Here is a 135344-nt window from a genome sequence, read left to right on the forward strand (position 1 = left end):
TGGCTGTCCTTAACCCTGCAGCCAGGGGCCCCAGGCCTGGTCCGGAGGGGCGCCAGGCGCCTGCAGCCAGGCCCATGTGCCCCCGGTGTGATGCGAGTTGTGAAATTTTTTGCTGAAAACTGGTGTAACCTCAGGCTGGGGGGGGGCGGGGGGGGGAGAAGGCCCAGTTTGTTTTCAAAATACTTCCTCTGATAACGCTGCTTTGGCTCAGACATGTTAGCACTTCCCGGAATCCTGCAGATGGTGAGAGCAGCCGGAGGGGAAGGGAGAAGAGGGAAGAGGGGAAGAGATCGGGGAGGCCTGGGGCCCCACCTCAGGTGGCCATGTGGGCTCGCAGGGGCGCCCACTCGGCGTGTTTGAACAGGCATGCACACACACAGGAAGCGGAGCAGGCCCGCCTGCAGAGGGGGCTTTCAAATGGCTAGGCCGCGGCTACATCTTCTGAACTTGCCTCGAAGCCCAATGCATACAACAGACACGGCAGGGGAGAGGCCTGGAGCCCCCTCCCATCAGGCCCCGGAGCTGGGGCTCCGCGGAACCCAGTTTGAAAACCTCTGCTGCTAAAGGAATCTCATCCCTCTTTGGGGGTCTTAGTACCAACATTGTTTTCAAATAATGAGCTTTCTGAGGGAAGACGAACTTGTTTTCCTGATGAATTCTAATTTGCGTCTAGGAGAGCACACGCCGCACATTCTGAGGCTCGGCGCTGGGAAAGTGCTAGGTGACTGATTCCATTCACTAACAAGTTTGTTGAGTGCCTCTCTGAGAAGTCTTGTGAATCTAGGACTGAGTATCTGGGGCAGAGAGTGTGCGGTGACGAATACTTATGACACAGACCTAGTTCTGCATATAGGCAGGCACCTTTCGAAACTCCTCAAAGATGTTAATTCACTGACAGCCCTCTTACCTATGACCTAGGGCTGTCAGTGAACGAAGCTCTGACCCATTAAGAAACTGACGCCAGGAGAGGTTAAGTAACTTGCCCAAGGTCACAAGGTTACTAAGCAGGACTGCAGGCCTTCTGGCTTTAGGATATGTGCTCTTAACCACTACATAATTTGCCTTTTGGAATGAGCGTGTCTCTGTGTTTGTGTATCTGTGTACGCACATACTTGTGCCTACAAAGGTTTTGGTATATAATATGTCCAGCTGTTTACTGAAATATTTGTGTTTGGTGGCGGGGGGGGGTACATATCTGAGAGAGAGTCTGTGTGTATATATATGCGTGCACATTTCAGCCCATGACATATGGGACGGTCTGTGAGCATGTGGGCATGCAGTCTCTTTCCCGCCAACCCATCAAGGCTGCAAGTTACGGGGCTCAGTCCCAAGTCCTCTCTCTGTTGAGGCCTGGCTGCAGCATGACAAAGGGACTCCCCGGCCATGGGCAGGACCCAGAGCCTTCCGGCAGTGCCTGCTCCCCAGATCAGAGGTCTGCGTTTGCTGACCCAGCTCACATCCAATGGAAAGACCCCTCAGCCACCCTCTGGGCCCCAGCCAGCAACTGCCCGCCGCCCCCAGAGAGGCCCAGCTCTCTCTCCTCACTAGGTGCTGGGGTTTAGAATGGGTCAACTAAATGCACTGAAGTTATTAGGCAATCATGAATTTGCTTCCTACCCTATACACATAGTAACTTACAACCGTGCTGGGGCTTTTGAAACCTGCGGGGTGAGCTTACACCACCAGTACCCGAAGCTGATATGGTCTAATCTGTTATGACTCCAGCCAAAAGCAAAGAACCTTGACATTCTGGCTAGTCCAGAAAGCCCTTCAAGGTATAAATGTATGGGTTTCTTCACAAGTGAGCCCCACCTTGGATGGACACAAGAGGGGAAAATTAGCTTTGGTCCATCCAACTCGAAACTGACATTTAAGACACCCTCATCAGGTGCCGCAAACCTGGAAAAAGCCCCACCATTCTCCAGCATCAAAGTAAAACTCACCAACCGAGAGACCACCCTTGGCCTCGCTGAGTGGGGCCAAGGCCGAGAGACTTGCTCAGGTGGAACAGGGTTGAGCTGAAACCCTAGGCAGACTTTTCTCCCACATGTTCCTCCAGGTCCCGGCGGCCAGTGTGCCAGCCTCCCACAGCATGAGGACAGGCCAGTGGCCCAGACTTTTGAAGGCTCCCAAAGTCAAAAAGGAGGGGCTAGGCAGGGAGGGGTTAGGGAGGAGGGAGCTGGTGAAGGCAGCCAGTAAGCTAGGTGTAACCGGGCAAGGCCAGAACAGCGCTTCCCAGGCTGGCATCCGAGATGGCTGTTTACTTGTGGTATTCAGGAGACACTGAACTAGGAACTGGCTTATTTATTTTCCACATTTTCCTCCAAACCCTTTTCAGAGTCCTCTAGAACCCCAGTGATAAATTTCCCAGGGCCTAGAGAAACTCAGTCCTTCAGCACACAGCCATCTTTGTGGAGCAGGGGCTGAGGAGGGGAGGGGAGACACGAAAAGGGGAGGAACAGAGGGTGGATATGAAGCTACGGGTGGTCCGGGGGCTCCTGTAGCCTCCCCGCACCCCCCCCCCCCATGGATAAGGGCAGGGGAGCAAGCAGCCAGATTTGGGGCAATGGAGCTGAAGACCGAGTATGTCCACCTCCAAGCACAGAACAGGCTGCCCGCTGGCCAGGGACCACCCCGCACCCAGCTGTGGAAGCCACGTGCTCAGGGCAGGACAAGCAGCATTCTATCATCTATTTAGTCACCAGGGAAGGAAAGGTGACATTTACTTCTTATTTAGGTTTCAGGAATGAAAAGGAGGGCTGTTTTCTTTTCCTCCTACTTGACTTCACGAGGCACAGGGACTTCTGGGTTTCCGCACGGCTATGATCCCCATGGCTGCCCTGCTTTATGACTTCCCAGCAGAGGTGCTCACTTGCAGCCGCTCCCTGGGCTTCACCCAGCACCTGACAGTGTTCCTAAGTACCTCCGCATCTCAGACACTGGGATGGAGCCAGGGCACACAGCCCCTGTCCCTCGGGTAGGGCAGTCCCCCCACCCCCTGCACCCAGTCTCCCAACCTCTATCCTGGACAGCATGTCCATGGAGGCAGAAGAGGGTTCTGATCTCTGCAGCTCGGCACTGTCAAGGCTCTTGGAACTCACCCAAGGGGGCTTCCTGGGGAAGGTGGGCTTCCTGGGGAAGGTGGGCAGGGGCCAGCTGGGTAGTGCTCATCCTCTGCTCCTTCTTTAAGGTTGCCAGTTTTTTCCACACTATAGACACACTGGCCGGAGTTGAGGGTGGGCAGAGTGGTGAGAGGCAGCTCTCTCAGCCCTTGCGGGGTACAGAGTACAAACCAGACTGAGACCAAGGCAGCCCCTACGTGCCTGCAGGGGTGCCTGAAGGCAGCATAGCTTGCTGGCCCCTAGCTGCGTGACCTTAGGCATTCACTGCACCTCTCTGAGCCTCACTTGCTCATCTGTAAAGTGGGGATGATAACCGCTGTGCCTCTGTGGGGCGCGTATAGGAAAGCATAAGCTAGGGACCACGTGAGCCATGCATTACGCCCCCATCCCAGCTCTGTGCCACCCATCTCTCTTGGAGACCACAAACTGCCCCGGGGCACATGGCAAGTGTGGGAACACAGCCACTACCCAATCCTTTATATTCACCAGGCAGGCAGTGGCAGGTGAGGGCCGATTTCCCTGTGTAACAGATTTCCACTCGGGTGAGGGTTAGGGGAAAAAAAAAAGAAGTACCATCTGAGGATGTTTACCTGGCATTTTCTCCTGAACCCAAACTTACGACTTGTAGGGTCACAAGTGGCATCTCCCTCAATTCACTTCCAAATCTCTTACCACTCCCCAACTCCAGATCTACATGGAAGGTTCTAGCAACCTGGAGCCACCCAGAGTTTAATTTCCCATGGCCCACGGTATAACCCAGTGCGGACAGAGAGTGTGGATAAAGGACTACAGTCCGAGGCCCCAGGACCACCTTAGTAAGTAGCCAGCGTTGCTTCTTTGTTGCCATGGAGGCACCAAGTAGCGACCTTGGAGACAGCCTGGCTGTGGAGACAGCATCAGCATGAGTTCCAGAGTTAGACCGTGCAGGTTCAAATCCCAGCTTTGTTACTCATCAGCAGTGTGACTTTGAAAAAGTTACTTAACTTTCTGAGCCTCAGTTTCCTAATCTGCAAAATAACCATAAAATGCTAACTTCATAGGGATGGAGAGGCTTAATGAGATCATGTAGGTAGAGCTCTTGATCACAGAAGACACAAGGTGGGAAGGTGATACGGGGAAGAACTGGTTGTGCCACGCCACCTGAAATCGGAGGTGGCCAAGTCCAGGTCACTCTGTCTCTCATCTGGGGTCAACCATGTAGTGCTGGTGCTGCCCACGAACTCTGCTAATTTCAGCATTTAGACCATTTAGAAGCTTGAAATGCAGACTGACCCTATTCACAAAGGGGCAGGGGAATGACACACTTCCTTGTGATTCCATGGCCAGGCTGTCCCATATCCTCTCATGCTCTTAATCCCATGCCAGTAGGGAATCACTCCCAAGACTGCTTGCAATTCCAGTTCCAGGAAGATTTCAGCTCCTCTGGGAAACACATGCCAGCTGGCACAGAGAACCCCCCCCCCAAAGTGTTCAGTACAGGGACTGTGACTACCCCCTCTACCTGCTGCCACCACAGAGCCAAGCCCCTGCTGAGGACACAGCCCCCACACCCTTCACGAGACCCATTTCCAGCCAGGCCCCCAGGAACCAGGAAGAAGCACGCAACACCATCTCCTGCCTAGCCAGAGACAGAAATGGAGACTTTCCTGCTGCCCCTCTTAGGCGACCATAGGCCAATGATGAGATTCAAGACCGCAGCGCCAGCCCATAGGGCACAGTGAAACTTGCTGCTTGGGCCGCTTCTCCAGACAAATCAGGGCCTCCTTCTCTGCAGGAAGACCAATTCCAACCCAGGTGAGGCCACCAGGCTTGGCTCATAGTGAGTCCTTAGCAAACGTTAAGTATTGGTGTCACTAACCGTCAAACTGCTACATATTGAGTACCAGCTGTGTGCCAAGCACTGGGCTGGGTCCAGGACAATCCTTGAACTATTCCAGGGCCCCAGCACACCAGGGCATCCGAAAGCAAGCACAGCTTCAGGTGCAGTGAAAATGAAAAGGGCTCCGGCACTGCCCTGGTTCCTTCCTGACCTTGGGAGTCTTAAACATCCCCCAATATCACCCCCCACCCCGGGTTACACACACACATCCAGGGTGGAATCTCCTCCACGGCTCCTCCTGGAAGTCCCTCTGAGGAAGCACATCCGCTGGGGGGGCGAGTGGGGAAGGGTCTGTTGTTTTTTTCCTCTCAAGCTCTGTCACTACCACCACCCAGCTGTCCCGCGCAGCGCAGGGTAGCATCGGCCTGCTGCTTTTTTCCACTCTGCTCAGAGCCCAGCACGCCGGGTCTGAGTTTTATGAATCACTCCCTCCTCTCTCCCGGCCTCGCCTCCGGAAGGGCTGCGCACACCCAGACACATCACCAAGACACCGACTTTCCACACCAGACTCGCTCCTGCCGAACCCCGAGATCCGACCGCAGTGTCTGCTTCCCCCTCTCCACTTCTAGCCTCGGGGTGCCGGCCACGACTTTCAAAGACAAGACGGCTCTTCCCCGGCCCATCACGCTTTGGGGGCTCCATACTGGGAGGTGGGGGGGGGGGCTGCAGACAAAGACCGTGAATGTATCCGAGGGCAGGAGGGTGTGCTTGGTCTAAACATCCAAACCCTGGCGCCCCCGGAATTGCACATTTCGGCCTGCGGCGAGTGCGGGGTCCATGCGGCGTGGGCTCTGGGCGAGGGCGCGATGTGTCTGTGGCTGGCAGGATGAGCTGAGACTACCTGGCAGCTGTGAATCTGGGTGCGGGGTGGGTCTGGGGGTGGCGGGTGCCCCCGTGGAGTTTTCCCTGGGCCGGGAACTCCCTCTCCCACGCTCCGTTTCGCCCCCTCTTCCTCCAAAGTTTGGCGGGCCGCCCGGACGGGGAAGGTCGGGGGGCGCACGGCTGGGCGGCCTTCCGCGGGCCTCCGAGGCGGTTCCGGGACGCGGGCGCCCTACTTACCCCGGCCGCCGAGCCTCCTCCGGCGGGGGCGGGTCCGACCGTCCGCGGCTGGGGTCCGGCGCCTGCAGCATCCGCTCGCAACTTTGCCGTCCTCCGCGTAGAAGCCGGCAGAAGCGGCTCCGCGGCTCCGCTCGCTCGCGGCCCGGGCTCTGCGCCCGCCCCGGAGGCGGCGGCGGCGGCGGCGGCGGCGGCGGGGAGGGAGGGAGGCGCGGCCCCGCCGGTTCGCACACCGAGCGGGAAGCGGCGCCAGGCGGGCGCCGTCCTGCGCAGCGAGCGGGCGAGCGGTCCTGCCGGGCGCCCTCCCCGCTCGGGCCCGAGCCGGCGAGCGGCCCGCGGCGGCGGCGGATTCCTGAACCGCGTCCAAGGCGCCCGGGGAGCCCTCCTCCTCCTCTCCTTCCTCACCCCACCCAGCTCCCAGCCCTGCGCGCCCGGCAACTTGGGAACCGTTGGCGAAGTTGGCGCAGCTTGGGCAGCGCGCCGGCCCGGCCTCTGGGTGGAAGGAGGGGGGGAGAGGGAGGAGCTGAGGGGGGAGGGAGGGGGCCCGCCCCCGCCCCCGGGGAGCCGCGCTCTCCAGGACCCCTCTGTGGGCCTTTGTTCCGGGCGCCGCACCTCGGCCCGCCCTCCCCGGGGACTCGCTGGGGGCCGCTCGAATCCCCTACCTCTTCGCAGAGAGTCTGGGAGGAGCTGCCGGCCCCGGGGTGGGGGGAGAGGCGGCGTGGAGATCTTCGCGGCTTCACCCAGCTAGAGCCTCCCTTCCTATCCCTCCCCGGAGACATCCCTCGGGCTGCACCAGTTCTAGGCCCGGGGTTGGAGTGCTGGAGCCGAGTGACGGCCCCCAGGGCTTCCGAAGCCCAAAGCACACCCTCTCTGGGCGGTCACAGGTCACCCACCGGCCCGACCGCCTGCTCGCGCCTCCAGTTCAGAGCTCCCCTAGTGTGAGACCCGGGAAGCAAGAAGGAAGTAGGGTCCACGCGGGCCAGCCAGAGCGGCTTCGCCTTATCTTCCCACCCTCCTGGGCAGCCGGCGCCTCGGGGGGGACGGTGGGGTGGGTGCTGCTGGACCACTAGTGGGGACCGGGGTGCTTCCCACGCGCCGGGGCAGCGCCCAGCTGGGCAGCGCCGGCTCTGAGTACAAGGCCGACTGAATCTGGAGCTGGGTAAAGTGCTCGGAATTGCAACACAAGCCGAGACACTCCCTCCCCCGGGCCCCCTCCGCGTTAGGTGCCTGCACCCTGTGGTGCCCCGGCCTCCCTGGCTTTGATCTGGGCTTGCTGGGTTCTTCTGAGTCTTCTCAACACAGCGCCTGAGCTTAGTCAGGCCTCTTTAAGACAGTGGTCCTGGGGTTAAATGGGATAGTACAGGGTTTAGACACAACAGGCCATTTCCTGGAAAGAAGAAATCAGAATTTTTTTTAAAAAAAGCAAAAACCTTAACATCTACACGTTGTCTCCCTGGTCATCTTCACCATTTGTAGAAAAGAAACCCAAATAGAATAGAGCATGACCCCGGCCTAACCTGGGGTGAATCCTTACAGGGGGCAGAAGTCAGAGGTCCCTGTTTATTATCTAGATCCAGACCAGCCCAAGCTTCCCCCAGCACTGTGGGCTGGAGGGGACCTGGGTGGAGTGCTCCAGACTGTGAAGTGAGACCTTGGTGTCTCTTTTCGCAGAAAAGCCCAGGTGGGTGTTTCAGTTCTTTTATTAATAGTTCTGTAACCTGTTCCAGGGGACTGAAACTCTGACCCTAAATCACCTCCCGGGGAAGCATCCTGAGTCCCTCTCCACACCTCCTGCAGCCTCGGCTGCTCTGGCCTCAGCATCCACAGGGTGAGGACCGGAGCTCTGGAATCAGTCTGCATGCCCCCCAACCAGTTTCCAGAGGGGAGGGGTTCTCCAGACTCCATCACCTCTTCTCTGAAAGGAGGGCCTCCTTTGAGCCTCACAGATCTGTCTCAAGAAGCTACATTTCACCTGCTGGCCTTGTCAGGGAGGCGTCTGGGATTTTAGTGCCAGAACTTTGTAAGCATGTCATGGGATACGAAGGCTGAAACCTAGGACTGTGTCATCCCCAGATTAGAGAGCGGATTGTGCTACTGAGGTAGGGGGTGGGAGGAGGAGCACAGGAGGCCACTGAGAAATTCCTGTGTTCACCCACGATGTATTGAGCACCTACTAGATATTGGGACCCAGGGAGGTAGATAAGCCATAGTCCCACCTTCTGTCCAGAGGAGACAGATCTATGTCTAAATAAATACTAATGATACAATGTGCTATGTGAGGGGCGACTGGGGCTGGGGGTAAGGGAGTGGGCATGTCTAGAACAAGATCGCAGGCTTGCACAGTCCTGGGGGGCCTCAGGGGGCAGATGGAATGTTATGTGACTGTCCGCCCTGGGAATCGTTTAGTGTTACAGCCTTATTCTCACAGCTGAAGACCCCAGGCCTGGGCTTCCCAGATGAGCCAGAATTCTGCAAGCAGAAGAGAAGGCAGAGATGGGACAGAGCTTTCTAGATAAAGGGACCAGCAATGGGAAGAAACGGGTTTCTCTGAGCTGGCGTGACAGCTAATAATTGGGCCTTCGTTTAAGGCTATCTTGGTTGCCAACGAGAGAGAAAGGGTAAAAGTCTGACAGGACATTGGGAATTTTCATCCTATAATGGTTTCCAGGCTCAACTTCTTCTCACAATGCTCTGCCAAGAGATTTGGTCTTGTTTTTATTTGTTTGCTTTGTATTATGTTTTTTACCCTGTTTGAAAAATTAAAAACTTGTACCCTGTTGAAAAAAGAACTTTCCAGGCCAGAGGCAGAATTGCAGAGTGGTTAAGAATGTGGAGCCTGGGGGTGGCTCAGTCAGTTATGTGTCCGACTTTAGCTCAGGTCATGATCTCCCAGGTTCGTGGGTTTAAGCCCGGCGTCAGGCTCTCGGCTGGCAGCTCAGAGCCCAGAGCCTGCTTGGGATTCTGTGTGTCTGCCTCTCTCTGCCCCTCCCCTGCTTGTGCTCTCCCTTTCTCTCAGAAATAAGTAGATAAACATGAGGGGCGCCTGGGTGGCTCGGTCAGTAGAGCGTCAACTTCGGCTGGGGTCATGATCTCGCAGTCTGTGGGTTTGAGCCCCATGTCGGGCTCTGTGCTGACAGCTCAGAGCCTGGAGCCTGCTTCGGATTCTGTGTCTCCCTCTCTCTCTGCCCCTCTCACGCTCACAGTCTGTCTCTCTGTCTCTCTCAAAAATAAATATTGAAAAAAACAAAAACAAAGAGATAAATATTTAAAAAATTACTAGTAAGGGGAAACACCAACATCATGTGCCTCCTAATGCGGTACACTGGGAAGCTTACAATGCTGAGTATGAAGCGTTTCTGCCAAAAACATGCATCACCTGAATCTGATCACAAGGAAACATCAGACAAACCCCAACTGAGGGACATTTATAAAACAGCTGGCCTGGGGGGCGCCTGAGTGACTCGGTTGGCTGAGTGTTCGACTCTTGATTTAGGTTCAGGTCATGATTCCAGGGTCGTGGGATCAAGCTCTGAATTGGGACTGAGCAGGGAGTCTGCTTGGAATTCTCCCCCCGCCTTCCTCTCTTTCCCTCTCTCTGCCCCTCTCTCTGCTCATGCACTCACTTTATCTCTCCCTCAAAAACAAAGCAAAACAAAAAAAGCAGCTGGCCTGTAATATTTAAAATGTCAGGGACACAAAAGCTAAAGAAAATGACTAAGAAGCCATTCCAGATTAGAAGAGATAAAAGAGACGTGAGCACATGAGCACCGTGGTAGGCAGCCTTCTCAGATGGTCCCAATGACCCCCATCCTGACCTTCACCCGCTTGTACATTCCCCCTCTTTGAGTGTGCCCAGACCTGCCAACCAGCTACAATGACTACACTACAACAAAGGTAATGGAATGTCATTTCTGGATTACAAAAGACCTGTAATTTAGGTTACAAAAGACTGTGATAGCTGTCTTGCTACATTCTCTCTGGTTCCTCTCTGCCATTCGGAATTGCCAGCTGCTCGATGGAAAGCCCTGTGTGGCCAGGCGGTGAGGCCCTCAGGCTGACATTCCACTATGACCCAAATCCTGCCTACAATTGCGGACTGAGCTAGGAGCAGATCCTGTCCCTGTTGAACCCTGAGATCATGGTAACCCTGGCCAGCACCTGGATTGCAGCCTTGAGGGACCCTGAGTGAAAGAGCTAAGCCACATCCAGATTCTTGACCCATAGAAACTGCGGGATGATAAAAATGGTCGTTTTAAGCCACTAAGCTTTGGAGTGACGTGTTATGCAGCTACACACAACTGATAACAGCCACCAAGTACAATGCATTCTCCTGAACTAGATCCTGGAACTGGAAAAAAAAAGACTAAGAAAGACAATGTTTAGATAATTGAGAAAATATGAATGGGGCAAAATGATTGCTAATATTGTGTCAGTGTTAAATTTCCTGCATTTGATAACTTTACTGTTATGTAAGAGGATGTTTGATTCATTAGAGATACACACTGTAATATTTAGGGTCATGATTTCTGCCACTTCCTGTCAAATGGTTCAGAAAGACTAATAAAAATAAACATTAAGGGCACTTGGCTGGTTCGGTCGGTGGAACATGTGACTTTTGATCTCGGCGTTGTGAGTTTGAGTCCCACGTTGGGTATAGAGATTACTTAAAAATAAAATCTTATAAAACATAAACATTACACGTATTATATAAAACATATGTATGGTAGAGAAAGAACTTCGTGTATCTATTAATTTTTTTTAATTTAACATTTATTCATTTTTAAGAGAGCACGAGTGGGGGAGGGGCAGAGAGAGAGGGAGACAGAATCCGTAGCAGGCTCCAGGCTCCGAGCCATCAGCACAGAGCCTGATGCAGGGCTCGAACCCACAAACCGTGAGATCATGACCTGAGCTGCAGTTGGACACTTAACTGACTGAGCCACCCAGGCACCCCTATTTATCTATTAATCTATCTCAAAACATAATGACTTAAAACAACAAACAGGTATTATTTCCAACAAATTTGTGGATTGACTGGCTACATCTGGAAGGCTCCTCTGCTCCGTTTGGCATCAACTAAGGCTACCCACCCTGCTGCCCCCAGCTGGCAGTTGGGCTGGGCTGGGCTGACCTGGATAGTCCAAAGAGGCTTCACTGCTTCAGTGCTCCTCAACACAGCCTCCCTCTCCCCATGCAGCCAGCTCCGGTGTCCTCACAGTGTGGCAGTTTCAGAGTCGGGAGCACTGACATCGCAGTTAGCTTTTGAGAGAGGAAGTACAAGCTGCCTGTCCGCTTAAGGCACCCCAGTCACGTGCTGGGCCAGGGAATCGCTGAGCCATTCTTGGGATCTGGGGTAAGTCCTCCTCTCTGGGTCCAGAGGAGCAAGTTGGCAGTGAGTTAAGGAAGAATTCTGGGGGTAAAGGAGGCAGGAAAGAGGAAGACTATAAAGAGGCTCCCCAGCTGGAGTTAAAGGGGCCAGAGACTCAAGAATCTCGAGTAAACTCTCCCCTCTCCCCACCACCCCAGCCCATCTCAGCTTCCTCTACTCCCTGATCCTTTTAACCAAAGAGCTCACTTAAAGATGGTAAGGGGCAGGGGAGGCTGGGTGGCTCAGTCAGTTAAGCATCCAACTCTTGACTTTGTATCAGGTCATGATCTCAAGTTTCACGGGGTCGAGCCCCACATTGGGCTCTGCTAACAGCTTGGAGCCTGCTTGGGATTCTCTCTCTCTGCCCCTCCCCTGTAAGTAAACTTTAAAAAAAAAAAAAAAAAAAACCTTAAAAAAAAAAGAAGATGGTAAGGGGCAGAGATGGGGAAAGAAAAATGTCATTTATTGAACACAAAGTGCCAGGAGCTCTCCCCACATTATTTCATTTATCCTCACAGCAACCCCACAAAGCAACTATTATGATGCCCTTTGGAAAGAAGAGGTAGCAAAGGTCTAGGGTGGTGCGGAGACTTGAGCCAACCCACACTGGAAAGGTATTGAATCAAAGAATGTCTTTGTTTCTCTATTCAACAAACAGGTTTGGGCTTGGGAACACAAGGATAAATGATGTCATAGTCAGCTACTGTTGCAATAATGCTGCAAAACAAACATCCTCCAAATCTCAGCAGCTTACAGCAAGTATCGATTTCCTTCATTCATAACCAAGTCAGCCGTTGAACAGGGACTTCTGCTTCAGGCCATGGGCTGGCTGGGCTTGGGGTCAGCCTTTGTGTTGCCTTCGGGTCTACTGTTCACATCCCCACATCCCCACATTCCACTCGGTCCAGAGGCTACCTGCAGCACATTCTTCTCAGGGTAGCAAGAGACGAGGCAAACCACCCAAGCACATTTAAAGGCTCTGCTGACATCACTGGGTGAAGCAAATCCCTTGTCAGACCTAAAGGCATTAAGGCAGAGGAGTCTATTATACCCACTACGAAGCCATGGTGATGGTCTAGGTAGTGATTCTGGGACAAAGGGAATAAGCACTGAGAGCAAACTCCAGTCTGCCAAGGGCACAGGTCTTGTCTCCAGGGAGCTCGCAGAAGCCTGTGAGTACTCAGAGAGACACCTCACAATGCGGTGAGGTAGGTGCAAGGAGGCGGCATGGGTGGGTGGCATGGGAGAGCGTGTGTGTGTGTGTGTGTCATGATCATGGGAGTGTGTGAGTGTGTGTGTGTCATGATCATGGGAGTGTGTGTGTGTGTGTGTGTGATGATCATGGGAGTGTGTGAGTGTGCACGTACATGCTATGAAAGCATGGGGGGGGGGGTCCCTGCCACCAGCAAGGCATTTCGGAAGGTATTCTAGAGAGAGGACACCTGAGGTCAATGCTACAGGAGAAAATAAATAGGAGCTCTTGAACTTGAGAGAAGTGGGTAGGGAAGTGAGGGAGAGCATTATGGGGAGTCATGACTTTGTGAACAAAGGCCAAGGGGCCAGAAACAGGGTGCTGTGTCCAGGGACACTGAGAAGTGGTTTGCTGTCTCCAGAGCACCTGGGGAAAAGGGTGGGTGTCAGGAGTGGACAGGAAGCCATAGGCAGAAGCCCAGCCACCAAAGACCTTTGTCATGTGCTAGACGCCTTCCTGTCACCGCCAAGAGCGCTGTCCACCCTGCTCCCTGTCCGGGGTGACTGGCCTGGATGGACTCCAGCTGAACAAAGCCTCTCTTTGTCTGGAAAGATGGCAGGATGTAGAATGTCTCTTCCCAAATTCCTCCCCTTATGGACTGAAATCTGTTCTCCCCAAATTCATATGCTGAAGTCCTACCTCCCAAAGTGGCTACAGCTGGAGACAAGGCCTTCCTAGTGTAATTAAGGTTAAGTGCAGTCATAAGGGTAGGGATCTAACATGACAGGGTGGTGTCAATAGTAGAAGAGGAAAAGACACCAAACCCCTTCTCTCCCTCTCTCTCTCTCCACATGGAGGAAAAGCCATGTGAGGACGCAGTGAAGAGGCAGCTGTCTATAAGGAAGAAAATAACACTGACAGCACTTTGATCTTGGGCTCCCCAGCCTCCAAAACTGTGATGAAATAAATTTCTTGGTTTTTTTTAAAGTTTTTTTTTAAGTTTTCATTTTATGGAGGAAGAGAGAGAGTGTGAGTGTGGGGGAGAGGGGCAGAGGGAGAGAGAGAGATAGAGACAGAGAGAGAGAGAGAAAAAAAAAAATCCCAAGCGAGCTCCACACTTAGCACAGAGTCTGACACAGGGCTTGATCCCACAACCCTGGGATTACAACCTGAGATAAAAAATCAAGAATCAGATGCTCAACCAACTGAGCTACCCAGGTGCCCCAAGGAAATAAATTTAAGTCACCCAGCCTGTTGTGTTTTATTAGCCCTAACAGACTAACACACTAATACCCCTACCTTAAAAAAAACAAAACAAAACAAACAAACAAACAAACAAACAAAAAAACCCCTAGGTTAAAAAATCAGAAGATCCACAGGCCTCCACAAAAAAAAACAAAAGCAAAAACAAAGCCTAGGTGACAAGTTAAACCAAAAAGCCAAAAGTACAGGTGCATTGGAAACTAGCCCCAGGCAGTTACTAGCCGTGTGTGTGGTATCAGTATCTGTGTGGGAGGAAGCAGATGGCAGAAACTGGGCTTCTGAAGGTCCCGAGAATGAGTTAACCCTCAGATCACCAACTGGCCCTCAAAAGTATGGCGAGCCTGTTCACAGTAGCTGAAACCAGACAATTCTGCAGAAGCCGATTTGCGTGGGAGTGCCAGGGGACCACGGCGCAATGAAGTCAGATGGTGCTGGAGACATCTGGGTCCTATATACCCTCAGAACAAATAGACTAAAGTTCTTTCATGACAAAGCCCCTCACTGGGACTTTGAGTGCAGAATCCAATCTGATCAGGTCAGGCCCACTAAAAGACAAAGGAAGGGATGCTCTAGGGGAAAGTGGGATTGGAGGATGGAGGGTTGAGGAATCTCAGAAAATATACAGCTGTGTGTGTGTGTATGTGTGTGTGAGAGAGAGAGAGAGAGAGAGATCATTGAGGCAGATTTTATTTTCCAAAGATGGTCGCAAAAATTATTTCTCATCCCACATGCTCTTCTTACAATGGGACCTTGACATTTTCCCCTTTATTTTTGTTGTGGTAGTGGGTTTTCTTTTCTTTTAATTTTATTTATTTTGAGAGAGAGCACAGAAGGGGCAGAGAGAAAGGGAGAGAGAGAACCCCAAGTAGGCTCTGCACTGTCAGCACAGAGCTCAACATGGGGCTTAAACCCATGAACCATGAGTTCATTACCTGAGTTGAAATCAGGAGTTGGACACCCAACCGACTGAACCACCCAGGCACCCCAATATTTGTCTCTTTAAATGGTGGGATCTCTACACCTAGTTGGAACTCTGTGACCAGCTTGACCAACAGAGTAAGATGGAAATGAACGCCATGTGATTTCTAAAGCTGTTCAAATGTCATACAGGTCTACCTTTTTTCTTAAGATGTTTACTCTTGGAAATTAACCACCATGCTGTGAGGATGCCCAACATGGCACATGTAAGGACCTACCAGACAGCCAGCATCCACCACCAGACAAATGAATGAGGAGGCTTCAGGGGACCCCAGCCCCTAACTATCAGGTCACGCCACTCAGTCTTCTAGCTGAGGCCCCAGGCATCAAGATGCAGACACATCATTCTCATTGTATTCTTTCTGAATGACCCACACAATCTGGAACACATGAAATGGTTATTATCTGATACATTAAACTTGAGAAGGCTTGTGATGCAGCAGTAGCAATTTATGTTGTAGGGGCACCTGGGTGGCTCAGTCCATTAAGTGTCGAACTCTTGATTTTGGCTCAGGTCATGATCTCTCAGTTGTGAGATGGAGCCCAGCGTCGGGCTTGGGATTCTCTCTCTCTCCCTCTCTCTCTCTCTGCCCCTTCCCCATTCCATCTCTCTGTCTCTCTCTTTCAATCTCTCTCTCAAAAAAAAAAAAAAAAAAGGACAATCATGTGGTAGACAACAGAATACGGAGTCCAAAAGACATGAAGGTAGAAAACTATCCTTACATGCCCCATGTCTCCTAAAAGTCTGGAAAAATCAATCTAATTTAAAAAAGAACATCAGGAAAGCACCAATGTTGAATCCTGTGTAGAATTATAAGAAAAAGGAGATTAAGTAGCAAAATAACATTCCTACAAATAATAAAAGCATGCCAGAAAAACATGTCCGTGAAAGAGATGGAAACGGTAACTTAATATTTCTAAATGAAATTAGAGAAATTTTGAAAAAGTGATAGAAGTTATGAAATGACATAAATCGAAATTAGAGAAACTCAGAAGTGAAGTGATTGGGAAAAAAAGAAGAAAGTGGGGAAAAGTGATGATAAAAATTGGAAAATAATTAAATATAAAATAAGAAACCATTTCAGAAATGAAGATGAAAAGAGAAAAAACAGAAGAGAGAGAATCACAATAGATGATATTCGAAGAGGAAAATGAGAGGGAAAGGAAGGCATTTAAACACACAGAAACAAAACCAAAGGATAAGAGACATTCAGGGTGATAGATCCAGGACAGAGAAAAGGAAGATTCACCATAAACATAATAGAAATCCACCGGGGTGCCTGGGTGGCTCAATCGGCTCAGGTTATGATCTCTCAGTTCATGGGTTCGAGCCCACATCGGGCTCTGTGCTGACAGCTCAGAGCCTGGAGCCTGCTTCATATTCCGTGTCTCCCTCTCTCTCTGTGTCCTTCCCCCACTTGTGCTCTCTCTCTGTCTCTCTCTCAAAAGTAAGTAAATAAACTTTTAAAAAAATTTTCCTGGCAGTGAGCGTGACCTGAAATGTCCTATTTAGGAGGCGTGTGGTGTACCTGAGCAAGGCAACTTGGAGACCCAAGTCTGGGAGGGCTGCTGGACTTTAATGAAAGAAAACGGGGTGCTTGAGAACTCTAGATGCTGGCGAGGATGTGGAGAAACGGGCACCCTCCTACACTGTTGGTGGGAATGTAAACTGGTACAGCCCCTCTGGAAAACAGTGTGGAGGTGCCTCAGGAAACTAACACTAGAACTCCCCTAGGACCCAGCAATAGCACTGCTAGGAATTTACCCAGGGGATACAGAAATGCTGATGCATAGGAGCACATGCACCCCAATGTTCATAGCAGCACTCTCCACAATAGTTAAAACATGGTAAGAGCCTAAGTGTCCATCAACAGATGAATGGATCAAGAAGATGTGGTTTATCTATACCATGGAATACTACATGGCAATGAGAAACAATGAAATCTGGCCATGTGTAGCAACGTGGATGGACCTTGAGGGTGTTCTGCTGAGCGAAATAAGTCAGGCAGAGAAGGACAAATATCATATGTTTGCACGTATAGGAGGATTAGGAGGAACTTGACGGAGGAACAAGGGGGAGAAGAAGGGCAGAAATGGTGGGGAAAGGGAGAGAGGCAAACCATGAGAGACTCTTGAATGCTGACAAAAACTGAGGACTGATGGATGTGGGGGGGAGGGGGGATGGACATGGAGGAGGACACTTGTGGGGATGAGCACTGAGTGTTATGTGGAAACTAATTTGACAATAAACTATTTGTAAAAAAAAAAGAAAGAAAACGGGGTGCTTGGCTGTCTCAGTCGGTGGAGCATGCGACTCTTGATCTCGGGGTTGTGGGTTCAAGCCCCACACTGAGTGTAGAGATGGCTTAAAAATAAAATCTTAAAAAAATAAAACAAATAGGGGGAATCCTAGTCAACAGACCACATCACTGATGAAGGAAGGAAAAACAAATTGCCATCTGACTTTCAACAGCAATGCTTTATGCCGGAAGACAATATAATGTTTAATATAAGACAGTGGAGAGTATTTCAGGACATGTAAGCCACAGATTTTATGGAGTGAAACTGACCATCATGAATGAGTCAAGCTGTTATGAACATGGAAGAGCCAGAGCAATACTGTCCCCTTGTACCCTTTCTGGATAATCCACTACAGAACAGATGCGGAAAATAAAAAAGCTCCGTGAATCATTGGCATTAAGTCTTGGGAAATATCCCAGGTGTGGGACACCAGACTAATCCTTGGACAAATCCTCCATGATGACCTGGCTGTGGTCTGAAACCTTGAGCACAGTACCCACCCCCCCAAAATATTCTTTCCTTTTGTTTAACCACATCTCTGAGCACACCCTCCCCTCGGGGCATAATGTCCTTGATCTGCCCTGGAGATATGACTGTTAAGCCGGCTCTTAAACATTCTTCTTTTGGGTGGTCTTAAGGGACCACCCTTAAGCCCACCCTGTGGGCTGACAGATCTATTCCTCTGGCAGCCGCCCCCTTAATAAATCATTTCTTGTCAAGCTGGGGCTTGTTGGCCTTTTATTTTGATCTACAGCTCCTTTGGCCTTTGGAGGCCATTTTGCATATGCTTCCTTTTCCCAGGATGCCAGCGAGCAATCGAAGAAGAAATCCTAGAAGGGCGGCTGGGTGACTCAGTCAGTGGAGTGGCCAACTGTCAGCGCAGAGCCCGACGCGGGGCTCGGACTCCTGCAACGGAGAGATCATAACCTGAGCCGAAATCAAGAGTCAGCCTGTTGCAGGATCCTTTGCCTCAATACCCGGGGTTCATTGTCTTGCCGCTTCTTAAAATGAAGGGGTGGACACAATAAATTGAGCAGCAGGCAAAGTTTATGAGAGTTTAAGACCAGAACGTAAGAAGAGTATGAAAGCTCTTTGCGGAGAGGGGGGCACTCAAAAGTGAATGCCCGTGACTCAAGCAAGGGACTTTGTGTTACAGAGTTTGGGTGGCCCCTTCCCTTCTCCCTTGCTCTTTCTTCTCAGGTCTACCCTGACTGGCTTGGTAACTCTAGGTGCTGGGTTGTCCATTCCTCGCTGGCTCGATTCCATTGTGTGGGGAGTGGCCAATGGCCACACTGTTTTTTGGGGGGTCATAGGTTTCAAGGTCTACTTATTTTTAAGTCGGGTCTTTTGTCAGATTCCTGAGGGAAACCTGAGGGAGAGTAGGTGGGGTCTGTTACATTCTCCGGGAGGAATCTTACACCTGCCCAGGGGAGTTTGCTGTAGTCAGATGCTCCCAACATTGCTCCAAGGTATGCATTTTTTCTCCACCCAGAGACCTTGGGTCCTAACCTTTCCTCTCTCTGTGTATTTTATCCTATTTTTCCCTGTCTTAAGACACTTAACCCCCTGAGTCACCCAGGCGCCTGGAGCAGGCAACTCTTGATTTGGCTCAAGTCATGATCCTTGGGTGATAGGATTGAGTTCCATATCAGGCTCGACACTGGGCGTGGAGCCTGTTTGAGATTCTGTCTCTTATTCTCCCTATGCCCCTCCCCTGCTCTTGCTCTCTCTTTCTAAAATAAAATTTTTAAAAATTAAAAAAAATAAACTAGGGGCACCTGGGTGGCTCAGTCGGTTAAGCGTCCGACTTCAGCTCAGGTCATGATCTCTTAGTTTGTGGGTTCGAGCCCCACGTCGGGCTCTGTGCTGACAACTAGCTCAGAGCCTGGAGCCTGTTTCAGATTCTGTGTCTCCCTCTCTCTCTGACCCTCCCCTGCTCACACTGTCTCTCTTTCTCAGGAATAAATAAAACATTTAAAAAAATTAAAAAAAATTAAAAAACAGTATTAAAAAAAAGAAGGAATCATCAAATCAAAATATCACCATTTTGCATCCCTAATGAGTTGAAGGACCCAGGCATTGATCATCTGTGACTGCTAATATCACAAAAAGAAAGATCACCAGGTGTTATGATTCTCCTCATGAAAGAACAAATTATGGCCTATTAAACAGCCTTGCCAAAAAAAAAAAAAAGAAAAAAGCAAAAGAGGAAGAAGAAAGACTATGAGGAGGAGAAGAAACAAACTTGAACCTGATCAAGCCTATAACCTAACTACTAATTTAAGGAAATACAAGGGATGAAGGAACATTGCTAAAAAGATGCCATCAAGATCGACAGAATCTAGACTGTGGAAATTTCTTTTTAAAAAATGTTTATTTTATGAGAGAGAGAGAGAGAGAGAGCAAGCAGGGGAAGGACAGAGAGGGGGAGAAAGAGAATCCCAAGCAGTCTCTGTGCTATTAGTGCAGAGTCCAACGCAAGGCTCAATCTCACAAACCCTGAGATCACGACCTGAGCCAATATCAAGAGTTGAGTGCTTAATGGACTGAACCACCCAGGCACCCCAGATTGTGGAAATTTCTATAGACAGAAGACCCAAGTTTTTCAACAATAACAACAACAACAAAAATTGCAAGGAAACAAAAAGAGATGGAGGGGAAGCTTAAAAATCAAAAGAATTGAATTGGGGCTCCTGGGTGGTTCAGTTGGTTGAGTGTCCAGCTCTTGGCTTCAGCTCAGGTCATGATCTCAGGGTTTCATGGGTTCGGGCCCTGCATCAGGCTTGTGCCGGGCCCTGTGCTGGCAGCGCTGAGTCTGCTTGGGATTCTCTCTCTCTCTCCCCCCAACCCCTCCCTCACCCCTCTCCCTGCCCCTCCCTGACTCATGCTGTGTCTCTCTCAAGATGGATAAACTTTAAAAAAAAATTTTTGTTAAAGAAGAAGTTGAATTAAAAACAAGAAATCAAAGAGGCACATGCATCAACCACAATGTATGGACTATTTGGATCCTGATTCAAACAAACTATTTTTTTTTTATTTATAAACTATCTGGTGAAATAAGAACTCAGAACAGACTTGATGATTTGAAGGAACTATTGTCAAGTGTCACGGATATGATAATGGAGCTGCAGTACTGTTTTTGTAAAAGAGAGTCCTTAGAGAGAGGCACATAGTGAAATTGCTAGATGAACTGGTACACCCGATGTGTGGGATTTCCTTCCAGATAATCTGAGGAGGAGGAAGGGTAGTGGGGACAGTATAAAGGCAACATGATTGGCCGTATATTGATCATTGATGAGCAGGTTCATTATACTATTCATTCTACTTTACATATATTTGAAATTTTCTTCGAAAAGTCCAGTGAAAGCGCCCTGGATCTTGTGATGTCTGATGTCACCCTGATGAAGAGGGAAAGAGAACAGGGAGAAGCTGATCCAGGCAGACAATGTGGCTGAAGAGCTGAAGGGAAGAGAGAGCTGCTTGGAGCAGAAGTGGGGGACAGGGGTGGCCGGCGAGGAACCTGAAGACTTGGCCTTGAGTCTCCTTAGGTTAAGGAGTTTAACCGATTTTGAGGAGTGATGGTGAGAAATGGCAGGATTTAAAGTAGAAATGCAGCAGACCAGATTTTTACTTTAGGGAGGTCACGGCAGATGCAGAGTGGAGGAGGGCTGGGCAGGGGAAGGCTGGAGTCAGCACCCAGTTTGGGTCCAGGCGAGCAGCTGGTGGTGGCTTGGACAAGATGGTGGCTGTGGGGATGAAGAGAGGTGGGCTGTGTCAAGATGATTTCAGGAGACCTTGTGATTGACCAGGTATAGGAAAGGGGACAAGGCCAGTGGGGGAGGGGGACCCAGCAGTCATAAGACAGAAGGCTCACTGGTGGCAGACCCTGATCGAAGCCCTTGACATTAATGAGCTAATTTCACCTTCTCATGAGCTCTTAGAGGAGATAATAGTTGTCTTGCTCAGATTCCTATAAAGCAAAGCCTAAGAAGCTGAGGGCTGATACCTAATGCTTTGTTAGGAGGAGTGGCCATAGGGTGCAGGAGGGAGGGAGGGACAGACCAAAGTGGAGCAGGGAAGGAGGTGGAGTGCATATAAAGGTGTCTCTACAGCAGATGAATGCAGGTCCTATCCTCTGGGAATATCCTTCAAGAAGGCATATATAACAGACTCCAGGACAGACCAGGGTAAAAATGGGGATGACTTTATTCACTAGCTCCTGTCTCCCATTGGCCATGTCCACCCCAAAAGGCTTCCCCCACTACACAAACACTTCTTGGTTGTGCAGGGGTAGACGCCAAACAGAGCCCTGCAGCCTCTGTGATTTGATGGCCTCAGAGAACTCCCAGAGGCATGCAGCATGGACATGAGACCCACGCTCATGTCCAGGGGCATGCAGCATGGACATGAGACCAGATGCTCCCGGGCTGCACCCAAGCGAGGTTGTTCATGGTCCATGCAGAGCTGGTCACCACTGCAGTGGTTAGAATGAGTAACAGCAGAGGCTCGGGGCATCGGAAGTCACCCCTAACAGGTGTCTGATACACCATCATCATTAATATCACCACCACCATCATTATCCCCATTTTACAGGTGAGAAAACTGATGCTCACAGAGGTCACCCAACTAGTCAATAGTAGAACCAAGATTCAAACCCAGGGAGTCTCACTCTAAAGACTGCATTCTTAGCCTTTACAGCCATTGTGCTAAGCTGCAGCTCCACCCTTAGAAGGCCTAGAGATTCCAAAGCCTTTCAGGAGGTAAAGGAAACAGAGCCACCAAGATAGGCTTAATTACTGGGGGGAGGACCGAGGATAGGGAAAAAGGAGAGAGAAGAAATAAAAATCATATACTGGAAAAGAGCTTTTGCAATTTATATTTATTCATTCGTTCAACAAGTATTTGCCAGGGACCTGACACATGTCCAGCCCTGTGCCTGGTGCAGGGGAGACAGAGGTAGAACTGACACACTGTCCCTGAACTGGCAGGCTTGCCTGCTGGTGGCAAGACGGCCGTGCAGTAGGTCTTCCAGAGCAAGACAACCAGGGTGAGAGGCAGCATGCCTCGTCTGTAAGATGGGCAGTAGCAGACTTTGCAGCCGGGGTACCAGCCCAGAGGGCGATAGTGCTGATTGTAGTGCCACCGTCATCACGTGAAAGATACAATGGAGGGGCCCCTCAGGCCCCATGCTCTGGATCAAGGTGTTTCCAGCCTTGAACACAGGTTCCAGCCACCCAAACCTCCCTGCCAGATGAACCAACGCCTGGTTCTCTCCCTTCTCCTCCTCCTCCTCCTCCTCCTCCTCCTCCTTCTTCTTCTTCTTCTTCTTCTTCTTTTTAAGTAATCTCTACACCTAACATGGGGCTCAAACTCATAACCCCGATAGCAAGAGTCGCATGCTCTACCCACTAAGCCGGCCAGGTGCCCCATGGGATCTTGATCAATAGATCAGTAGGTCATCCCTGAAGCCCTGGAGGCCTGAGCCCACTTGGATGCTTTCTCTAGGATCAACTTGGGAAGCGGGAGGGGAAAGTGTGGCTTGATGGGATACTGTCCAAAGATATCTTCAGAAGGAAGCCAAGGGGCCCGGTTTCTATGGTAACAAGAATGCCTTCCAGGGGCTACTGAAGAGCACAAAGGCCCATCTAATTCTTACTACAGGCTGGCAACAGGGTCCAAGCTGGCCAGGGGTCTGCCCCTTTGGCTGTGAAGGGGGAGTTTGGGACCAGGGTGGTCAGATGAGTAACCTCTACCCTGCTGGAGCACTTTGAATGGGCTCTGCTGCCTTGCTCCGAACCCCCCCCCGCCCCCCCGCTCCGTACCCACCAAACACTCACATCTCCTTGCTTGAAATTTTCCAGAAAGAAGGTAGGAGGAAGGAGCGTGGGTGATTGGAAGTATTCTCTGTTGGCCTCTCTTGCTAGGAATCTCACCAGGAAAGCCTGGGACTGGGGGATCTGGGTTCAGATCCTGAACTCTACCTCCAGCGGGCTCCAACCATCACAGTACCTCACTGAGCCTTGTTTCCCACATCCACAGGACTGTGGGATGGAAAATGTACCCACTTTGTTTTTTTTTTTTTATTATTATAATAATTTTATTTATTTATTTATTTATTTATTTTTTACAAATAGTTTATTGTCAAATTAGTTTCTACATAACACTCAGTGCTCATCCCCAAAGTGCCCTCCTTCATGCCCATCCCCCCCTCCCCCCCACATCCATCAGTCCTCAGTTTTTGTCAGCATTCAAGAGTCTCTCATGGTTTGCCTCTCTCCCTTTCCCCCACCATTTCCGCCCTTCTTCTCCCCCTTGTTCCTCCGTCAAGTTCCTCCTAATCCTCCTATACGTGCAAACATATGGTATTTGTCCTTCTCTGCCTGAAAATGTACCCACTTTGGAATCAGGCAGACCTGCGTCTGAATCTAGGCTTTGACTGAATGTATTCAACAAGACCTGTTGAGTGCCCACAGAGGGCTGCCCCTGTTCTGGGTGCTGGGATGCAGCTGTGATCAAAACCAGCTAGCTAGCTCCATAATCTCAAAGGCTTCAGTTTAGCAAGAGCCACGGGCCATGAACAATCAAATAATGGAATGGAATGATGTGACATGCTTGCACGTGGAGGGTAGGGTTAAGAAGAATATAACCCAGAGCAAGGAGCAGGGAAGAACTCACGGAAGGAGCAGGGAGGTGGTGAAGGAGATTACTTTAGATAAGGTGCCCAGAAGGGGCTCTAGCCTCTGCAAATCTCCTGGTCCACATCTGAGTCTCGCTTTCCTCACCTGTGACCCACAGGGAAGCATGTCCACCTCCCAAGGATGTTGTAAGCTCAAACACCACCACAGAAACCTTAACCAAGCAAAGTAAATGATGCCAAAAAAACAAAACAGAAAGGACCTATTTCTCAGCCAAAGACTCACTACCAGTGATAAACAAAGGACCGTATAGCAAATAAGTTCATCCAGTTTCTGATTTTATTTTAGTACGAAGCCTTCTCTCCCCCTCCTTTTGTTGAGGTTGCTGTGTATATACTCATTAAACAAACGAATATCTGCCCAAACCAAACCAACTTTAACCGCGTCGGGCACTCTGTACGTTCTCAGTAATACACTAGATTCCCTTCCCCCTGAGGAGTTGGGGCTTGTGGACGTTAGAGGGGTGGCATGGCGGAGGCTGAATTTCCATGAAAGCACATGACTGACACACAGAGGGTCTCCTGGGGAGCATGCGACCATGTCATCGATGCCAAGCCAGGCTGGCCAGGAAAGTCAGTACTTCTGCAGGTGAACCTGCACCAGGTGGGAAAAAACAGTGCACTTCACCGAAGGTTACCCCGAACTTGAGCCACGTCCCCTGCCCCCGCCCAGCCTCGCTGTTGTAAAGCCAGCCCCACACTCAGCCCCCTTGGAGGCTGAGCCCCACACTCACTCTCTCCTTGGAGGAGAGAGAGGACAAGCATGTTTCCAAGATAACCTAGTCCAGTTTGGTGGTTGAGAAGAGGCAGTTGCAGAAAATCCAGATGACCCAACATCCTCTCCTACCTCACTTTCGATTCCATTGCGCTGAGCCCCGGCTTTAATTTGCACAAGAGTCCCATGGCTACGGAGCATCACCAAAGTGCAAGTCGAAGGGGCCGTCTCGAGGTCTGAGCATCTGCTAGGGAATTGCAGCACGGCAGTGGCCAGGCTCCCAAATTACAGGGCTGCAGGCTAAGTGGTGACTGGGATGGATAAAAATAATCTACGGCTGAAGTTGGGAGGTGAAGGACAGCTTCTCCCCTTGCCAACTGGCTGCTGCAAACAGGCCATCCTGAGTCTCTGCTGGAGGGCCAGCCCCACTCAGGGTGACCTCTGCACCCCTGCTGGTCTCTTCAGCCAAGCCAGCTGAAAGCCACCTGTCCAGAGGCAATCTTCTATCTAGTCCAGAAAGAAGATTTTAAATTCTGACACTAGTTATATCACTTTTGTCCCCATCTTTGGACCTGATTTAAAAAACAAAAACAGAACCGGGCACCTGGATGGCTCAGCAGGTTAAGCTCCGACTCTTGGTTTCAGCTCAGGTCATGATCTCACGGTTCGTGGGTTCGAGCCCTGAATCGGGCTCCGCCGTGCTGACAGCTCAGAGCCTGGAGCCTGCTTTGGATTCTTGTGTCTTCCTCTTTCTTTGCCCCTCTGCCACTCACACTCTGTTTCTCTCTCTCCCTCAAAAATAAATAAACATTAAAAAATTAAAATAAATAAATAAATAGATAAACATTAAAAAATTCTTTAAAATGTTGACACGGAAAAACATTCCCATTATTGTCGAGGGGGAAAGACACAAAATAAAGCAATGTGGACTGTATGACCCCATTCCCATGACATTTCTATTGTTTACACCACCCAATCTGTGGGATTTGTTATAGCGGCCGAACAGATGAAGGCAGTGGGCCAGCCCATCATACCTGCGACCTGTGGTCATTCCCCAGGACTAAGCCACATATTCTAACCTCCACATCCCTGTACGTAGGTGTTGTTCCCTGAGCTGGGTACACCCTCCTGCCTCTGCCCATGAACACGCTCCGTTTCCAGACCCTTTAGAGATATGGAGGGAGCCGAACTGAACTCTGTTGTAGGAAGAACTCTCTGCGGTCTGGCTGGGCTCCAGAAGGCTTGGGGGATGGGAAGCGGGTGGGGAGGGAGGTAAAGGACCCCATTCAAATGGAGGAAGCAGGGCCTCCCTTGTGGGAGAATCAGCACAGAAGCAGGAAGGAACCTGGTGCATTCTGGGTGTGGTGAGGAGACCAGAGCGTTGAAAGGGCTCTTCAGGAAGAGGACTTGAGAGCCGGAGAGGCCGGGTGGGGAGTGCAACAGGCAGCTAGCTTTGTGCTTGCCCGGTATTCATTTCCTAGTGCCGCCATAACAACTCATCACCAGCTTAGTGGCTGAAAACAACACGAAGTCATCGCCATACAGTTCTCTGGGGCGCCTGAGCTAAAATCAAGGTGGCACAGGAAGGCATCCTCTTCTGGAGGCCCCAAGGGAGCAACTACTTCCAGCTTCCGCATGCCACCCAAGTTCCTTGGCTCACGGCCTCCGCCCCCACCTGCAAAGCCAGCAGCTTCGCACCTCCCTGGCCCTTCTTCCATAGTCACCTTCTCCTCTGACCAAAGCCAGGAAAGGTTCTCCACTGTCAACAACTCACCTGAGGAGATAGGGCCCACCCAGACAATCCAGGATTGCCCCCCCACCTGAAGGCCTATAACCTTCATCACATCTGCAAAGCCCTTCTGCCCATGAGGTAGCATGCACAGGTCCTGGGGACAGGGACGTCCTGGAGGGGGCATTATTCAACCAGTCACACTGCCTCGCTCAGCCTCCTCCATCCCACTGGGGTGGCCTCAGGTTTTATGAAGGAGGAAGGGGAGCAGACAGTTCAAAGACTGATGGAAGCCAATGTTGGGTGCCCATGAAGACATGCACATTCATCCTCTGTGTGCGGGGCTGTAAACTAGTACGCTCTCTTAGGGGAGTGGTTTGACAGCAGGCACTAAAATTTTATATCCACGTACCCCCTCCATGGAATTAACCATCCTACTTCTAGGAATGAATGGCCTGTAGAAATATAGCAAGCCTGTAAATATCAGTTAGAGATGGATACAAGTTTTTAGTTTTAGATGTGGATGTACATGTTTGTTGCAACATTGTAATACTGAAAATAACATGTCCACATATAATGGAATTCTATGCTATGGTTTAATGTTTATTTATTTTTGAGGGAGAGAGAGAGCAGGGGAGGGGCAGAGAGAGAGAGAGAGCAGGGGAGGGGCAGAAAGAGAGAGGGAGACACAGAATCCTAAGCAGGCTCCAGGCTCCAAGCTGTTAGCACAGAGCCCCACACGGGGCTCGAACCCATTAACCACGAGATCATGACCTGAGCCGAAGTCAGACATTTAATCGACTGAGCCACCCAGGCATCCCTCTATGCCATGATTTAAAAGCATAAAGTAGATCTATAAATACTGACTTAAAAAAATATCCATGATGTATCACTGAATGAAAAAATGCAGATCATTAGGAATCGCATAATCCCATTTTTGAAAAGAAAAGGGGAAAACGTAGTCTGCTGTGAGCTTTCTATAAACTTACATGTAAAGCTATGTCTACTTAAACCTGGGTGGGATCTGAAGAGACCACACCCCAACCTGGTAACTGGTAGAGACAGGAGACAGGAGGGCGGACAAAAAGGAAATTTTCACTTCTTACTGTATAATTTGTAGAGAGGTGGGATTTGGGATGACTTTTGAGCTATTTGTTTTTCTCCCAGTTTTTGAGCATTCAGCCAAAATTAGGGAAACTTCCTTAGCTTCAGGCCCACATGAGCGGCTCTGAGGATGTGTGTCCAGGAGGGGCAGGGGACGGGTCCAGGAGGCACTCCTGTGGGTGCTTGGATTTTGGTCACGTCACAGGGCTGACCAAGGACTGTGGGTCCCACACACTCTGGAGAGCAGGCAGTGGGGAGCCTGCCCAACAGGCAGTCACCCTCTGCCCTCTCTGCTCCAGGTGGACGTGGACTTCTCCAAGGTCCCTGTGGAGGCTGACCCAGAGCCCTGGACAGGAGCAAAGGATCCATCCCCCACTCGGCCCTCTGACTCATCTCCCATAACAGCACGATGGCTGGGTTCAGTTCCAGACACCATCTCTTACGAGAGATAGAAATCTGTCCAGGGGGACAATGCGATACGATAGATCGGATGAAGAGCAATAAGCAAGACCAGAGGCGGTCAAGGGGACACAGGGGATCCCCAGAGAACGCAGCCTCTGACTTACATAGGGATTGCTGTGGGAAAGCGTGCAGGCTGCCCAGAGGACAGAGTGGCACCAGCGTGCAGAAGGTGCGGATTGCAGTCCAAAATAAGGAAGTTCTTGCCACATCAGAGCAGCCCAGTGACAGAACAGGCTGCATGAGAAGGGGCTGAGTTCCCATGACTGCACCTGATGAAACACAGGACAGATCTCCAGGCGGAGTGTGGAATGGGAACTGTAGGATTCTCAGCATCTCACTGTCAGCCGGCAGCCCCCCGCCCCGCTCAGGCTTCCTGACTCAGCTGAGTCCTGGGCACTCTTCAGAGGACACTAAATATGGCCGCCTCCTCTGGCATGACCCTGGGTCATCAGCTCTGACCTGACTGTCGGGCCCTATGTCACCTCTTTCTGTCCAGCATTCAGAGTGCTCACATGGAGCCTGACCTCATTCAGCCTTCAACGGCTTCCTCATCCCTGAACAGAAATGTACTCCTCCCTGCCCTCGCAGCCAAGCAGAACATGGCTGCTGCCTGGCCTCCTGTTTCCCCGCCCATCTCCCTGTGCCTCGCTAAGCTCCACCCCCTGGACTCTTTTCTTGAGGCGACATTCATAACGTAAGCTCCATCATGTTAAAGTTGCATTTAGTACCTTCACAGTGTTGGTCAGCCATCACCTCTATGTAGTTCCAAAACACTTCCGTCACCACTAAGGAAACCCCACACCCATGAAGCAGTCATTCCCTTGCCCTGGCCGGGCCTGGCCATCTGCTCTCTGTCTTCATGGGTTTGCCTAGCTTGGGTGTTTCATAAAAGTGGAATCATACAGTGTGTGACCTTTTGTGACTGACCTCTTGCACTCAGCATACTTTTTTTGAGGTGTATCCATGCTGCAGTACGTATGACAGCTTTGTTCCTCTTCGTGGATGACGAACAGTCCAACGAAATAGGTCTATTTTAACTCCTGGAGGGCACCATGCTTTTTCCCACCCCCAGGCTCTTGCACAGATGGTTTGCTCTGCCTAAAACTCTCCTTTTCCCGCGTTCACCTGATAAACTCCTACACCTTCAGGGGCGCCTGGCTGGCTCAGTCGGTTAAGTGTCCGACTTCGGCTCAGGTCATGATCTCACAGTTGGTGGGTTCAAGCCCCACGTTGGGCTCTGTGCTGACAGCTCAGAGCCTGGAGCCTGCTTCAGATTCTGTGTCTCCCTCTCTCTCTCTGACTCCTCTGCTCACGCTGTCTCTCTCTCTCTCTCAGAAAGAAATAAAACATTAAAAAAATTTTAAACTCCTACACCTTCATTACATTTCTTTCTTTTTAAAGAGTCTATTTTTAAGTAATCTCTACGCCCAACGTGAGGCTCGAACTCACAACCCCTAGATCAAGAATCGCATGCTCTACCAACTGAGCCAGCCAGGCGCTCCTCTATGTTTCTTTCTTTTCTTTTCTTTTTTTTTTTTTTAAATATTTTTTAAAATTTATTTCTAGGAGAGAGAGAGAGAGAGAGACAGCGTGAGCAGGGGAGGGTCAGAGAGAGAGGGAAATACAGACTCTGAAATTGGCTCCAGGCTCTGAGCTGGCAGTCAGCACAGAGCCCGACGCGGGGCTCGAACCCACGAACCGCGAGATCATGACCTAAGCGAAAGTCGAACGCTTAACCGACTAAGCCACCCAGGCGCCCCTCCTCTATGTTTCTTTCTTGACTCTCAGGATAAACGAGACCTCTCTCAGGTGTCCTGAGAGAACTTGTCCTCCTTCACAGCCTCTAAGTACCCGTTGGTTCCTCCTCCTCCTCCCCATCTCCTTTCTCCCAACCTCACCTCCTCCCCTTCTCTTCATCTTCCGCAGCCTCTCCTCTCCCCACTTCTCCTTCTCCATTTTCTTCTCCTCCTCCTTCTTCTTTAATTTGGGTGGTTTCTGTTGCTGGCATATCTCCCCTACTAGATTCTAAGTCCCATGAGGGCAGGACCTCCTCCTTTCTTGCTCATCACTGTGTCCTCAGTGACGAGTATAGTATCTGGCACTTAGTAGGTGCCTAGACATCTTCTCTTCATTAAATGAAGGAGCGAATGCTTTTGTTAAGCACCCATTAGCAACCAAGTTTATATATATCGATTTTCCCAGAGCCAAGACAATTGTGCCCAGAGTTGGCATCCAATATCTTTCTGGGTTGCCGCTACTCAATTCTGCATCCTCTTCAGCCCCTCTGGGTTTAGGGGTGGGGTGGGGGGGCTTCCCTAGGGTTGCTTATGCTGCAGCCAGAGGAGATAGCTTACCCCTCTCATGGGCTTCAGACATCCGACATCACTACTCTGGGCAGCTCTGTAAGGTCACTCCAGTGCTCCAGTCTGACTCTTTCTAGCCCTGGCCCAAGCCTGGCTGGCTGTGAGGTTTCAGATCGCGAGCAGTTTCCCCAAGTTTAGGTGGGCAACTGTTGTGTTCTTCTGCCCTCTTGTGGTCAGTCTCCTAGGATAGCAAGGGCCGGTTTCCTCACCTTCCTGATGCTATGCTGCCACTGGCCGCCAGAGGGCACGGTTCCCAGCACCATGGGACACCATACTTCCCACATACAACCTCCGCCTTTTAAAAAAGTAGATTATTTTTTTTTAACAGCTTTATTGACCTATATCATATACTGTAAACACTTCACACATTCAAAGCATACACTCCAATATTTTTAAGTATACATACATTTACATACAGGTGTGCAACCGAAATCTAATTCTGGAACACGTTCGGCCCTCCGTAAAAGAAATTCCCTGTCCCTTAAAGGTTGCTTCCCCATCCCTCCCCTGCCCCCTGCCCCCAGCCCCCGGCAACCGCTCATCTGCTTCCTGTGTCTATAGATTTGTTCCTTCTGGGCATTTCATGTCAATGGTATCATACAGGATATGGTCTTTGTGACTGGCTTTTGTCACTTAGCACAGTGTTTTCAAAGTTCACCCACGTCCCAGCGTGGATCACTACTCCATTCCCCTTTATTACAAAATCATATTCTATTGCATGGATATACCACACTTTAGGCATTGGTGAGTTGACGAACATTCGGACTGTTTCTACCCTCAGCTATTACAAACGATGTTTTTATGAACATTTGTGCCCAGATTTTTATGCTGGATACATGTCTTCATCCCTCTTGTGTGTATATATTCAGAGGTGAAATTGTTTCCCTCTGTGTGTAACAATTTCAAAAACTGCCAGACGTTTTCCCACAGCAGCTGCCCGTTTTCCATTCCCACCTCCAGTGTCGGGTGAGAGTTCCACGTTCTCCACGTCCCTGCCAACACTTGCTACTGATTTTTTATTACAGCCATCCCGGTGGGTGTGAGGTGGTAGCCCGATACGTCCTTGGCCAAAACAAACATTTTGAAATGCTCTCTTGCAATTTTCAAATTAGATGCATAGATTAGTGGTTCTCAAACTTTTTGTGTTGGAACGCCTCGGCAGTCTTAAGAATTGCTAAAGACCAAAATACTTACTAATTCATATAAAAATAATGATAAATCCATGCATATGGTAGGTTTATTACAAACAAACAAAAATGTTTTTAAGAACTATATCCATAAAAATATATTTATGAACAATGAACATATTTTTACAAAAACTGTCTATGTTTCCACAACGTCTGGGAAATTCAGTGAGAAGATTGGCAGATTCCTATACTTCTGGAAATCTCTTTAGTGACTATGTTAATAGAAGACTGTTGGATCTTTGTACCTGCTTCTGCACTGATGGTTGTGAGATGTTGTTCTTTTTTTTTAATTAATTAATTTATTTTGATAGAGGGAGAGAGAGAGAGCATGTGGGAGGGGTAGAGAGAAGGAGAGAGAGAGAATCTCCAGCAGGCTCTGAACTACCAGAGCCTGATGTGGGGCTTGAACTCATGAACCGTGAGATCATGACCTGAGTAGAAATCAAGAGTCAGGTGCTTAACCTACAGAGCCACCCAGGCGTCCCGAGATGTTGTTTTGATTAAAGAAAATCTGACCTCATAGATATGTAGTGGGTTTAATAGTTTTTCCCATAATTGTATGTCTTCTTTGCTACTACACCAGCACTCACTACCACTACCACTACAAGTGGTAGTTTCTTAAAGATTAGTTTCTGTGTGGAATCCGAAACCACATCCATGAAAAATGTCATACACTCTTATTCTTAAAACATGCGTGGGTCTATCTTGCACTTGATGTAGATCTTTTACCCTGGTACGATCTTGTAGTATCGTGCATTGGTGATTTGGAAATTTTTGGTTCGCTGCACGGTGCAGATCTTCCAAAAGATGATGCATCATTAAACGATGTAAAAACTCACATTCGTTAACATGGCCACTCATCTCATCAAGAAAGTCTTTAAATATTAGCAGGCTGTAAGGCTCACGATGGTGGATTCGAGTTTCCCCAAGTTCTAACTTCCGCTTCCCAGCTCAGATTTCCTCATTGGCAACGAATGTGGTCAACTGTTTTTCCTTGGACTGACAACTCATTTTGTTCCTTTTCGAAAGCTGCCTGCTAGATAGCAAAGTCCGAACACCCACAGTGTGTGGGTTGTGCTTCCTGGTAAAAATCAGCCTATGTAGGTCTATGTAGGTATCACAGCTCACATCATCACATAGAACATTAAAAGTCAAGCACTCAAGGGCTGAGATTCAATGAAATTGATGATTTTTACTGTTTCGCCAAGGACTCTCTTAAACCATGCTGGCATTTTTTGTCACTCTGAGTATGTGTCTATGCCGGGTACAGTGGTGACCTCCCCTACCCCCAGCTTGGGGCCATTGCCTTGCGTCCTGTTGAGGTTCTAGCCAGTTAACATGCCCTGGCTTCTGCATCCTCAAATGTCCGTGATGAGAAAGGCAATGTCTTAGTACTGTCCTGAAAGGGCCCCGGGGACTTCACGATAAAATCATCCACACAGATAATCGAATTTACCCACACACATAATTTTTGTAGGAAAACCAGTATAATGCCCCAACTGACGTGTAAAGGAAAAAAAAAAGTCATAATAACTTTATGTGCATCTCAATAGGTGAATGCCCAGCCAATCCTGCCAGCAGACACAACGGGGCGCAAGGCGGCCAGACGCTCACACCACAATAAGTGCATCACAAATGTTCGGCTACAAACGTAGGTGGCTTTAAGGATCCTGTTCTGGGGGCTTGAATCTCAGGAGAGTCAAGCATTCCCAGAGTATGTTACAAAACATGCAAAAATACCTTGTATTTAAGTGTGAGATGGGGGCGCCTGGGTGGCTCAGTCTGTTGGGCGTCCGACTTTGGCTCAGGTCATGATCTCGCGGTTCATGGGTTCGAGCCCCATGTCGGGCTCTGTGCTGACAGCTCGGGGCCTGGGGCCTGCTTAGGATTCTGTGTCTCCCTCTCTCTCTGCCCTTCCCCGGCTCATGCTCTGTCTCTTTCTCAAAAAAATGAATAAATGTTAAAAAAAAATTGTAAGTGTGAGATAGAGTTTGGATTCTTCTACGACATGAATATCTGAAGGGACATGTGAGAATCAGGAGAGGATGGGGGGAACAGTTTTTCTGCCCTAAGGGGCAGCCCTGAGCATTGCAGGGTCAGCCTTCCTGCCTTGCCCCAAATGCCCAGAGTCCCTCTTCTTCCACCCTGTCATTGCAAGAAGACAAGATTGCTGCACAAATACCATAAATACCATAGAGGCAGCTCCCCTGTGGGGCTTCCTGCTTCAGATCCAACCTGAGGGCCGTGAGGACTTGCACCCCCAAAGTGCCTTGGTCCATTGGGGCTGCTATAACAAACTACCCAGAATGGGGGGCTTAGACACAATGGAAACTTATTTCTCTCAGTGCTAGAGGCTGGAAGTTCAAGACCAGGGAGCCAGCATGGTCATGTTCCAGACAGGACCCTCTTCCAAGATGCAGACTCTCGACTACTCATTGTATCCTCACATGGTGGGAAAAGAGCAAGGGGGCTCTTGGGGGTCCCTTTTATAAGGGCACTAACTCCATTCATGAGGGCTCCACCCTTATGAACTACTTGCCTCCCAAAGGTGCCACCTCCTAATGCCATCACATTAGGGGGTAGGATTTCAACATACAGATTTGGGGTGGACACAAACATCTGGTCCATCACAGTGGGTGACAGGGGCAGGGCTGGGCCAGGGGTGGGCACCCAGCCAGCAGCCTGTGAATTCAGGCTGGCTGTGTCCATGGCCCTCAGCTGGCCCCGTGGGAAGGGGGCGGGCCTAGAGCTGGGTGCTTGCTGGTGAATCCAGGCACATTCCTGAACAACATCAGTATGACCTTATCTTCAAGAAGCTGTGGAATGTCAGGACCTCGAGGGACCTGGATAGACCAGGGAGATAGCAGAGAAGGTAGCCATTCCAAGCTCTGAAACTGCTCCTGGCCTCAGAATGGCCTCCCCCAGGTCCAGCCTCATCTCTCCAGGGCCCGAATGTACCATTTTCTCTCTTTCCTCAGGGCCTTTGCACATGCTAGTCCCTCTGCCCCCAAACTCTTTCCTACCTGCTGTGCTGACCTGGTAACTCAGTCTCCAGGTCTCATCTTACATACTGCCTTCTCCAGGAAGCCCTCCCTGACCCTCTTAAGTCTGAGTCCAGTGCCCTGGCAGCCATCAGAGCATGTATGGGTCTGTCTCCCCATGGGAGCTGTGAGCTCACAGAGGGCAAGAATGCTTTAGCTCTCCCTTGCGTCCCCATAGGCCTGACCCAGGGCTGGCGGCTGTGGTTTATGGTATCTCGGGACCGACAGATGAGGCCAATGAATAGGGTAAGCTGGAAGTTGTAGGTGACCCCATTGGACCTGGAGGGAATTTTCCTTGGGAGGGGTCCAGGGGGAAATGAGCTATGGGAAGCGGCCTGGGCGGCCCAGAGAACAATGTCGTACACGTTTGGGTGGCCATGAGAGGCTCAGGGGGATGAACACGGACCCTTCTCGAGGAGGGAAATGGCCCAGTGCTCTCATGGCTGGCTCCAGGCCAGTGTGAAGAAAGAGGAGCCGCATGAAGGCCCCTCCCTGAAGGACGTGGGGGCCTCGGGAGAGTGAGATGGGGAGTTCAGGGGCCAGAGCCAGAGGACCAGCCACATTGAGAGGAATGGGTTGCAGGGGCTGGGATGCCTCAGCAGGGAGGGAGAAGAGCTGAAGGGAGAGAGGAAGGATTCGGGGAGTGCCAGGGCCCCAAGGACTCTGGGACCACGTGGGCCTGAGGACCGCACCCTCCAGGTGAACACAAAACATGTAACCATCACTGGTGAAGTGCACAGGCGCTACAGTGTCTAAAGTGCTGAGTCTACAGAGATCCTTGAACTAGTCTCTCCATTGTGCAGTGGAGAAACTGAGGCGGGAAGTCCAACATGCCATTTCCTGGGGCGAGGCCATCCTTTGCCCTTGTAGAATCTCAGGGTTCCTGACTCTGAAATCCTTCCTCTTGAGTCCCACCCCAATGCATCTCTTCAGCCTCAAGCAGAAATCTCTGCTTCGAAGGCCCTTCCGGACCCTGATGGGGCCGGCAGTGGACCCGTGAAAGGGCTCAGCAGACAGAGGACGATCTTGCAGGAAATCAGCCCAAACTCTACTTGTAATCTCTTGATCTTCAATGTTGGCAACGCACCGAAAGTAATTTTTAAAAACCAAATATGATATCTTCAAGGCCATGCAAGTCACACGCAGCCTTCAGGAGGCAGACCCATGGCCAGCTCTGGCTCAGGGAAGGACTTCCTCACTGATCTGGAAATCCCCCCTCCCGCCCCCCCAGCCCTGCCCAGGGGAATGTCCTGGCAGATGTTTTCCTATGGCATGCCTGCCTGGGGGGAGGGGTGAACAGGGAGAGAGGAAGGCAAACGCAGGCCAGAGGGCAGCTTGGGTTTGGAAAGCCTTCTTCAAATGAGGCCAGAGCCCCGGGGCAGACCTCGTGATTATTTCCACAGCACGAATATAAAATTCCGGAGTTTCACCAACTCCTTCATGTTAGGGATGCGTTTGAAAGGGAGACCCAACGAAGGGCTGACCTGGCCCGAGAGCAGCAGGGTCTGAGCAGGGGACAGGGGGGGATGGGTGGGATTCAGGCCTCTCGCCCCTTCCTTTCCTGGGTAGGGATGATAGGTGCCAGGTGGCGCTCAGCACGACTCAACCTCAGCCCCATTTGGCAGATCGGGAGGCGGAGGCCCAGGGACAGGGAGCGCCTTTTCCAAGGTGTGGCAAACAGACAGGGGCTCCAGGAGAAGCTCCAGAGAATTCCCGAGGAGCTGGGAGAAGGACGTGGCTTCCTGGAGGAGGTGGCCCGGAAGACGCGCAGGAGGGAGGGGTGTGCATGCAGCGTGTGTTCGTAAGAGCGATGATCGCTCTGGAAAGGAGTGAAGCGAGTCGTCTGCAGGAGCCCGGCTCGCAGCGCCTCCCCAGCGTCTCCCGGGGCCGCGGTGTGGACGCGCACAAGCCCCGGCGCCGGGACCTTCCCTCCTGCGCCCGCCGGGCCTCCCCCTGCGCCGGGCGAGCGACCCCGCCTCCCCCGCGCCTCCAGCTTGCGCGGCCCTGAACCTGACAGCACTCAGCGCGCAGTTTCGGATCCTCTTTCGTTTCTGCTCGCTCCGCTGGGATTGCATGAAATTGCATTTTGAAAGAGGATGCGGACCTTGGCGCGGAAGGGGCTTGCGAAAACTGTGAGGGGAGCGGGGTGTTTGAGGAGTGAACCGCCGAGGGCGGGAGTCCCCACCCCCACCCCTGTGCCCTAGAAAAGTGGGGCGACAGTTACTGCAGGTGTGGGGCGCAGGGGAGGCACTGGGAGAGCCTTGCGGGACGCCTGGCCGAGGTCTTCGTCCTGGGCTCAGGGGCGCGCACCTTGCAGTGAGGAGTTAAGCCTTACATTGGAGCACACGGATCTTTCCGTCTCTATATTTTATTTTACAATAAAGCCATTTTAAAAAGTATTCGACCAATTGGGGCACCTGGGTGGCTCAGTCAGTTAAGCATCTGATTTCAGCTCGGGTCATGATCTCACGGTTGGTGGGGGTGAGCCCCGCAGGGCGCTCTGGATCCTCTGTCCCCCTCGCTCTGTGCCCCCCACCCAGCTCCTGCTCTGTCTCTCTCAAAAATAAACACACATTAAAAAATTTAAAATATTCAACCAATTAAAGTTGTAACAGTGAAATTTCAGCTCTTTCTTCCTTCTTTCACCTTCCTTTCTTCTCTTTGAGCAAGTTTCTCTTCCCTTTCTCTCTGTCCTTTCTGTTTCCTTTCTCTCTCTCTCCTTTCTCTTTCTCTGTTGGTCTCTCTTTTAACAAATCTTACCTGAGGACCCATCATGTGCTAGGGGATGCCCTGGGCTCCAAAGCCGTGTTGGTCAATAGACACGGTTCTGCGAGCTTGCTGTGTAGTGAAGGCAGGTGGCAAATAAATGGGAAGACAAATCAATGCAGAACTACAAATTGTAGTAAGGATGGGGAGGGTTTGGTGTGTATCGTTTATCTTTGCGTGCATGTACAAACATGCACACCATTTTGTATACCACACATATGTAGGCTTTTTAAACAAATTTTTTTAACGTTTCTTTTTTGAGAGAAATGGTGTGAGCAGGTGAGGGGCAGAATGAGAGGAAGACACAGAATCTAAAGCAGGCTTCAGGCTCTGAGCTGTCAGCACAGAGCGAGATGTGGGGCTCAAGTTCATGAGCTGTGAGATCATGACCTGAGCTGAAGTCAGACGCTTAACCGACTGAGCCACCTAGACATCCCCCCCCTTTTTAAAGGTAGGCTTTCTTTCTCTCTCTCTCTCTCTCTTTCTTTCTCTCTCTTTCTTTCTTTCAACACAGGGATCGTATACAATACATGCTGTTCACTACTTGTCTTTCTCTCTTAAAAATGCATGGGGGGGTGGCATGGGTGGCTCAGTGAGTTAAGCATCTGTCTTGATTTCAGCTCAGGTCATGATCTCATGGTTGGTGGGTTCCAGCCCTGCCTAGGGCTTGGGATTCTTTCTCTGTCTCTGTCTCTGACCCTCCCCTGTTTGTGCTCTCTCTCTCTCTCTCTCTCTCTCTCAAAATAAATAGACTTTAAAAAAAAAATGCACGGTGGGAAATTTTCCCAGTTGGCACATGCAGGCTACTTTGTTATTTGGTGGCAGCATTGTATTCTGTCCTATAGTTGTGGAGCTGCTGTATCAAAGATTCCTCGCCATGGATTCATGGAGCTTGCATGGTCCCAGGAGTGGCCTCGGGATGGCTGGGGAGAGGAGTGAGCGGGGGTTATGGTCTGCCCTCTGATGTGTGTCCTCCGCCCCGGCTGCATATAAATCACCTGGCAACTTTATAAACCATTGATCAGGATCTCTAGTGTGGGCGCTGGGAATGCATCTGTTTTTTTGTTTTAAGTTCCTCAGATTTGTCTCAAGTCCAGCCAGGATTGCGAAGCCCTGTGGCTTCATGGGGTGGGGTTGGGGTGGTCCACATGAAGGTTTTGAAAGCCAGGGACTTCAAAGGAGGACGTGGAGCCTTCACGGCAGGCTATGAGCAAAGCAGGACTGGAGCCACACTCCTGGGTTCTGCCCCTCCAATCACCTTTTTTTTTTTTGTGCAAATTTCCAGGGCAAATTTCCATTTGCAAATTTCTCTGCCTTCGGATTGGCAGATCACTAGGTAAAGATGAGTATGTTCTCCTTCTTTTTAGTTAAGATTTATATTACAATTCCAATTATTAAGACGATACAGCTCTACTAAAGAAAGAAGAATCAAAAGACGTACATGAGTAGGTGATTCACAAAAGAAATCCAAAAGAGATGTGAACATGGGAAAAGGAATGCCACCAAGACAGAGACACAAATTAAATCGATGATGGCATCTTCTCACCCATACCATTGGCAGAGGTGAAATGCTTTATGTCACAAAAATGTGAGGAAGTGAGCACTCCCCTTAAAATCATACCCATCCAGGGGCGCCTGGGTGGCTCAGTCAGTTAAGCGTCCATCTTTGGCTCAGGTCATGATCTTGCAGTTCATGGGTTCGAGCCTCGTGTCAAGCTCAGTGCTAACAGCTCAGAGCCTGGTGCCTGCTTCAGATTCAGTGTCTTCCTCTCTCTCTGCCCCTTCCCTGCTCACACTCTGTCTCGCTCTCAAAAATAAACATTAAAAAAAATTTTTTTTACATCATACCCATCCAATCTTCTAGAGAGAATTTGGTAATACAGATTAAAAACATTAAAAAGTACACTTTATTTGCCCCCAAAATTCCATTTCTAGGAAAAATGCATGTGCTAAGATATATGTAAAATATGTTATTTGTTATGATTAAAATAATTGAAAACAGCATAAAGATCCAGAAATAAAGGATTTGTGGCAAAAATAAATTATTCTGCATCCTGTTATGGAATATTAAACAGCCATCAAAAAGGATGCATCTGGGGATGTGCTTGGCTGGCTCAGTCGGTGGAGCATGTGACTCTTGATCTTGGGGTCGTGAATTCCAGCCCTACATTGGGTGTGGAGCCTACTTTAAAAAAATAAAGTTGACAAAAAGAATGAGTCTGATCTGTGGATGTGGACATGGAGAAATGGATGCATTATATTACATGAAAGAAAACAAGCTCCAAAATGGTGTTTGGATACGGTTCCACTTTTGCGTGAAAGTAAATATATGTGTGTGTATACACGTGCACGTATATGTGTGTATGTATATAGGTATGTATGTGCATACATATGTATAAGTGTATATACGTATGTGTATGAGTGTATAGGTGCATGTCTGTGTATTTGTGTATACACGTGTATATGTGCATGAGTATGTGTGTGTTTGTGTATTTGTATGTGTGTATTTATGACTAAGAGGGCATTAACTATTAATGCTGGTTATCTCTGGGCTGTGGGATTATAGAGTTCTTTCACTTTTTACTTTCATAACATACCTATATTGCTAAAAAAATTTTTTTTTACCAACAGAAGGTATAATTTTATAGTCAGAAAAATGCTTAAAATATTTTCCTTTAAAAAAACTCCAAGTAAACCATAGTTATTAGAGAAAATATGGAAAAGCAGAATATAGAGCCCAAGTTCCCCTTGGTTCTACCCCCTGAAAGCCTCTGCAGTTCCACTTCAGCTCATTTGTTTCTTGTTTTTTCCCTGTGCCTGCTTTAGACAGCTATAGTCATTTGGCATTAAAAATTTCACATCCTGTTTTTTATCCGCCTTGCATTTTAATGGAAGCATTTCTCCCACAATGGAAAAAACCTTCGCAAATGGCACTGTTATTGGCTGTGTAATATTCTATGACTGCCTCGGTTTTCTTAATACTTTTCTTTCTGTTAGACATCTGGCCCATCTCCAACCTTCCGCTGTTATGACTAACACTGCAATAAGTATCTTTGTCATAATGTCTTTCCGTCCTCAGGCTGAGGTTCAATTCCCAGCAGTTGAATTAGTGGGCTGAAGGGAAGAACGCTATTAAGTCCTGGGCGCTCGCTGCCAAGTTGCTCTCTGAAAGGGTGGACTTGTCTTTGCTGCACCCAGCCATGCACGAGCCCACCGTGGACAGGTAAGTTTCTGTTTCATTTCCAAGTATGGCTGGTTCTTTTTCTGAATTTTTGCCCCGCAAGCACTCAGTTTTCCCTACTTCCATCCTCCCTCCCTGTGGTTTAGGGGAGAGAGCAGGGTACCATGGGTTCGAATTGTGGCTGACCCTGTGACTGGCTGTGTGACTTGGGGAAAATCACTTGACCTCCCTGGGCCTCCATTTTCTTCCTCTAGTTCCTGTCTTCCTTCCCATGTGGCTGGAAAGATAAAGCACTTGACCTAGTTCTCAGAGGTCAGGCAGGGTTGGATATTATTATTCTTTTTATTCTCTGGGACAGCACCAACCATTTTTCTCCAAGTTTCCTCCAGGGATTTGGCTGGAAAGGCTCTCCCGCTTTGTGTGGGGTAGGTCCTGGTGCCCTTCCCCAGCACCATCACAATTTTCTCCTCAAGGCCATCCTCTCCTGGGAGAAAGAACAGAGGCTCATTGGCTCCCAGACAGTCTTGTTTTTTTCCTTTCTTGCAAACCAGTATAGAGAAGCTGCAAGCGATCTGCTTCCTCCTTGGCTTCCCCAGCGGCTGAAAGGTTCTTATTGAAGATTCAGGGAAATAGCACCAGAACCCCTGGATTCAGGCATGCATTCACTAGATCATTCAGCCACATACTCCACTCGTGCTCACCTAGGCCTCCCAGGGGGTGCCTGGCCTGGCGCACCCTGAGAAATGCCAAGGAGGGAAGGAGCCGAGGACCCAGTCTCTGCCTCATAGAGTGACACGTTGAAGGAAGCAGAGGGGGATTATCACAGGCTTCCGATGGCCCTTTCCGTCAAGTCCAAACCGCTTCCACCTGCAGGGCTCTGCATGCTCTAGCCCGCCTCCACCGCATACGTGGTCTTCCTGGAATTTCTGCTTGGAAGATTCCCATGCTCTGTCCTCTTTGCCAGGCTCTTACTTATCCTCGGGTCCGAGCTTAGATCTACCTTCTCCCCAAAGCCTTCCAGGACTGTCCAAATCTTAACTGGGTGGTCCCCATGCATTTCCAAGGCAGCCCTTCCCTTTAAATCTGATCACACTCTCTATGACCTATGGCCCTTCTCTTATAAGTCACCCCAACAGACTGGTTGAGGTCTTTTGAGGGCAGGGATTGTGTCTGTCTTATTGAACCTTGTATCTACTTTATCCAAAACAAAGCTCAGCATACAACAGGGGCTCAATAAATACTTGGGGGGATAAGTGGAGGATGTACGGAGAGCTGAAAACAGCAGTCAATATGAAGTGTAATCCTCTGAAAGGTCCAGACTTCACGCACGCTGTGGGGGCCCAAGAGGGCTGAGATGATCACAGGAGATTTCCTGGAAGAAGTGGGGTATGATTTGGCTTCACAGAGTGAGTGGGAATCAGATGAGCAAAGGAGTGGAAAAGCATTCTGGGTAAAAAAAAAAACGGCACGAGCAGAGACAAGATGGTGGCACATCGTGATAGGTGTGGGGGCATCTGCTTGGCTAGACGGAGGGCTGGGACGGGGAGGTGAGTGGGAAAGGTGGGCATTGCAGGTTGTGAGCACAGGAGCTGAAAGGAGAGGGGGATGCTGGAGAGCAGTGAGAGACGGTGGGAGGAGAACTGAGGGGTGACTGTGGGGGAGATGGGTTTGGCACTGGTCCCATGGGCAGTATAGAGACAGTGAAAATTACTGAGCAACGAAGTGAGAACAGAGTATGATGGTGTGAAATATGGTGGACCCAGCTCTGTACAATAAGCCTGGAGACTTGGGCTCAGCCCTATCTCTGTCTATCTTTCTGGCCGGACAAAAATCATTTTAATTTCTCCAAGACTCATTTATTCAACAAAAAATGTTGAGCTCCTTTGTAGCAGACACTGTTCTGGACCCTTGGGACTCAGTAACAATCATGGGGGACCCAGGCCCGGTTCTCACAGATTCTTCCATTTTTCACAGCTATAAAGCCTGCCATGAAGCATAGATGATGACTAATAAAATTGTTACCTACTGTCTGTTTACAAAAAAGAAAAAAAGAGGGGTGCCTGGGGGGCTCAATTGGTTGGGTGTCTGACTCTTGGTTTCAGCTCCGGTCATGACCTCACGGTTTATGAGATGGAGGCCCACGCTGGGCTCTGTGCTGACGGCATGGTGTCTGCTTGGGATTCTCTCTCTCCCTTTGCTCCTTCCCAGCCTCTCTCTCTCTCAAAATAAATAAATAAACTTAAAAAAAAAAAAAAGACAAATTTAAGTTGTATGGTCTTGGGTATCAGATGGGAAGGACTATGTGAAGCCACTTGTGGTGGCTGAGGAGGTGACAGTGAAGATGACAGTAGCCCCTGAGATTTTAGGGAGTCCTCAGAGATGGGGGTGGGAGGTGGACGGGGCAGTGAGAATGTATCAGAAGGTCATCTCTTGGTCCACATGGGACTTCAGGGGACCCCTGGAGAATGTCTCGAAGGCAGGGCTCTGTCATAGTCCCTTCTCAACACCCAGCGCCCGCCTGCAGTGTATGCTATGACAGGCCCTCAGCAAAAGGCTGTGGGAAATACTTATCTGTGTCGACACCAGCTTACCGCTGCCTCCCTGCCCAGGAAAAAGGCCTAGTTTGTCTCTCAGTGAGTCCTGTTGTCCCTAAACCCAGATTCAGTGTTTTAGAGATAGCTAGAGAACAATGAGGATTGTTGCAGAAGAAAGCAAAGCCCTGGGCAGGGATTGGCCTCTTTCTGGCCTCAGGACCCACCCATGAGTCCCTTCCAGAGCTTCACTGGGTAAGGCCTGCCTGACTTCTTAGGAGCTCAACCACCCCCATGGCCTTTCAGGAACTAGTAACACATCTGCTGCTCAGCCTGGATACAAACTGTCCCCGCTTCATCTCTGTCTTCCTAGAACCCCATCCCCAAAGACCTCTGTTCCATTCTGTTACAAATCTGGAGGTAGGGGTGCTCCTCTGGGGACCAGGGAAAGGTGAAATGTCAAGTTGCCCAGCGCTGGCTGTGAGCCAATGGGGCACAGGATTACAGGAGAAGTGTATCTGTCTTCCTTATATTCTTCTCCTTATATTTTCCCATTTTTCCCCCAGTGAGTATGCTTTTAAGAATTATTTAAAAACTACACTTTTTATTGACAAGATATATAGAAATAAATGGTAAAAAATTAATATATAAGGGACATGGCTTGTGTCCACCTAATGGAGGCTGAGATTAGGGGCTCAGTGCCTGGCACATAGTAGGTGCTCAAAGTGTTGGTTGAAAGAGTGACAGGGTGTCATAATGGGTCTCTGCTTCCTTGTCACCACCCATTTGGCCATGAAGCACTAGGAGCTTGGGGTACAGGCATGACCGGGCTCCTAGGCTGGAGGGGGCGGCAGCAGATGCAAGTACCGGAGCCCCACCGAGGCGCCTCATGCATCACGGGAGACATGCTCACCTGCGGAAGTGAGGAGGGTCTCAAAAACTGGGTACCACTGGAGCTGGATTGTGAAGGGTCAGTAAGGAGTTTGTCAGACTGGGGAAAGTGTGCAGGCATTCCAGGCCACGGACCCACATCCTTTTGCTGCTTCATTCATTCACTCACTCATTCTTCAAATAATGCTTATCTGTGGCCCAAACTGGACCCAAACCATCACTGCGTCACCTCTGTTTCTAGAGAATGTTTCCAGAGCACCCACAATGTGCCAGGCGCTGACCCAGTAGCCAGAGATATGGCAAGATTATCTGGGCCTTCATCACAATTACATTCAAATATGCCGGCAGTAAATAAACATATGCCACAACTCCAAAGATTAGGCCAAGAGGAAAATGCCAACAGGTGACAGACAGAGTGAGGGCGGAAGCCATTTTGGTTGGGGTAGTCCGGGAGCAGACACTAGAAGGAGAATCTAGGGGAGGAATGTTCTAGGCAGAGGGAAGAACAAAGGCCATCTCCATCCCAAGTGGAGTCCCAAGCAGCCATATTTGAGGAGGAACAATATCAAAAGGCCACTGGACATTTTTGAGCAGAAAACAGTGTGATCTGATGGATGCTGTAAAAGATCGGCTTGAACAAGGCAATGATCACCCCTTCTCCCCATAGGCACCCTTTAAAACATATTTGAAGGGTGCACCTGACTGGCTCAGTGGGAAGAACATGTGACTCTTAACCTCAGGGTTGGGAGTTCAAGCCCCACCTTGGGCATAGAGCTTAAACACACACATGCACACTTGAAATTTTTTATATTATAAATTTAAACTTACAAATGATGCATTCCGTGGCTTGCTATATGTTGTAGATGTTTTGAAATATTGTTTTTACCCGACCTTACAGGCATCTCCTTTGACTTATGAAGAATGTCTTCCCTCATCACACTCTGTCACTACAGCCAGCAGAGATAGGGTTGCTTTCCGTCAGAAAACCTCGGAATTTAATTTTATCTTTATTCTTTATGTTTTTTCACTTACGTTTGTTCTTTAATTCACTTGCTATTTAAACAATAGAGCAATAACCAAAGAGCCACAACTCACAATTTTCATAGATGCACAACAGATAATTTAATCCTACAAGGGATCTGGGTCCACCATGTCTGAATCCTGGGGGGAAATACAATAAACTCTCCTTTAGGAGAGAGCTTCTGGCTGTTTTGTTTAAACTATCTTTGGTGGGGCGCCTGGGTGGCTCAGTCAATTAAGTGTCCGACTTCAGCTCAGGTTATGATTTCAGGCTCGTGAGTTCGAGCCCTGTGTCGGGCTCTGTGCTGACAGCTCAGAGCCTGGAGCCTGCTTTGGATTCTGTGTCTCCCTCTCTCTCTGCCCCTCCCCCACTGGCACTCTGTCTCTCTCTCTCTCAAAAATAAATGAACATTAAAAAAACTTAAACTATTTTTGGAAATGTAAAAACTGCTATAATGAATCCCTAAACACTTATGACTTACGTGTGATATATACGAGAGGTTTTGAATTGCTTTATATGATTTATCCTTACTAAAAACTTTCTGCTCCTACATATAAACTGACAGATCAGAATTATCTTTCTTCTAAAATTATTTTTTAATGTTTATTTTTGAGAGACATAGTGTGAGCGGGGGAGGGGTAGAGAGAAAGAGGGAGACACAGAATCTGAAGCAGGCTCCCGGCTCTGAGCCGTCAGCACTGAGCCCGACATGGGGCTCGAACTCATGAGCTGTGAGTTCATGACCTGAGCCAAAGTCAGGTGCTCAATCAACTGAGCCACCCAGGTGCCCCTGAACTATCTCCCTTCTAAACAAATAACAAGTTGGCCCCAACTAATAGTCATTGAAATTTTTAAGGCTTAAATACGATTTCCCTTTTTATTTGATTTTTTTAAGTTTATTGATTTTGAGAAAGAGTGTGCATGAGTGGGGTAGGAGCAGAGAGAGGGAAACAGAGAGAATCCCAAGCAGACTCTGCAGTGTCAGTGCAGAGCCCAATGTGGAGCGCAAACTCACAAACCGGGAGATCCTGACCTGAGCTGAAACCAAGAATCGCCTGATTTCCCTTTTGAAATTCAAATAAGCATGCATGCCCATGACTGCCTCTTCACCTCTGAGCTCCAATGCTGGGAGATTGCAGGGGGCCTTGTGAGGCCAAGGGAACACTGCCGGCATTTCTGCCCTGGCTGGTGTGCTGAGGGCCCTGGGCTCAAACTGCCCCTTTGTTGGCTGCTGGGAGGTTTCCATGGGCCGGTGCTCCACAGAGGACTTGGGTGGGTGAGGTGGGACGGTGAGAAGTGGGAGAAGGATTTCTGGGAACAGGGACTTGCGAAAACAAGACAGGTGGGTTTCAGCCAAGGGGACCTCTTTGTGTATCCCAGGGTTGTGGCCACAGATGCTTCAGGAGACTGCTGTCACATCTACACGGATGCACCCACATTCCTGGCATGGAAGGTGGAGAGCAGGGGTCAGGGGAGGGAACTGGGAGACCCCCCAAGGCCACTGAGACCATCCTGTGAGTGTGAAGTGGCCTCGGCTAGGGTGGTACCAGTGGAGGTAACGAGACGTGGTGGAATTCAGCAAATATTAGGCTCCCTCTATGTAATAGAGCCCAGGACCCTTTGGAAAGGTGACTGATCCCAGGCCTGGCACAAAGAGCAGAGGCCTAGGAACATTGGGCCCACCCCACCACTAAGCAGCTGTGTGACCTTGGCGCTCGCCAAGTCACTTCACCTCTCTGCAGCTTATTTGTCGAGTTAGCCCAGTCTTGCTTGTCAGGGAGCTGAAAAGCTAGAGTTGAGGGGCTTGGACGTTGGAAGGGCCAGCATGTTGGGTTCCTGACAGACTCGTGTCCAGACTCAGCCTCGTGCTAACTGCTTTGTCCTGCCAAGGCTTGGGGTCTCAAACACTCAAGGTGCTGAGGGCTAGTGACTCAGGACGCGGGCTTGGCTGTCACTCCTGGTACTGTTTGAGCTTCCCATAACCCAGGCTCGCCAATCAAGGGCATCTCCTTAATCAATAATATTGCTCAATTATGCTCAGAATGGTCCAGTTCATAGGTGGGAGGAGAGGCAGAAAGGAAACAGCGGTCAACAGGCCCCAGGAGCCCTGGCTTAGCCCTGCTCAGCCTGTTCTTCCCTTCCAGAAGCACTTCGGGCCTCAGTTTCTGCTCTTGAGGCCCTGCTCTGTGCCAGGCTGACCTCTGAAAGCAGAATTGCTGAGGTTCCAATGGAGAGAGTTTAGCCCCCCATGGTACCCAAAGCTCTACTATGTGCAGAGCCTGGCTCTCCCCATAGGGGCTGTCAGAACTAGGAAGCCCCCCCCCCCCGCCCCCAGCACAAAGACACATACATACCAATCCAGGGTAAAAAACCATTTTCAAAACTCCATGCTGGCAGGAGTTTGGGCAAGCTTGCTGATAGGTATGCGTTGAGGCAGTTGGAAGGAATTTAGGTATGAGGGATGTGAGTGGCATAGTGAAATTCTGGCTCTGAACCCCTTCTCTTCTGGGGTGAGACCTTGGGCAAGGCCCTTGGCCTCTCTAAGCTGCTGGTTCCCCATTGGTACAGTAAGGGCAATAATCTGGACTCCTCTAGGGATCTCAAAGGGCCCTTTCAGCTTTGACAGTTTCTGTTTTACTTTCCTAGGTCACATGGATGTATGCTACTCCCTACAGGGACAGAGATTTCCCAGGACAGGGACTTCAGTTTCTCTTTCCCATCAAGTACAGGAGCCGATGCCCAGTGTGTCCTTAACCCCCAGGTTGACTGACCTCAGGACTCTAGTTGGGTGGGGTGACCAGATACCTCTGATCACTCTCAACCATGGCCCGGTCAGGATGGTACATAAGATGGTGCTCCCCCTGTAGGGGCAGGACCCACCCACAGCTCACCTTTGAAAGCCCACAGAAGGCTAGAATCCAGGGTTATCCTGAACGGGAAAGGCAAACTGAGGGAGTAACGCTAGATCCACTGACTCATGGGGCACCCACTCCCCAACACACCTCTGGACCATGAACTGCCCATGCAGAGCCTTTCCCAGAAATACCAGCTGTGACTGGCCTAGGCACATGGCAGCTTCCAGACTTGCTGTGAAGGCTCGTATCTGTCACTGCAAGACCTAAACTTTGATAATCACTCTTCCTTTCTCCTTGGGCAAGGTTCCTTAGGTTTTAGAGATTAAACAAAATGCCAAATTAATTTTTTTAGCAGATTAGATCAAGGGCCAAGGCCAAAGCACTCGAAAAAGAATTGTCCAGGGAGTCAGGAAGCTGAAGATCTGCTCTAGCCCTTGCTACCGTGACCTTGGAGGAGTCACTTGTTACTCTGGGCCTCAGTTTCCCCTTTTGTACAACAAGACCATTGCCCTAGGATGGTCTCTGAGGAATTGTAAATTGTGTCTTAACCAGTTTTGGTGCCTCAAGGCAGGGTCTCCTCAGCCCACACTGTGTTTGCCATGCAAGGTCCCCTGGCCTGGGGCTCCGCTGAATTTTTGGCTGCTGGTCAGAGATCAGAAACCCAGGAGGAAGGTAGTTTTGATTGCCTCTCATTTTCTGGAAGTGGTGACATTAGGCCAATATCTGTGGTTTAGCATATGACCCTGGGCCTTCTAAGCAGCCCAGACCCAGATGATTGTACGAAGAAGCGCTGAGCCCTGTGGTGAGGCTTTCCACCGGAGCACGTGACCCAGACAGCTGCAGGCTGGGGCTTACAGCGAACTTCCCCAAGGCCGCGGCTCCACGTGGGGGCCTGAGACCCAGGGTGGGAGTGAAGCGGGCCCAGGAGGGGCTGCATTTGCCCCTTATGGGGCCCCTAGGTGAGGCCTTGCTTAAAGTGAGTGAAAGTCCCTTCTCTTTCTATAGTTCTCAAGAAATAAGGATTTTATAAAGTCATAGAGGAAAGGGATTTTTTGTGCTTTTCCACATTTTCTCAATTATTGGCGGTGAACATGTACTGCTTTGGTAATCGGGGAAAAAATTCTGTCATTATTATTTTTTTAGTACCATTCCTGAAGCCATCAGCACCCTCTGCTCTGCTCATTTCATGATGTTTTTCAGGGAGCGCCGTGCTGGGGGCTGGAAAGGATATGGGCTTCAGAATCAGACAGACCTGGGTCAAGGGCCTGGCCCCACCATTTCCTAGCTGTGTGTCCTTGGGCGAGTCACCTACATTTTCTGAGCCACAGGTTCCTTCTAGAAAGGGAATAAAAGTAGCAGTCCATGTCAATGCGCATTTAGCACATGTTCTAAGCGTTTGTATGTATTTACACTCTTAATCCTTCCAACTCTGTAAGGAAGGCGCTACTATTAGCTCCATTTTACAGAGGAGGAAACAGAACACAGAGAGCTTAAATATCTCGTGCAGGTCATCTGCTGGAGCTGAACCCGGCTGTCCAAGCTCAGGGCATGGAGGATCCTGACCTCTGCGTCACAGGAACTCAAGGCCAAGAGATCTCCCCGGGATGGAGAGTGCAGAGGTCTCTGAGCCCCTCACATGGTAGGGTCACAGGTCTTCCTCTCTTCCTTTCTTCTGTGGCAAGAGAAAGCCCATGTGAATGTCCAGCCTCATGTGGAACTCCTACCATTGGGGTGGGGTGGGGGGTTGGAGCACTGAGCTTCTGATCGTCACTGCAGGGGTCAGGACCCCGATGGGGCCCGGACAAACTGCACCCCAACCTGTCACCATCCCATTGGTGACGAGGACAAGCCGGGGAGGTCCTGCAGCTCAGTTGTGATGAGTGGGAAGCAGGAGCGAGGTCTCTCAAGCCCTATCAGGGTGCTTCCTCTGGGCCACAGCCTCCCAGACCAGGAAAGGCCCCTCAGGGAAGCAGGAGGTAGGCTCCCACTGTCTTGAGTCTGGATGTAGACTGACACTCTCACCACCTGCTGTGCTGGCTGGGGTGGGGGATGGGAGGCTGCGGGGAGCATCTGCTGTTTGGGGCAGACCAGAGGAAGTGGGAAGCCACTCAACAGCAGCTGGCTTGGGAAGTTGGCGGCAATGGGCTGGGTGCCTCTTTTCCCCTCGGCGTTGACACCCCCAGCCACTCCAGCCACTGCAGGCCTCCTGGCCTGGCCCCTGGCACAGAGGTGAGGTGCCCACGACTATGGGCTGAGGGGCCGAGGGGCTGTGGGGTGGTTATATTTGGAGGGATTGTAGCTTTAAGTACTGAGGGATCTAAAATCATGGGGCACACATTGGCCCATCTCTGGAGGAAGGAAGGGTTGACAACAGCATGTAGGCTCTGGAGTTATTTCCCCACCTTTTTTGTCCAGTTGAGAAAGCCTCCTCGTCCCACTCTTAATAAACAAGAAGGAAGCAAAACCCCACACCCTCCCCCTTCTGCTGCTGGTTCCGTTTGCACAGTGCGGACACATGAGCCTGTTCACGGCACTTCACCTGCCCGGTCTCATCCCGTTCTCACAGCAGCCCTGTCACGCAGCTGCACCCGTTCTCCCCATTCTCTGGATGAGGACACTGAGTCTTGACCACTTGCCCAGGGACTCACAGTTGCTACAGCAAGTGATGAAGCTGACACTTGGACCCTAGCGCCTCTTCCCCCGGACATTTAGGGCCCAGATTGTTTCAAGGGAAGAATTTTCTTAAAATATTAAAAAATATATTTCAAAAAACAGCTTTGAGATAGAATTCACATACCATATGATTTGCATAGTTATGGTATATAACTCACCGGCTTTTCATACATTCACAGAGCTGTGTAACCATCCCCACTACCAGCTCTAGATCAGTTTCAGGACATCATTACCCACAAAAGAGGGTCTGTACTCCTTAGCTGTCATCCCCAATTCTCCCACCCGTTTCGGTCTCTGGCAATCATCACTAACCTCTGTGGGTTTGCTTATTCTGGACACTTCATATAAATGGAGCCATGTAATATGTATGGGTTTTTGATTGGCCTTTTTTTTTTTTTTTTTTTAGAGAGAGAAAGGGAGAGCACGCGCGCCCCGCGCAAGCAGGGGAGGGGCAGAGAGAGAGAGACAGAGGATCTGAAGCGGGCTCTGCGCTGACAGCAAGAGCCTGACGTGGGGCTCCAACTCATGAACCTGGAGATCACAACCTGAGCCGAAGTTGGCCACTTAACCGACTGAGCCACCTGGGAGCCCCTGATTGGCCTTCTGTGACTGGCTTCTTTCACTTGGCATGTTTTCAAAGCTCATCCATGTTGTAACACACATCAGTGCTCACTCCTTTTTACTGCTGAGTAATAGTGTAGTGGGTGGGCACAGCACCTGTTGTTTATGCGTCAGCAGGTAGTGGACATTTGGGTTGTTCTCACTTTTAGGCCACCATGAATAACGCTGCTATGAACACGCACGTACAAGTTTCTTGTGGACCTAGGTTTTCAGTTCCGTCGGATACATGGGATCCCACTCAGGATCATACAGTAACTCTGAGTTTAAACTTTTGAGGAACTGCTGGCCTGTCTTTTCAGTTTTACATTCCCACCGGCAACATAGGATGGTTCCGATTTCCCCATCTCCTCCCCAACACTTGTTATTATCTGTCTTTTTGATATAACAGCCATCCCGGGGAGCGTGATGAGGCATCTCATGTGGTTTTGATTGCCATTTCCCTGGTGACTAATGATGTCAAGCCTCATCTTTTCTGTTATCTTTTCTGTTAACTGATGATATTGGCCACTTTTTGTAATCGTTTTCATCTTTGTTTTTTTAAGAACAGACCTAAGCGCCTGGTTGGCTCCGATGGTAGAGCATGGGACTCCTGTTGTGAGGTTAAGTACTATGTTGGGTGCAGAGCTTACTTAAAAACAAAGCAAAACAAACAAACAAAAAGAACCTATTTTTAAAAAATAGGAAATGTCTTTATGTGGTCTCCCAGTGAATTCTAAAGGAGGTTTAGTGAAAATTTTCCATTCCACTTGCCCCGAGTTCTTCCAGAGATATTCTATGCAATATGAAAAATATGTACAAATGTTCTTATTTTTTACACAAGTGGAGCGTATTAAACAAATTCCCTGTACTCTCTGTTTCCACTTTATATTATTACAGGCTTCAACATTGCTTTAGTGCCATCAGAACTGCCGGCGAGCCCAGCACATTGGCAGGATCATGAGCCTTTAATTTTCTTTGAGGGCAAACTGGGCATCTCTGGCATCAGAATCCAGGAGGCCTGGTACGGTCTGGTCTTTGTGGCCGGGATTTTTTTTTTTTAATTAATAGACTTCATCATCTTTTAGAGAGATTGTAAATTTGCAGAAACGAGCAGATCATTGAATTCTCATATGCTTCTTCCCTCTCCTCCCCACTTCCCTCTATTATTACTGTCTTGCATTTGTGAGGTGCATTTGTTGCAATGAGTGAACAAACACTGATACACTACTGTTAACTGGATCTGTTGTTTGGATCAGGATTCACTCTCTGTGTTGCAGTTTTAACAAATGCATGATGTCAGGCATCCATCATTACAGTATCACTGAGAATAGTTTCAGTGCCCTCAAAATCCTCTGGGCTCCAGTTTTCTTTTCTTTTCTTTTCTTTTCTCTTCTTTTCTTTTTTTTTTTTTTAACTTTTTTAAATGTTTTTATTTATTTCTAGGAGAGAGAGAGAGAGACAGCGTGAGCAGGGCAGGGTCAGAGAGAGGGAGACACAGACTGAAACAGGCTCCAGGCTCTGAGCTGGCAGTCAGCACAGAGGCCGACGCGGGGCTCGAACCCACGAACAGCTAGATCATGACCCAAGCAAAAGTCGGACGCTTAACCGACTAAGCCACCCAGGCGCCCTGGGCTCCACTTTTCATCCCCCCTTCCCTCGCCCCCAACCTTTCTACTGTTTCTCTGGCTTTGCGTGGCAGGGCTTTGAGTGGGAAGCCGGCCCTTTCATGTACTGCTCCCAGCTCCAGGGAGGGGCTCTGGTCCCCTTGAAGGCAGAGGCAGGGACCTGTTGAGAACTGTTCGTGACAAAAAGGAAACCATTTAGTAATGAGTCCGATGTGCTTCATTCAGGAGAAATCAGTGCACAGACTGGGGGAGTACAATGCCTCACCAGCAGTGGAGCACCCTTCTGGAGGGACCTGGGGCAAGCACGGGTTTTCAAGCATTAAAAGGGACAACGGGGGAAATGGCATGACCGGCTGGGAGGTTGGGATTTCTTTCTAAGGCTGGCAGGTCCTGTTTTCTAGGATAAAATAAGCTAGCCAAATAGGGTTAGAGGCTTGGGATGGGCGTATGTTTTCCTGACAGATGTTGCCCATAAGTGCAGGCTGATTTAGGTTTAGATTTGTGGCGTGGACCTTCATTTTGTGGGTTGCAATATACAGGAACTAACTATCAGAATCAACCTTGGAGAGTCCCTCCAGGAGTCAGGTATGGCATGGGTCCCCTTGATGAAGGACAAGGGTCTCGAATTTGAAGGTGGCATTACAAAGCATTCCTTTGGGACACCTGAGTGGCCCAGTAGGCTAACTGTCTGACTCTTGGTTTTAGCTCAGGTCATGAGCTTACGGTTCATGAGTTCGAGCCCCTGGTCAGGCTCTGTGTTGTCAGTTTGGGATTCTCTCTCTCCCTCTCTCTCTGCCCCTCCCCTGCTCACATCCTTAACTCTCTCTCAAAACAAATAAATAAACATTAAAATAATAATAATAACAAAAAGCATACCTTTGTAATTCTCTGTGGAAAGGAGGGGAAAAGAGATTGCTCAGAAATTGCCAGCCATTGTCTCCTCTCAGGAAAGGCAGTTTTTACCCAGTTCCTGGCCATGAATATGTGGTTGAATAGTCAAATTTGACCTTAAAAAAGGCTTATGCCTCCCAGAGTCACAATGATTTCTTCTGTGGGCACAGCTTTTTCCAACTGGCTGCACAGAGCGTCATGACCTTGAAGTTACAATGTTCTGAGGGTCTTGGTCCACCTGGCCACAAAAAAGTTTAGTATTTTCAGGATCTGGAGTTCATGAGGCTTATAAACAAATTCATGGGTCTGATATAAAGACTAGACCAACAGTCATCACCTTGAGAAATAGCCCTGTCACCTGAATTTCATCATCCACCCAGCCAAGGAGTACATTCTTCTCTGCCATCAGGCCAGTTGGGCAAGTTATGAAGTCTGCTCGGGGCGTGAGGCACCTGAACACAGAAGGCTCGTTGTCTGATGGCATCAGGCCCTGGCAGCCCTGATGCATCCCCTGATGTGGTTGGGGTCTGCCTGCCTTGAACACGAAGGGGAGTGGACTGGTCAAGGCATTCTGGGCAATTCTGGGTGTTCTCAGTGGAAGAGATGTCAGCCCCAAACTTTCCTGAGCTTGGATCCTGGTTCTTCCAGGGATCAGGGATATCCTAGGCAAGTCAGCCTCCTGAGACTCGGTTTCTCTATCTGTAAAATGGGCATAATTAATTCTTGATTTAAAGATGTGAGATCATGAGGCAGAATGGTCAGTAGAGAACCTGGCATATAACAGGCAGTCAATTAATGCCAGCTGTTGCTGTTATTGCTGTTATTTAATGTCAGTTTGCCTTTTTGATTCTTCCTCCCCTGCTAAATTCCAAGTTCTTTAGGAAGATTTAGTTTTTGTTTATTTATGTATTTACTTTGTGTTTTTTTTTTTAAGTAAGCTTCATGCCCAGTGCAGAGCCCAATGCAGGGCTTGAACTCACAACTCTGAGCTCAAGACCTGAGCCGAGATCAAGAGTTGGACACATAACCGACTGAGCCACCCATGTGCCCAGGGAGCTTTACTTATTAAAGTTAAGCTATTGTAGTCACTTTGATTATACCCCAAGTCTTGCTTTCCCTTTCAGGTTCAGAAACTCTTCAGTCTAATCTTATCCTTGTTATTTACTCTCCAAGCTTGGCCCAGAGCAAGGTCTGAGGGTGTTCTGGAAGCTGGAGGAGGAAAAGGATGGCTCGCCTTAGGTTAGCAGGGGCAGGGAGCCCCCAGGAAGTGGAATGCTGCTGGACCTTGAAATCAAAGGGAGGTTTTGGTGGGTGCTTGGGATAGAGAGATTAAGCTGGTAAATCGAGAGGCCTGGGATTCCAGAGAGCTGGTTCTGGCCCCAGTTCTGCTACTTCCTGACCGCGTGACTGGCTCAATCACTTCCTGTCTTTGGAAGTTCCCATTCTGATATTCACAGATGGATGGCAGGGGCCCGAGAATCTCTTGAAAACAGTACAAAAGGTTGTGTCTTAGCACTGCTGGCAGAGTGCTCACTGCTTTCAGCAGATTCTCAAAAGGCTCTGACCTCACGGACTCTCAGACTTTCATCCAGTGACTCAGCGCTCCTCTGCCCGCTGCTGACTCACCAGCCCCAGCTCTTGGCCGCCTCAGTCTGAGCTCCCCAAGGGAACACCAGATTGGCTCAGCCAGGCACAAGATACCATCAGGACATCCGTGGGCAGAGTCCTGGGGCCTGGCCGTGTCCTGGGGACTGGCTAGCCTCCAGAATAGACTGGCTGCCTGGGACTGTGCTCATCTCCAGCCCAGAGGGGTGGTGGGGCCTCGAAGTTCCAAATGGGACTCCGGCTTCCCCAGAGGGGGTAAGGTATCATCAGGCCCCTGTGTGGCCTTTCCATTCAGCCTGTGTCTTTCCATTCAGTGTCCTCAGCCCCTGGACGTATATGTGCTTGGTATACGCGAGGTGCTCTGTAAAGATATTGCTTAAACACTAACAAGACAGCTACTTGACAAGAAAATGAAGCACCGTCAGCAGTGATGTGGAAGTCTTGGCCATCTCCTAAAAGACCTCCCTCTGGGAGTGTCAGTTTAACTGGGTTATGAAAGTTCACTAGGGAAAAGAATTTGATGTAGGGAAGGAGGGTATTTATAGGGCACATAGCTGTGAAACTGCATGGCTCATTTAGGCCACCACAAAAGAGTGGGGCAGAGGGGCTGGGACCATGGGATGCAGGGCAAGGCTGGGAGTTGAGGGAACAGAGATTAGGTTGGGTCCCAGGCCTTGCATTCGGGAAGGAAACATCAGAGTAGAAGGAGACATCTGAGGGCAGGGATGGTATAGTGGTGCAGTGCACAACCAGATCTCCCTTTCGGGACCAAGGAACTCAGCTCCCTGCTCCCTGGAGGGCTGCATGGTGGAGGCTCACAACCGTGCACTTAATCTTAGCCTGCTCAGGCTGCTGTAACAAAATGCCATGGACTGGAGGTCGTAAACAACAGACATGTAGCTCTTCATAGTTCTGAAGGCTGGAAGTCTACCATTCAGGTTTCTACTAATTTGATTTCTGGTGTGCGCTCTCTTCCTGGTTGCAGATGGCTGCCTTCTCACCGTACCCACCCGTGCTCTTTCTTCAGTGTGAGCAGGTGACGGGGTGGGGGTACTGCGCAGAGAGCAAGCTCTTTGGCCTTTCTTCTTTTTTTAATGTTTATTTTTGAGAGGGAGAGAGAGAAAGACAGAGCACCAGTGGGGGAGGGGCAGAGAGAGACAGACACACAGAATAGCATTTCTTTTTCTAAGGACAATAATCCCATAGGATCAGGACCCCACTCTTATGACCTCTTTAACCTTAATTACTTCCTTAGAGTCCCCAATTCCAAATACAGCCACATTGTGCATTAGGCTTCAATATATGAATGGTGGGGGGTGTGGTACACAAACATTCAGTCCATAATAGCCCATCTTTAAGAATTGCCCTCAGTCAAACAGAGCTCCTGGCCCAAGGTTATACCTCTCCGGGGCGGCGGGGGGGCGGGGGGGGCAGTATTACATTGAGGTTTAAAAGCCATTCCCCTTGGGGTGCCTGAGTGGCTCAGTCGGTTAAGCCTCTGACTCTTGACTTTGAATCGGGTCCTGATCTCATGGTTTGGTTCATGAGTTCAAACTCCACATCAGGCTCTGTGCTGACAGTACGGAGCCTGCTTGGATTCTCTCTCTTCCCCTCTCTCTCTGCCCCTCCCCTGCTTGCTCTCTATTTCTCTCTCAAAATAAATAAAAATAAACACACACAAAAAAGCCACTCCCATTGCTTCAGTTGAGGACAGTTCAACACGGTGTAGGCTGAAGGCTCTATTGCAGCTTCACGGTGCTGGGAGAGTTGCAGGAAGGAGAGACACACCGCCAGCATCAGAGGCCAAAGGAAATGAGAAGGGGGTCCTTCCAAGTCGGAGTTACCTATCTACTTTCAGGATGCCATTCAATGGAGGGCTGGGCTGGGTTAGAGTTAGTTTGGAGAGAGAGTAGGGACATGGTGAGGGTAGGTGCCTGCTTCAAAGAGTTGTGAAGGGAGGTGAGAAAAAGCACAGAGCTGAAGTGAAAATCAAGAACGAGAAAAGATTTTTTTTTTAGGATGGGAGAGCCTTGGGTATACTTGTAATCTCAGGGGGAGGGGTCAATGGCAAGGTGAGAGATGTTTACTGAGGATATAAAAAAGGAAAGTGCTGGAGAGATGATATTAAAAACACTTAACACTTGGTAAGGCATGGACGATGAAAAAGAACGAAGTCACAGAGGCCAGTTGGCAAAAGCCAATCGTTTAACAGCTAAAGTTTCACCTCATACAGAGAAGAAAAGGCATTCCCTCTTCAGAGATAGAAGAAAGAGGTAAAACAGGAAATGAGTATGAATATAAAGATGAGGTAGGGGCTTGAGCATTGTTGAGTAGATCTGGAATAAGACAAAACCTTGAGATAATTTAGGCAGCTGAAACACGATATATGTGTCTTTACATAAATAAAGTCTGGAGGTAGACCACATAGAGTGGATGATAATCATCAGGATCCAGGCTTTTAACTTGTTTCTTTGTCATTCTTAACAAGGCTTCTACCTCATCGTCCATCATGGATGCTTGAGCTCCTGCCATTGTGTCTGCAATCCAGGTAGCAGGAAGCAGAAAGGAGTTTGTAGCCAGGGCAGCATTTAGCTGGTACAAATCAGAGCTGTTCAGTAGAAAAATTATTGAAATACTTCTCCACCTGCTGATAATAGCTGATGACTCCCTGATGCCAACCTCCTCATTCCTCCCCGTCCCCAATTTATCCCCTGGCTCAGTTGGGACCTTCCATAGCATTCCCTCAGCACCATGCCTGGCTGTACCAGTAAGTATTTGCATTGGATGTGTCTCTTCAAGAACAGTACCAAGAATTCACAAAAAGGGCACACTGTTCTTTTATCACATTGGCCAGAATAAAGTCCCATGGTTGCAAGGGACGCTGGGAAATGTCATCTTTATTCTGGGTGGTCAGGTACCTAGGCGGAAATGGGGGTGGGGGGTTGGTTACTATCAGAATCAAGGAAAAAGAGGTGAAGAATACTAGGAGATCATAGCAGCCTGGACCACATGGGAGGGCTGTGTAAGCCTCGCTGGGACTCTTAATTCCCCAGCAGATATCTCAGGTGAGGAGAGAAGAGAAGAAATCAGAGGCTGGGAATTGGTGGTTGGGTGACTGAGGTGCGATGGGGAGAGGGGTCCTTGGTAGAGGCTGATACTCGAATGGCTGCCCGAGGGGTCCAGAGGCCGCAGAAAGGCAAATGCAGGTAGGGGAGACGAAAGGCTGGAGGTCTTGATGAGGAATATGCCAGGCGGAGAGGAGTCTGAGCCTCATTGTTTGAGACATAGTGGTGGTGACCCAGGAGGCTCCCGGGGCAGGATGAGGTTCAGGGTGGGTGTTTGGGGAGCCACGTGGGCGAGCTGGGCCTTCACGCTGTGTGCCTCTGTCATATCAGCTGTCTTGGCCAAGGACCCTTTCAGGGCTGGGAACAGCAACAGACGGAGGTCCTCTGGGGTCAAAAGCAGGATCCCAGTGGATCTGACAGGCAGGGGCCTCCAGAGATCTCAGACGCTCGAATTGGGGCCTCAATAGGATCTGGGCCCCAGAACTGGAAAACCATCAGGATCGCTGCTGTGATTTCCAGTATGGCTCACCTTTCTGAGGACAAATATCTCTTCGGTTTCCTGAGAACTTGAGTTTCCAGTACGGAGGAAATGAAGGGGATTTTCTTTTTAAAGTTTTCCCATAATTTTTTCTTTAAAAAGTATAAAGTAATACATGGACATTGTAGTGAGTGAAATAGTGCAAAGATGAGTTAATCTAAGTCAGTAGGCTCTCTTCTCACTTGCAATTCTCTGTTCCTCTCCTCACCCAAAATCCCCCCGCTTCTAAGGGGGACAGGGCAGGAGTGCTAGATTTCCTGGTCAGTTCATGCCTGGAGCAGGGGATCGTGCACTTCCCTTGCCAGCTCCGAGTCCCCTCTGGAAAGTCATGGTAGGCCTTGAAGTGGGCAGTGGGGCTTGGGCCTTGCTCTGCCTGTATTTTCTGGAACCCACATTCCCCCCGAGGCCTGTTGTGTACCAGCACTTGCTGCTTCTATATCGTTTCTTTTTTTTTCTTTTTTAATGTTTATTTAGTTTTGAGAGAGAGAGAGAGCAGAGGAGGGGCAGAGAGAGAGGGAGACAGAGGGTCTGAAATGGGCTCTGCACTAACGGTAGTGAGCCCAATGCGGGGCTTGAGCTCACAAACTGTGAGATCATGACTGAGCTGAAGTCAGGTGCTTAACCGATTGAGCCACGCAGGGGCCCTGCTACCTCATGTTTCAAAGGTGCTTTGAGTATCAGTGTTTTGTCCAGGCCAGTTTCCTTAGCTCAGCATTTGAGATCTTTCCAGTATCCACTGTCATAAAGGGTCCCTCTGTGAACACTTTGGATAAAATATTACTTAGTTCTGGATTATTTCCCATGGGGGGTATATTGCTAGAAACGGTATTATAGGGTCAAAGGGTCCAAATAGTTTCATAGCTCTTTGTGGTCTGTGCACAGATGGCTAAGAAAGCGTTTTAAGAGATTTAAGCATTTATTGAGTTGGTGAAAAATTATAATAATCCACTTACTGTTTTTATATTCTTCATTAAAATTCTGTCCTTACAGGCAGGGAAGTGGACACAGGATCATATTATTTACGCAAATGAAGGTGGCAAAAGTGCTTCTTAAAAACACTGATATGTTCCTCTAGTTATGAGGAAGGGGGGTATTGAAAAGGAGTTATGGTTGGTTCACTCTGTCATCAAGCAGTTTTGAGAGCTCAGTAACTCCACCAAAGTGAGAGCACATGATCGGAACGTCTCTAAGCTTCCTTCTGGCGTGCAGTCTTGTAATCTCTGCATGGCACATAGGGTTGCTTGGCTGGAGCTGAGGGACAGGGCTGTGTCCTAGAGCCCTACCTCTAATGCATTTATCTGGCTATTGAGGTGACCGGCCCTGTGCTTGTACCTGGACCTAGGAAGGCTGCACATGGGGCAGCCATGCAGCCATTTGGCCATTGAGGCCTACCAGTGAGGCCTCCGATTTAGATCAAATCTTGTCCCAACTTTACTCAGTCCTCTCATGTCACCTACTGCGGTGAACACTTCCCAGTTAGCTCCCCAGTGGGAGGTAAGAACCGCAGTGTGGGGGTGGTGGTGGAGGCGAATCAAAGGCCCTGAGATTTGTCTGTGGCCTGTTCTTAAGAGTACAGATTGTCAGAGGCAGATGGAATCTTGGGTTTGCTCCCCTGTGGTTAGGTGTGACCTTGGAGAAAAGTCTTTCCCTCACCTGGCCTCAATTTCCCCTTTGCTGCAGTGATGGAATGAGACTAAAGGACCTTTAAGGACCTGCCCTGATAGGCTGAGATTTCCTTCCTTCCCTTCCCTTGGGCTAGGGGGCACTCCTCCCTTGGGAGGGGAGGGGCTGATCACCCTCTGCTCAGAACCGACTGTACTAGCGTACTAGCCTAGGTAGAGGGCAGGTGGTTTTGTGTGGGCCATCTGGACCTATCGTATTTTCAAAGAATAAGATGAAGATTGAGGGCTGTACTGAGTGGGGCCACTTCCTTCTCCAACAAGGCCTTTGGCTGATGTACAGCCAGGTTCTCAAATTCAGGCTTCACTTCTTGTTCCCTTCTTCAATGGCTGAGGCACTTCTTATTTTCCCCCATCTTCCCCTCCACCCCGGTCAACTGCAGGACAAACAATAGTAGGACTTCGGGAGGGACTGTATTTAATACCGAAAACCTGTCTGTGGGTCATGAAGAGAAGAGATTGTGGATATGACACGTTGAGAGGGAAAATCAAGGTGTAGGATGAAGCCACACGCTAGCCCCAGCCAGGTAAATATATACACATCATTTAGGAGACAATGTGGTGGGGTGCTGGGTTTGAATAATGACCCTGAAAACTTAAAGTCATTAACCTTTTCGAGTTTGGATTTCCACCTGAAAAATGGAATAGAAATAGTAATTGAATATTATTTCTACATAATTTCTATAGTAATGGAAAACAGTATCTCACTGAGAAATTGTGAGGCTTAAAACACACACATACATGGGGCGCCTGGGTGGCTCAGTCGGTTAAGCGTCCGACTTTCGCTTAGATCATGATCTCGCGGTTCGTGGGTTCGAGCCCCGCGTCGGGCTCTGTGCTGACTGCCAGCTCAGAGCTTGGAGCCTATTTCAGAGTCTGTATCTCCCTCTCTCTCTGACCCTCCCCTGCTCACGCTCTCTCTCTCCTAGAAATACAAAAAAAACATACACATACAACCCCTAATGTTGACTTATTCAGGAACTAGTTTTCTTTTTGGACGACCTCTCCCTTCCCTCCCGTCACATGTTTTTCCCTCTCGCGTCCCTTCCCCCTTTTCGTACCCCTCCCACCTGTCCCCCTCCGTTTGCGCATGCGCCCTGAGCGGCGCTGAGTCAGGCTGTGGGCAGAGCTCAGGCAGGCCTGGCCGGGGCGGAGCCTGCGCCTGCGCAGTGCGCAGCTTCGGGGCGGGGCAGGTTTATAGCCGCTGAGATCAGCTGACGCTCCGCATTGCAGACTGCGGAGTCTGGCGTCGTCATGTACTCTCTCTTCCTCCTGGCCAGCTGCCTGGGCGCGGGTAAGGCCTGAGACCACCCCTTAACCTCACCAGTCTGGGGAAGGGGTTCCCTGCAGAACGCTGCCCACCCCTTCCGGAGCGACCGTGTTCTCGGCCTCGGCCCTCCTCTCTGTTCGGGTTGACAAGGGGCACTCACTGCGCAGGCGCTTGCGCAGCGCAGATACCTGCGGGGCGGCGGAGGGGCTGTGGGAGGCGGCTGGCGGACAGGCCTTCTAGAAGCCCCCGGGCCCGCTGCTCTGGGCCGAGGGTCGGGGCTAATGGGCTAGGCGAGCGGGATGGGAGAAGTATATCTCTCTCGGGGTTCGAGTTGTTGCCTCCCGGGGCCTCCCCTCAGGTTTGTGGGTGGGCCTGGGGGGTGACCCCTCCTTCACCTGTGTTGTGCTTGGGCAGGGTGCACGTGATCCAGATGGCCTTGAGCCCCATCCATCGGGACACATTTAGGCCTTTGGTCTCAGCTGCCCCAGTTTTTAAGAATGTTGAAGTTGCAGGAAGCACATAAGTATGTTATCTATGTAGATGTTTATCTTTACGTAGATATTTTATTCTTGCTCCTACATCTTGAATCAGATAATACGGGGTTTTGTGCCGATGATCTTGCAATGAAGTTCACATTTCATCTCCTTTAAAATGTCTTGCGCAGCCGCTGGCCCGTTTTAGCAGCGGCCTTTATTTTGGGGAAAATGGAAGTACGTGAGAAGCCGTGCACAGCAGTATTCCTATACTTGTTTGTTGCCCTTAAATAGTACTGATGGTTATTAAAATCATTGCAGGCTATTAAGGCAACACTTGGGAACCAGCTGCATTGCCTTCTGGAATTAGAAGGCGTCCCGCCCTCCCCATGTTACTGTGCCCTTTCTTGCTCCAAACTCTGCTCATTTAAATCACAGTAAAGGGAAATGAGTGAGATTATTTATCAAACTTATCTAGTTTGGTAGTCATGCAGCCAGATTTTAATTTATATACAGAGAGGAACCTGCGTCTGGGTTTTTTCAGGTAATACAGCTGAAAGGGAAGGAAATACACTGAAAGGCAATAAAACCGATCTTTACGGCCAACTTCAATTTCTGTTTCTAGTGAACTGTAATCTGGAGTTAGTTTCCATTCTATCATGCAGCTGTTCAGATTTTGATAAACTAATAAAATGGATGACAGAGTTGGTGGAAAACCGAAGAAATAAGATACAGATGAAATAGATTTAAGATGTTTTTCTTCTGTTAGCTTTCAACACCTCCCAGGAACGTATCTTAACCTTAAACCACGCTCTTAAACTTGCTTTACTTGTAGGTTGTGAAAGGTGATTTGCTTACAAAGAAAGATACTTGATTTTGTAGTCACTGAAGAAAATATATTTCTCCCTGGGGTTGATACTGTTTGCTGCTCCATCTGCATAATAAACAAATTCTAGTCTCTAAATGTTCCGATTGAGAACAATTTTTTTTGTTCAGTATCAAACAGTTCGTACTGGCAGTGAGTCACTCCTCACAAGGCCTTTGTGAGTTCTGAATCATTCAAAGCACTGGAAAGGGACGTGTTTCTTAGTGTAAAATCCTCCTCTGGTATATTTGGGAGTGTGGTTAACCAAGAGACCCTCTTCCCTGAACACTTCAGTAAATGGGAACGTGTTGCAGTTATAGGCCTTGTTCTAATCTTGCTGCCTGGCCTTTAGGTACTGAGTTTGTTAATGAGGGTGCGTAGTGACCACAGCCATCCTCTGCTCTCTGAGAGGTGCTTAGAACTTACCATTCCAACATGGCACTACTGTAGTTCAGTGTCATCCAGTACTTTTAATGATGACCTGGTGACGGAGACCCTTTCTTTCTTTTGAGGTTTTTGGACTCATCCTGTGGTCCCTTCTTTCCCCCCACCTAATAAAGTAATGATACACTGAGAGCATTGGAGAGCATCTATCTAATCTAACCACTTTGACAGTGCTTGCTTGCTCTTTCTGTAGCCTGCTAGCAATCCTTACCTTTACAAACTTAATGGGTTGTAATTTGCATACCAGAAACATGCACACTGTAATGTGTATAACTTGATGAGATGAATTACCGCAGAGTGATAACCACCTTAAGCAGCCCTCAAGGTCCAGGGATAGAGAGCATTAGCATCCCCTGTGCCTCACCCATTCAGTACCTTGTTTCACTTGTTTCTCAAAAGAGACGACTTTGTTAGCTTCCAGCACCATAGATGTGAAAAATAACTGTTTTTAAACTTTTTGCAAATGAAATCATGGTAAGGGCATGCTATTGGCTGACTCCTTTGGTGGACAAAGGCAGGACCAGTTTTAGTGAGGTGACATGTGTACAGCATGTGGCACGGTGCCTGGGGTGTGGAATGTGCTCAGTGGAGCTTAGGTGTCCTGTTAGTGTCACTTGGGTGGTGGCTGACCAAGTGAATGGTGTTTCCCAACACCAAGGCAGGTAGGCTCTCTGGGGATGTTAGAATGTATTAGGTATACGCATATATTCATCTGAGAGCTCATTTTTATGATTCAAGACATGAGTTTGTGGTGCAACCTGCCGAATATCAACAGAACTTCAGTTCTCACCTGACAGGAATTGTGGATAAATCCGATTTCTCAGTTTTCAATCGATAATCAGTTTTACTCTGAAAATACTGTTACTCATGAAGGGTTTATTTGTATTTACCAATCAAGGATTTGTTAAATGCTTTAATTGTATTTGACAAGTCATGTCCAGTACATTCTGCAAGTTGGATTGAATGGTCTGGATTTTTCTAGATGAGGGGAAGGAGAACTTGTTCCTCCATTTTCTTGGTTTGTGAAACTGGCCAGGCTGGGGCTTGACTAGATGGGGAAGAGGGAGGCCGGACAGGGTGCTGCTGGCTGGGGAACACACCTGCTGAGGCCTGGGGAGTTCCCTAAGCCAAGACCATGCCACTTGGGCCACTGTGTGCCATGGCTTTTGGAAACAGTCTTTTAGCATGGGCATTCCAGATTACTGGAAGCCTTGCTCTCTGCCTCTTATTTGATCCTGCCGTGAGAAAGGAAGGTATGGATTTTCTTTAAATCAACAGAAGAGAATACTAATGATGTTACCCTGCCCCTTTTTTTTCCTAAATAATTTTAAGTTAATGGTGAAAAAGACAGTGATGGGGATGAAGAATTGGGCCATTGCAGAAGTATGAGTTGCTTTGCTTTTTGGTTTGTTCCATGAGATTCCAGAAAATAACCAGGATTATGTCCTTGGGTAATAGTTTGTGTGCTGGGAAAAAATCTGTGTAAATTCCATGTTTTCTTATGGAATTTGTAATGGGACTGAGATAATACCATGGAAAATAATTTTATCACATCACTGATAGCTCTATGACCTTGACCAAGTTACTTACACGGTGGTGCTTTCCCCATCTGCAAGGTACAGTTACTGATCATTCTGATCTAATAAGGTTGCTGTGAGGCTATGACGTTATGGAAAGATGTAGCTAGTACATCCTGTAAGGTCGGCTGCTATGCCACGAGTAAAAACCATATTGTGTTTGTCAGTGTCCTTGTTGAACCTGCACAAGGGATTCTCCTTTGCCCTTGGTTTTGTGGTATCCCTTGGCTTCTTTCATTTCAAAGGATGTTTTAAATTTAATAAGACAAAATTGACTTATAAATATGTGTGCTGTATGTAATTACTGGGTCAGGAAAACAAACAGGGTAGGCAGTCAGCAGTTAAGAGGGGGCTGGGAATCTGTATGATAGTTAGCCAGACTTGGTGTGTAGCTAGATCAGCCTTTCTCAGCCGTCCAGAAGAAGGGGGCCCGATCTTGGTAATTGGAGTATTCATACTCTAGGCCCGTTGTTCCCAGCCATCGTCCCTGTTTTAAGTCTTCTTGTCTGGTTTCCCCATCCATACGTGGGGGCGAACTGTTTAGATAATCACTGCACACACCGGGTAAGTCCAATAGTGGAAAAATGAGGCTAAAAAATCCGTTTCTGTCCCACCAGTGTCCCCCAGACTTTTCCCAGAGACAGCCTAGTACCAGCTCCTTTAGGAGCCTTCCAAAGCAATACATAGTTGACTGTGTGAGATTTCCCCACTTCTTTCTTGTTTATTTATTTATTTTTAACACAAAGGTAAGCACTTTTTTTTTTTAAACACAAAAATGTAATAAACCTGTAACTGGCTTGGTCTTTTTCACATGTGGAACATTGTAGACATCCAAGAAAAAAAAAATGGGAGAATAATTAGAATGAACACTCATGTATGCAATACTTGGTTAAGAAACAGGGCCTAACAAATTCCTCCTCCCTTTGTAAATAACCACCTTCTTGGGCTTGGTGTTTATCATTCCCCTGTAGGCCTTTATCCTTTCATGCATGTAAGTATGACTGTCACCAGTATGTATGGTACCGTACTGGGTATTCTTGGGTTATTTTTTTTTTTTTGGCTAGTGAAGTTCATTCATGTTGATAATGTGTGGGTCTTTTATTTTCACTACAGTATAGTATTTCACTTATGTCATACTTTGTTGCTAGACTTAAAGATTATTTCTAGTTTTGCTTTTCTCTTAAACTGCTTCTATAAGTGTTCTTGTGCACATGGATAGAAATTTCTCTAGGAGATATTCCTAGGAACGGAATTGCTGAGTTGTGGGCTATATATATTTTACTTTAACTAGGAATTGCCGAATTCCTCTCAAATATTTTGGCTATTTGTAGTCCCCTGGTAGTAGTTTTATTTGCATCAATAACATTTGATGTTGTCAGACTTTAAACTTTGCCAGTTTTGCGAAGAGTAAATAGGTTTGCATTTCCATCTAGTATGGAAAGACCTATTTTTTAAATTTCACAATAATTTGAGATTTATAGGGGCACCTGGGTGGATCAGTCAGTTGAGCTTCTGACTTCGGCTCAGGTCATGATCTCACGGTTTGTGGATTCAAGCCTCGCATCAGGCTCTGTGCCGACAGCTCAAGAGCCTGGAGCCTGCTTCGGATTCTGTGTCTCCCTCTCTCTGCCCCTCCTTTGCTTGCACTCTGTCTCTCACTGTCTTAAAAATAAGCATTAAAAAAAATTTTGAGATTTATAGAAACATTAAAAAGATAGTGTAATGAGTTCCTGCATACTCTTCACCCAGCTTCCCCTGCTGTTAATAATATATTATCTACTACACATTTGTCACAAGTAAGGAGTGAGCATTGGGACAGTGTTGTTATCTACACTGCAAACTTTGTGTCCGTTACTAATGTTCCCACTAACCTCAGGATCAAATCCAGAGTACCAGACTGAGTTAGTTGTGTCGTCTTAACCTCTTCCTCCCTTACAGAGGGCTTTGTTGTATGTATGCATCAATTTATTTTTTAATATTTATTTTAGACAGAGCATGGCGAGTGGATGAGAGGGGTGGAGAGAGAGCAAGCTTTAGGCACAGCAAGGTGCCCAAGGTGGTTAGGATCATGACCTAGAGCTGAAATCAAGAGTCAGATGTTCAACTGACTAAGCCACCTAGGTTCATTTAGGTTAACTAAGTGAGCACCCTGTGTATGTTCATTTTGTTAACCATGTTGATGAACATCTTTGTTTCCTAAAAGGTGAGATGAATCCTCATGACACTTCTGAATTTTAAAATTGAATCCTGGCCATATTTGGGCAGATGCTGCTTTTGAAAAGAAATTATTTACATTAATGGAAATCTCATAAATAAGACTGAAGGAGATACTCTAGAAAGTTCTTCTGGCTAGTGTTTGTGGTGTCACTGATTACAGTAAAAACAAAAAAGTCCTTTAGCAGTGGTGGGGGGTGCTGTCGCGCAGGTGTAGGCATTGATACCAGTGTGTTGTGGGGCTTCCTGCCTTGCCTGGATTAACACAAAGTTTTGTCTTGCAGGGTTGCGGGTCACCCTGTGCTCGGCTGCCTTTCAGAGCTTTCTCCCTCTTCCTCCCATCAGGTCAAGGCTGCTGTCCAGCCGCTGGTGCCTTATTGCTGCTGAGAACTTTTGCATTTTTTAAAAAGATTTTTAAATGTTTTTATTTCTGAGAGAGAGAGAGAGAGACAAGACAGACAGACAGCATGAGCAAGAGAAGGTCAGAGAGAGAGGTCTGAAGCAGGCTCCAGGCTTTGAGCTGGCTGTCAGCACAGAGCCTTATGTGGAGCTCGAACCCACGAACCGTGAGATCATGACCTGAGCCGAAGTCAGACGCTTAATTGACTGAGGCACCCAGGCGCCCCAGAACCTTTGCATTTTTTGTTCTACCTGTCTGGAACATTTTCCTCCCGAGACCATCCATGTGGCTTCCTCCGTCTACTCGGCTGTCTGCTCATTTGTTGGCTTATGAGAATTCCTCACTGCTCTGTCTGCGTGGACGTGCTGTCCTGCTCTGGTCTTGTTCTTTTGACTTGGCTTTCTCTTCCTAGCACTCCCCACCATCTGGCACTCTGTGGTATGTCTTTCTGTCCTATTGCTCACTTGCTGTATCTGCAGCACGTTTGACCATGCTTAGCCCATAATAGGTGCTTAGCGTCCCTAAATGGTGGTGTGAGGTGCAAGTCAAGAAGGCTTCAGCTCAGGAGGCGCTGGAGGGTTGCTGTGCCTGAAACTTCGATGTTAATGGTGACGAGTCTTTATCACGATTAAAAACAGCCTTTTCTTTTATTTACCAAAAGTAGTTTTAAGAATTTGTGTCTAGGGCTTGACACATCATCAGTGACTTTGAGCTCAAGTGAAGTGTTGACCATTATAAGAGTTTATGTCCACATTAGAGGGACCCTCAAACCTGTTAGAGGCTATTGTGCAGGCAGTAGGGACACAGGAACCTAACAGACCTTAGGTACTCTGCGGTTAACAGAACTTAGGTACTTTGTGGTGGCTGTGATTTGAGATAAATCTGAAAAGGGAACCAGCCATAATTTGAGAAGTTGTTTCCCCTCCTGGTGTGGATATGGTTTGTTTGTGATGGCGGCTCTGAAGCTTTTTGGTCGCCGTATCCCTGAATACGTGTGAGTTACTGAGGGACCCCAGAGAGCTTTTGTTTATGAGGGCTGCATATTAACCATCTTCTATATTACCATCGTTCAATATTACCATCTTCTAAATTAAGCCGACGATCTAAAAAAAATCCTTTAGAAATGATAAACCCATAACATGTTAATATAACTTTAATGAAAAATAATTTTTCTTAAACACAGACATTTAGTGAGAGAATGGCTTGTTACATTCTTTGGCAGTGTTTTTTTTTAACACCTCTCAGGATTTTCTGCTGCTTCTGCTCTCAGTCTGCTCCCGTGTCATGTGCTGCATGCCTCTGGAAAAACCCCACTGCACATTTGGGAGTGTCTGAAGGAAAAAGGCAACTAACACCTTAGTATTTTTACTGTTATGAGAATTTTGACCCCCTGAGGAAATCTCCGGGACCTTCAGGGTTCTCTGGACCATACTTGGAGAACTCATGGAAATAGCTGATTTGCAGGAACTACAGGCATCATGATTAACACTTAGAGTTTATTGTGTCCCCAGTACTTTTCTAAGTGCTTCTTGCTTAACGTTGATTTAATCCTCACCACAGCCCTCGGAGGTGAGAGCAACAAAATCAGAAGGCTGGGGCATTCTGCTGTTCTGCTCTGACCTGTGCCATGGTCTGAAGTTTAGGTTTTTGCCCTTGGAACTAAGCGGGGTGTGTGTGTCGGGGGTGGATTCCTATAAAGTATTAACTAAGGTAAGTCAAAGTTATATTTATAGTTGACACACTTACATGTATCTGCAGTGTTATAGTCGATCATGTGGGACAAGCCCACAAGCCCCGCAGGCTGCATTTCCTTCCTAGTGGGGCTTGCCTGCAGCCTGTTGTAGGGATTGCTGCCCTCTCCGAGCACACCGGCCTGGCCGCAGGGCTGAGGGGGCCTGCCAGGTTCCAGCTGGCTGACCGGACTCCTGCGCACCTGGGCCGGGCCCAGGGTCGTGGACATGTGCCACTGACCTCCGCTTGGACCTGCTCACCTGGCTGGACCCTGGGCAGTCCTGCCAGGGCTCATTTCTTCATGGTCCTTTGGTGCCAGCGTCTTATCTAAGGTGATTTAATTTCATCTCTGATCATCAGCTGATAGATTGACGCTTTGGAAGAAGCGCTTTGCTAGCAGTTTGTTGGAGTGGAGCGCTCTTGAAGGAATTAGATAGGAGTTTCTCTTCCCCAAATTAATTATGCCACTTGCATCACTCTTGTGCAATCTAAGAGGATTGCATTCTTGTCCCTCAGTGTTTCAGTTATCATTGCACAAGCTGATGTACCTGAGGTCTCTATTGCCTTCTCCATGGAGATCAGGGTTTTTTTTGTCCTGGAATGATCTCATGAGAAAAGTGAAGGGGCAAGAAGAGGGCAAAACTAAGTAAGGAGGGAGAGGAGAGGCAGGGAAGAAAGAACCTTTGTCCTACGTGACAGAAATAATGGCTTATTGGGGCCACAGGTGATGGCATGTCAGCCAGGCGAGCCTGAAAGCTTTATTGCCATGGATTTCTTCTGTGATAAGAATAATATTTGGACCTTACTTCCTTCAGATCAAGGCAGGCTCCCTCTGAGCATAAGCTATTCTGAATGATTAAATAGGCAGTGGTTTTTTATTCTTCTCTGCAGAATCTTTCCAAAAGCAGCATCCTATAAAGAAGAGGCAAGTGCTCGTTGCCCTAGAAGGTATTTGTGACAGCAGCCTTTGGCTGGAGTAGTCAGTGTTGAGTGCCCTGCTTTGTGTCCTGCTCTGAGGGGATCTAAGTGCATGAATTCTTCTGAGAAATGTCTGAATGGAGAGAACCTGTGGTAGATGCCGGCCCTCCTGGGGTTAGCCTTTCTTGGTTTCCTAGCAGCCAGCCTGTTGCCATGGTGTTAAGTTACCCAGGCAGCAGATCCATTGCCCTGTGGAATGTATGCACTGATTATTGGTGCTGGGAAGCTGCTCGTATTTTCTGTTATCCTTTTTTTGGCAGCTAGACTCCAAACGGTATTTAGTATGTGTTACTTAAGATATTTACAAGGAAGAACAATGGCTAAAATACTAAGGCTGATTGTTTTAACACCTAGAGCATATAAGATACACCTTCTAGGAAAGGTTGTCCCCTTCATTCTGAGACTGTTTTTGAAAATCTTTGGTAATTACATTGTGTATGTGGGCTTTTAAATATCCTCAGTGGAGGTAAGCCATATAAGACTTGTTATTTGGGGACTATTCTGGTGAGTGAGATAGATGATTAAGTTCCTATTTAGTTAGGCTTAGGTTTGACTGCAGACAACAGAGAGCTACAGTAATAGTGGCTTAAATATGATAGAACTGTCCCTACCCTTCGCAGGAAGTTCAGGAACCAGGCAGTGCGCTGGTTCTGCTTCCAGAAGAACTGAGACTTCCCCTTCATGGTCCTTCACAAGTGCTAAAGATCCAGCCATCACACTTGTCTTTGAAGGTGTGATACTTCTACTGACATCACACTAGCCAGAATGTGATTTTATGGCCAGATCCTGCCACCAGGGAGACTGGGAAATGTAGTTTTTAAATCTTGACAGGCATGTGTGTAACTAACTGTAGTTCTGGTCCTCTGGAAGGAATGGAGACTGGATATAAGGAGTAATTTGTGGTCTTGTAACCAAAGCCAAGTTCATCTATTGCATATGCTTCAGAGCCAATCACTGAGACCTCAGGTGTGTAGCAAGGGAAGGGTTCGTTTGAGAGCCAGCCAACCGAGGAGATGGGAGGGCAGCCCCCAAATCTGCCTCTCAAGAAGGGGCAGAGAGCAAATTTGTTTATAATTATAGGGGTTGAGATTACATATATATATATAGATGAAGGGGCAGGGAAACTTAACGACTCAGGCTGTGAGACCTGAGCCAAAGTCGGACCCTAACCGACTGAGCCACCCAGGTGCCCCTTAAAGGGGCTTTTCTATAGAAAATGGGTTTCAGAAATAATTCGAACTATGGCAGCTATATCAGGATTGCAGGAAAATTAGCCTGTAGCTCCAGAGTCATGAATTACTAAGAGCATTTCATCTGTCGAATTTTTATTTTTTTAAAATTTTATCATTTATTTATTTATTTACTTATTTGAGAGTGTGAGCAGGGGAGTGGCACAGAGAGAGGGAGAGAGAATCTTAAGCAGGTTCCACGCCCATCATGGGGCTTGATCCCAGGAATTGTGAGATCATGACCAGAGCTGAAATCCCCTCATCTGTGGTATTTTTAGTGCCTTGCTGGGCACCTCTCATTCCTGCTCATGCAACACTTTTTTTTTTTTTAGCACCTCTGTACATAGTATCAACTCCTGGGCTGCTTATAGTGCAGCCTGTTTCACTCTGTGACTGACTGCCCAACAGCTTCTGAGGTTTTGGGATACAGCTCTTTAAGCCTTTGAGCTGCCAGTTAATTACTTGATGAAATGCAGAGCAAACCAACAGAAAGGCCGGATTCTGCTATCTGTGGGAGCAACTATATTGGGCAAGGTAGTGGATCTGAGGAAGGCCCTGCTGTTGCTACTATAGGTGATGATGATGGTGATGTTTATAGCATGCCAGCTCCTTATTTTACAGTTATTGGTTAATTTTTACAGACTCCCAGGAGTACTAGCAGTAGGCCCATTTTGCAGATTGGAAGACCTAGGGCTTAAGGTCACCTGACTAGAATTGGTGGAGCCGTGATCTGAACCCCTGACTGATTTCAAAGCCAGTGTGGTAGGGGAGTTGAGATATGTGGATAAAGTAAAACGCCAGAGAGATGGTGGTGAAGGCATGATGCCTGGGAGATGTATGCCGGTAGTTGAGAATGCATAATGATGCCATCTAGGTTCTCAGCAACAATCCAGTGACTCCAGTAGTTGCATCTTCATTGTATAGATGAACAAGCTCAGGACAGGGATTTGCTGAAGGTCATTTGGGTGGTACTTGAGGTGGATCTTGTTTTCAGTATCTGACGTTTGAAAATCATTTAATTTAAACGGGGACGTCAGTTACCTTAGAGGTCTCACTTTCTAAGCTCAAGATTTAGTTTTTTTGTAAGAAGCCATCACACCTAAAACACATGGCTCTGGTGAGTTCTCTTTCCCTGCCTCCCAGGCCCACCAAAGCTTTTTCTGACGAGACTCTACAGCTGCCACAAAGCTGCCACAAAGCCCGTTTCTGGTGTAGCTCACGGCAGCCATTCTCAGTACAGTAAAATTCCATTGTAGCCTTTTTTTATAAGTGACCTCCATGTGGAGTTGTTTAGAATGTGTCTATTTTCTTCTAGGCCTGGGGAGTAAAAAGGGAACACCCATCTCTTTGCTAAGAAAATACAATGGAAGTTTTGTGTCTTAAAACAAATCAAAGCCTGTCTTTCCTTAATAAAATGAAACTTGCCTGTGGGATTTTAGTCTCTCTGAAGTGATAATTTCTCTACTATCAGTTTACCAGCCTTTTGTCTTTGGGGGCTCAGATGCCAGGCCTTGGAGCTGAGAGAGGTTTAGTGCTTGGTTTGCCCTGAGGAGTGTTTGTGTCTTAATATGATATATTTATAATCAGAACCCTTCAGGAGGCCAGGCACACATTCTGAGAACTTTCTTAGAGTTCAGCATATTGCCTCAGGAGGAGAGAGTTTGGGGGCGCCGGGGTGGCTCAGTGGGTTCAGTGCTGACTTCGGCTCACGCTGATCTCACGGTCTGTGAGTTTGAGCCCCGAGTAGGACTCTGTGCTGACAGCTCAGAGCCTGGAGCCTTCTTCAGATTCTGTGTCTCCCTCTCTCTCTCTCTGCCCTTCCCCTGCTCACAGTCTGTCTCACTCTCAAACATTAAAAACAACAACAAAAAACCTAGGTGTAGAGAAGAAACTTGGTATTTGGGAGCAGAGTGTGGGAGAATGAGAATAGAGATGAAGGCTTTGCTGGGAACATGTTTTGAGAAATAACATCAGAAAGCGGTTTAAGGTGATATATTGCTTGTGTATACACACTGAAAGTGTTATTTGCCTCATTCTTACAGGAGTGAAGATGTGTAGCCCTGAAAGGACTTGTCCCTGTTCAGCACTCAGAATTTTTCTTATACGGAATTCCTTGTAGGTTGGGTATTTGGTTTCTGCTTGGTTGCTTCTGCTTTTGGACAGGTCATCACCTAACGAGGCTCCCCATTCCCTTCCCCTACCTCGAGCTGTGGTCTGCTTCTCTTAACCTCTACCCATTGCTCTGAGGTCTGGGTCTGAAAGCACACAGAGTAGATCCGCTACCATGTGATAGCTGGCCTTTCCCTATGAACATGACTGTTTCCTGGAAACCGTCTCCCAGCTGAACACCTGCAGCCTTCTAGGGGACTCGAGTGGTGTCACGTGCCCCCGCCTCCTGACCTGCCATGCTTGTCACCCTCTCCCGGGAAGCAGAGCACACAGCTGTGTTCTGCCCTTCCTGGGGCCTGAGCCCCGCCGCCGGTCAGCGCGCCCGCGGCTGCGGCATCTGACCGCCACCTCCCTCCTTGTGCTGTTCGCGTCTAAGTTTTACACGGAGTGTCCTCTCCATAGCTGTCCTTTTGGGATCTTTCTGTTGGCTTCTCTCTCAGCCCTGCTGCCTTCACTTCTTACTTGGAAGATTGGGAATAGCTTTCCATTCCGGCGAGATGCCCCATTGTCTGAATCTCCCACCTCCTTTTCGGTTCTGCCGCACGACGCCTGGTTAAGACACTGGCTGGAGCCGTGGCCCACATCGTGGGCTTTCACCTAGGCGCGGGCGAGCCGCCTGAGGTCTGTCTCCATGGGCTGGCTTCTGAAAAGACAAAGGAGAGTTCTCTCCCTTGGAATGTTTGGGAATCCCCCTTCCCCCTCTCAGCCAGTCTTTTGTATCTCCCTCTGTCTGGGGTCCTTTCACATTTCTTTGTGGAGAGGCCTCCTCCCGCTCCCCATGCGGGTTAGTACTTTTGCTGCCCCAGGGCTCTCATTCCTTGTGTTGCTGTATTTTGTTTCCCCCTTTGGGTGTCCATACCTCTCGTGTAGGGGCCCAGAGCCTGTCCGCCCATTTTGTTCCTCTACCCGAGCGCGCTGTACCCCCAGGCAGAGGAGTCTGATGGACCTGCCTTCGGCTTTGTTGTTTCGCTGCTGGGGTAGAGAAAACCTGGCTTGTGTTCATAGCCTCCCGTCCACAGCTGGGATCCCCAGACAGGTGGATGGCCCGAGAGCTCCCTGAAATACAGATGCATTTTCTGGGAAAAGGACTTCTGTCCCACAAGTGTTGTGACCCACCGTTTGGTTCGCTCACAGGGGACCAGCTCCTGAAATAAGCACCCGGACCTTGGCAGGTGGCTCACGGGCATCGGCATCACCTGCGCCTGCCATCCTGAGCTCACACGGTTGTGAGCATACACTGGGTCATTTTAGGACATCAGCTTTGTTGTATACCACAGACCATATTTATAATTTGCGTTTTTAAAAAATTGGGCTTTATGTTGGAGGTACATGGGAATGTCTTACTGAGAATTTAATTCCTAGGAGTTGGGAGTTGCGTTTCATTTCTCTATGTCCATCGAATCTTTTTTTAGGTGTGATTTTGATGGCTTGATAGGCCTACCTGTTTGGGGAGCATACCAGTGCATACCTTTTACTTCTGAAAGCCCTGAGGTGGGCCACTGAGTGAGAGTACCTGTTGAGATTGGGTTTTTGTTAGCTGGACCAATCTCAGATAACCAGCTGCCCAAGGCTGTTTTTCTGTCCAGAACAGTTTGGTCAAAGCTGGTAACAGAGTTATCTTGGCAAATGGTTACTGTTTCAGGTTCCTAGAAGGAATAAAGAAGCCATAAAGGGTTCTTGCCTCTTGGGGCTGTGATAGTGCATTCCTTTCTTGAAGCCTGATACATTTTGGCGGTAGTCAAGCCCTGGCTGGGATGATTGGAGAAAACCCCCTAGTTCTACTGCCTGGGTTTTGAGAATGGAGGGTGGTGGTCAGGGCTTCTGTAGGGAGGGCTGCTCGCTGGCCTAGCCTATCTTGGTCCTGTCTGGCTCTGGCGTGCTGATGTCCAACCTCTTTCTGGCCTGCCTGTGTATCACTGTGCATTCCTTTGCCTAGAGGCTCATTTTGTAGCTTCCTGTTATTTTTCCGTCTCTTTTCTCCCAGTTAGAGGTAGAACCAGTTTGTCTATCTTGGGTGCCTTTCAGGATTCCCCAGGGCCCAGTGCCTGGAAGGAGCATGGGAGGTTCTGCTGGGACCTGCTGGGCTACGTGTGCTGTCTCTGACTGCCACACTTCTCAGAGCCCTGACCCTTGTGACACAGCTAGTTCCCAGACCTACAGCTGAGGGCTGCCTCAGCCTAGCTTGGCTACATTATAGGTACTAAACGTTTGTGAACCATCCGAGGATTAGTGTGTACTGTTTTGAATCTGGTGCATGTTTTCCTATGGAAACCAGAGTCCAAGCCAGTGGCTTTTGGAATGTGGCTAGTTCAGTTGAGTTCATCACCTAGTGATGGATGTGATTTATGCCACCAGGAGGCATTGAAGGCTATAACCTGGGCAAGAGATTCATCATTCAGTTGCTGGTGTCTGAAAGGGTGCAGATAATCTGGCTTGAACTTTTTGGGGACCTGTGACTCAGTCTTTGTGTGACTAGTTGGTGGACCACAGCTTTGGTTGAAAAGCTAGTAATAACAGCACTTCATTGTCCCCTGGAGGGAGAGTACCTACCAACCTACATTCTTTGTGTACTGTGTGTTACATGCCTGCAGAATTACTGTGCCTTCTCATTGGGCTCACAGATGGAAGCAAAGTGCCGCATGACCCCTGAGGTTCTCAATGTATTTTGTAGGTTGTTCTGGGATTGCCTCCTCAGTCCTGGCTATGTGTTTCCTGTGTTTGCCGAGTCGGCCTCCTGCACCTTCATGCATCTTTGTGTGGACTTGTTTTTTAGCTGATTGGTTGGTAGAGGTGACCTTCCAAAGTGAAGGTTACTGTAGCCCTGCTTTAAGAAACATAGGTATTCTTATTTTTCCTTTTTGATATATCATTTTTATATTTAACAGCCACATAATCTTTTCAGATTATCTTTTCTCTTTTAGTAATGTGAATTACATTTAATAAATATATTTATGCATATCCTATTTTGCCTCTTGGATTGCTGTATATCCTTAAAATGTATTTCTAGAAGTGGATTACTTTTTGGAGAGGGACTTTTTGCCCCCAGTTTTTGAAATACGTTACTAAGAAGTCCTTACCAGTCACACTTAGCCTTACAAATGCATCTTTAACTACAAATGTGTTACTTTTTTTTTTTAAATTTCTTTAACGTTTATTCATTTTTGAGACAGAGCATGTGTGGAGAAGGGGCAGAGAGAGGGAGACACAGAATCGGAAGCAGGCTCTAGGCTCTGAGCTGACAGCACAGAGCCTGATGCGGGGGTTGAACTCATAAACTGCGAGATCATGACCTGAGCTGAAGTCGGATGTGTAACCGACTGAGCGACCCAGGCGGCCCTACAAACTGCCACTTTTTCCCCATTGGCTGATTTAACTTTTAAAATACGGTGCCTTCCTTACTATTTCAGGAATTTATGTTAATACATTTGAGAAAGATTTTACTCTTGACCTACAAATCTGTTATCTGTGTTAAGAGAAAGTATTTCTGAACACAGTACCAAAGCTCAATTTACCTTTTTTACAATTTTTAAATGTTTGGCATTTGTCAGAATTCTGTTTCAAGTAACATTAAAACATTTAATGTTAATTAAAAAAATAAAATAAAATATGGTGCCTTCCTTCTGTAGCCTGCATTTCTTTGGTCCTGGGTGATGATGTACTTTTCTTGCGTTTTCCCCTAATCTCATTTCTGTGCATGTGACTCCTACCTCAGCGCTTTTTTCATTACCACAGCAGAAGCAATGTTGTTTTGTGCACCTGGTTTTGAGTGCACACATGTTCACTGTGTGATACCAAAGTGGATTATGTAGTTTTCTTCATTAGTAAACTTGTTTATGTGCAAATATGCACAAAGTTAGATTTATAAAAGAGCCCTTTTTCTATAACATTAAGAATCATTGTTTTTTGTAATAAGGATACGAATCTTATTTTCTTTATAGATTAAAAAAGTTTTTCATTCTGTATTTTTTAATTTTTTTTTTTTTTTTTTTTTTTGAGAGAGCTTTTTTTTTTTTTTTTTTTTTTTTTTTTTTTTTTTGATTTTGGCTCAGGGCATGATCTCATGGCTCGTGAGTTTGAGCCCTGTGCGGGGCTCTGTGCTGACAGTTCAGAGGCTGGAGCCTGCTTTGGATTNTTTTTTTTTTTTTTTTTTTTTTTTTTGAGAGAGAGCACAGTGGGGTGCAGAGAGAGAGAGACAGACACACAGTCTGAAGGAGGCTCCAGGCTCTGAGCTGTCCGCACAGAGCCCGATGCGGGGCCCAAACCCACAAACAGTGAGATCATGACCTGAGCCAAAGTCGGATGCTTAACTGACTGAGCCACCCAGGCGCCCCATTCTGTATTTCCTTCTATAATTAAATCCTGTGATTTCTTTTATTACTTCATGGAAAAAATTTTAGGTTATAAAGATTAAAACGCCTGATGCTGTTTAAAAATAGTTTGAGAGGAGAGGTGCCTGAGTGGCTTAGTGAGTTGAGCATCTGATTTTGGCTCAGGGCATGATCTCATGGCTCGTGAGTTTGAGCCCTGTGCGGGGCTCTGTGCTGACAGTTCAGAGGCTGGAGCCTGCTTTGGATTCTGTGTCTCCCTCCCTCTCTGCCCCTCCCCTGCTTGTGTGCTTGCTTGCTCTCTGTCAAAAATAAATAAAGATAAAATCGTGTGAGAGGATAAAAGCAAACCAGATAAATCAGTCTCCACCCCGCCCTGTGACTTAGCCTGACGTAGATGGTCACACAGTGTCCTGCCTGGACCTGGTGGTGCCATACGGTCTGCGGGCCCTGCGGCGGGGTGAGGGGCCGAGCCGCCATCCAGCTCCGTGCCCGGGCTGGCCCTTGGCTGTGGGTAGGGGCGAGAGGGAGGCCACCATCTCATCATGCTGCTGTGTCTTTTAGCTCTAGCCGGCCCTGTCCTAGGGCTGAAGGAATGCACCAGGGGCTCGGCGGTGTGGTGCCAGAACGTGCGGACGGCGGCCGAGTGTGGGGCTGTGAAGCACTGCCTGCAGACCGTCTGGAACAAGCCGACGGTGGTGAGTGCCGTGGCCGCCTTTCTCCATCTCTGCATGTGCGCGGCCGCCCTCTTCAGCACAGTGGAGGCGACTCTCAGGGAGGTTTAGGTTCTGCTCCCCCAGGTCACTCAGTCGGCTAGTGGTGGCGAGAAGGATGTGTGTCCCGAGCCGCCTTCTGGGCCTCTGCGTGCGCCCCATGCGGCCGCTGGCGACGAGGCGCCGGCCGGCTTGGCTTCCGGGCCCTGCGCGGCCGCCCCGGACACAGCTCCATCCGTGGTCACCCAGATAAGTCAGTGCTGAGCTTCTGAAATCCTTCCCCTGTTTTTGGTATTTTCTCTCTCTCTGCCTCTCTCAGACAGGCAGATCACAGATTGAGACCCTGGAGCCTAGTAGGTTTTTATTTTTAGCCATAGCCAAACTGGAAAAGAATCTGCTGGGGGTGTGTGTGTGTGTGTGTGTGTGTGTGTGTGTGTGTGTGTGTGTGTCTGTGTGTGTGTGAGAGAGAGAGAGAGAGGGAGAGGGAGACAATTAAGTTTATTTTTATCCTGCTTAAATTAAAAAAGTTTCCCCTAGCTTTTTGAGATAATTGACATACAACATTGTGTAAGTATAAGGGGCACAATGTGCTGATTAGATACATTTATATTGCAACATGATTGCCACCACAGCATTAGCTAACATGCTTATCCTTGAGTCTGTGGGTCATTTCAAAAATCCATTTTGTATATGTATATATGCAGTATACTGTTATCCTTAGGAGAGTTCAAGTAAGTACTTCTGTGTTTAAAGGAAGAGTGGACATCAGGCTCATAAACAAGATGGGGTGTTGTTTCTGCTAGCTTTGCTGTGGATAAGTTATTTCTGCATTTCAACTTCTTCATACTTGAAAGTGTTGCATTTCACTTGTGCATTCAATAAGGTAGACATTAGTCATGTATGATGATTTAGGTTTAAATTAAAATTTCAGGGGTGCCTGGGTGGCTCGGTCAGTTGAGTGTCTGACTTTAGCTCAGGGCATGATCTTGTGTTTTGTGAGTTCGAGTCCTGCATTGGGCTCGCTGCTGTCAGCTGTCAATGGAGCCTGCTTTAGATCCTCTGTCTCCCTCTTTCTCTGCCCCTCCCTTGCTCACATGTGAGCTCTCTTTCTCTCTCAAAAACAAATAAAACATTTAAAAATAATTAATTACAAATGCAGTGTTTCATCTGCGCTAGCCACTTTTCTGGTGCTTGGTAGTCACATGGGGTTAGCTTCTGTATTGGATCCTGAAAATTGTAGAGTATTTCCATTATCATAGTAATTTCTTCAACAAATAGATTTTTTGCTCCCGTTTTTTTTTTTTTTTTTTTTAAATATGGAATGCTTCATGAATTTGCGTGTCATCTTGTGCAGGGGCCGTGCTAATCTTTGCATCATTCCAGTTTTAGTATGTGTGCTGCTGGAGCGAGCACAGTGCCACGGGGTTTCCATCTAACTGGTGTTAAGTATAGCGTCTGACTGTGGGGCCCCTCGCACAGGGCATGCTCTGAGATGCCAGAGTGCAGGTGCAATCTTGGTGGGACACGAGCCCCCTCGGAGACGCCTGGGCTTTGCTGGCCACACAGTGTGCCTGAGGCACCTCCTGCGGTGCAGGCCACGTTGGACTGCTTGGAGTTCCATGTTTAAAACTCGTTATCAATGGCCTCTAGTGCTGCTTCATTAAGAGAAGTACAATTAAAAACACTGTTCTTCGAGAAATAGTTTTTTTAAATTATTTTTTAAATATAAGTTGGTCAAGTTGGTTTCCATATGACACCCAGTGCTCATCCCAACAAGTGCCCTCCTCCATGCCCATCACCCTTTAGAAACAGTTTCTAAATTCACAGGAACACTGTCCTCTGTGGCCAAAATTACTTTTTGATTTGGTTTCTGTTTTACTTCTCTTGTTTTTAATACGGCTCCCTCTTTTCAAATCCAGTGTGTCAAGGAAGGACTTTAGCTTCTTTCTCTTTTGCTAGGACCGTCTCCTGGGTGCCTTAGTCTCTCTTGGATGCATGCACGGGATTAGCCTTACGTCCAGAGGTTCAAACTGATTCCTTTAAAATATGGCTAAGATCCCAGGTGTTTCTTCATCTCACCCAGATATGTTAGTTCCTTCCCTCTTCCTGGGTTGAAAATCAGTTGGCTTCAATTGAGAAGGAAGCTCCTCACAGCCTTTGAGAACCAACTAGAAGTTCTGTGTCCTGGGCCAGGTGAGGCCCTAGGTGCCCAGGCTTATCAGAAGACCAGTGTGATGCTTCTAAGGTTTGGGCTGGCAATGTGGCTTCCACTTGAGTGTAGCAGCGCCTGGGAGGTGGAAGGTAGATCGAGCGCCAGGATCGAGCCGGCGTCTGGCTGGGCTACTCTGCTCCACCCCCTTTTACTCTGTGTAAATGATATTGACCCCAGGTGACTGGTTTTGTCCGATTGCTGCTGCTGCCATTTTCACCTTCCCGAGCCTCAGTTTCCTTCCAGAGCTGTTGTGAGCAATAATAATGCGATTTGGCCGGTGCCAGGTGTGCTGAGTAAGGTACTGAGGGGTGGAGGGTACAGGAAAAGGGTGTTTCTCCTGTAGAAGCACGGAGTATTCTGGTCAGTCCCGCCTGATCCTTGACCTGGGGCGTCCCTATGCTTCTCATCTAGGCTGGGGACCCGGATGTGCCAGTATGTCAGATGTCCCTGGTTAGATCTAATAGGTCGGAGGCCCAGGGGACTTTCCAGCTGTGTCGGGTGTGAGTTACAGCCTACAAATACGGCTCTCTCCCTTGTGTTCTTTTCTCCTAGAAATCCCTTCCCTGCGATATATGCAAAGATGTCATCACTGCAGCTGGGGACATGCTGAAAAACAATGCCACCGAGGTGAGCTGCCATGAGTATGTGTGAGCAGTGTGAGCAGTGGCCGTGTGCACCCACTTCCTAAAAGAGCTGTGTGGTTTTGGGGGTCTAACAAGGAGTGGTCAAAGCCCGGATGGGAAGTAGTTTAGGTCTTGTGAGCCACATAACTTTTGTAACATAGTTATGTTTTTTTCTTTTTCCCCCAACCCTCATCCCTTAAAAATGTGAAAAAACCATCCTTAGCTACAGGCTATATGGAAACAGACTGTGGGCTCTAGCTTGCTGACCCCGGCGGCCTAGGTGTTCAATGCCCAGGCTTGATGGGAACTTTTGTATTGCTGGTCGCTACCTGTAGGTCTGTTTTGGCCATCTCTGGTTAGACGTCCCTGTGCTCAGGAGACTGCAGGTCAAGGCGGTTGTATTTTGAGGGGTGTTTGCTCTTGGCCTGTTTGTCTGATGGAGCTACGGCTGCCCGCTGGCCCTCTCCCAAGGCTCTTCCCCTTCCCTGAAGCTGCCGTTTCCTGTGGGTGGGGTGTGGGGAGGGCAGCTGTGCTTGAAGCCATCTGCAGAGCAGATGCACATCCTGACCTGGACCCTGTCTGTTTCCCTTTAGCAAGAGATCCTCGTGTATTTGGAGAAGACCTGTGACTGGCTGCCTAACCCGAACTTGTCTGCCTCGTGCAAGGAGATGGTCGACACCTACCTCCCAGTCATCCTGGACATGATTAAAGGACAGATGGTACATGGTGGAGAGTAGAGTCGTGAGGGCACTTCCGGGGCCTGGGGAGGTGCCAGGCCAGAATAGAGTGGTTAGAGTGGAAAGTCTTTTCATGGATTTGCCCCTAGCTTGTTCCTACTGTTCTGACTTCCAAGAGGGCTTGGGCCCAGTGGAACACTCTGCTTGTAACTTTCAAGGGTTGGGATGGGTGCAGGAAATGGGAACTTGCAGAGTACAGAAGGAATTGTAAACTGGTCACACTGATGTGTGCCCATTGGTAACTTGTGTCAGATCTTCAGCTCTCACTTTGAGTATGCAATTCATTTCATTTCTGTGATTTTTATCCCAAAGAGTAATTCAGGGAATGTCCTAGTGGGCTCTGCTTTCATTCAAATAAGCATCCACTCTGCATACACCATGTGCTTCCTGTTGGATTTTCAGCAGCAAACAAGGAGCCGGGTCTGTGGAATTTGGAAAGACCCTAAGAAAGAAGAGGTGCTCAAAAAATAGGGCCAGAGGGGTGGAAGGGTCCTGAGACTGGACCAAGGTTTCTGTGAGGATGGCAGGGGTCACACGGTACAAGGCCTTTTAGGCTCTATTTAAGGACTGCAAGTGCAGTAGGAAGCCCTTGGGAAGTTCAAGGAGAGGCAGAGGTGTGACACGGTCATAGGTGCCTCTTTAAAGGGTTTGGTCTGGGTCCCACCGGTTGGGAGTTGGAAGCAGGGAGGCTGGCGGGACAGTCTGGTGTGAGAGGTCAGAGAAGGTGGACAGAGGTGCATTCTGTCTCAGAGGAGAAAGGGACTGGACCTGCTGAGAGGAGGGACGGGGAGGAGTGAGGCATGCCCTCCGGGTTGCTGGCTGGAGCTGCTGGGGGGGCCGGGGGGCCATTTGCTAATGTGGGGATGGGGAGGGGAGCAGTGGTTTGACACACCTGTGAGTGGGGTGTGTGGGTGTGAACCAGTTCCCTAGGTGAGGATAGGACTCCGGCACCAGGTGGCAGTTTTGTCTTCCTCTGGGGAGACATTTCCAGCTGACTGATGGCTTTCCTCACAGAGCCACCCTGGGGAAGTGTGCTCCGCCCTCAACCTCTGCGAGTCCCTTCAAAAGCATCTGGCAGAACTGAATCACCAGAAACAGCTGGAGGCCAATAAGATCCCGGAACTGGATGCGGCTGAGGTGGTGGCTCCCTTCATGGCCAACATCCCTCTCCTCCTCTACCCTCAGGACGGCCCCCGCAGCGAGCCCCAGCCCCAGGTGAGACAGGAGGCCCTGTCTAAGGGGCCCGCCCTGCTGACTGGGAGAGGAGCCCTGAGAGGCGGGACGTGTGTGTTCTCTAGCTGGGGACATACTCCTTCATTTGATCTGCAGCAAGACAGCCACCTTTCAAACGGTTGTGTCATGGAGGTTCTGAGGGATTGGGGATATTTAAAGTATGCCAAGCCTTCCTCTCTGTTCCAATGAAATTTGATTGAAATCAATGTGCAATTGATTCTAAGCCTGTTGATAATTTCAGAGCCTGTAGAAACACAGAGCTGGAGTGCCAGGCTGGCTCAGTTGGGTGGAGCGTACTGCTCTTGATCTCGGGGTTTGTGAGTTCGAGTCCCACATTGGTTGTAGACATTACTTAAAAAAAAAAAAAAGAACTTTTAAAAACCCACAACTGTTCAGGAAGTCACTGCCTGGTGCTGTGGTTGTGAACACATAGGACAGTTCCTTGGGAATTTGAATCCTCTTACTTATCATAGTAGCATGCAGTGTTTGCAGCCTGACACCCACTCCCAACTGCCCATCAACCCCTGTCTCTGTAGGCTGGTGGGGACGTTTGCCAGGACTGTATCCAGATGGTGACTGACATCCAGAATGCTGTCAGGAACAACGCCACCTTTGTGGAGGCCTTGGTGAACCATGCCAAGGAGCAGTGCGACCTCCTGGGGCCTGGCATGTCTGACATGGTGAGCCTTATCTCCTCATGCATGGGAGGATGTTCTGGGCTCTGGAGATAGGAGTGGGGGAGCCAAGAAAAAGTCCATTCTTGACTTACCATTTTAAGTTCCAGCCCCGCGGCTTTGAGGAAGAGATTGTTTAGACAATTCTTGTTTTCCTTTTTCCCAGAAAAGCCTCTGGAATAGTTGGTAGGTACTTAAGTACTTTGTTGGTTAGTTAAATTTGTGTACCTAACAAAACACTTGGAATGAGACAGCATAAGGAGACCACTTTCGTGAAGAATTTTTTCTCCTCCCCGTCACCGTATGTGTAAGGAACAACATTAGAATCCTTTATGACCCTGGTTTTAGAAGCCTGGCTGTGGTGTATTCCGAGCTGGAGGTGTGCCTTCCCCACAGCCAATGGCTTGTTGTCCCTGGGAAGCCATGCAGCTGGCTTGCAGGAAATCCACCTGGGATGCCTTCCTTAGCTTGCTGCATGTTAGTCCGGCAGGCTGAGAAACTCAATTTAGATTCTTAAAGGGTTTCATTTCTTGGACCCTGTTCACATTAACCACATTCCTATGACCTCGACAAGTAAAGCCAAAATGCTAGTTTTGTATCCAGCAACTGAAAAGCCCTTAGGGAAGCTGGTTGTAATAACTCCCTGGGTCTAGGATCTAGAGCAGCCTTCCTGGGTAGGAATGACTGGTTCTGGGAGCTCTGGGTTCTTTTCTGTTGGGAGTCTTTTGGCCTCATTGAAGTATCTTTGCATATCACAGTCTTACTTGGCTTCTCCAGTCCAACCCTGTGTGAGGGGCTGCCCTGTTTCCCTTGGTTTTCTCACTGTGGAGGCACCCCAGTGTGACCAGAGCTATTCTAGGAAGGTCTACAGGAAATAACTAGATGTGTATGAAAGTAGGTGTGCTGAAAATCGTTATAACTTAATTCTCCTGGGTTTTACCTTTAGAATCTTGCTGGGGAATGTGTGAATGGTTTGAAAAGTCATTTTACGTTCGTAGTGGCGTGTCTGGTAGCCACGTTCAGAATTGCACCTGAGTACTTGCTCTGAGACCTTGGGGCAATTTGGGCTGTAGAAGGAGATCGGAGGACCTTTTCTCTAAGGGCCTTTGGGACACATTTTCAAAACCCCTCTTGCACACCTTTTCCCATAACATACAAGGTAAGCAAACAGCCATTTTTATATCAGACGTGTGTAAGACGGCTCTACTCTTGGAAACTTGCTTCATAGTTACCTGTTGACCTTGTTGGAAATGCTGGGGTTTTGCTGTGTTATTGCCGCAGGTAGCGTCACTGACCACCTGTTTGTCTCTCCCTAGTGCAAGAACTACATCAACCAGTATTCTGACATTGCTGTCCAGATGATGATGCACATGGTAGGTGGCAGGGGAGGCCCCCTGTGAGCATTCTTTGTCTCTAACTCTGTGATTCCCAGGATTTTGAAAATTACATGGTTTAGTTTCCCTTTTCCCCTTCAGATAATGAATTGGGTCAAAACGAACCTTCTTCAACCAGCAGATTCTCTACCTGCAACCCAGTACTCCCTCCCCTTTACCTTCTGCAGCCAGGGAAAAGGCTGAGGCACCTCAGCCCCCGGGACTGCCCTGGTGGCTTCCTGGTGATTTGTTTGCCTGTTCGTACGTGAGCTGGCCATCAGATTTCTGGTATCTGCCTTTCACCCTGGGGCCGGTGGGAAGAGTCTGCTCCCGTAGCTACGAGGCAGCTGGAGTTGGCGGGTGGGGGAATCCCGCCCCCCCACAGCTGGTCCTGCACTCTGCAGCAGTGTTAGCTGTGGCTGCTGCCTCACCTCCTAACTCCTGCACCTGCTTCTGATGCTTCTGGGCGGTTTGGGCATCCCTCCATTACTAGAGGTAGAGAATCCTGAGCGTGCACGGGAGCTAGCTAGCTCCATGCAGAGAACTGTTGTCCGAATCAGGGTGGTGGTATTCTTAAATTGGCAGCATGCCCTGGCTTCCTGAGAGCTAAGCTGATGGAGTTGAGGGGATGGGTTGCACTTTCTCTCCATCCTACTGACTTTGTGTGGAGATTGACCCGTGGTCCTTGAGTTTGTTCTCCAACCAGGGGTCAGCAAACTGTGGCCCACCATGTGTTTTTGTAAAGTTCTGCCGGACACAGTGATGCGCATCCCATTTTGTGCGGCAACAACAGGGTGGAATAGTTGAGTCCTCACCGCCTGGAACGCGTCCAAAATTGGCTCTGCGGCCCTGCGGTAATTGCTCAGGGGCTCTGTTCAGGCACTGGGATTATGACAACATGCCTTGTTCTAAAATAGTTTTGAGAGGCAGCTCACAAAGATAGGAAATAAATAAGCCTTTGATTTGACTCGATCTGGTTAAGTGCTTCCTCATAGCTGACTGGAAAAATGTCCTCATGATAAAAATTTTACCGCATAGACATCTTTTGAAAGTATGGGTAATACTTCCCAAATCAAAAATCATTTGTGGTTTAAAAAAAATAGCAGTGGGGTCATATGGTTATATAGTGCTTCACACTTTATATTTGTGTGCTCAAAAATGTATTGGCCACTAAACATTCTGATACGAGATGATTTTTAAGTGGCTGCGTAACCTGTTGGGGGTAGAATATAATTTATGTAACCAGTCCCCTTCGGATGTTTAGGTTGCTTTGAGGTTTGCTTTTGGGATCAAGAGCGTGATGAGCACCCTTACAGTTAGATAGATAGGCTGATCCCAAGGCTCCCTCAGTACAGAGAACTAAAATGGGAGTTGCTGAATTAGGGGGTAAGGCTTTGGATCTGTTGCCGAATCGGCCTTCTAGCAGGGCATTTGGTGCCCTGAGGCCCAGGCGGCGGAGGGTGTGCTTCAGGACCCTGACCCCTCTGGGTGTATATTTCAGCACACGCCCCCGATGTGGGCACTCCTGTGTCTTGTCCCCTTCAGTGTTTACCACCTTGGGGGAAGGCCCTGCAGACCTGGGGGGCTGAGGAGAGCTCCTCATAACCTGGCATTTCCTGGGACCTGCCTTCCGGTGTGTTGAGCATGATTCGGTGTGGCGGGAGCATGGGGACGGTGTACACACGACTGGACATTGTGGTCTGTCCCTTGAGGGCCACAGTAGCTTTCAGGGCCGCCTGAAATAATAGGAACAAGGTAAGTTGCTGATTTGTGACAGCACGGTTTCCCTGAACTTCTGGTGACACCCTTACAACCTTGGTTAACTGATGTTGTTTTAATTTTTTCTTAACTGTTGTGTCCTTTCCTTTCTCTTATTTTCATCTCCAATTTCCTGTTTTTTTTTCTTCTTTTTTTTTTTTTTTTTTGTTCAACAGCAGGATCAGGTATGTGATGGGGGATCTGCTTGTAGTAGTGGTCTGCTGCTGCTTGTAGTTAATTTTGCTGGTTTTTTTTTTTTTTAATGGCATGATCTGTGTTAATAACTAGGCTGGTGGGAGCTTCCGCATCTCTCCCCTGTGATTTGGAGGGGAGGGTCTCATCTCCCCTTCAGTGGGCCAGAAAAGGACTCCAGCAGGGCTTGGATTCTGGTTAAAAACCAGCTGGCCGTGTGCATGCCACCACTGCGGGATGACGTGGAACCATGGGTGACCCCGCAGATGCCTCAGTTTCCTAAATTGTAGGCCTGACTTCCAGTGGGATACCTTGGTTCTGTGATGACTGAGGGAGGATTGCATGTCTTCAGTCCTGTTTTTCTTCGCCCCAGAAATGCTTCTGCATGAGCAAATCATTTGCAAACAGTGAGCAGACTGTTTCCGTCTGTTGGATCCAGAGACTTGGAAATAATCTCTTGATTGTGGCTTCTGCCCCTCTGGGTGATGGGGTCCTGCAGATCCTAGAAGCATATTAGATGGCTCAAGAGCCAGGCTACTGGTGACATAATATGGGGACAGAGTCTCCAGACCAAAGTTACTGAGGCCGTACCTTCTTCTGAGCACGGCATCTCTCTGTAGGAATAAAGATTTTTCAAAGATATTTTGAAATCTAATGGGAGAGGACTTTTGCTTAAATACCTGCATTTTCACGGAGGCTGCCCCAGGGAGTTAGTAGAACAGAGCTCATCTGAAACAAAGCAGCCACACACCTCCTGAGTCTTGGTCTTTTTTTCAAAAAGCTTGCTGTGTCTTTGGCCCCATTCTCATTTCTCTACCCATTCTTAAAAGTGTGCCAAAGACAGGGTATTTAGGATACATTTCAGACTTCCCCAATCTTTCTTAATTCTGAAGACTTCTCGAAGCGAAAACAAGGTGACCGATAGCCACCGTCTAGCTCTTTTTGCCAAACAGCGCTCGTTTTAGCAGTCCTGTCCTGCTTTATATTCGGTGGTGGGAGGCAGACGCTGTCAGGCCCAGAGCCCATTGCTGGTTGCATTTGGTTCACACAGTATACAGAGTGTATGTAACTTTCCTCCCTCTTGGTTATCAACATTGTGAAATGGTCAAGATGTCCAAATTACAAGTCCCCTGTGGTTTGCTCTCTGGATGGGAACGGGGGTCCATCTGGAGCATCTGTGACCTGAAAGAATTGATTGCTCTGGGGCCTTGGGTTTTTGTGTGTACTGTGTTTGTGCAGTTGTGAAGATAGAATTGTGTTTAATTTTTTTTAGTGTTTATTTTTGAGAGAGAGCAAGTGAATGCGCACAAGTTGGGGAGAGGCAGAGGGAGAGAGAGGGAGGGAGACACAGAATCTACAGCAGGCTCCCAGCTCTGAGCTGTCTGTACAGAGCCCGCAAACTGTGAGATCATGACCTGAGCTGAAGTTGGTCAGCTTAACCAGCTGAGCCACCCAGGTGCCCAAGAATGCGGTTTCTAAAAAGCCAAGCATTTCTTCTGTAAATGGTCCTGCACTGAAAGATCAAGTGTGGGTTTATTTCCAGGATTTTTGGCTGTTAGTGTATGGGCACGGCGTTTCTTCCTCTAGAAGAACACGCAGCCCGTTTCCTACTGATAGTGAACCGGCTCGACCAAGAAACGAGTTCTAGAGCAGACCAGGTGTGCTTGGAGGAGGATCTGACTGCCTGCGAAAGGGAACAGGCACCAGAAGTGTCTCGCTTTCCTGGGCGCTCTCTGATTGGAGCAGGGACGTGGTTCTATCTGCTCTCCCCTCAGCTTTGCGTGGCTGCCTCCCTGCGTGAAGCTGGTGCATCCGCACTCGTGGGGGTCCCTTCAGATTTAATGAGGAATCCTGCCTGTTGGCAGTCAGGCTTGACGCTGTGACCAGGGTGCTCCCCCAGCACCTCAGCCTTTGTGTTTAGAGTGGAGCTGAGGGGTGCAGGCCCGCATCTGACTGCTCTTTCTGTGCCTTCTTTAGCAACCCAGGGAGATCTGTGACCTGGTTGGGTTCTGTGACCAGGTGAAGGAGATGCCCATGCAGACTCTAGTCCCTGCCAAAGTGGTCTCCGAGAACGTCATCCCTGCGTTGGAGCTGGTGGAGCCCATTAAGGTATCCGCTGTCACGGTCTTGTACCAGCCGGAGCTGTGTGATGCCCAGGCCACGCCACATTGTACCACGTTCTGTGGGGCATGTGCTTTTTTGGTTCCCTGTTTGGCTGCTAAAGGTGTTTGAGTTTGAGGCCGTTCGTTAGTTTATGGCGTCCCTGTACTAGTGCAGCACCCCCCTCCCAGGCCCGAGTGCATTTGTTTCTTTAGTTACAAACCCGAGGGTTTCACGGGGTCAGCCTGCACCTGTAGCACGTCTGACCTTTTCTAGTATGTCTGTGCCCCTCCACCCTGCCCCCCTGTCGCCGCAGTGCAAACCCAGTATTCCCAGAACACCCCAGGGCTCATGCAGAAGCTTCGCGGCGTGCTGCCTTGCACGCATGGGTGTCTTTGCCTTGTTTCCCCCGCACCCTTCATGTGGTAAAGATCACCGTGTTCCAAAATCAGCTTTATTCATCACTTGCTACGGGTCCGGCAGGGTGTTAGAGATGGAGTCCCGGAACCGTTGACCTGGAGTGGTGAACAGAATTGTCCTGGTGTTCATCCTGACGGGTCTGGGCCACGTGACATTTTATCACATGGCACGCGCACGCACTTATTCCAGAAGTGGCCGTGTCGCTTGACCTTTGCGTGTCTCGTCTCCCCCTTGGTCCCCTCTCAGCATGTGCAGCGTGTGGACCGTGGGTTTCAGAGGTCACATGGGGCTGGAGAAGCACTTCCACCTGCCCTGTCTTGCTGACCGGATTACTGGCCGGAAAAAATAAAGGGGAGTTACAGCGTGTATTCTGGCTACATGTGGCTACACGTTTAAATAAAAGCCGTTCCTTGTTTACCCTCGCCATAATCCACGCGCTCAGTAGACCTTTGTGGCTCATGCTGCCCTGCCGGACAGCAGAGGTGGAGACTGTTACTCCTGCCACAGAAAGCTCTAGTTGGGCAGATTACTTTATTTAAGACATGCTGTAGGAAAGCAGTCTCAGTTCTAATGAGACTTGATACTCAAGAGCAGCCCTGAAATGTGTTGAAAGCTTTGTCTTCTAAACAGTAGACAGGAAGTGAGTCCTCACTTGCCTGCTGTCCTATTCCCCTTCCCCAAATGACTGCGGAATGATGAAATGATTGTGACCAGATACATCACGTGGACAACTCTTTGGGGTCAGGGGATGGTTTCACTGTCTCCTGAAGTATGAATTCTTGGTTTTGGGTGCAGGGGGTGCGTGGCGGGATGGAGGACTGTGTGAAGGGATGGGTCTCCTGCCATGTAAAACCAGCAGGGACGGGACTCGGACATTGGGAAGAAGCCACCTTTGGGGTGACAGTCTCTTGTCCCTGCCCACAGGGTGTCCCTTTCCCTTTAGAGCAGCGGGGCCCAGGGGTGAGGCGAGGGTCTCGGCATTCAAGTGCTCTCCTGCCCTTTCAGGAGAAGGACATGGTCCAGGCGAAGGCTAGTGTGAACTGCGAGTTGTGTGAGTACGTGGTGAAGGAGCTGGTCAAGCTGATTGACAACAACAGGACCGAGGTATGTGCGTTTCCAGAATGCTAGAGTGCCCCCGTTGCCCAGTGGCAGAACCGGCAGAGGGGTGGACTTGGCCCTGGCTGGCCCTGGACACAGTCCCCCCGGTGTCTGCATACCTGCTGGCTGCCAGTGGGCCCCTCTGGGCCGGGGTCGGGCCTGTTTCAGAAGTCTGGTCTTTCTGGGGAGGAGTCCACACCTTGCTGGCGGCTGGTTTCCCGGATCATGTTAGCATTTTGAGAATCTTTCCCAGACCTGTGCAGCCTCTCATCTTCTAATAATGATCCTCTTGTTCCATGTTTCAGGAAGAAATAATTCACGCTTTGGATGAGGTGTGCTCAAAATTGCCCACATCCTTATCTGAAGAGTGTCAAGAGATGGTGGAAACTTACGGCAGGTCCATCCTGTCCATCCTCATGCGGGAAGAGAGCCCCAAACTGGTGTGCAGCCTGCTCCATCTCTGCTCCAGCCAGGGGCCGCCCGTGCCACCCGGTGAGCAGGGGGAGGCTGTGGCTGGCTGGCCCCTGCGGCGGGGAAGGGCCCGGCCCGTACTGAGCCTGTGCTCCTGTGTGTAGTACGCGTGACTCAGCCGCGGGACGGTGGCTTCTGTGAGGTATGCAAGAAGCTGGTAAGCTACTTGGACCACAACCTGGAGAAGAACAGCACGAAGCAGGAGATCCTGGCTGCTCTGGAGAAAGGCTGCAGTTTCCTGCCTGACCCGTACCAGAAGCAGGTATGCCCTGAGCTGCTCCAGGCCAGTGTCAGAACCTGCCTGGAGTGAGCAGAGGCTGGGGCGGCTCATCACTAGTACCCGTGCCTGAGGCTTTCAGCAGGAAGAGCTAGCCATTCCGTAGAGGCAGTCTGTCGGCTCAGGGGGACCCTTGGGGGGGAATAACAGGAGCAGGTGAGGTGAGGCTGAGTGTGGGTGCGTGGGGTATCCGGGAAGGGGGTCCTGGGTTGGCAGTGGCAGGAATTCTTTTGGAAGAACAACGTGTTGCGCCCCCACTCTGCGTGGACATCCCTGGACCTGGGTCTGTATCTGTGTTTATCTGACAGTGTGATCAGTTTGTGAGTGAGTATGAGCCCGTGCTGATCGAAATCCTGGTGGAGGTGATGGACCCTTCCTTCGTGTGCTTGGTAAGCTCCTCTGGGCGGCTCTGTATGGAAGGGCGCCTCGGAGATTCTGGCCGAGTCTCGGGCTGGGGGTGGGAGGACAGGCTGCTACGCCCACAGCACTTCACTCAGCAGCGCTGCCTTTTTGGAAGCACATGTCAGAGCTGATTCTAGCTGCTTCTAGAAGCTGATAATCTCTGGTTTTGGAAAGGATCAGTAGAGCAGATCTAATTCTTTCCTCCTCCTCTTGCCCTTTTTTCACCATGTAGAAAATTGGAGCCTGCCCCGCAGGCCGTAAGCCTCTCTTGGGGACTGAGAAGTGTGTCTGGGGCCCTAGCTACTGGTGCCAGAGCATGGAGGCGGCCACCCAGTGCAATGTGAGTAGCCGGGCAAGTGCTGTGCGGGCCTGCCTTGCCAGCTGGGCGGCTCCTATGACCATCCTGTATCAGTGGGCCGCTCTGCAGTTAGCTCTCTACCCTGCCTTCATGTCTGGGGGGCGGGTAACTGAGGCCCAGAGAAGCGCTTAGGCTGATCTGTCTTGGCCCCTCCCAGGCAGGAAGACTGCACTCTTGCCGGTGGGAAGGGCGGGGGTGTTCTTCAGTACTTTATGCTTCTGCTTGCCTGTTCTTGCCTTTAGTTCTCCTGTGACAGGGCCAGGGCCCCATTCACGTGAGGCCACTCCTCAGATTGCACAAGTCCTGTCCCTTGGGTCTGTCTTGAGCCTGGCCTGAATCTTCGCCCAAGGGCCGACGGTGGTTCTTGAATGGCCCTGAGAGCTGGCACCACCCAGGCGTTGGTGCTGTGGTGCCGTTGTGCTGGGGCAGCCGCCGGCGGTGCCCCACACCGCTCTCCTGGGTGGGGACGTGTGTGGACCAGTTGGTTACTTAACGCTCCTTTCTGCAGCTTTTTCTTCCTCAAGCGGGTTCCTCGTGACCAGTGGGGCATGACTGTGCTGGTATGGTTGCGTCAGTTAGGCGATGCCCGCCTCGGCCATGGCCACCTCCTTGCTCCACCAGGCCTGGTCTGCAGCACAGTCGGTAGAGGAGTAGGCTTTTGCTGCTATCCTGGGCAGATGTGCCCGAGGGGCCATTGTCCTGCAGGCCTAAGCTGGTGTGCCCCCTTGCGGGTGAGGGTGTGTGCCCCGGGGGCCTCCGTGCAGCCTGCTGAGGGCCAGGACTGTGTGTGGAAGTGGATGGAGGGGACCTGGGCCCTTTGTGCACGGGGACTCCTCTGGGAAACATGGCCAGTGCTTGTAGCCGCTGCCCTGGGCTTGCCTCGGGAGTCCCCAACCCTGGGGTGGATGCACTCCCCACTTTTCAGTGACGTGCTGTCTAGCTGACTTCAGACAAGATAATAGGTTCCATTTTTGGGTGATGTCTGATGCACTAATGGGCCGGGGTGGAATCTGTTGCGTGGAGACTAAACCCTGCTTCCTCTCTCCCGTCAGGCTGTCGAGCACTGCAAACGTCACGTGTGGAACTAGAGGGGATGTTCCTTCTTGGAGAAACTGCAGCATCTTTTCCTACTTGTGTGTGTGGGGCAGTGACCACACGGATCTGTTGACTCTGTTATGAATTAGGACCCCCTTTCCCTCCCCCCTTTCCCGCCTCCCAATTGTAGCACTGCTGTCAGCGGTGGAGGCGCTTTGCCCTCTGCCACCCGTAGCCGCTTCTGTGTTCCCTCCTTTGCCTGACCCGCTGAGGACGTCCTATGCGCCGGGGCTCTTTCAGCCTGACCTTGAGGCTCCCTGGAGGCAGCGGCAGGGGGTGTGGGTGCTGGCAGGAGCCTCCTCTCCATCCTCCCAGCCGGGGGCCTTGTTCTGGGCCCTCCCCCTACCCCCGTGGGGACCGCCCCTCTTCTGGGCTGACTGGCTGCTGTACACAGAAGCAAAACAAAGGCAGTTTTATGTGAAAGATGAGAGGCTCAGAATAATTAGGCGTAGTTTTCACTGTAGGGAGGATTGAGGAAGCAGCTGCTCAGAAGACCTGGCTGAGGCTTGGGTTTGCTGTTCCCCTGTCAACCTTCCATTCACCTTTCCTGTGTCTTTGCCGGTGAGGCCTTGTTTGGGGTTCTGTGGGTTTGGGTGGGAGGGGCAGCCCTGCCTGAATGTAATCTAGCTCCATGTGGAGATCCTGTGGGCCCGCTTTTGCGTGTGAGCATGGACGGTGGTGACCACCGCTTGCTTGCTTTTGTGTCTGCGTGGCCGTGGAAGCCTTGCTTTGTGTGTCTGTCCTGCTGCCCAGGGCCCACCCTTGGCTCTGGGCGTCCCAGCCCCTCCGCTCCAGCCCTCGTTTCCAGGATGTTCTTTCTGACCTTCAAATCAGTGTGGACGACAAGCTCCGAAGCCTTTGGCTTTCAGGTAGAGGGTCTGCTGGGCCTGCTGCCCAGGGGTCTTGGCTGCCTCCTCTCCCATTCGGCTTCTCTTTCCTACTTATAGTTGTCAGGAGACCGCAAGATACGCAGTTGCTATTAAATGGACTTAATGACTTTTTTGGTTTGTTTTGCACTAAAGTTTCTGTGATTTAATAATAAATAAAGTCTGTTAACCAGACCCGAGCCGGAGTGCTTCTGTACCACCTCAGCCAGGGGAGTTTGGTTTCTGAGCGCCTCTGCAGCCACCGACCTGCGGGTGGGCAGCAGTGGGTCCCAGGGACGCCCCCCCCCTCCCCCCCAGCCCACCCCAGGGAGGGTAGTTTACCAGAGCCAGAGCTAAAACTGAAGGAATTGAATTGCCGGTTCCTTGTGAGTTGCTTTTCTTATTTAAAATTCAGACCATTCCAGAAGCGTTCAGTGAGTACCAGTTAAACAAAATCAAGGGGAACATGTTGAAGGAATAACTTAAAAAAGGAATACACACAAACAAACACCCTACATTCAGAACCCAGGGGAACACCAGTCATTTCTCTTGATGAGCTGGGCACATAGGAAGCCAGGGAAATGTAGAGAACGCTGTTCGCGGACGTTGACCATGTCCATGTGGGGGGCCAGGGATCACTCGGCCCCTAGCCGGATGTCCAGCTGGGGATGTGCTAGAAATGCACTGGGACTTGAACCGGAGTCAGGGAGGCCAGGCAGGGTATGCCCACTCTGGGCTCCCCCTCTTCTGGTGCTGAGAGTCGAGGGGAGGCAAGGACAGGGGTGTGGGGAGGGGAGGGAAAGGGCCTGCCTGGCCTCATGGAGCTCGGCCTGGGCGGAGTTGGTCCTCAGACTCCCGGGTCCCCAGCGACCCTCCTTACCTTTGTCCTTAGATGCTTAACATTTTTGTTTGGTTTTCTTAAAAAAATAACAAATTCTGTGAAGATAGAGGTCAGGTGCTGAATGGGCGTCTGGCAGAGGTGGACTCAGCAGCCGCGTGGGCTGCCCCCAGGCCAGCCCGCAGTGGTACGCCCAGAGCCAGCCTGGGAAGGGGCCCGCACTGTGGTCCTGCCCTGGGAGAGACGGGGGACAGGAGCCGCTCACACCAGCGACGCCCCCGTCTGGTCATAGCTCTGTGATCTCCAGGGGGCTCTCCAGGATCACGTCCCGAAGCTTGTGCAGGGGCGTCGATTTGGCGGATTCTGTGCGGGCGTTGCGCTCAAAGGCGCCGGCTTCCGCGGTGGTCAGTGTCTCCAGCGAGCGACCCAGGCCCTTCTGGTCGTCTTCGGGTAGGCTGTTAAGGTCAGTGGCCAGCAGCGTGCCCGTGCTGCCGTGCACCGCGTGGATCCCGTCGGGGCCCTTGAGCTCCGTCGGCAGCTTGTGGCGGAAGCGCAGGCTGCCCTGGCTGGGGCTGCGCTGCCCTGGCTCCTCCTCCAGCTCAGTCTGGATCAGCTGCAAGAGGCCAGGATCCCCCAGTGGCTCTGAGACCCACCCAAGGGCATGCCCAGGGGCCGAGCAGGTGGATGGCCCCGGAGTCCCACCCGCTGTGCCTGTCTCCTTCCTACTGCACAGGGGGAGCTCTGCAAGGGACTATGGACTCGTGCTGCAGTAGGCTGGCCTGCCCAGCTGGGGGGCAGTGTTTCTCAAACTGTGTACAGAGGGGATGCACGGAAGCCTAGGGTGTTAGGGATGTGTTCTTGGAATGTGGGCTTCCTGTGAGAATCTCGAATGTTGGGTATTTGCTTTGATAAAGATTCTGTGGTGCAGTTTTGGTGTCTGGATTGGTCAACAATTTGTTCCCCAGCAGGACACGGAGGCAGTGTCCACAGGTGAAGTTGGAGGGGTGACAGGGTATAGTGGGGACTCCACACGTGGCACTTTTGTGTGGAACTGTTCATCTCTAGCCTATTCCACCTGGGAATTCTTGGCCCAACTGGAAATCTGGGTTTTTGAATAGTCAGTTTTGAAAGTATTGATATCATTGCAGGCAAATACATTTATGTAGGCCCGTTTGATTCTGCAGCCCGTTTCCTATAAGGACGTCACTGCTTTTAAAGGCATCTTTTTGGGGTTCAAGTCTGAGAAACACTCCTCAGCACCCACTCTAGGAAAGGCCACTGCAGAGTCCAGACCTGGCCTGGGGCTGCCGTCTGACTTCCTGGACCCCACCCATTGCTGCCTTTGGCCCTGGCTACTCAACTCCGAGATTCTGAGAAGGTTGAAGTTGGCTGGAGAGAGAGAGGAAGGGAGAAGGGGAGAGGGGAGGGAGGAAAGGCATGAGCACCCCCAGGGCTGGGGCACAGCACACAGCTCCGGGCCGGCCCGGCTACCTCGGAGATGGAGGAGTGGCAGGAGGAGGCTTTTTGCACCATCCGCTGTGCAAAGAGCTTTTTGAGCCGCAGGTAATCCTCCAGGACCACCTTGAGCAGCGATCCCTGGGGGAGCGAGAGGGTTAACCCCCCACCAAGGCCCTCCCCTGCCTGCCACACCCCTCGCTCACTCCCATGACTCGGATGGAGGTGATGGAAGATGCTGGGAGTCTCGGGTGCACAGGCACCTGATCCGAGGGGAGAGGACTGGGGGCAGAGCCTGGTGACAGTGGCCAGCCAGAGCCCACATGGGCTCCAGGCCACGGCAGGCTGCAGTAGCTCCGTATCAGCTGGATGCCCTGGCCTCGGAGCCTAGGGTGGAGAAAGCTGTTCCCCAGGATGCCTCCCCCGTCGCTGTATCCCTGGAGGTGGTCTGAGCTCAGCCAGGGGTCTGGCGCAGGAGCCTGCAGGGAGGGCTCACCTTGATGGGGCCCTCCCGAATGATCTGGCCCAGCTTGGCAATGTTGTCGTACTCTTGGATGGCTGCGCGCAGGTACCGGTCATCATCAGGCTTGACTGCTGCTGGCTCACGCCCAAAAGTCCCCTGGGGAGAGGGCACATTAGCTGGGGCATGGGCAGACTGCATGCGCGTGCGCACGCACGCGCACACACACACACACACACACACACACAGGGTAGTGGACACTCCCCTCCCCCCGCCATCCCCCGAGGAACCCAGCACCTTGGCAGGCAATGGTGAAGGCCTGCTTCACCCCTTCCCCCCGCCCCACACGACTGCCCACCCCCTGCCGCTCCCACCAGCCAGGGCTCACATGGGTGCGGGTGGGGCTGTTCCATAGGTCAGCGATCTCACTCAGGCTCTCTGGCAGGTCATCCTCATGCTCTGCCTGGGCGGCCAGCTCCAGGTTCCGGCAGAAAGGATCCAGCCACACGGGGTTGGCCCTGCAGGTGGGGTGAGGGGGGGACAGAGGCCCTTGTAGCCTAACCATTAAGCCCTGCTCTTTCCCCTGGCCAACAGTAGTACCTTCATGGGCCTGGAGGTTCATGGCCATGAGAAGTAGGCCCCTAGCACTTGGGTGCACACTCCCACACTAGCATCCCTCAAGAACCAGGACACCATGTCGATCTCGATCAGTTTTGGTACAGAGGCCTCACTCTTCACTTGGGGTCCAACTCTATGTCTGCTGGAACTGGGGGCCCAATTAGGGTGTTGATAGCAGCTCAGCCAACAGTTTGAATGTAGAGAAGGGTGGCTGGCCACCAGGGGGCACCCACACCAAAGATTTTAGCTAGTCCGGTCCCTTAGAGCTCGAGGGGTGTCAGACAATCCGCTTCAACTAGGTCTTGGGCGGGCCTCCCCAAAGTGACCCTGATGGCTCAGGGGCTCCACTCACCCATCGAAGGAATACTTGTTGGTGTTGGGCATGTCCATGATGTCAATGAAACCACGATTCCCTGTAGGGAGAAGTGCTGGGACATGGAGGGGAGGGAGGCACCCTGCTGCGGCTCGGTGAGCCTGAGTCAGCACTCTAGGCCCCCAGAGGCTCCTCCTGCCCTCTCCTCCTCCCCTCCACCCCCAATCCCCCATCACAGCCCTTGCTCACCTGCCGAGCCAGCCACAATTGCTTTGAGCTTCCTCTTGTGTCTGGAGAGGAGGGGAGAGAGGGGCTGGTGAAGGGGGCTAGATGGGGCTAGTATCTCAGGGTCCTGCCTGCCTCTGTGACTGTCCCAGGAGCAGGGCTGGCCAGCCTAACCCAGGGCGGGGAGGCAGAGTCACTCACACGGTCCTGTAGTACCAGTTCATGAGGATGAACAGCATGGCAGCCAGGAAGAGGAGAATGGCCAAGACAATGATCGCCATCTGGGGGAGTGGGGCCAGGTGTGAGTGGGTGGGAGCACCCAGGGCAGGGGGGTGGTGGGGTGGGTGGGGCGGGGTGCCGCCAGGAGTACCTGCAGGGCTGACATGTCGTCGGGCAGCCGGGCAGAGATGGCAGGCTGCACGTCCAGGACGTTGTAGTTCCGGAAGAGGTTCCGCAGCTGCTCCTTGTTCTCGTCAATCATCTGGATCACCCTGAGCGAGGGGCGGGTGCCTCAGCTCCCCTCCTCCGCCATTCCTTGAGAACTCATTGCACTCAGGAGGCTCTGCTGAGCCCCTGCCTCCGACCCCCAGACTCACCCCCACGAAGCTTTGCAAGATCAATACTCACTCAGCGAGAATAGTTTTGTATCTTACAGAGTTTACCACCCCTCATACAGGATCCGGCTTGCTGCTTCACCATCCATGTAATACTCCCATTTTACAGATGGGGAGATTTAAGACTCAGAGGGATGGAGCTCTGCTCATACCCACAAACTCCTCTCTACCAGCCCTGCCCACCTCTGGGCGAGAGCCCCACACAGCAGGCCTGAAGGTGTTTATCAGCCTCCTTCGGTGGGTCCCCTCCCCGGCTCCGGGCAGGCAGGTGGGCCAACCATCTGAGCACAGACCCCACCCACCGGTCCACGTCCAGGATGCGGTTGGTATCACGGTTCACCACATGGATGAGCAGCTCTGTCTGTGCGAAGTTCACCCGACCCTTCTTGTCCACGTGGAACTAGGCGAGAAGAGGCATCGTTGGGTGTGGTGGGAACAAGGGATGGATGGGGAGGTGCTCCCACCTACCCAGCCAATAAACCTATTACTGCTGAGTGCTCGTGGAGGACCAGGCATGTGGTCATTCGCTTCGCCACATCGGGCCACGTGCTATTATTAGCCTGATTTTACAGGTAAGGCCGGAGACGTGGAAGGACTTTCCCAAGGCCACGTAGCTAGGGAATGACTGAGGGGGCACAGAGACCCCCTTTTACACCCCTAATCTCTCCACACTGCCCCATCCCTGTGGCCTGGTCCTCCTCCCCTCACAGCCCCCAGCCCCGGGGTGGGTTCTGTGGGGGCACCTGCACGTCGTCAGTGTTGACGATGGCACCGGTGATATTGGAGAGCAGGCGGATGAACTCCTCCTCAAAGCCACGCACACGGTCGGGGATCTCATTAATGACAATCTTGACACGCTGGTCGTCCCTCAGGATGTAGATGCCAATGACGGCCGTGTCATTGTGGCCTGCCAGGTCCCGGGCCACAATGTCCACCACAAAGTAGCCAGGGCTGTAGGCCATGAAGAGGTCAAAGGTACGCAGGATGCCATCCACGCTCCCTGCAGGAAGAACCCGTGGGCAGGGAGCTGCTCAGGGGGCACCCGGTTCCCCTCAATCCCCTGGGAAGGGGCAAAGGCCAGGGGCACTTGGACACCCTGAGGGGAGGCAGCATCTCAGTCCACAAGTCCCCGCAGGGCCCAGGAGAGGAAAGCTAACAGAGGAGTGGGGGTGAGGGGGGACAAGTGAGCATGAGTGTTTGTCTGAAGGAACAGCAGCGGTGCTGGCTTCCACTCGGCTATTATCCTGGGAGGAGGCAGCCAGTGCTGCCAGAACTGGTACTTCTAGAGATTTCTAAGGTTTTACTTAAACACTGCGAGTTAAAACACAACTGTGGGCTGCAGTGTCCCAAGGGTGACACGTTTAGGACTCCACTGTCCCATGTAGGGGACCATGGGAGACATGTGAGCACCTTGGTGTCTGTCTATTTCATACACACATACACTTCAGAATTCCACATCTGTACTAGACACATGACCAGAGGTGGTAGAGTAGTCTTCTCTTAGAAGACCATAGACCTGGGTTCAAGATCTGCCACTTTCTCGCTGTGTGACCTTTAGCAAGGTACATAGCCCCTCTGTGCCTTGATTTATTAAACTAAGAGCAGTAGGAGATCAGAGGACAAAGGAATGATGTCTGGTTGTGTGACTGAGAATTGGACTTCAGAGGATGGTTAAGGGGAACATAGCATATCTGAAGACAGAGGTGACGGTCAAGATGGTATTTCAGGAATTGAAGATAAATGGCGAAGGCCAATGGAGGATGGTATAGAACAGGATGAAGGAGTGGTGAGGGGCTCGGTGTGGGTGGGCTGGGGGCCCTTATGGATAGTGGGGGGCTGTGGAACCAGGAAGAGGGACTAGGAGGAAGACCTGGTGAGCCTTGAAAGCCAGGCCAAGGAGTCCAGACCGACCCCTGTAGGCAAGGGTGGGGAAGGGGTTGGGTAATGGGATACCCTCTGGGCCTTGTAGAACCTGACCCAAGAGGCTCAGCTATCCACACAGGCAGATACACAAGTAAACATGCATGCTTTCCGGTACATATGTGCTCTTGGAATTCTGGCTCTCTGGTGCTTAGCACAGTGGCTGGTCCAGGGAAGGGAGAGATGCATAAATAGGAAGATAGGCGAACATAAGGAAAGGAGAATGGGAAGGTGGATGCATGGACAGATGGGTGGGCAGATGCATGGGTGGGCAGACTGACACATGGGTGGGTGAATGGATGGATGGATGGATAATGGATGAGAAGATGGAGAGATGGAAGGAAGGACAAAATGGTTGGGTAGATGTGGAGATGGAAAGAGGGATCAGAGACTAGAAAGATAGGTGGGTGAAGGAAAGGATTAATAGCTGGCTGAACGATGGCAGGATGGGTGGGTGAACAGAAGGACTGACACGGCCGGCCGGCCATCGTACCCCACACAGACCCTATGTCCTCCAGACTACAGTCCATGCAGTGACAGAGGTCTTGGGTGGAGCCCCCTACCCATGGTGAAGACCTGGCCCACATCCTCAGAGTCATTGGCAAGGGCCCGGAAGTAGTGGATGGCCAGGATGCTGTAGAAGACGAGGCTGTTGTTGCCAATGTCTGCATCCAGGGCCAGCACCTGGATCAACTCTGAGCCCACCTTGGCATCGGTGGCCACTCCTGCAGAGAACGGGCAGGCGGATGTAAGTGGCAGGGCGGGGGCTGCCCCGCACCCCAGACCCAGGCCCTGGGCCCTGCACCTGCAGTGTACTCAGCCTTGGTGAAGCGCGGGGGCTGGTCGTTGATGTCTTCCAGCACGACGCGCACCTCCTGCAGGGTGAGGTCGGTGCCCAAGTCGAGGGCTGGGGAGGGCCCACGGGGAGGCGTCCAGCTGCGATTGCTTGAGGCCTTGACGATGAAGGAGAAGAGGGCTTCGCGCTCCCGGTCCAGGTCCCGCAGCACCAGCAGACGCCCGTCAGGCTGCAGACGGAAGTTCTTCTCTTCGTTGCCGGCTGAGGGCGGGACCACGGCACAGGGTGAGGGGGCAGGGCTGGGGAGGGGCAAATTTGGGTCATCTCCAGCCCCAGGGTAGCTAGGGCATTAGCCCAGGCAGGCCCCACCTGCGATGAAGTAGTACACGATGGCGTTGGGGCCCTCATCTGCATCCACGGCTCCCGTCACGTTGCCCACGAGGGTGCCACGTGGGGAGTGCTCAGGCACTGTCAGCAACTGGTACTGAGGGCTGCCTTTCTGCAGGGGGGAGAGGAGGTCACATGAAGGCCAAGGCCAGAAGGCCTTAGGCAGTACCTCTGTGGGTACTGAAGGACTTTATTGCCCAGGCCTTTGGGGTGAGCAGGACCTCCATAATCTCAGGGGGCAAGGGCTGGGCCTGGCCTGGCAGGTTCTATGAAGTAACCCAGTACCTGAACGCAAGTCTGAACAAGGGGGCACACGTTAAAAAAAATTTTACAGAGAGAGAAAGAGAGAGAGAGTGGAGGAAGAGCAGAGAGACAGAGAGAGGTAGACACAGAATCTGAAGCAGGCTCCAGGCTCTGAGCTGTGAGCACAGAGCCTGACATGCGGCTCAAGCTCAGGAATGGCAAGATCATGACCTGAGTCAAAGTCGGGTGCTTAACTGAGCCACCCAGGTGCTTCAAGGGGTCACACTCTTACACGCACATGCATGTGCACTCTTAGTCTCCGGGGAATGTCACCCCCATGTGCACATAAGAAAAAAATCCACCAAGTTGCAGAGTATGCATCTATGCGAGCGGCTCGGCTGGCCCAGCTTGGTGAAGTGGAGGTGAATTTCAGGTTTCCTGGGTGCCCTCATGTGTGTGCAGTTAGGAGAGCTCCAGCTCCAGGTGTCAGGTGCGTTTGTCTGCTATTTTGGCTGCTGGGCAGTACCTTGAAATAGTAGCTGCTCAATAAATACTTGTAGGAAGCGCGTGCAGGTTCTGAGTGTACCCACATGTATATGCACAGTGTGCACAGGAGAGCGTGTGCATGTGTGCTTGCAGCGGGGAGTCCCTGTGTGGGTGCGCGGGTTTGGGGGGATGGGCGAGCTCACCGGGGGCCTCACAAAGAGAGGCTCATTGTCGTCAATGTCCTCCAGGGCCACTTGCAGTGGCTGCATGGTCTCGTATGGCACTGGCTGACCCAAGTCGCTGGCCACCAGGATGAGCTGGGGGGGGCAGAGGAGCACAGTCAGAGTAAGGCACCTGGGGGGCCAGGTCACGCCCCGGGGGGCATTCTAGGGTGGAGGTGTGGCCCCTCCCTTGGCCCCGCCCCTTGCATGGGGGCCCGCCCCCTTACACTGTACACGGCCTGTTTCTCGCGGTCCAGGCGCTGAGCCGTCTGGATGAGGCCGCTTATGGGGTCAATGGTGAAGTACTCCCAGTCACGGTTGCCCGCCGTCTTCAGGAAGCTGTAGCGCACGGCCCCGTTGAGGCCCTCATCCTTGTCTGTGGCGTAGACCTCATAGACATTGGAGCGCAGCGGGATCTCCTGTGGTGGGGGTGGGGGCATATGGCAGGGAGGCTCCTGGGGCACCTGGGGCACCTGAGAGAAGGCCAGCGCCCAGGCCCTGACGGAGCGCTTGTTCTTTGTCCTCGCTTAGCAGAAGGTCCTTGCCACCTCCCGGCATCCTTAGGAAACGCCTGCCTGCTTAGCTGGACTCTCCTGCAGTCTGAGCACCTGCCAGGACATCCCTTCCCCCCAGCCGCACTCCACTACCCGGGGATGGCCCCACCCAGTCTCCATCCCCAACGCGGGACAAAGTCTTTCCGGTTATTGCCCTTCCAAGACCTTTTCCCATCCCTCGGATCCCACTGCATGCTGAGGTCTGGAAGGCAGAAGGGGAATCCGAGAGCTCAGGCCCCAGCCCCTCTGTTCCTGGGTCTGTCTTGCTCCCGCTACCCACAGGAGCCCTGGGGATCCTCAGACAATACTATCTACCCAATGGGGTACCCGAAAATGAGGGGCAGGATGATAGGCTGACACATGGCTGGAGACGACCTTGGGTTCTAATTTGTTAACTGTTTCTTACTAATTCACTGTGTGACTTGGACATATGCTATGTCACGGCTCTGGACCTCAGTCACCTGATTCCCTTAAGGCTGAGATATCAAAAAATCTGATGGGCATCATACACTGAGCCATAATAAGCTGCACAGGGCACAAGGCAAAGGGCAAATTTCTTGGCTTTTAGTTGGAAAATTGTCAGCTCAGCATGGTTTCACCGTTTATCTCACCGATCATGACAATCAGGGACTCCCAATGGCAGTCACATCTAATTAATAGAAAGTGGGATGGCAAGGAGATGATTACTTAACAAATGCTGGGTCTCCGCGAGACCTGAATCTTTCAAAATTTGGAGTCTTGAAGGGAAAAATGTAGCAAATGGGCCTTTGTGGTAGAAAAAGAACTAGATTATTACTAATTTATACCTTGCCTCATTCCACAGAAAAGATTTGAGACAATTTATAAGAATGTATAAATTATAATAAGAGAGAACAAGTTAAAAATCGGCGTAAAGAAAATGGGGGCACCTGGGTGGCTCAGTGGGTTGAGTGACTCTTGATCTCAGCTTAGGTCATGATCTTGTGGTTCATGGGATCGAGCTCCATGTCAGGCTCTGTGCTGACAACACAGAACCTGCTTGGGATTCTCGCCCTCCCTCTCCTTGCCCCTCTCCTGCTGTGTGCATGCTCCCTCTCTCTCAAATAAACTTAAAAAAATTTTTTTAGAGGAAAAAAAGGAGAAGAAAATGATTGGCAGGAAGATGGAAACTGAGGGAGGGGGCCAGGTTTGTGCAGGGTCATTCGGTGTAGGCTGACTGCTCTGAGCTCCCTGGCGGGCAGTGCAAAGAGGACCACTCCGTCATTGCAGTAGGCATGGGAAAAATCAACTCACAAGGTAAGAGCACAGTATCTCCTAGAGCTCAGCCCTGGGACAGATTTCTCCTGTGGGGCCTCGAAGAGGAGACCGAGTGACCACAGGGACTTGATGCTGACATTCTGAGAGGTGGAGGCATGCTGAAGTTCGGGAACAGAGAGCAAGTGGGAGACACCCCGATTATACCAAGGGGCCAGGTTGGGCCTGGGTGCTGAGAGGAAGGAGGGAAGGATGGGAGGTGAAGGAGTACGCCCTGTCTTTACAAAGCCATTTAAACAATTTTTTAAAAAGTTTATTTATTTTGAGAGAGAGAGACAACGTGAGCAGGGGAGGGTCAGAGAGAGAATGAGAGCAGAGATGGGGCAGAGGGAGACAGAATGTGAGGAGAAGAGGAGCAGAGGGAGAGGGAGAGAGAGGATCCCAGGCAGGCTCTGCACTGTCAGCATGGAGATAGATATGGGGCTGGATCCCACAAACCGTGAGATCATGACCTGAGCTGAGGTCACGAGTGGGACGCTTAACTGCCTGACCACCCAGGCCCTGCTACAAGGCCATTTAGAGCAAGGAACGAAAGGGCTAGGGAATTCTGGAACCTCAGCCACTTCCCCTTGTTTCTTATTTTGATGCTGGTACTCGATTCCTAGGCTTGGTATCAGCAGGAACAACAGACAGACGGAAGGAGCATGGGTGTTTATTTTGAGACACAAATATGGGGGAAGTGGGTTTCTGGGGAGACTGGCTTTTCTGGTAGACTTCTAGGAGCAAGAGATAGGCATCTAAAAAACACTCAGAAAAGTCACTTTCTCAAGGTCATTGGCTGGTAGTGACAGAGTCAGACTCGGGCCCTTGTGCTGACACAGCTCAGCTCCTACTATTGCCCGCCGTTCAGTACTGCCCTGTGTGACACCGAGCAGGTCTGCCTCCCGCTCTGGCCTCGGCTTCCCCACTTTCACAGAGGGGCCCTTTCCGTCTCCCAGGCGCGACTTCAGGAGAAACAAGCGGATATGGGATATGGGAAGGGAGACACTGGCAGGCGGGAGCACCAGGGGACGGCGGTACCTCTCTGATGCGGAGGACAGTGCCATTGGGTGGGCGCACGAAGACTGGGCGGTTATCATTGACGTCGATGACCTCCACCAGGAGCATGGTGGTGCCCCAGAGTGGGGGCTGTCCGCCATCCGTGGCCACCACCGTCAAGTTGAACCTCTCGTAGGACTGCAGTGGCCGCTTCGTGGTCACCAGGCCTGAGTCCATGTCCACGAGGAAGGCCTCTGGCAGGTGGGACAAGAGAGCAGGGCCTGGCCTGGCTGAGCCGTCCTTCCCCTCCCTCCTCCTCCTCCTCCTGGCCTGGGGCTTGAGGCCAGACTGCCCTTCTCACTCCCAAGGCATCATGGGTAGGGAGCAGACCACTTACCCACGCCAGGGCCCTCAAGCGAGTAGGCCAGCTCCCCATTGGAGCCCTCATCCTGGTCGCTGGCCATCATGGTGATGACCGAGGTGCCTGCCGGCTCATTCTCATACACGCTTGTGCTGAACTGGGGCTTGGAGAACTGTGGCCGGCAGTCATTGATGTCTAGCACCTGGATCACCACCTGGGGTGGAGGGGAGGCTGAAGTCAGAGGTCAGGAGCATACGAGGGGGTGGCTTCAGGTGACCCAGTCACACGGGAGGAAGCCAGGCTGGACAGCGCCCACTGGTGGAGTCTGACCTCAATGTATTTAACCGCCCCCCCCCCCGCCCCCCCGCCCCGAGTCTCAGTTTCCTCAGCTGTACGTTGGGGACGGTAGTATCTTATCTCTCGGGCTAGCGAGGCTCACGCATGATGGGACACGTGCACGGTGCCTGGCCCCAGGAAACGCTCTGTGACTTGTACTGGGGTTAGCAGAGCTGCTTTGTCCTCTGCCACTTCCCACAGTGACCCTATACACCCGACTCTGACCTCTGGATCTTAGTGCTGGGCTGTGATTCCTCCACAATCAGAAGTTCTCTTGCTGGCGATGTGTGTCTGGCTTGGGACTCGGCTCCCTTTGCTGGCCCCACAGCCCAGGGCGGGCCCTATGGACACCCGGCGGCCCCCCACCGCCACCCCGGAGCCCCCACGGCCCTGCCTGACCGCATTCTCATCAGAGCCTTCACAGCAGTGGTTTCAGGAACCCCTTTCCGTGCACGAAGCACTTGCCAGGTCCCCGTCTCCCGGACCCACCGCTGCCTTGGGCAGGAAGCATCGTCATGGCTGCCCTTGCCTCCCACCCCTGCGGATTTGACAGCTGGCGCTCAGAGAGGTCATATGCCAAATGCAGTGTGCTCAGCTAAGGGGATCTTTGTCTTCTGACTCCAAATACTGTGCTTTCCACGGCTCATGTGACACAACACGGCCTATGTGACGGGGACGGGATCCGGGTACGTGTGAGAGCTCCCGGCCCCTTTCCCCTGCCGGCTCACAAGAATCTGTCTTGGCCCACACAGCTTCTCGCCCACCCCCGCCCTTCAGGAGAGCTTGCCCGGGATGGTTAGGTTATTGTGGGGAGATTTGGAAGGACTGAATACGGAATGACAGGACTGGAGAAGGCAGAAACAGCGGGGACGAGAGGAGGAGAAAGCAAAGCCTTAAAGCATGGGACTCCGGAGAGAAGTGAGGATAGAGCCTAGAAGGCGGTACGCTGGCCTCAGGGCGACTGCGTTGATACTGGAAGTAGAATAGGAATGGGGCTGGGAATTGGAACCCTCGCTAGTGTTCTTTAAGAGATGTAAATAAAGGTAATCGCTTTACGATCATGTTTGGTGGCTAGACCATTTCCTTCAATGGGTCACCACGGACAGTGGGACGGACAGTGGGACGTGTGGAGCCCCAGGCTTTACTTGAGTTACACTCGGGTGTGTTTAACTGCCTTGGCAGGTGTTTGGCACAAGAGATCTCTTTTCGAGAGTCCCCATCTCCCCAAGCCACAGCCATTTTGACTCGGTCAGCTAAGCTCTTTCTGTCTCCTCCTGTCACCACGTCTCCAAGGGAACTGGGTGGCTCTGCTCCCACGCTGCAGCATTCTCTAAAGGAAAGGCTTTGCTTGATGCCTCCACAATTCCAGGCCTCAGTGCTCCTGGCCCAGGCTGGTGGCCCTTACCTGCACCGAATTTTCTCGGCGGTTGCTGGCTATATCCCCAGGGTTGTCTTTGGCCAAGGCGGTCAGAATATAGTGGTCCTTCTTCTCCCGGTCCAGAGAGGATAGCACATAGATGTCACCCTAGTAGGGAGGGTGGAATCAGGTCCTTCATCGGTCTGATGTTTACTGAGCACATACTATACGCCAGACATTGTTCTAGGCTTTGGAGCTGCAGCACTGGGCAGCCCCTGCCCCCACGGAGCTCTGGTTCCAGTGGCCCTCCTTATCCCCTGTGCCCAATCCGCCTGGAGATGGGACGGTCAGCTCAGGATGGAGGTCGCTCCCCGGCCAGGTATACAGAGTACTGAGTCTGTAAAGAGTTGCTCTTCCTCATGCTGGGCTGGGAGCACGACTGACCACACTGAGCAGGAAGGACAGAACCCTGCTGACGGGGCAGAGTGCAGGGGGATGTGGGCAGGGAGAGGCAGCAGCGGGGAAAGTCCAGTTATAGCCCAGCCCCTGGGGAAGCTGACCAACCACCCCCAGGCCCCAGTGGTCTCTCCTGTGCTGAAATAGCAGCTTTGGACCAATTTACAGTCATTTGAAATCCTCCCTCATCCTTTCTCTTGAGGTTCTGCTCTCCCCCGCATCTGGGACGTCCCTCCCCCAGCACGGAATACAGGGCACTGTATACAGCAGGAGCTCAAACACTGTGCCCCCTTTCTGCAGAGCTTCCTACACCTCTCTTTTGACAGTTTCAAACAGCAGCACGTGGACTTGCATCAGGTTTTCTAGTTTGGTGGGGACACATCTCGGAATTCCAATAGTCTCTGGCCATCTACAGCGTGTCTGGGACTGTAGCAGGGCTTGCTGACTTGGTTAAAAAAACCTCTGCGGCCACAGATGTCCTGATGGCATAACCCAGAAACCGGGTCGACTATGATCCTTTTGGTGGCTCTTCAGCCTACAACCCTGGGCCCTTCCCACCACCCAGCTTGCCTGCTTACCGTAGTGGGGTTGATGGCGAACTTGCCCTCTCCGTCCCCGAGGCTGTACTCAATGAGGGCAAAGTTGCCTGAGTCGGCATCAGTCGCAGCGACTGTCAGGATGACCGTGCCCACAGGCACATCCTCAAAGATGGCTTCCTGGAGCCCAGCGGGGAGCGGGGGTTGGTGGGAGGGGAGAGAGAGAGTGGGCCAAGGTGAGTCCTAGAATCTACGCCCCTTCCCTAAAAACTCACCATGGTAGACAACCTAGTGCACCAGGCTGCTCGTGGGGTGGTCGTGCCCCTGGGGCTCAGAGGCAGGCAGGGTAAGGGTGGAAGATGCCCGAAGGTCCCAAGGAATGGGCACAGGTCCTGACCCCGCCTGTTGCCTGACCGCCCACCTGGTAGGAGGGCTGGTCAAAGATGGGGTTGTTGTCATTGATGTCCACAATCTCCAGGTAGACAGGGATCTCAGCTGCCCGGGGCGGGGACCCATTGTCTGAGGCCCTCACGGTAAAGTTGAGCCAGTGTACTTCCTCGTAGTCCACCGTCCGGTTGGCAATGACTTTCCCTAAGACACAGAGGCGCTTGCTGCCAGTTTTGCCGCTCCGCACTCACGGGAGCTCTCCAAAGTATAAAGAGAAGGATCTGAAGCCCTGAGGGGCAGATGGGGTCTCCCTCTCTTTCTTTTTTTTTTTTTTAATGTTTTTTTATTTATTTCTGAGAGAGAGAGAAACAGCGTGAGCAGAGGAGGGTCAGAGAGAGAGGGAGATACAGAATCTGAAGCAGGCTCCAGGCTCTGAGCTAGCCGTCAGCACAGAACCTGACGCGGGACTGGAACCCACAAACCGTGAGATCATGACCTGAGCCGAGGTCGGACGCTTAACCGACTGAGCCACCCAGGCGCCCCAGATGTGGTCTCTTGAAGAAAGAGCCTGGCCCAGCAGCACTGCCCAGCGGCAGGCAGGCCAGATGCCTAACTGCAACTGGTGTCCAGCTGCTCTTACTGGAGGGGAGAGAAAGCTTTTCCCAAGGGGTGAGTACCAGCAAGCCCAGGGCCGCCGCCAAGGGTTTCCTCTCGTGGCTTCCTCACTCCCTACGTGACACTAATAGTGGAAGCCTGGCTGGTAGAGATGCTGGTGGCATATGATCCCCGGTTCCCAGCGGCCCTCAGAGGGGGTGCCCACCCCACCCCCAGGACCAGGCACTCTGTCCTTTCCTGTGGTTTGGGCATCTGTGAGTGACGGCAGTGTGGGCCACATCAGATCTGGCCCGGCCCACTGAGGGGCTATGGTGGGGTCCCACCTGGAGGGTGACAGGCGGGCCACGGTCTCTTGTGGAGGCTAAGCAGGAACAGACACATGTCCCCTAATCCTCTGGCAGATTTGCCCACCTACCTGCCGAGGAGTCTTCCAGCTGCACATAGCCTGGGGGCATCAGGTGGAGCAGAGTGTAGGTGATCAGCCCATTGAGGCCCTTGTCAGGGTCCACGGCTGCCACAGCAATGAGCGTGGTGCCTGGGGTGGCCCCCTCCAGGATCCGCTCTGTGTAATAGGTGATCCCGAAGGGCTTGAACTGGGGCGTATTGTCATTGACGTCCAGGATGTTGACCGTCAGCTTGGCTGGCATGGAGGCAGGAGGTAAGGGTGAGGTGAGGGGCAGCAGTGTGGCTGGGCCAGGCTTCCTAAGTCTCAGTCAAGGCCGGAGAGGGTGGGCCTTCCACTGCCCTGCTGGGACTCCTTGAAGCTCGACCCGACCCTGGTGTGGTGGCATGGGAGACCTTTCCTCTGGTCTGGTTGCTCACTCTTCCTTGGGGGAACTGGCTGGGTGACCTTGTGGGGCTGCTGGCCCTTACTGTGCCTCAGTTTCCCTGCATGTCCAATGAGGTAGAACTAGGATGGTCTTTAAGACCCTTGTCGCAGCTCAGCCTTCTGTGTCCTGAGTCGTCCCCTCTACATGACCTGCCTGGGCCCTTTATCCTGAGTGGAGGGCATGGAGGCCATGACCAGTGTGCTCTTCCTTCCTGACAACTTGGGCCTCTGGTCTCGAATGATAAATGGCCAATATATGCCAGGCCTATCTCCCCATCCCAGCATGCCTCATGGCGGGAGCGGAGGTGGCTTGAGGCCACCCCATGTCTACATCTCCCTCCCCTTCCCGCTCCGCCCACACAAAATCTCCTCCTTTAGGAGCCCCTCCCAGCTCAAGCCTCGGGCTGCGGGCCGGGGGGCGGCCTTGTGCCCCTCTCTGCTCTGGCGCCTGTGCCCTCCAAAGCGGTGTCGTGGCCTCCACAGATGTTCATGCTTCCTTGTACTTTCCTCTCTCCGGGCGGACCCCATGACTTCCTATCAGATCTGAGGTTCCTGCCACATATGCCAGCCACACCTCCTTACGAGTTCTGACAATGAGATTCTGGCCGAAGTTTCTGCTCTCCTGTCATTTTCTCAATGCCCGTCAGCCTCTCCCAAGCCTCCTTCCCACTCTGAGCCTTTGAGTTCAAGATCACACACAGCTCTGGGCTTCTGGATCCCCCACTGTTGCGCTCTAACAACGGGGACATAAGGCCACCCCGACCTCACTGTAGCTGCCACCTTTCGTGCTCTTTGAGTAGCCTGACGACTCGCAGCTCCTACAGTCGGGTCTTATCACTCCCACCCTGGGCCCAGGCCCGTGCCTGCTCCCAGCCTGCTGCCCCGGCCCTGATCGGCTCTGAGTGACCCAACGGAGATACCCAGGTGGAACCTTACCATTTGGCATGCTGACAGAGCGCTCTGGTAGGTCACTGGCATTGTCAATCACTGAGAGAGTGACCTCATAGGTGGCAACCAGCTCCCGGTTCAGCGGGGACTTCACCATTACAGACCCTGTAGACCAGACTAGGTTCAGTCTGAGAGGGGAGCCCCCTAAAATCTGGGCCTCCCAGGGGCTCTCCTGGCTAGCCTTCTCAAACACAGCAAGGGCAATGGTCCCCAGTAGAACTGGGACAGGCTGGTGAAACCTTTGGCTGGGATGAGACCACAGCCACCTGCAACCTGGGGGCACCTCACTCAGCCCCTCACTCACTGTCTACTTGCCAGGGGAACTTGGGAAAATTATTTAACATCTCTCTACCTCTGTTTCCTCATTTGTAAAATGAGGATAATTACGGTACCTACTGCATAGAGCTATTTTGAGGATTATGGCAGTAAAATGAGTTTCCATTTGCAAAGGGTTTAGAACAGTGCTTGGTATATACGTAGTGCCATGTAATCACTGGTTCCAAGAATGTTTATATTCTACAAGAACGTGAGTATATTGAACACTATTGAACTATACCCTTAAATATGGTTAATGTGGTACATTTTATGCTCCGTGCATTTTATCACAACTTAAAAATTGCTTGTATTCTAGGGAGACCAAGTATAAAAGAGGGTCAAGTCAGCTAAAAAGTCCTGAGGGTATTCCCTGCGGGGGACAGGCCAACCTCTTCGTCTTGATTAAGTGAGCACGACAGGGCCTAATTGTGGGAAAGGAAGACCATCCTGTGATAGTACTAGCAAGGAGTTGTTTTTTCCTTATTTCCTGCCCACTGCCTCCCACAGCCCCTGCCTGCCCCTGAGTCACAGAGGAATCTTCCAGAGGCTTGGGCTTGGACTGGACAGATGTAGCTGGGCCAGTCTCAAGGCTGGCTCTGTTGGAGGCCTGGTGGCCTGATCCTACGTGAAACTTTCACTCTCCAGCTCCCTCTCAGAAAGTGTGGCCTCTGGGATTCCCTTCCCCCTTGGCAGATCCCCTGCTGGGCTTCTGTCTTCCTCGGGTCCCCAGCCATGGGGCGGTCACTTACCCTGGGCCGCTGCCTCCTCCTCCTCCTCCTCTTCCTACTCTCGCTCCCCGTCCCCGAGGTTGGGGAGCGAGGATGGGGAGAGGGTGGCTGCATTCAGTCTGCAAAGGCTGGGCCACGGCCTTGGCCTGGGCCCCACAGGATGGGAAGGGTGGTAGGGGTGTGGTATGGAGGAAGGCAATGGGGTGAAGCAGAGATGAGGTGGGAAGTGACAGAGAAACAGAGCTCAAACCTGCAGGCCTGCCAGCCGTGAGGAAGAGAGAAGAGGGTTAACATCAGTTAGTTCAGGGTGCAGAGGGGATGGAGTAGAGCAGGGCATGGGGAACAGTAGGGTTCAGAGCAGACCAGGGCAGGAGGTTTGAGAGGGAAGGGAGTGGAAGGAAAGAGGCAGTGGGAAGGAAGCTAGGAGCAAGTGGGAGTCCCATTGGATAGGAGCACTCAGGGGACTAGGGCTCTGGCAAGAAGAAAAGGGAGGGAAGGTAAGCAGGTGAGGTAGGGGAGTCATGAGGAAGAGGGGCAGAGAAGACACTGGAAAGAAAAATAGAGAGAAGAGAGTCAGTCATAGGGAGGGAGAACAGAGAAAAGTGGTAGAGGCATCATAGAGCATAAGGTGGAGCAGGGTGCAGAGCAGCTTTCCATGGTCCTAACCAACTACTGTGGGGGGAGTTTTGCTAACCTGGATCACGGCTAACCTATCTAAACTCTCCTAGTGCTCATGGCTTTCCTGTCTTCTTTCTAACTCTGGGCCTCAGATGCATATTGAATGAATCATACTCTTTGGTTCACTGCACCCTGTGGTCATTGATACTGCTCTTGTTTTATGTATGTATCTATTCCACTTTATTCCCACACTCCTCCCATTTTCTCCCCTTGGTCAATCACTGTAATGGACTGAAGTATACTTTTCATTTGAAAGTGTTCCTGAAAATCATGTATTGTGTTTGTGTATTTTACATTTCCACAAATGGGATTGTATATATATCCTGATCTAAGGCCCATGCACATTTCTCTGTGAATCTGATCTACTGCTTCTGACTGCTGCATGGTATTCATGGTGTACACTCATCATGCTTTACTCTCCAGTCTCCTAGGGATAGATGCCCAGGTGGCCTCGAACTCCCACTGCCAATAACATGGCAGGAAACATGACATATAGTCCTGTTACTGACTGGAGAGTGTCCTTGGGACATACAGCCATGGAACCAAACTGTTGAATCATGGGATATGAGTGAACTTTGTGCTAGATTGCTGTCTAGATGGCGGAAGCAGTGTAGACTCCTATAGCAGTGGCGTGTGAGTTGTTCTGATGTCCCCAATACTCAATACTGTCTAGCATCCTAATACCTGCTAGTTACATATAGAAAACTGTTATCTCATTGCTGTTTTACTATGCATTTCTCTGAATAACAAAGATTTTTAGCGTTTTGTCATAGCCATTAGTTTTTCTGTCACTCTTCCTGGCCTTCCAAGAAGAGTAGCTGTAGGGGTCCCATGTCCCCTTCCTTACTCCCTGGAGTAGCAAAAACATGAAACTTTGGGAAAGATGGTAAGGCCATCAAAATTATAATAATCTGCATAGATCACGAAAGATAAACCACAGTTCTCTTTGTTTTGTGATAGTGTAAGAAAATCATCAAGGCTATGTATAAAATTTACAGTGGCCTAAATGACCAGCATACATAGGAAGAAAGTGTTCAACCGCCTGTTTATAAGAGAGATACACATTAAAACAAGGTACGATTTCCAATACGATTACAAATGTGAAAGCTTTACAGTAGTTAGTACTGGCAAGAGGGTGGTGAGATGGGAGTTCTCATGGAACACTGGTAGAGTGAGGGAATCTGGAAGGGCAGATGCAGCTGGTCCGAGGAGAGAGGAGAGGGAAGGAGGCAGGGAAGGGAGGAAAAAGAGAGGGAGCGATGTGGTGTTGGGGTCGGGGAAGAGAGTAGGAGAAGCAGCTGAGGGAAAGGGAGCAACAGAGAGAGAACAGAAAGAAGGGAGCATTGGGAAGAAAGCAGAGGGCAAGGAGACGGGCAGGGAGCCAGGGGTGGGGCGGGAGGGGGGCAGGCCCTTGTACCCGTGTTGATGTTCACAGCAAAGGCATCCTCCTGGTCGGGCACCAGGCGGTCAGTGTCGTCTTTGGCCACGATGTCGATGATGTGGTACTCCAGCTTTGGGTTGAGGTCGCGGTCAATGGCGGTGATGTTGGCAATGACCGTGCCTGGCTCAGCCGACTCCAGCACGCTCACCGTCTGGATGGGGTTGAGGAACTCGGGGCGGGAGTCATTGATATCGTCGATGAGGATAGTGATGATGGCCGTGCCTGAGAGAGGAACGGTGCCCCTGTCGGCGGCCACCACCGTCAGCCGGTAGGATTCCTGCTCCTCCCTGTCGATGGTGGCATTGGCGACACGGATGACCCCCGTGACTGGGTGGATGATGAAGCGGTCCTGAGCCCCAGCTTCTATCCGGTAGATCAGTTCTCCATTGAGGCCACTGTCCCTGTCCGTGGCTGTGGCCTGAAGGACTGAGAATCCTGTGGGGGTGGATATAGGGAGTGACTGAGCCCAGTGGCTTCTTCCAAAAACCTCATACTGGATACATTTGTTGGTGGTTTCTAAGGGTCCCTTCTTGCCACGGTCTTGCCAGTGTTGAAACTTTGTAGGTAAATAGCATCTCATTTTATTTCATAGTCTCTGATTGAGAGATTGAAAAATTTGTAGTAATTTAACAATTGATTGTACCTTCTGTAAACTGTCTGCCTTTGACCTCTGTCCACTTATCTGTCAATTTATATGGATTACATAGTTATGGTGACTGGTGACAGATACCTTTTCCTTAGTTTGTCGTCTGCCTTTCAGTATTGGTTGTTAACGTTTGGTGCAAAGAAATTTAATTTGGCATGTGTCAAAATATAGTATTTTTCCTTTTTTAAGATTTGTTTCTCACATGCTTAGAACCTCTTTTTCAGAAATCAGAAAACTAATTACCTAAAGTTTTCCTTTTTACTTGTAAATGTTTTCTACTCTTTTGTATTCTCTCTAGAATGTTTTTAGGTTTCATCTTGGTGTCTGATATAGGGTGAGAATCTACATTAAATATTAATAGATATTTTGCACATTAAGTAGTTTTCACAAGTAAACTCTACACCCAATGTGGGGCTCGAACTCACAGCCCTGAGATCAAGACTGGACCAGTCTGGCGCCTTTCACTGTGTCCTTTATCACTTAATATTACCTTCTTTACTTGACCAGTATCTGTTTCTGGGTTACTCTGTTCCAGAATCTTGTACTTGTATCATGTGGTTTTAAAAAAAATTTTTTTTAAAGTTTATTTATTTTGAGAGAGAGAGTGTGAACAGGGAAGGGGTAGAGAGAGGGAGAGACAGAGAGATTCCCAAGCAGGTTCTGCACTGTCAGCATGGAGCCTGATGCAAGGCTTGAACCCACGAACTGTGAGATGCCCTGAGTGAAAATCAAGAGTCTGACACTTAACCGACTGAGCCACCCAGGCGCTCCTCATATCATGTGGTTTTAAATACTGCAGCTTTGTAATACGTTGTAATATCTGGTAAGGCAAATCCATCTTATTTGTACTTCTATCTCAAAATGTTCTTATTCTTCCAGATAACCTTTAGAATCAAATATGCCCCCTGAACCATATTTGATTTTGATGGCAATCACATTAATCTTATTTTGACTTTAAAACAGTCAGTTTTGGGGGTGCCTGGGTGGCTCAATTGGTTAAATGTCCAACTTCAGCTCAGATCATGATCTCAGTTTGTGAGTTCGAGCCCCGTGTTGGGCTCTGTGCTGACAGCTCAGAGCCTGAAACCTGCTTCAGATTCTGTGTCTCCCTCCCTCTCTGCCTCTCCCCTGCGCACCCTCTCTCTCCCCAAAATAAATAAATAAATGTAAAAAAAAATTAAAACCGTTTTTCCATCCAGGAACACAGATGGAACATATCTTAATAATCTCATTTTACAGCTAAACACCATGGATCAGAGCAGAGAAGTGTGGGTGTCTTGGTTTTTCTGACTCCCTCTCCAGGGTTCTCTCCACAACCTCGCCCCCCCGCCCCCCTTCCCACTGTAGGTGAACTCTGCCTCCAGCCTGCGGGGCTCCAATCTCCAAGCACCACCAAGCAGCTCCTGCCTGGGGCCGGTCCCCTGCTTACCTGCAGGGCAGTTCTCCAGCAGGTGGACTGTGAGGGTGGGAGGGCTAAAGGTGGGCCAGTTGTCATTGTCATCCAGTATGGAGACCAGCAGGTCGGCTGTGCCGTTGAGCAGCCCGATGTCCTCAGCCAGCAGCAGCAGCTCCAAAACCGGGGGTGAGAAGGCTTCCCGGTCAATGACGACACCTGACCTCACCATCACCACGCCTGGTGCCCGACACCACCAGCCGGGGAGACATAAAGGAACAGGGGGACAGTGGGGAGATAGAGCAAGAGCCAACCGGGAGGGCACAGAGAAAGACAGGGGCATGATAGTGGAAAGAGAGGAAAGAGAGGCAGAGAAGGCACCACAATGACTTTCTTCCCCAAAGGCTCAACAACCAGTGTTTCGGGAAGGCCCCCGGCCAGCCTCCTGGTGGTCCTCCCCCAGGTGCCCTCTGTGCCTCTTCAAGGTCTCGCCTAGGATGAGGGCGCCAGGGAGGAGTGCTGACCTGCTCTGTTGAGACAGGTGCTGGTATATCCCTCCCTGGTCCCCTGTCAGCAAGTGGGCCTCCCATCCGGACCAGACTGACCAGACACAGTCTCTGGGGCACTTTGGGTCTGGTTTGAGGACAGACCTTTGGCTGTTTCCGGTTGACGAGGGGCCTGGGCAAATGGGGAGAAGTGGGATCTGGGGCTCTTTGTCTAGGCTGAGAGCTTATGTCCCAGCAGGCCCCCTGGGTGGTCTCCAAGCCTCCTGCTGGGTCCTCCTGTCTGGCCGCAGGTGGCTTAGTCCAGCGGCAAAATGGAGGCTGTGCGGAATGGGGTCTCCATGGAGAGGCTGGATGGCACGGAGAAGGGAAGCCCTAGGTCTAGCAGCGGCTCACTCCCACCCCAGCAGGAGGGCGGGGAGCCAGGCTCAGGTGCTGGGCTGGCACAGGGGCCTCACCGGTACTGTTGTCGATGTCAAAGAGGGCGCTCTGGGAGCCCAGCAGCCGGTAGGTCACCACAGCATAGATGTCCAGGTCCGCGTCCAGGGCCAGGATGGGCCCGTTGAGCACCGTGAGGGGGGTCCCTGGGCCAGGAGGAGAGGGGTCACTGCAGGGCCGATCTGGCCCCCGCCCTGCCCCTCCCCCACCCGTGCCCCGGTGAGCCATGGCTGACGATGGATGAGAGGGAGGGCGGTGAGGTGGACGGGGTGGGGAGCCCTGGGCCGGGCTGCGGCAGCCTTGGCAGACTGACGCAGATGCCTGGGGAGCAGCCTCAAAGCCCTGCTGGGGAGAAAACACAACAGCGGTGAGCAAGCCCCTCCGGCCCGCCTGGAGCACACCTGCCTTCCCAGCAGCCTTTGAGAGTCGCTCCATGGGAGGGTCGGGGGCTCCCCGAGGGTGTGGGCCCTGTCTAGCTATGCGCTTCCAGCCCGGTCTGTCCATATGTGTGTACAAGAGGCTCCTTGCAGGCACCTGGTTGTGCCTGGCTAGGAACGTGGGACATGTGTGTGCTGGACTTCACGTTCATGGTCGTGAGCACACACACAGGAGCACTGGCAGGCCTGGGTCCCCCTGGTTGCACACCTGTCTGCCTCTCAAGTGGGCACATTTTGCACTGTGTAGGCCCCTACCCGTATACCTAGGCATGTCCGTGCATATGAGCAAGCCTACGCGTGTGCCCGGACGTGGCCAGGTTCTGGCACACCCGTGTGAGTGCATACACCGGCAAGATTAAGAAACAGAGCGGGAAGGCCTAGCTAGAGACAAGGAACATCTTTGCTTACCTCTTTCTCTGATTTAAAATCTAAGCTTTAAGGGCTGGGGAGGCTGGAGGAGGAGTAAGGCCCCCCGCTCTCCCCGGGGAACACAGTAAAAAGGAGGTTCTGTTTCTCTGAAGGGAGGCGAGGCTGGTCAGTGTACTGTGTGGGGACAGGGCCAGGCCAGCCTAGCCAGGGGCCGGTGTTCCCCCTCCTCTGATTACAGGTGCTCCCCGAGCTTCTGGAAGCCTCTAAGATGCCCTGTGCTCCTGCGTGAGGGAGCGGGGAGGGTTGAGCTAACCCCCCTCCTTCACACCTTAATTGCCCCTCTGGGGGCTGTAATGGGGCTGCTTTCAGACCACTTTGGGGGCCAATGGCCATGGGTGTCTTTTCCAAGCAGACCTATGGCCTCTTTGATTGGTCTCCAAAAGGTGTGGCAATCCGGGGCCCACCAGCCCCTCAGGGCTGTGCCCCTTCCTCCCTCCATACACTCGTGCCCCTGCTGGGTCTGTGTTCAGCCAGGCGGTGGGGCTGCCTCCCCGGCCAGGCTTCAGCTGGGCCCCTATCGAGGGAGGTCCGCAGGCATCTGGGAGCTGGGTGGTGCCTGGCAGCAGGAGTTCCCGGGTGGGTCTGGCACCTACCAGCGGGAGAGTTCTCCATCACCTCTGCCTGGTAGGAGCTCTCAGTAAAGAGGGGATGGTTGTCATTCTCGTCTGCCAGAAAGATCAGCAGCAAGTCAAAATCCTGAGGGAGGCACAAGGGGAGGTTAGGTTGTAGGCCACGTTCTAGCAAAATGCTCCAGCTGGAGGAGGGCCGAGAGGTGGGGAGTCAGGGCACAGAGGTAGATGATTAAAAAGGTCCAGGGACCTGAGTTCAAGCCCTTGATGTGCTGGCAGCTCTCTTGGTGCCCCTGGGCAAATCATTTCCCCTATCTGGGCCTCAGTTTTCCAATTTGGCAAATGGGAACCCTAACTCCTTCAGAGAGGTATTGTGAAGGGAACAGGATGGATGCAAATGGCATTTAATCCTGCTTTACCTGCTGGTAAAGAAGGACTTTAGGCAGGAAGAGGAGCACCTTGGCAGAGCCAAGCAGCCACTCAGAAGCAGAGTTGACATGAGCCAGACCCAAGGACTCTTGGCCAGGGCTCTGCCCCAACCTCATGGGCTGGGAATAGAGGGCAGACTCCTACCCCCAAATGGACAGCCTTGCAGCACCCACCTTCTCTCAGCAAAGAGGTCCAACTTTCTTGGCTTTTGAGGGAAGGCCACTTGGAAAATGCAACCCTTTCAGAACCCCAGAGTATGAGTTTATGAGTGCGGGCCTGTATGCACACACAACGGTGGTGTGTACTCAAGTGTGTCAGTGGTTTGGGGAAAAGAGATGAGAGCTGGTGTTGAGTGTCGGCCACGTGCCAGGCACAGTGCTGAGGACTGTATAGATACTGGCTCCTTCTGGTCCTTTCCGCAACTCTGGGGTAGGGATGGTCTTCATTTTGCAGAAGAGAAGGGAAAAGGGGTAGGGGAGAAACCTACTTGCCAAAGCCACACACTCAACAGGGTAGGCAGAACAGGGACTTGAACCTGACACTCGCTTCCTCTAAAGCCTATGCATTGAATCCGCAGGCATATTGCCCGTCGCCTCCGGCGTGCAGCCTCCAGCTCCCCCCGCATCCTCCAGCTCACCCTCCTGGCTATGCGTGGGTTCTCCGGGTTGTCCTTCACGGAAATGGTCAGCTTGTACTCTGGGATCCGCTCGCGGTCCAGTGGCCGGTTCACAGTGATGACCCCTGTCTGGGATGTGGAGGGCTGGTGAGCTGAGCAGCAACCCGTCCCCCACTTTGGGTCTGGTCCACACATGCCCAACTGCTTCACCTGTAGCTCCAGGAGTAGCTGGGAATTCTCTCCCTAAATTGCCAGAGATATGGTCTAGAAGGCCATCACGGGCTGGGAGGGTCTTACTAGAGCAAAAGTGTGATCTACCATTGCCCAGGTCTTGCTGTCTCAAAGGGGTGGGCCCCCTGAGGGTCCTGTAGTTCTAGAAGCTGGTAATACTCCAGAGGACAATGAGGACTTGCTGGTGCATCTTGGTAATAAACCAATTGGAACTAAGGCTTTGGCTCCATCACTGCACATGACAAGCCTTGGGGATGACAGGGACCCCAGAGATGGCTTAGCTGGAAATCCAAGACTCCATGCTACCCAGAGACTCCCACGTCCCAGCAGAGGGTGGAAGCTTGGGGAGGAGACTGAACCAGAAGGAGCCCAGACAGTGGAGCAGAAAAGCCTCTGGGGCAGGGTCCTCTTTTTCAGGAGGAAGCCCGGGGGCCTCCCTACCGTGGCATTGATGGAGAAGGCCCGCTCTCGGTTGCCTGCAGTGATGTTGAAGGTGAGGAGTGCGTTGCATCCGCTGTCAGCGTCGCTGGCCAGGATGTGGGCGACAAAGCTGGAGACGGGGCTATTCTCACTGATGGTGATGTTCATGGGCAGATTCAGCAGCACGGGGTCATTGTCATTAATGTCCAGCACCCGGATCCCCACCAGCATCTGGGGGATGTTGGGGAAGAGGAGGAAGTGGTGCGGGATGAGGAGAAAAGGGGGCGTGGGGGAGAGGGAGAAGAGAGAAGAGAGAGGGAAGAAAGGTCATGGGAGACGGAGGAGGAGGAAGGGATGGGTGAGACGGGGCGGGAGAGTAAGGGCGATGGTAATTGACAAAGGAAAGGTATAGGTGGTCATGGAGAGAAAGAAGAAGAGGAAGAAAATGGCAATAAAAAAGACGAGAGGATGAAAGTGAGGATAAGAAGAAAGCAGAACAGGTGAAGAGGCAGACATGGGGCAGAGAGGCCAGAGCGACAGGTGCAGAGGCCTGGCTGTCTGGGTGGGCAGAGCTGTGGCTACCGGGCCCCAGTGAGCCCCACGAGGCACTGGCAAATCTGGTGGGGGCCCTGAGGGTATGGACTGGCTCCAGGTCAGCCTGTGGCCTCTCTGGGTGTAGGGTGGGCATTTACAGAAATCTCTACAGTGAAGGGGTCAGTGAGGGGAAGCCAATGGAATGGGGCCCCAAGACTCACCGTCGAGCTCAGTGGAGGCACACCTCTGTCGCGGGCACAGATCGTCAGGTTGTAAAAGGCAATGGTCTCCCGATCCAGCTCCACATCCTTCCAGACACGCAGCACCCCCTCCACAGGAGAGATCACAAACTCCCCTGGGTGTTGCCCAAGGGAGGCTGGGGTTAGCTGGGAATGGCCAAGAGCTGTGGAAAGCCCAGGCCGCTCCCTGCTTCCTCTAGTGAGCCTTCCTCACCGGGGCTGGGGGCTGGGTCCTCCTGTGCCCCCTGCTTCAGGTCCACAGGGAACCTCACATGGGCTGGCCAGTGCGGGAGCGAGGGAGACAGAGAACTGCTAGAGGTGCGGGGTGCTCATGGGCCCACTTACAGCCCAATGTGCTTATAGCCCAACGCCAGGCTGGTTTCCTTCCCTGGGCCACATGCAGGATAGGGACTGACCCCGAGTAAGAGGGCTGTGTTGAAAAAGTGGGGCCCCTTTCCACACAAGCACCCTCTAACCACCACTGATCCAAATCACTATTGATCAGAAACGGATTAGCAAGAGTCTTGGGTACTTTGTAATGTGCAATTACTTCCAGATACCACGTCTTGGAAAACAGGATACTGGGGATGGAAGGAACGCCTTGCTAGGGGTGAGGCACCAAGACAGGACAGAGTGGGAGTGACTGAAGGCAGGGCAGCCCCCCACTGCTCTCCATACAGCTCTGGTATTGAGCCACAGGGTTCTGCCAGGTCTGGGGCCACCCCTTGGCCTCTAGTCAGATCTGACTTCTTTTCTCTGATGTTCTGGAAAACACTCAGCTGGCCCTTTGGCTTCAGTCTTGATTTTGGCTTGGCTACAGGGGCCAGATATCTGAGAGGGTCTAGAGTGGGAAACTCAGATCCTCAGGCTGATCTGGAAGGGACCTCAGAGACCATCGAGCATCCTTTGGAAAATGAATGGGGGAGTCCGGAGATGGGTGATGACTTGTCTAAGCTCCCATAGCAGTTCATGCCAGAACCAGTATTCAAATCCAGGGCTCGGGGTCTCAGCCTACTGGATCCACGGGATGGTGGTCATTCCAGACACCCCCATCAGAGCGGATCAGGGTGGGAGGTTTGGGAGGGAGGGGTGAGGACAGAGAGAGGGTGGAGGGAAAGGGCAGAGGGGAGCAGGTGGGAACCCAGGGCAGGGAAGGCGATGGAGAGGACGGGCAGGGGCGAGTGCGAGGAAGGGGGGCTGCCTCTGTGCACTCCCCCAGGAACTGAGGACAGAGAGAAAGTTACTTCCTTCACTTTTGCTTTGACACCTGGGAGAAACAGCCCAGGGCAGGGCACAGCAGCGATGGTGGCCCAAGATCCCAACCATTCCCTCTGCCTGCCCTTCTCCAAACTCACCAGCCCTGCCTCCCCGACTACAGTAATAGCCCTTGGTGGCCCACCTGTGGCCTCACAGGCTGCACCCCCCTGGTGTGGTGGAAACTGCTTGGAGCAGGATTTCCTGAGGCAGATTCTCACGAGAACTGGGGATTCCCTTTCTAGGGGGTTCCCAGCCCTGTCTCGGCCCCTGACCATGTGCAAACAGATGGCCTCCTGCCCACTCTCCAAAGCCAGCCACCCTCTTGAAGGAAGGAAAGGGATCCTGAGAACTGGGGGAGGGGCAGGCCTAAGGCTCTGGGGGACGGGGCCTAGGCTAGACACCCATGAGATTAACTCAAGGAATGAAGATTGGGGAGGTGGGCAGGCCGAGGGCCCCCACACTGCTAATTATCCTCAGTGGCTTGCCCCCAGGAACTTCCTGCCATTCTACTCTTTTTGGAGCTAGGGGTTAAAAGCAGAGGCTTTCCATCTGCATCCTGACTTCACTACTTTGTGCCCTTGGGTGTGCTTCCTGGGTCCTTCCTCGACGTCCTCATATGGAAAATGGGCCACTAAAGAGGTGCCACTGCAGGGTTGAGCTGGGGCACCTCATTTGTGCTGGATCCGTGGTAGGTGTTGGTATCATTAAGGGGACGCTGGAAGGAAGCCCAGGCAGTCCTCTGCAGGAAGTGGGGGCTTTCAGGGAGGAGGAGGATGGATGAAGGGTCTGAGGAGTGGGCTTGCCCGGAAGGGGCCCAGCTGCAGGTCCCGAGAAGGCCAAGGTTGGAGCGCAGGGCTCAAGTGGATACGGCCTGCATCACAACAGTTCCTTGGCCATGTAGCTCCCCTGCAGAGCCTGGTGGGGCTTGTAAGATCTCTGTTGCCCCTGATGTCTCCTCCCCTACGGAGCCCCCCATCCCCCCTCTGGCCTCAGGCCACAGTGCTGGGGGCTGGGTGGCCTGGAGCATGAGCCTTCACCTACAGGGTGTCGCTAACCTGCCTCTCCACAGAGAACAGGCCTGATTTGTAGCATGTCAGGTTTTCAAGTTACCAGCATGGCGTCACCGAACCTGGAGGCAGGGGGAGCTGCGGGGAGTGGATGCTGTGCCTGCGGGAGCTGCCCCGCACAGCACCAGGTTGCCCCTCCCTCCCCCACCTCCAGCCTTCACTTGTCTATCCAGAAATGGGGTCGTGCTCTGTGATCCTGAAGTTATCTTTGGGCTCTGAGTATCTATCTTCCCTCCTGGGGGTGGGGGGTGGGGAGGGGACCCCAAGCTTCTCTTACTCCCCTGGGGGGAGGGGTGCCTCTTGGTCTCCTGGGACTCTCAAGAAGTAGCAGCCCCTCCTTGTCTCCCACCTGACCCTAAATTCCTATGGCTGACCGTGATCGTGTGAGAATTTAGCCAGGTTTTGCTCATGACTCCAAAGACCCACGGCCTGCAGTTTGCTGGGATCCAGGTAAGAGCCCTGTACCCCAAAGCTAGGTACAGTGGGGGCCTCTTCCCGGGAGAGGGCCCAGCTATCTGCACAGCACCACCTCTCAGCGAAGCTTTGGCAGCCTCCCAAACAGGTGCAGGGCCTTCTGTGCAAGCAGAAAACCTCCGTGTCTGTGAAAACACGGCCCTTGCTCTGCTGGTTTCAGGAGAGGAAGGCACAGTGCTCGGCTGGAGAAGGGACTTTTGGGACATGAAAGGGTGGCACGTTGGAACGGAGTGACCTCCCGCGGGCTTGGGGTGGCAGGGGCTCCGAGTCTCGCCCTACGGGAGTGGAGTTTAGCCTCCGGACTGCAAATATGTCCCATGGTCGGTGTTCTATCCTTGGCCCTCTCCTCTGGCTACTCCGCCAGCGCTTGCCTCTAGTTCTGTGGTTTTCCACAGCCCTACGCTGATGCTCTCCCTCCAGCGCAGACCTGGCCCCGGAGCCCCATTCTTGTGCGTCCAGCCCCCATCCAACATCTCCAACCTGACCCCACCTCTTCCTCCACACCTGCTCTTGCTGCCGTCTTCCCACCTGCTGAGGACCATGCCCTCCGGCTGCTCAGACCGAAACCCTGATGTCATCTTAGATTTCCTCCACATCTAATCGGTCAGCACACCCTGTTTGTTCCACCTTCCAGATATACCGGAGCTGTCTCCCCACCATTACCCCCGGTGCTACCACCCCGGGCCCGGCTAACAGGCTCCCACAGTCCCCCTTCTCCCACTCTTTAACCTCAACGGTCTGTTGTGAGCACAGGAACTAGAGTGGTCTTATTAAAATCGTGTCCCTCCTATGCTCTAAGCCCTCCTATGGTCCCCATATCATCGGAGCAAAAGTCAGGTCCTCCTCATGGTCAGCGAGGCCCAGAAACATCTGGCGCTACCACCTCTCTGACCTCATCTCCCACTACTCTTCTTCATGCTCGACTTCAAGCCAGCCACAGGGCCTTTCAGTTCCTCTGCGAACACGCCAGGCATGCTCCGGCCTCAGGGCCTTTGCACTCACTGTTCCTTCTGCCTGGCATGGCCTTTCCCCAGATGTCCACATGACCCTCTCCTCCTTCCTTCAGATCTTTGCTCCCATGTCATTTTCTTGGACAGGTCCTCCCTGAGCACCCTATCTAAACTTGCACCAGTCACTTGACATTCCCCATCTCCTGGCTTTATGTTTCTCACACTTACCAACTCCCAATATACTAAGTTAGCTACTGAATCAGTGATGTTCATTGCCTGTGTTCATGATGTTCATTGCCTTCTAGATCCCTAGAAGGGCAGGGATCTGGGTCTGTTTTGTACCGTTCTGTATCCTCAGCATCTGGCATATGATTGGCATATGGTAGGTGCTCAATAAATATTTGTAGGACGATCAATTAAAAATCAAGATATTGGATTTCTAGCTTTTTGTTTTGAAAATGGGAAGATCTGGCCTCTCTGGGCCTGCATTTTGACACGGCCACACTGGCAGGAGTGGAGTTGTGGGCTGTTACAGCCCCCACTACTCCCTCCTGTCTTGCCTAGACCCCTTTTCCCCTGTATGTCCTCTGTCTGACACCCCCAGGCCTTTGAATTTGGAATTCCTACTCTATGGAAACAAGTGGAAACTGGCTCCAGGAACCTGTCTGGCCAGGGCAAGCCCGGCTCTTCACCTCAGGGCAACCACCGAGGTGGCTGTGAAGGCTCAATGATAACAAGCTCTGCAGAATGCATCTGGGGGCTCCCGACGGTTTGGGGCCAGGTATTTGTCCTCCCTCCATGCTGGAGTTTTTTCTCTGGGTACGACACAGGGGCATTTTCTATCTGATTCTCAAAGGGGGCCTCTGACCCTCCAAGGCTACCAGTCCCTGTCCCCAGATTTCAGACTGTTCTCACATACCCCAATGAAGAAGGGGTGGGGAGAAGAGTATTTCCATCATCTTATGGGTGGGGGAAACTGAGGCCCAGAGAGAGAGAGCAAGGCCACTGCTCCTAAGAGGGGTGGGGGAGAAGCCCCCGGTTGTGCCACCCTCCATGCCCGGCTCAGGCCCCACTCACCCAGAGGGTCTCCATCCACGATGCTGTATTCCACCTGCCCGTTGGGGCCCGAGTCCTGGTCGTGGGCCAGGAAGGTCCACACTCGGGGCCCTGGCTGGCCCTCAGTGACATCAAATGGCCCCTCGTAATCTCGGGGGAAGGTGGGCACATTGTCATTGATGTCATTCACGTTCACAAGCACCTGAGATGGTGGATAAACTTAGCTGGGGCCGCGTCCCAGCCAGCCCTGTGCTGAGCTCAGTTCCCTCATCTGTAAAGTGGGTCTGATAACCCTGTCTCATTGGGCTGATGCAAAAATCCTAAGGGGTCATGGATGGGGGAAGGCTTTTGAAGCCATATCTGCGGATGTTATTATTATTGGTAAAGGTTTTTTATGGGCTTCATCATCATATTATTAGTAATTATGCTACAAACTTCTATTGATTGCTGCACTGTGGTCATTTCCCATGGTCTCATTTGCTCCTCCCACACCCTGACAGTTTTTATTATCATCTCCCTTTCAAGAGGGGGAAAGTGAAGCTCAGGGAGGTTAAGTGATTTGCCCAGAGTCACACAGCCAGGCAGTGGAAGAGCAAGGATGGGAGCTTCTGTTGGTTTGACCGGAGTTTGTGCTCTTCCCATGAAGGGGAGGAAGGCAGGTGTCATTATCTGTCTGATCGACGCAGCCACACAGAGAAGGTCAGTAAGATCCTCAAAGTCACAGATCAAGCTTGGATGGGTTGCCAAGGCCAGGATAGGGCTCTTGGATTTAGGTGTTTCTCCTGGACAATCTTTCTGGGCCCTGTCCTCCCCCGAGTTGAGGCTATGTCCCACCCACCCACCGTGGTGGTAGAGGTGAGGCGGTGAGATAAGATGGGGCACTGGTCCGTGGCAGTGACGATGAGAGTGTAGCGGCCATGACTAATCTCATAGTCCAGCTCCTTGGCAGCACTGATGACGCCCTGGGGAGATAATAGAGGGGACAAGGGTGGATCAGTGGGTGGTGGATCTGGAGCAGCCTGGGGACCAGCTTCTTCATGGGGTCCCCTCAGTCTACCCCAGGAGGCATGCTCTGACATCCTGGCTATGATGGGGAACCCCTGTTGCCATCCCCCCCAAGCTCTGCACCCGTTGGCACCAGATGCCCCCCACCCCCACCAAGTTTCCTCCAGACTCCATCTTTGCTCCGCTCCTATGTCCCATGATATCGCTAAGGTCCCTTCCAATCCCTTCAGCCAGCAGAACCTCCTCCTAAACCCCGCCATCAGCTGCTGACCGTGTGTCTGTCAATACGGAAGGTGTTGATGATGTTGCCTGCGATAATGGCGTAGTTAACTGTGCCATTGGGCCCCTCATCCAGGTCTAGTGCCTGGATGGTGATGAGGCTGGCATTGATGGTGGCTGGGCCCTCATCCAGTAAGATCTCGTAGTGGGGCTGCTGGAACACGGGCGCGTTATCGTTCTCATCCACAATGGTCACGTACACGTGAGTGGTGGCCTGTGGAGAAGAGTATGGTCAGGTTCCTTGGTCAGTTGGCTAGACGGCTTGACCACTGGAGCAGCTGGATATTCTCCTAGGCTGGGGTCATGTGGCATGATCCAAAACAGTGAGAGCAAGAGAGAAGGATGAGAGGGTGGGAAGTCACAGGCTAGTAGAGGAAGAAATCACAAAGGCTCTACCAAGAGCCAAGCTAGGTAACTATTTAGGTCCAAGATGGCACTCACACCACTGCTCCTTTGTCTATGCCCATGGCGGACATCACTAATCAATTGTGGCACTGCTGAGATGCTACCTCGTCATCTTTGTCAGCACAGCGATCTAGTGATTAAAATCGGCACATGAGATGAATCCCAGTAACTGCCTCCTAGCCCACAGCTTTGTTTGGTCCAGGGCCTTACTGACCCTGGGCTTCCTGCTAGATAACAAAAGTTCAGCATGTGATGTTCTCAGCCCAACGCAATATTAAACTTCACGCACTCTTCATGTAAATGGAAGAAAGAAATCTCTGTTTTCGGCATGTTTAAGAAGGAAGACATTGGGTTTGGGGCCATTAAATAGGCAGAATTTGTTGAATCATGAAAAATAAAGCTCACAGGACATGACTTCACTGCAAGAACATTTTCTGCGACGTGCTCTCCTATAATTCGCCATTTCTGGCTGATGCTTGGTCAAATAAGTCCACATGAAATACCCACCCGATTGGAACACAGTGATCAGCACCCAAGAGACCTGCTGATGCAGCACTTTACAAGCAGAGCACATAAATGGGAGAACGAAATTAGCCACGTGCTGGTAGTCTCCGTTCCTTGCACAGCTCGCCTTTCCTTTCTCTGCTTCTCCCCCTGGGAGGATGTTCTCTGGGGACTGCCACATCTGGCCCCCCTTGCCAGGTAGCTTCCAGATGGGTCCCAGAAACAGGAGGTGCTGGAAGAAGCCAGGAAGAGGGAAGGAAGAGAGATGAAGGCATTTCTTCCACACTCCTTCCTTCCCTCACTGCAGTCCCGCCAGTGGCTGTGTTTTTCCTGCTGGGTGGGCCCTCCTTTCATGGCTCTAGCTCTCCCTGGGCTCGTGTCACCTCACCTCCTCTCATTGTCCTTCTGGATGCATTCGGTAGTGGCTTCCTGCAGTTGCTTGTCTACAAGTGCTTCACCAGCCGTTCTGTAAACTGTCCCCTCATTAAAATCCCTTCAAGGAGTCCTGAGTGTGCCATGTGTTTCCTGCCAGGACCCTGACTAATACAAACCATGATTAGTGACTAATAGAAGATAATAAGGTTATAACAACTGCCAAAATGCCTGGGTAGAGAGACTGTGGCGAGGCCATTGCCAAGGGCAGAGAATGGAAAGCACGTGATACGAAAAGCTGGATGGGGCCAGCTTGTGCACGTCTTTTTTCTGGGGGCTTTGAAACCCACCTTGGGTGGCTCTGGAACCCGCTGTGGGGAGACAGACAGATGGGCGGAAGACCTAGAGCCGAGAAGATTGTCACAGCCTCGGAGGAGGCAATGGGACGAGCTGCTGCTGTGGACCTGGGAGGGGTGGGGGTCACGTGGTTGCTAAAATTATTTCCCAAGGTAGGGCTGGCAGCCTTGAGATGGAGCTCTGTGACCATGGGCATATTATATCTCCTTCCTGGATGTTTCCTGTTAATAAAGAACCTGACTTCATATCTGAAGTCCCTTCCAGTTCAAGCATTCTGGGATTCTGGTCTGCTGTCATCAGTCATGTGGAATAAATCCCACTATCAGGGAGGCATTCGTCTGGGACTTAGAGTCTCAATGAATCTTGTTTTAGATTATTTTTTAAAATTTATTTTTGAGAGAGAGAGAGAAAGAGTGTGAGCAGGGAGGGACAGAGAGAGAGGGAGACACAGAATCTGAAGCAGGCTCCAGGCTCCAAGCTATCGGCATAGAGCCCGACGTGGGGCTCGAACTCGAACTGCAAGATCATGAGCTGAGCTGAAGTCGGACATTTAACCAACTGAACCACCCAGCTGACCCTCTTTTCTTTTGTCATTATTGTTCACATTTACTTTTGAGAGAGAGAAAGAGAGAGAATGTGAGCAGGGGAGAGGTAGAGAGAGAGGGAGACACTGAATCTGAAGCAGGCTCTAGGTTCTGAGCTATCAGATTGGAGGCTGATGTGGGGCTCAAACCCACAAATCACAAGATCATGACCTGAGTGGAAGTTGGACGCTCAACCAACTGACCCACCCACGGTCAATGAATGGATCTCAATGAATCTTTATTAATCTTTATTAAAACAGTAATCACACAGAGGGGGAAATGCATTATTTTACATTTCTCAAACTTTTCTACCAGAGTGGAAAGGGCACTTGCACAGACTCTGAGGTATACTCTGAAGTGTCTGTCTTAAGAAGGAAATACCTTCAAAGGGGCGCCTGGGTGGCTCAGTCAGTTAAGTGTCCGACTTGGGCTCAGGTCATGATCTTAAGGTTCGTGAGTTTAACTGTGCTGACAGCTCAGAGCCTGGAATCTGCTTCACATTCTGTGTCTCTCCTTCTCTCTGCCCCTTCCCCATTCACATTGTCTCTCTCTCAAAAAATAAAATAAAACATAAAAAAAGAGAGAAGGAAATACCTTCCCAATCTCTTATGTTATCTTTGAAAACTCATACTGATTTTACAATCTTCTCCATAATGTGTTTGTGTTAGTTTTGATTAAAAATAGTGGTGGGGATTTATGTCCTCAATATAGAAACACCCAAACATATAAAATAAATATTAACTGACAAAAAGGGAGAAATGGACAGTAATACAATACTAGCAGAAGACTTCAATACTCCACTTACATCAATGGATAGGTCATCCAGATAGAAAATCAATAAAGAAATATTGGCTTAAACAACACAGTAGTCCAGATGGACATAGTAGTTATATATAGAACATTTCATCCCCAAACTACAGGATACCATTCTTTAAAATTTTTTTTCATGTTTTATTATTTTTTGAGAGAGAGAGACAGACAGAGTACAAGCAGAGGAGGTGTAGACGGAGAGGGAGACACAGAACGCAAAGCAGGCTCCAGGCTCTGAGCTGTCAGCACAGAGCTTGATGTGGGGCTTAAACCCACAAACTGTGAGATCATGACCTGAGCTGAAGTTGGATGCTCAACTGACTGAACCACCCAGGCGCCCCGAATACCATTCTTTCTGAAAGCACATGGAACATTCTCTAGGATAGACCACATTTCAGGCCACAAACTAAGTCTCAATGAATTCAAGAAGATTGAAATATCAAGCATCTTTTCTGACCGCAGTGGTATAAAACTAGAAATCAATTAGAAGAAAATGTTAAAAAACACAAATACATAAAGGCTAAGCAAATGTTAGTAAATGACCAATGGGTTAAAAAATCAAAGAGAAAATAAATACCTTGAGATGAATGAAAATGGAAACACAACTTTTTAAAATCTATGGAATAAAGCAAAAACAATTCTAAGAGGAAAGTTCATAGTGATACAAATGTACCTCAAAAAACAAGAAAACGTCCCAAATAAACAATTTAACTTTATACCTAAAGGGACTAGAAAAATAAGCTCAATTGAAGTCCAAATTTAGTAAAAGGGAGAAATAAAGACCAGAGTGGCAATAAACAAAATAAAGACTAAAAAACATAATAGTAAGATCAATGAAACTAAAAACTAGAAACGGGCAACCTTTCAACATTGAATCATGAAGCAGAAAATCTGAATACACTGATTACAAGTAATAATAATGAATCAGTAATTTTAAAACTTCTTCCGAACAAAATTTCAGCACCAGACCGCTTTGCAGGTGAATTCTGCCAAATACTTAAAGAAGAGTTAGTAGTTATCCTTTTCAAATTATCCTAAAAAAATTGAAGAGGAAGGAATGCTTCCAAGTTCATTTCTTGAGGCCAGGATTACTCTGATATCAAAACCAGGCAAAGAGACCATGAAAAAGAAAATTACAAGCCGATATACCGGATGAATATAGATGCCAAAGTCTTCAATTAGCAAACTGAATTCAACAATACATTAAAAGGACAACACACCACAATCAAGTGGCATTTATTCCAGGGATGTAAGAATGGTTCAACATCCACAGATCAATACACCTGATATACCATGTTAGCAAAATGAAGGACAAAAGTCATATGATAATCTCAATAGATGCAGAAAGAACATCTGGTGAAATTCAACATCTATTTATGATAAAAACTCTTAAATTTTTTTAATGTTTAATTTATTTTTGAGAGAGAGAGAGAGAGAGAGAGAGAGAGAGAGAGAGAGAGATGAATACACAGGAGAGGGGCAGAGAGAGAGGAAGACACAGAATCTGAAGCAGGCTCCAGGCTCCAAGCTGTCCACACAGAGCCCGATGTAGGGCTCAAACTCATGAACCATGAGATCATGACCTGAGTTGAAATCGAGTGCTCAACCAACTGAGCCACCAGGTGCCCCATATTTATGATAAAAACTCTTAACATGGTTATATCAAAGGAATATACTTCATCATAATAAAGAACATATATAACAAACCCACTGCTAATATCATCAATGATGCAAAGCTGAAGGTTTTTTTTTCCCTCTAAGATCAGAAATAAGACAAGGATGTCTACTCTTATTGCTTTTATTCAACATATATTGGAAGTCTTGGCCACCACAATCAGACAATAAAAAGAAATAAAAGGCATTCAAATTGGGAATAGAAGAAGTAAAACTGTTACTATTTGCAGATGACATGATACTATATATAGGAAAGCCTAAAGACTCTACCAAAAAAACTATTAGAACTGATAAATGAATTTTAAAAAGTCATAGGATACAAAATGAACATACACAAATTGTTTCTATATACTAAAAGCAAATTAACAGAAGGAGAAATTAAGAAAATAATCTCACTTACAATTACATCAAAAAGAATAAAATACATGGGAATAACTTTAACCAAAGTGAATAACCTTTACTCTGAAAACTTTAAGGCTGATGAAAGGAATTGAAGATGACATGAAAAAAATGGAAAGACATACCATGCTCATGGATTGTAAGAATTAATATTGTTAAAATGTCCATACTACACATAGCAATCTACAGTTTCAATGCAATCCCTATCAAAATACCAAAGACATTTCTCACAGAACTAGAAGAATCCTAAAAGTTGTATGGAACCACAAAGACCCCAAAGAGCTAAAGCAATGTTGAGAAAAAAGAACAAAGCTGGAGGTATCATGCCCCTAGGTTTCAAACTATACTACAAAGCTATAGTAATCACAATAGTGTGGTATTGATACAAAAACAGACACAGAGATCAATAGAATAAAACAGAGAGGCCAGAAAAAAACCCCATGCAAATATGGTCAATTAATCTATAACAAAGGAAGCAAGAGTATACAATGGGGGTGCGCACCTGGGTGGCTCAGTTGATTAAGCTTCTGACTTCAGGTCAGGTCATGATCTCATTGCTGGTGAATTTAAACCTCACATCAGGCTCTGTGCTGACACTGCAGAGCCTGCTTGGGATTCTCTCTTTTCCTCTCTCTCTGCCCCTCCTCCACATGCTCTCTCTCTCTCAAAATAAATAAATAAACTTAAAAAAGAATATACAACTTTAAAATAGATTAAAGACTTGAATGTAAGATCTGAAACCATAAAATTCCTAGAAGAAAACATGGGCAATGAGCATTTTGACTTAAGTCTTAGCAACATTTTTTTTCTTTTTAAAAAATATTTATTTTGAGAGAGAAAGACAGAATAAGCGTGGGGGGGGGGTGCAGAGGCAGGGAGAGAGAGAATCCCAAGTAGGTTCTGTGCTGTCAGTGTGAAGCCTGACGTGGGGTTCAATGCTTAACTGACTGAGCCACCCAGGTGCCTCTGTATCTTTTTCTTCCTTCTTTGCTTCCTTTCTTTTCTCATTTCTTCCTCCCTTTCTCTCTTTTCTTTTCTCTTTTCTCTTCCTTCCTTCCCTTCTTTCTCTCTTTCTCTCCTTCCTTCCTTCCTTCCTTTTCTCTTTCTTTTAAATGTTTACTTAGCAACTTTTTTGGCTCAGTCTTCTCAGACAAGCTTCAACAAAAGCTAATATAAACAAATGAGACTATGTCAAACTAAAAGCTTTTGAATGCAACCCTTCATCAAAACAAAAAGGCAACTACTGAATGGGACAAGATAATTACAAATCATATATCCAGTAAGGGCTTAATAAGGGTAAAAACACATAAAGAAGTTACACAACTTAACAAAGCAAATAACCTGATTTAAAAATGGGCAGAGGGCCGAATAAGACATTTCTCCAAAGAAGACATCCAGATGATCAACAGGCACATGAAAAGATGCTCAACATCACTCATGATCAGGGAAATGCAAATTGAAACCACAATGAAATACCACCTCACACCCATCAGATTGGTTAAAATCAAAAACACAAACAGCAGGTGTTGGCGAGGATATGGAGAAAAAGGAAAGCTTGTGCACTGTTGGGAATGTAAACTGTGGAAAACAGCATGGCGATTCCTTTAAAAGTTAAAAATAGAACTAGCATATGATCCAGTAATTGCACTCCTGGGAATTTATCCAAAAAATACAAAAACATTAGTTCAAAGGGATCCATGCATTCCTACGTTAGCAGCAGCATTATTGACAACAGCCAAATTATGAAAGCAGCCCAAGTGTCCATCAATAGATGAATAGATGAAGAAGATATTGTGTGTGTGTATATATATATATATATATATATATATACACACACACACAATGAAATATTACTTAGCCAGAAAAAAGAATGAAATCTTGCCATGGTATGAAATCTATGCTGTGACAACACAGATAGAGCTAGAGAATATTATGTGCAGTGAAATATGATGGAGAAAGAAAAATACTGTAGGATTCCATTTATATGTAGAATAAAAACACACAAACGAACAAACAAAACAAAACAGAAACAGACTTACAGATACAGGAAACAAACTGCTGGTTATCAGAGCAGGGAAGGGTGTCAGGGGCAGGGTAAATAGGCAAAGGAGATGAAGGGGTACAAACTTCCACTTATACAGTAAAGAAGCCATGGGATGAAAATTACAGCCTGGGGAACACAGTCAATAGTATCCTAACAACTTTGTATGGTGACAGATGGTAACTA

The 135344-nt window shown here is 50.3% G+C and overlaps 3 protein-coding genes and 1 non-coding gene across 10 annotated transcripts in view; 1 reads left to right on the forward strand and 3 right to left on the reverse strand.

Annotated features, from left to right (window-relative positions):
- Nucleotides 1-6438, reverse strand: part of CHST3 (carbohydrate sulfotransferase 3) — a 32796-nt gene extending 26358 nt beyond the window's left edge. The window contains exon 1 of the mRNA XM_039255566.1: nt 6061-6438. The gene's annotated coding sequence lies outside the window, so the exon portion shown is untranslated. The remainder of the gene's footprint in view (nt 1-6060) is intronic.
- A 55126-nt stretch (nt 6439-61564) lies between these two features.
- Nucleotides 61565-94847, forward strand: LOC120247575 (prosaposin). 6 transcript variants are annotated; one of them, XM_039255552.1, is made up of 15 exons: nt 61565-61669; nt 78615-78748; nt 81528-81602; nt 82192-82317; nt 83350-83550; nt 84105-84248; nt 85559-85615; nt 87550-87558; nt 89543-89674; nt 91091-91189; nt 91489-91675; nt 91759-91916; nt 92240-92320; nt 92566-92673; nt 93744-94847. In XM_039255552.1, the coding sequence occupies exons 1-15, from the start codon at nt 61630-61632 to the stop codon at nt 93777-93779; spliced, it is 1587 nt and encodes a 528-aa protein (XP_039111483.1). In that variant the 5' UTR covers nt 61565-61629; the 3' UTR covers nt 93780-94847. The 6 variants fall into 6 exon arrangements, with proteins under 6 accessions (XP_039111483.1, XP_039111485.1, XP_039111484.1 ...); XM_039255554.1 differs by having other exon boundaries at nt 91094-91189; XM_039255553.1 differs by having other exon boundaries at nt 87553-87558.
- On the reverse strand, nt 80074-80176 carry LOC120247589. The gene has a single exon (XR_005532360.1). It is a non-coding gene; the product is annotated as a U6 spliceosomal RNA (small nuclear RNA).
- A 141-nt stretch (nt 94848-94988) lies between the features above and the next one.
- CDH23 (cadherin related 23) lies at nt 94989-121304 on the reverse strand. 2 transcript variants are annotated; one of them, XM_039255549.1, is made up of 27 exons: nt 121173-121304; nt 120522-120629; nt 119480-119582; nt 118041-118166; nt 117116-117319; nt 115017-115475; nt 111867-111983; nt 110517-110741; nt 109521-109690; nt 109142-109279; nt 108156-108275; nt 106451-106628; nt 106096-106307; nt 103456-103647; nt 103211-103324; nt 102261-102390; nt 101901-102152; nt 101659-101820; nt 99919-100175; nt 99478-99575; nt 98932-99052; nt 98763-98842; nt 98586-98626; nt 98376-98451; nt 97794-97923; nt 97442-97564; nt 94989-96103 (listed from the first exon to the last, which is right to left on the reverse strand). In XM_039255549.1, exons 3-27 carry the CDS (start codon nt 119496-119498, stop codon nt 95777-95779), a joined length of 4071 nt encoding a protein of 1356 aa, XP_039111480.1. In that variant the 5' UTR covers nt 119499-119582; nt 120522-120629; nt 121173-121304; the 3' UTR covers nt 94989-95776. The 2 variants fall into 2 exon arrangements, with proteins under 2 accessions (XP_039111480.1, XP_039111481.1); XM_039255550.1 differs by having other exon boundaries at nt 95777-96103; nt 98376-98436.
- Nucleotides 121305-135344: the final 14040 nt, after the last annotated feature.

The sequence above is a fragment of the Hyaena hyaena genome, unplaced genomic scaffold (genome assembly GCF_003009895.1).
Source record: "Hyaena hyaena isolate Hyena2069 unplaced genomic scaffold, ASM300989v1 scaffold_531, whole genome shotgun sequence".
In the NCBI taxonomy this organism is placed as follows: domain Eukaryota; kingdom Metazoa; phylum Chordata; class Mammalia; order Carnivora; family Hyaenidae; genus Hyaena; species Hyaena hyaena.

Bases quoted from the DNA above. Each gene is read 5' to 3' on its own strand.
- LOC120247575 (XM_039255552.1), top strand. From the start codon at position 61,630: ATGTACTCTCTCTTCCTCCTGGCCAGCTGCCTGGGCGCGG. The intron at 89,675-91,090 runs GTATCCGCTGTC...CTGCCCTTTCAG, and splicing joins AGCTGGTGGAGCCCATTAAG to GAGAAGGACATGGTCCAGGC. The intron at 92,674-93,743 runs GTGAGTAGCCGG...CTCTCCCGTCAG, and splicing joins AGGCGGCCACCCAGTGCAAT to GCTGTCGAGCACTGCAAACG.
- CDH23 (XM_039255549.1), bottom strand. The intron at 110,742-111,866 runs GTAAGGTTCCAC...CCTCCATGCCAG, and splicing joins CTCTGTCAGCATGCCAAATG to CCAAGCTGACGGTCAACATC. The intron at 98,452-98,585 runs GTGAGCAAGGGC...TCCATGTCCCAG, and splicing joins AATTGTGGCTGGCTCGGCAG to CACTTCTCCCTACAGGGAAT.